At 40.1% G+C, this 144,179-nt stretch overlaps 2 protein-coding genes across 3 annotated transcripts; both read right to left on the reverse strand.

The window, feature by feature from the left end:
• Positions 1–1,553: 1,553 nt before the first annotated feature.
• Positions 1,554–71,942, reverse strand: STON2 (stonin 2). Of its 2 annotated transcripts, none has more exons than XM_059850098.1 (7): positions 71,875–71,942; positions 56,911–57,119; positions 56,216–56,461; positions 49,886–50,083; positions 13,383–15,215; positions 7,300–7,502; positions 1,554–6,024 (listed from the first exon to the last, which is right to left on the reverse strand). In XM_059850098.1, the coding sequence occupies exons 2-7, from the start codon at positions 56,996–56,998 to the stop codon at positions 5,941–5,943; spliced, it is 2,652 nt and encodes an 883-aa protein (XP_059706081.1). In that variant the 5' UTR covers positions 56,999–57,119; positions 71,875–71,942; the 3' UTR covers positions 1,554–5,940. The 2 variants fall into 2 exon arrangements, with proteins under 2 accessions (XP_059706081.1, XP_059706082.1); XM_059850099.1 differs by having other exon boundaries at positions 71,871–71,895.
• Positions 71,943–79,222: 7,280 nt separating this feature from the next.
• Positions 79,223–111,586, reverse strand: SEL1L (SEL1L adaptor subunit of SYVN1 ubiquitin ligase). Its single transcript, XM_059850102.1, has 21 exons — positions 111,426–111,586; positions 104,333–104,370; positions 103,764–103,986; positions 100,390–100,557; positions 99,700–99,805; positions 97,839–98,001; positions 96,335–96,388; positions 96,197–96,256; positions 95,506–95,587; positions 95,049–95,203; positions 94,257–94,313; positions 93,181–93,249; positions 90,721–90,798; positions 89,506–89,568; positions 88,664–88,751; positions 88,277–88,425; positions 87,536–87,701; positions 86,009–86,083; positions 84,764–84,936; positions 84,378–84,506; positions 79,223–83,155 (listed from the first exon to the last, which is right to left on the reverse strand). The coding sequence occupies exons 1-21, from the start codon at positions 111,517–111,519 to the stop codon at positions 82,952–82,954; spliced, it is 2,394 nt and encodes a 797-aa protein (XP_059706085.1). The 5' UTR covers positions 111,520–111,586; the 3' UTR covers positions 79,223–82,951.
• Positions 111,587–144,179: the final 32,593 nt, after the last annotated feature.

Below are 144,179 nucleotides of genomic sequence, written 5' to 3' on the forward strand. Positions count from 1 at the left end.
GGCAGTAACAACTGGGAGATTGCAGAAGGCCCCCAGCCAGGGAAGTACAGTCTGCCCAGACCTCCTGACACCCCCAGCATGTGTCTGCCACTTGTTGAATTACCCCAGGGCTACTGAAGGCAGTACTACAGTCACCCCTGTCCATTAAGCTTTGCTGTCCCATTGTTCAGAGTTGAGAAAGACACCTTTCATAGCTAATGTGTAACATACTATTCCAATTACTTTTTTATATACAGCAGTTGCTGTTAGGCTTAGTGATACTGTGACCAAAAGGACAAGAGTTTTTTTTGGGACTAGTGCACTTCACTTTTCAGACACATCTGCTGTGACCCACACCTGCACCTAAGCTGAAACAGTGGGCTGCTCCTCCATCTTTTGTTTCATCTCCAGCTGACCTTCAGCACTTTTTGTCTTAAAAATTTACAACATATCTGGACTGGTCAGTGTGGGCAATCATGGCAACTAAGAGTACTGAAAGAAAACTGTGGTTTTTAACTCTCCAAATTGTGTTATCTCCCTCTAGTGATGTCTTTTGTTTGGGTACACATTGCACTGGCACTCTGACCTACCCATCTCTTGTAGGGTGTTATTTTGGCTTATCTCTAAAGACTACACTGTTGCCAAGAACTTTGAGCTCCTTGGTTTTAAAATTTCTGGTTTTTTTCTCTAAATCTTTCTTTTAAAAAAAATTATGCATATTAGCAAGCTATCGGAGTTAATAAAATCCTACCCTCCCAATTTTATATGGTCATTTCCAAAAGTCACAAAGTATCTGAATTGTAGTAAAAACTCTTAGTACTAACAGCTACTGAATCTTAACTTTCCTTGTTTCTTCTGGCTGAGCTGATTTACTCTTAAATAACAAATATGAGGCATTGTACCTTGTGTACCTCCATTTTTTGATACTGTAAAATGGTTGACTTACTGTCAGTTGCACTGAGCTCTGAACAGCACTCACGATGAGTATCTGATTTTATTTGGCCAAGAGAAGTGCCCAGCTCTTCAGTCTGACACAAGGAATGCTTTTTGAGAAAAACAACAGACTGAAGTGGGTCTCAGTGACTCTGAGAGAAGTGGAAAGATGTATGAAATGACACATTAGTGAACTTTGAAACAACTCAGAGAATCATAGCAGAGGACTCTACGTACTTTAGACCTGATACTTGCTTTGCAAACACGTTCTGCTCACAGGAAGATACCACTCTTTCATGTACTCCTGGTTTTAGTGGTCAAAGAAGAGACCACTGAGCAGAGGCTTCAGTTCTCAATTACTCTCTTTCCAAATGCTGGACCATCTTCCATATTATGTTAGAACTACTTCAGACTGTTATGTGGCCCAGGCTCTAGGCCTGCTCCATTTCCCTTGCAGTCTATCGTTCAAGCTGCCTGATTAAATGAAGTTATGTCTTTTCTGTATGTACTCCCTTAACTTCTAATATATGTTGTCCTTTATACCATTCAAAATATTCCTTTTCCTCTTCTGAATTCAAGACCTCTGATTTATCAGAATATACAGCACGTACAACTTCAATTTCACAGTGAAAATGTGGATATGCTGTTTCATCTTAACATTTATTTAAATTTTCATGTAGTTTAAACAAAAAAATTGACATCCCGTTCAACTGATATAAAGAAAAAAAAAATAAACCACTTCTACGAAGTTAGCCAGTGTAAAGACTTACTTATTTTACAAAATAAGAAGGTAGGAACATGTTACAAAATCATAATTAAACCAATCAATGTCAATAGTGCAAAGAATAAATTGCAAGTATGAAAGAGAGAGGGAAGGAGGGTAGGACGGATGGAAGGGTGGATGGTTGAATGAGTGAGGGGTGGCTGGCTGACTGAACAAAACAGGAACATTAGGAAGAGCTATGCATGTTATCACACAAAATTTTGTATCTTACACATGTCATAATGTAGATTTAACTTCTGGCAGAAGTGGGTAAGTACTTCATTAAGTGATCTCTGTGTGCTGTAAATTCTTGTGCTGGTCAGTTCCAGAGATTAATACAGCTATGCACACGAGCTGCTATGAGTCACTGAAAGAAATTTTTCACCAACTGGAATGAAGGTGACCTATCAAGGACTTGATTAGTGCACTGAAGGGCCAAGGAAATTACTGAGAATTTTATGCAAGCAAAAGAGCAAGCATCTCCAGGCTGAACTTCATACACCTTTTCCACTTGCTTTCATGCTCTTTTGCATGCAACTGCTGTCTGTGCTGGGAGGTGACTGTTCAAGAGGGAGTTTTAGCAGCTACTAAATAATGTGAACAGAAGTTGGACATCCTATCAAGTAACTGTCAGCCAGCAACCCACCAGAGAAGGAAGATTATTTCTGCAGTGTTTATAATGATACTGCTATATCTGACTCCTTCATAGGATGACTAAATTTAAATCTAAATAAAAGAACAAAAATAACATCAGTCAATTTTAGTATTTCTCAGATGAATTCACCCATTTTCCTTTTCTAGCAGAGTGTCCATAGTTAATAAATGTAAGAGACATTAACTAAAATAACCTCAGCTGCCTGGAGATATTGTTCATCTTTATCCCTTGTGATCAAAGACACTTCATGTTTCTAGGCAAAATTCCATACAACACCTCAAGTCTTACCACAGTACAAATATGAAAACCCTAATGAGAAATAGAAAGAGAACTGAAAGTGGGAATCACTTCAGGGAGTAAAGGTATGCTTAGCTTGAAGGCACATTTCCTGCACAGAGTGTTTGAGTACTACAAAGCTTTCAAATATACCAAAGGACAGTGATTACATCTTTCTCAAGAGAAGCAGTAATCTGAAACTAGTCAGAGAGATTCTTCTGCATAATTTAAAAAAAAAAAAAAAAAATCAAATCCCCACTACAGGCACTGCTTGTATCTAAATAATTTCTGCTACTTTCAAACTCACAAACTTCTCAGATCTTTTCCCTTCACTCCAGTCAACAGTCTGTTCAAATTACTACTATACTCACATGGGTGAAGAGTATATGCACATAAAGTACATATATGACAGTGTGTAACACTGAAAAATTGGCACTATCTAATCAATAAAAACCAGTGGAGACCTCAGTAAGGGCACTTAGGATCCCAGTGTTCAAATTCTCAATGCTTGCAATGGTGCTGGACTGAAAAAATAATTCAGCTGAGACACCTGGTGACATCAATAATAGACTTCTTAAAGATTTTGGTTATTAGCACTCTTTTGAAAAATCAAAGTACTTAGTCCAGTCCTTAGGAAATAAAGAAATAAGATCTTTCGAGATTCTGGCTGAGGTATTCATCCTTAACTCTTGAAAATTCAGTGGCAGGTACATCTAAAAATCTCTCCAGAGATAAGAATAAAGTAGATTTCATGTAAACCACAACACTTATCCAATTTTGCCTGCATAAATTCATGATGACTGGAAGAAATAGTTCTGTGTACAACTACATGAGAAAGATGAGTCAGATTTTTCATTCATTGATTCTGAAATAAAAAAAAAAAAAATCAGTGATGAAGTGGTACAGAAGTTAAATAAATCCATAAAGCTCCAGTAAGTTTATCTTTCAGTTACTGGAACATAGAATGTTCTGTGGCACAAGTATGATAGAGGCTGAATAGTTTAACAAGTCAACATATGATGATTCAATTCACCAATTCAACAGGTGATGGAAAATTATATTCCTTTTATTTTCTCTCCTCTTGAGGTGTACAAAATAACTTTGCTAACTTGTATTACTTATTTGTGTTTTCATGAGCTGAGGGGCAAAAAAATCAGACACTGAGCCTGCAGGTCAGAGTAGAAAATCTCCATTTCTTTTACAAAACATCTCAGCACTGCTTCAGCTTGGTTTTTTTTTTATTTCTTGATGGTGGGATTTCAGAAACTGTACATTAGGAGCTGCAGTGAAAAGCAGGAAGACCACCCAGAAATTCTATGACTGCCTTTGAACAGGAGTGAATTTTGTAGAGGAGTTGCCATGCAACTTATCACAGCCAGCCTGTGACAGAGCTGAGGATCAGTCACAAATTCAGCCCTGTCCTCCCAGATATTTCACAACCTATACAAGTTATCATTAATAATATCAGAAATTTTAATCCCTTGATCTCAAAATTCTTAATGAAAGTTAATAGCATTCTTCCATTTAGAGAGATGTTGCAAATGCTTAGTATTAACTGGTGCGCTCCAAGGAGCATCCTGGGCCCAGAAGGGCTACCTACAGTGGAGTATTACAGGCTTGTCAGTAAGTCCTAGAAGGATTGAGACTTTACATATTTACAGTGGTGTACCTGTCTAAGTATGTGTCACTAGGGTGATGCAGGCTTGAAATGTAGGTGCATATAAAAAAGGCATTTAAAAGTTCCCTACAATTTATTTTAAATTCTACCACTACCAGTTTCTGACTCAATGAAATTAATGTCATTATTTATTTGTGATTTTAACATTGTAGTAATTTTTATAGGAGTCACAGTGAAAGTGGTAAATCAAGAGTGTATTAATTTTTTATATTAAATGTAAAATGAAATAAATTTATAAAAAAGTTTTCATTTTAATTCATTATGATTTTAAATTACATTGCCGAAGTTTTCCAAATGTGTATTTTATAGTCAGTAGTAACCTTTCAAAAGATAAATGATTTAATAAATTACTTACTTTACATTTAACATTACGAAACAAAATATTACACAAGTCATAGAAACAACTAAAAATGGGTACTTTTAACACTGTTTTCTCTGAAAATATGCGTGAATGAGTGATTTATATCTTCTGCACTTTTATTTAGAAAGAGGCTTTAAGACTTGCTATTACTTCCAGCTAAGTGGGGATAAAAAATCTCATGATAGAAGCTTGTTAATTTTTGGAAAGAGATTTTGGGGCCCAGTTAATGGGAGTATTATAAATATACAAGTTACTTATATTGTAGGTTCAAGATAGAACATGAAAGTAATATTGTGTTGGACAGACTTCCAAGGATTTTCAGGAAAGCAAACAACATTTTCTGTTAAAGTAATTGTGTTCTGACATTTTCAATAAACACCCATTTTACCCATCCAAGTAAACATACAAAAAACCCCCAAACCCAAAACTAAACCCCCATGTTTTCCCTTAAATATCTTTCTAGGCAGGAATGATCTAATCTTAGCAAAGTCCCTCTGGTACCTCCACTATTGTAACACACATTCCCTATTACTAGCAGCCATGACCATGTTCAGTCAAGATACCAGAACGGCTCAGACTACAAACTAAAAATTGTAAGAAATTGCAGAGGCTTTCTTGTAACTTGTGCAAACCCCGTGAAAACATGCACAGTGACACGTCACTCAAGGGATGAGACAGGAAGGGCTGAACAGAGGGACAGCTCTGTGATCAGCTGTCCTGTCTGTAGTTCATCTACTTCAACACACAGACCATTCTCTTTGTTTAAGATGCAGAGTGTGTTGAGTCTTCAGAATGATGTTCAGGGTTTTCACTCTGTGGACCATTTCAGAAAGGAGATTTTATATAATTTTTCACTTGATCCTCCCTGAATTTTATTTGGCAGTTCAGAAGGAAGCAATTCAGTCAAAGCCAAACCAAAAGGCATTGAAAACAAAATGCCTAATGTGGGAGAGCAAGATTGTGAGATAAAGGTTGTTTTCTGGTGTGGCTGAGATGGTTGCCAGACCATACTTGAGTGCACAACCTAAATGGTGAAAAGGCAGAAAAGGCAGGCTTGACTGTACAACTGTACTTGTTCCATCAAAAGCCTGTGGATCCCCTCCAAACAAACCCTGACCACATTCTTTTCAAAGTATGGATCATCAGAAGGAGAAAAAAATTATACTCTTCAGAGCATTATTTTAAAGGTAGCAGTCCCTAATTTTTTAAAAGAAAAATACCCAAGCCCTGCAAGTAATTTCTTCCAGGTCTGTTAATTTGACCACCCCTCCAGGAACTTGCAGATCGATCTTCTTTTACTGTGTAGCACATTCATTGACATCTGCAGTACTTTCTGCCTTCAGATCCTCATTCAAGCTTTTTTTCTGCTCTATTTCGACCTGGCAGAAGAAAAAGAGGAAGAAAATTTGTAATGAGAAAGGAAAACAAAATATTCACAAATCTTCCTCAGTGGTGTTTCTTGTGTTCAGGCAAAGAAACTCTTGGTGACCTGAGAGGGTTGAGTGGAAAAATAGACTGAGGGTCAGGGAAAATTGGATTTTATTTACTATAAGGATTTTCAGTCTAATCTAAGCAGTTCTACAATTCAGCAGTGTCGTGAAATAATTTCCAGAAGACATAATGTCATGCAGAGAACTCACATGACTTTATATTCATTACTATTCCCAGTTGTACTCTGAATACAAGCTCAGAACCAAATCTGCAGACAACACGTGGCTTCCTACATGACAGCAGAAAATCAGCCTTAATTAAAAATTCTGAGAAGACTGATGTATAAAGCGAAGAGATTTTTTTAAATGATCTTGAGTTTGAAGGGACCCATAAAGATCATCAAATCCAACTCCCTGCTTCTTGAAGCAGTGCCTAACACTACCCCAAATCTCAGCACACTCCCTGCTGTCCTCAGGCTCAGAGGTGCTTTGGCCCACAGATACCAGTTTGGATTGGGACAGGGCCAAGGGAATCTATGTTTGGGTTCTGAATTTCCTCATCTCCAAAAACTTGGGAATAATCCAATGTTTTAATTCTTAAAAGGGATACTTAAGATCAAATACCATCTCTAGGGGATTTAAGAAACTACTAAAAATATTATTACAATTACCAGTAAAAATATTAGCCATGAGAATCTTTTCAGAATCTCTTTATCATTGCTCTCAAAGAAGGCAAGGTAGGATGCCAAATTCTCTGCGGAGTATTCAGCTAACATGCAAATTTACTGAGATATTTTGGCAGGTATATACATAGTGCACTTTCCTATCTGCTCCTCTCCTTAGGGCAGACAGAAGAAAAAAGTATTTAAGCAGAGGAATACTGCAATTCTTCTGTCTGCAGTAGGACTCCCACGGCAGCACTCCCACTAGGGAAGAGCAGCAGAACTCCCTGTTCAAACTCTCCATATCAGCTAATCTCCAGGAGTTGGCTGTGTGCACGCTCTTCCACAGGCAACTGCAAGCAAATCTATTTCATCTTTGCTGAGATAATCCACTGCTTATCTGCCATGAATCAATAGCTGCACATGGGTAGCTACTGCACACAGCCAGGCATGAGCCAAATTCCCACGTCTACTGTCCACGGTATTTTATTTGTCTGCCCATACTTTTCAAGACAATGAAGCATGCAAAGTAACCATGGTGATTAGCACTGCTCAGCTTTACCTTGTAACTGTAGTGTGCTGAATAGTTGACCCACTTCCTGACATCGGTCTTGTCCTCGACAGAGATGGAGCGAACAGTGGCTTTGGACGCAGAAGTGGTGGGCATGTCAAATTCCACATCTACATAGCGGACAAAACTGGAAGGCACTTCCCGGTCAGAGCCAAGCTCTAGGTGACAGAAAAAGCAGTGAGGATGGCCAGAAGCTGGAAAAAGAGAGTAAACAGTCATGAGAGTTGTGTCAGATGAATTAAAACACAACGTCAAGGAGAAAGCAGCATCATGAGGCTGCAGGAAACTGAGATTCTCCCTAGGTGAATTAGTTCATAGCAAGTGTCTTACCTGCTTCAATGGCTAAATTTACCAAAGGAATTAAACAAAATGCAAAAAGGATTGCTAAAGACTCTATTTTGCTTTTAGTGGGTGAAAATATAAGAAGTAAATCAAGCACAGTAGGTGAAAGTATTTGTCCTCTTGATTCCCTCAGTGTCTTTCACATGCTAAGTACATTGTGGCACATTCTTCTGAAATGCTGCGAAATGACAGTAAGAAAAGAAGGAATTTGGAAATATTTGATGTTTATTTGAAATTGCTATCCCCCTTTTTAACAGAAGAAAATGTACTGGATAAGGTTAAATAACTTTCTCATGTTCAAAATGCAAATTTGTGCAAAACTTCGGAAAAACCACTTATTCCTCACTGGAACCCATGACAAGGTGGCTAGTCATTAAGGGTGGCAAGGAGAGGAGGTAATGTTTAGCTCTGCCATATGTAAATAACCCTTATTCTTCTTTCTTCTTTGTTTTCCTGGACAGCAATGATGTTTAAAAATTAAAGCAGGGACTTCTAGTCAAACTAAGTCGGCTTTTTCTCTGACTGCTGCCAACTCCTTAAGCTCTTGAGCAAGTAATTTAATGTCTCTGCCTCAGTTTCTATTTGCAAAATGAGGATGAAAGCCTTCACAGCCACAGAGAGCTTTCTGATTGAAAGGATCCCATTATCTATGCATGTGTAAATGAATGTATAAGTAAATGAATGGAATCTTTGCCTGCCTTTATTATAGGCTTTAGGGTTCCTGAACACTTGTTCACTAAGAAAGTTCTTCTCTGTGCAGGTCAGCAAGGTGTGCAGGTCAACAGGACAGAGATAAGGAAGGAAGACAAAGTAAAGAGAACTGGGTGGAGAAAGACCACAAGCTCCCACTGGAATACACCTGCTTAGCCCAAAGTCAGCCTTCTTAAACTGAAGCCTGAAAAGCAAGATGCAGGATTGGGAAGTATGACTTGTCTCAATAGAATGAAATAAGCAGTCTCTAGAGGGCTTAGGCATTGCAACATCCCACTTGACTTCTGAAATAGAACTGGAAAAAAAATTCTGCTTGGTATAAGTCTGGGTAAGAACTTCATCTAGAGTCAGCCTCATATTTCAAAATGGTCTAGCCAAAGTTCCCTCGCCACTGGAAGGTTTGTAAAATAATGTGTGTGCAGCAAATCCAGTGAGAGGCTGTGCAGTTCAGCAGAGACCAAGAATATGCAGCACCATAGCTGGAGACAAGTTATGGATGAATGGGTGCAATTATCAAGCAGATATAGAAGCTCAAGTTCTTGCAAGCATTAAGAATACATCCACTTTTTATCAGGATTAATTATCCCAAGCAGAGTACTGACTAATTTGCCCTGGTTCTAGAGCAAGCCAGGATCTCTGTTTGACAGCCCTTCCTGGCTTTTTATACATGGACATTCTTTTTCTGGATCAAGAGCTGTGGTACACAGCAGGCCTTCCTGGTGGTCCTGCCCACCACAGGAGAGCAGCAGCCCCAGGAGCTCTCAGGGAGACCACCATGTCCTCCAGCACTGCAGTGCTTTTGCTTCTGGCCAGTTCTTGAGTGTGGCTGTGGTGAGCACAGCCACAGTAGCAGCACAGTTCAGGATCTGACACGGGGCCCCTGGTGACACAGCACTGCTCTCTGGCATTTCTTTATGAAGATGCCTAAAACTGGCTCCAAAAATCTGGGTTCAGCACTCAGTACTGGCAACCAACCCCCAGTCTCAGGCTCCCCCATCCCTTCATATCTCTTTCCTCATATGGAACCACTTCCAGCAGACTCCTCATTGTAATCCTTCCTGCTCATCTGCTTTGATATGCTTTTCCTCTCTAGTCTGCTGTGGGTTGCTCCCTCCTCCAGACTGGAGAATGCCAGCAGCCCAGGAGGGGTGGCTCTGTTCCCTGGTGCAGCCCACATCCACAGCTGCGGAACGTTCAGCTTGTGCTGCGACACTCCTGAGCGGCACGTGCTCAGCTGCTTTTGGGGTGGATGTGTGTGAAGGTATCACTGGGAAGTGTTCAACTGGGCTTGAGCACACTGCAGGCCAGGTGCTTTGGAGAGCTGAACTTTTCAACTCTTCATAATTTCAACTGGACTCTTGTCCAGTTTCCATAATGGACCCTTGTCCATAATTTCAACACCCCCCCCCATCCCCCCAATTGCATAAAAATTCTGGAAGTTATTAATTTAAACCAGCTCAGTGTGGTAGATAACAAGGTGAACAGATTAAGAAAGCAACTCCACCACTGAAGCTACTGCAAAATTACCTTGCCCATGAATAGTAGTGAATGAATACTGTCCTGGGCATGAGGCTCACAAGGCACCACCTCTATAGACCGTTCAACAGGCTCATTCAGAGCTCTTTCTCTAATGAACAGGTACTCTTATTAGTAAAATCAGGAGGAATCAACACACTGCTTTTGTTTTGCACCTCTTGTTTCCTTGAGCTCCTACCAGTTTGTTCTGACAATCAAGGATCTGATAATTAATATATATGCAAGTGTAACTGTGATTGGAGAGAATCTGTTCCAAATGACTCATGACACTCCAAATGTCCCAACATGTTTGGATTAAAAGATATAATCTCTTCAGAAGCTATTCCAGGCAACATGCCTGGGATCCACAGCCTAGCTAGAGAAAGTTCAAATCCAGATCCAAGGCTCTGCATAGATGTTACATCCCTGCTTCACAGATTCAGCAATGTGCTCAGTAGAATCCAGTCCCAATTTTTTTCCTTAGGTCAAATCATAGTCAGAGTATGCACTGTCCTTCACTTGTCACATGCTTTTCAATGTTCAGTCATAAGCAGATACTTTCTACAATATAATACAGACAGTGCTGATAACACTGTCTCCTAGAGTGAGAGTGCAAAGGGCCCATCCCATTAGTAAGCAGAGAAAGAAAAAATTTAGATAAGAGTGCAAAGCTGCTGAAATAATTCTCAACAATCTGGGAACTTAGGACGTTACAACCCTCATACAAGCAGTGAGTTATGGCAGGGACACGCTCTCATGGGGACGGCAGGTTTGGGGGTCATGCTCCTCACCTTTACACAGAGACTGCACCAGTCCACATTCAGGGAATGGAGTGAAGCACAAGAGGTTCAGCTGGCTATCTGGAGACCTCTGGAGTTCTGGGATTGTGTTTGCAAGGGACTGTGTGTCACAGCACCCACTGTGGATGAACAGAAAGTCCCAAAATGTGTGCCCACCTACATACTCCTGTGAGCATGTCTGGCAGACAGGCACATGTGCTGGAGCACACATGCAATGTATATGCCCCAAGTGCTGTGGACCTGTTGTGTGGCCTCTGGAAGCAGGTGGAGCTGCAGGCTGTGGCAGCACTTCCCTCGATCCCAATGTGATGCCACTACTCCTCACCTGCTTTGAAGTCCCAGCCATCAAAGCAGTTCATTACCAGGCTAGATATTTATGGAAGACCCAGAGTGCTCTTAAGGGTGAGTAACAGGTATCACAGTAAGAGAGCATAAAGTGTGAGTCAGTGGACTCATAGTTTTGTGTTTAGTGCTTGAGAACTGCATCATTTATGACAACTTTGCAAATACATGAAGTTGGGTTATTATATGACTTGTGGACGGGCCTGGATACAGCCAAATGTGCACGAGGCTGGTAGTTAGATCCCACATGACTATCACTTGGACAAAAGCATATGTTGTCCATCAGGCAAATCTAAGAGGGAGTGGGAATGAATGCTTCTGAGTACCACTTAATATACCTCTGTGTTTGCCATATACTTTGAGAAAGGAGAACCATGGGATGAAGTACCACCAATAAACAGAAATAGTCCCTGAAGGGCAAGGTCGTATTTAAACTACTTGGCTTGCCCTGTCATCACTTTGGGATTCCCTCCCTCTCACATACCTCATGTGTCTTAGCCAAGACAGTGCTTCCAAGGCTCTTCCTTTCCCTGAAATAACATCTGATCTGACCGGAGGGGTGAGGACACTCTCTTCCTCTCAGGATGTAAACAAATACCAAGTGCCCTGTGTTTTGCATGATGACACTGATGGATAGATGCTCTGTGGCAGGGGTCCAACAGCAGCAACAAATCTGTAATGTATTTCCTTCCCCCTGTCACAGTGTATATACAATAAAGAGTCACCATGGGAAAGAAGGAAACAAGAGGCACAGATCAGTATCTCCCTCAGAGTAGCAATGAGTAAGGCAGCACCACCTTGCAGGAGGCAGTAGAGACAGGGGTTTTGCCTCTTCTCCTGGTTTACTACTGGCATGTTCTGTGATTGTGTTAAAGTCTGAGAGCTTTGGTTTCCTCAGCTGTGATGTCTGTATGGTACACTGAGATCTTTGGAGAGAAGATACCACAGAAGGCCCAATTTCACAGCGTCTCATTCCCAGAGCCCGTGCAGATGGCATATTGAGATTTTCTTCACAAGCATGTTATTGCTCATAAACAGCCTGGGGTGAATTTTTCATTGCTGTATTTCTCTCAAGTTTCCAAGCTCTGTCTTCTTCCACCTCAGTTTACAGCAAACCTGGAGCCTTCCCTTTCGTCAGTGATATCCCTCCCAATTTGTAATCCATAGTGTAAACTAATGTCCTTGGGCTGAAACATGACCCAAAAGATTAGGACACTTGGATCACTGTTTTGCTGACATTATAACTCAAACTCAGGAAAAACATACAGAGAGTGCCAAATCTGGTACCACAATGAACTTTCCTTTAGGGAACACTGAAACTCTCCCAGTGCCCAGATGCATTACTACAGCGTTAATACCGAAAAGTCCATCTAATTTGTAAAATTCTAGATCAGATACGTCAAGAAGTAGAATTCACTATAACTAAGAATAAACCTGAGTTGTCCAGCTTTATTGTGCACCGTAGATGACAGGCAGCAAATAGAATGACTAGCAGAAATGGCCAAAGGGAACAGTAGCTTGCCTACATCATTTTCATGTTTAATTATGACCATGTTACTAGAAATATAAAGAGTTGGGATAGAAATACAAAGTGGGTTTCATGTTGGTATTCTCTCTTCCGGTTTAAGCTGTAATTCCCTATCTGCACTGATCACAGAAATATAGCCACAAAATGGTGTTTGGAAATATCTTTTTTTTTTTTTTTTTTTTTTTTTTTTTTTTTTTTTGTGGTTGAGCAATGTCTTCTGTTCTCTTACAATCCCCATTTCAGATAATTCAGAGGCATTAACTGTGGCATATGCATTGAAATATGTAGCACAGGCCCAGTATGCTTGGAAAAGATATCACATGTGCTGGAGCTACAGCAATATATCTGATCCTGTCATTCAGTCCCATAGCATAGAATCTTGCTTTTGCAAGTTGCATGAAAAAGCCCCGACTCCAAGCACAGTACTGAGCACACAGATATTTGATGCTTAGGTTTCATAATCAGAGAATCACAGAACCACTTATTGGAAAATATCTTTTGGATTATCAAGTCCAACCATTAACCTAGCATGAATCTAGTCTACCACTAAACCACCTCCCTGAGTACTAACTTTTTTAAATACCTCCAAGAAGAGACAGAACACATATTTTTGCATCTAGAAAACCTAAAACTGTTTTTATCATTAGCTATATTTGTAGTATACATAAAACTATTACAATGAAGGGTCAGACAAATACTTCATGCAACTAACTTATGCCCTTTGGTATACTACAGAGGATGATCTATCTCTCACCATTTAAACTCAGTATTTCTTACCTTTCAAAATACGTAACTTGTTTTATTTTATTCCTGCAGAGATGGTATATGCCACTCACCTGAGTTTTTGTCAGGCAGTCGGTTTATCCTCCATACAATGGAATTAAAGGCATGTTCGTATTTGGCAGTTCCCAAAGTTACTCTCATTACTGGCTCAGAACCAGACAGACTGGTTGATCCAAAAGTGGCTCCCTTGTTCACCTTGGCTTTCAAAGATTTCTCCCCCAGGACACTCTCCCTGCGGAAGTTCTTCACCCACTCACTTGGCACAGGGTAGCGGATCATCACGTTTTCACAAGGGACCTGAGTTAAAGGGTCATGGTTGGAAGAGAACCCCGTGGACATCATCAGCCAGCTCTGCACCTCCACCTCAGCACCATTGATGCTGGCAGCTGTCCTCAGAGTAAAAGGCAAAGTTTTCTCAGCAAAGACAGTCCTGAATCTCATCAGTTCAAACCGACAGGCATCCAAGGGGTTGAACAGGATAATACGGGAGTTATTAAACACATCCTCATCCACACATGAATGGAAGCGGCAGCTGAATAATTTAATCCACTTAGTGGTAGTAGTGGGCATAATATCCTGCCTTGCAACTATTTCATTCCCTTTGATCAGGATATCATTAAGGCCCAGTCTGCATTCTGCCAGGCCAGAAAGGAAGCTGAGAACATAGATATGAGTCAGCACACTGTGCTGGAGAATCGCGCTATCTCCCTTGGCCAAGATGCCATGAAACTCATCCCTGACATCCACAGTGATTTCTTCTTCTTGATAATTCAGTCCCACTGTGCTCAGATCTGTTGATGAAGCTGGCAAGTTCATCAGTGTGTCTTGCACAGCAGTGATGAAGCTAAGGAAGTCTTCATAATCTGTAGTCCCAAGCTTGATAATTTGCTCTCTCTCCGCAGTGTGTGCAATGGCTGGTTTAGGCTGATACTTCTTTTTCTCCTTGTATGTTGTGCGATCCAGTCGCACGCTGTGTATCCTTCCATTCTCATCATAGTTCTGCAGCTTGCGCTCTGAAATCTCATGATTGATTTCAAGTTTGAGCTCCCGAAAAGGCTTCTCTAGTCCCTTCTCATAAAAAAGCTGTATACATCCACTGTTAGTCAGCTTAACGTATATTGGTCCCCAGTGCCTCGATGACATAATGTTCTTCTTCTCTGGGATCCTCAGCATCATTGGCCATCCATCCTTTGGCTGAGCTGGTGCCAGGTTAAATAAAGCTGCATCCAGATCATATGGCATCATGGGGTCATCATCAGGCAAGGTAGGACTGCTCACACCATCTGGGTCTCCGATCTGGAGCTGTTTGAGCTGCTCTACAGCATCTGTGTGCGTTACAGTTTTGTTTGCCTTATGGAAACTGACGGTATCAGGCTCTTGATGGAGAATAATGAGAGAGTCTCTTTGGCTTTTGCCTGGAGCACTGGAGACAGAAGAGCTTTTGGAACGCCTCTCTTGTTCCTCAAAGAATGAGCTGAATGGATTGATGGGCGAGGGTTGGACATCTCGAAGAGATTCATCCAGAAAGGGATTAGTAGCACTCCACGGTGGTGTTTCAACAGAAGGCAGCTTGGTTAAAGAAGAGAGATCTAGTTTTTGAATTTTGGAGAGGTCTCCCAATGTACTTTTAGGACGTTCTCTTTTCTTTAAAGACGTAGTGAGATTAAAGTTAACATCTGGAGCCTGTGTTTCTGCAGGTGGGGTATCTGTTTGCAAGGGAGAAAGGCTCTGTGGTGCAAAACTGACTTCATTGTCATCAAAAGTCACCCAGCTGGGAAAGCGAACTGTGGTTGGGGTAGATGAATGGCCATTCATGGAGGTGTTCAGCTGCCAATTGACAGCCTCCATTTCTATCTCTTCATCTTCCTGGAGAGACGAGGAGTTGTCTTTAAAAAAAGAGGGGAGGGGAAGAAATTTCAGCTAATTATTCTGGAATTACTTAGTTCACTCCTTAAAAAAACCCTCAGAGTCTGCACACTCAAGGAAGGCCTATTCATATCCTGAGCAAGAATAAGATAGTCAAAAGACTTGGCTAAAATGCTGAGGAGTCTGACAAGAATTAATTAAAAGATACACAGTTGAACACAGAAAAGAAATCCAGAAAGACATATTAAAGGAATGACAGCAATGATTGTACTGATCTCATCCCAACATAATGACCTAAAGGAGAAACCCCATGTCACGGTGATTTTTTAAAATTTCCCTCTCTAAACTTTCAGGATGCATTTCTTCTCTACAGTTATCTTCTATTATTTGCCTGGAATGTTCCCTCAGCCTTGTTACAATTTTCCTCCCTTTTCTGTCCCTATACCCTTTGCTCCAGAGAATAATCCGGTAAGAAGAGGAATGAACATTGAGGAAGAGCACTTCTGCAATCTGTCCCCATGTACTTGTCTGCACATTTGTCATTACCACAAAGCACATGGGGTATGGTGATGGAACTACAAAAGGTGCCCAGGTGTGATTTTTCCTCAGGATGTGTTCAGCAAAGAGAGTCTTTATCATACCCAGTGTGCAAGACTCTGACAGTCCTTGGATGTCTCTGAAACATCTCTTGGAGAAGCTGTGATCTAGGGATATATGTTAGGATAAGGAAAAACATGGTTTTTACTTGTGTTGTGGAAGCTGCCCTCATCCTCTCTCAGGACAGGGCACCTTTGAATGCTATTTTCCTAGTCCCAGGATCTGCCAAGACACTTCCTAGAAAACCGTATCACAGTGCGCTATTTCAGTCCCAACTCTTCCCAGGATTGTTGTAGTGGTAATAAGGTGTTTTCCAAAACAAGCACAAATTCTCAGTGTTAAGAAATGTAATGATTTTATTCCCATTTTCTTCCTACTGAGGTAATGAATCAGAATGTTCCAATAATAAGCAGCCAGCATGAAATTATACTCTGTAACTGCACCATGTTTGTTTTACATGATACAGCAGTGCTGGCATTTGTGCTTTTTGCTTCTCCCAGACATCCCATGTTTTATACATATCACTATTCTTCAGTACAAGCAAGAAGTAAATGTAAAATGTAGCACTGTTGTATAGCTGTACACCTGTGATTTGAGCATAATTTACAGCAACAACACCACCAAACTATTTAAAGTCATTATTTAAATTGCCACTAGTTCCCAAAAAAAGATGAGCTTGATTTCCATTCTGCCTCAACCATAACAGACAATTTGAATTTTTATTTCAGCTACTATTAAGAATATGAAATAGGGAATAATCATGCTAGCCGAAGTGCTGCCATGAGCTCATTATAATGTCTTGGCTAACTTGATATTCTGGCCCTCTCATTCCAACAATATGTAAGTTTACCCAACCTTCTGATCTAACGACAAAACACACCAACCAAGTTCTAAAGGTTATTACAATTAAGAATTATATATGAAGGTGAATGACACCAATTTATTTTTCAAGCCACAGCAATAGAAAGCAATAAGAACAGACAGCTTTTACAGACTACCCATGCACTGCAAAGTGTCTATTAAAGAAGTGCCACTGTCTCAGTTTCTCAGATTTTCTTCTCTACGCTGCTATCTCACTCCCAGCTTTGCACAGCGCCTGTCTGTAGCCCCTGCTACTGGTCACATCACAAGGCGCAGTGGTGGATCCCTTATTTGCTAAATATTGCCACAAGGCTATAAACAGATTTGGGGACGGGAAACAACAATCCAACTGACTATTATCCACAATCATATACTGAGTAAGAAAGTAATAAAGAACCCATAGAGAGTAATCTGATATTATTCCGATCCTCAGTCCACACCAATATGTTGCCTATGCTGTCTCACGTCTTTCCTGGACTTTGGTCATCCAGCACGTAGCACCTTGAAACAAAGGTCTTATGGTATTTCCAGGAAAACATTCCTTGTTTCATTTAGGACTTCTAAAATTCCAATGTTTATAAGGTCTGGGTTGCTTAAGAGCAGACCGCCTCTTCTCTGCCTGCAATTTTAATTTCCTTGTGACAAGGAAAGAAAGCTTTGGTTCTCTTTAATGTATCATATTTTCATTTTTCTATTTGGCTAAATCACGACTACTTTGGCCAAAACCATCAGGTAGTACCATCAGGTACTTTGTGCCTGGGGGAAAGGCAGCCATCCAACTGCTAAAGGACATTGATACTGCAAGGTGTGATCAAAACTGTGTCATGAAGTACGAAGAAGACCTGAGGGTATTACATACCTTTGAAAAAAGAAAGGCAGATAACAACATTCAGAATTGGACCTGAACAAATGCCTGAAATTTCAAATTTCTGAGTACTCATCTATTTTACCTCTTGAGAGAAATCAGCTCAGAGCTTCATGGTGTGACTGCTCCTGTTACCTGAATATATTAACTTACATATAATTCAGATAAGTCTTTGAACTTTAGTCTGTAGTAAAGATATACCCTTAACGTGTCACACCTTCCAAAGGGGTCCTGACTTCCCTGAGGTAGTCTACACCAGTCCCTTAGACAAAGCAAGCACTGCTAAGATTTCTGTTGGCCTAGCTGTATCTCTTCTAGGGCTCTTTACATAAAGTCCACCAGACACTGGTATACAGACTTGGTCTTTAAAGATCAGCCAGGTCATGAGGATGCCAGCAACAAAACCTGTGGTGTATGTATAAGCAATTATAGAAAAGCAGAAAACGCAGATAGACAGAATCTGGAAGAAATCAAGGACCAAGCTGCTGTGCAGTTATGTCTCCATGACAAAGGTTATACTTCCACAGAGCTTCCATGACAACCATATCTGGTCATTTTCTTGCTTTTCCATATTCAAGTCAATACAACTGTGTCTGCGCACAGTTTTTGGGCCGGTCTGTTGTGTTTCTGATCTTACCAAGAGAGATGGTGTAATTTAAAAGATGCGAGTGAGGGGGCCGTCACTCTGAAGTGATACAACTGAACTCCTACTTCCAGCCTTGACACCAACCTCGTCTGTGGCTCTGGGAATATCCCATCACATCACATCACAGCTTCTGGTTTTCTTCCCACTTTTTTCTAATTTCTGACTGTGAAAGTGTTACATGTTGAACACTGTTGCTCTGTACCTCAGTATCCAGCACATTTCTAGGATTCTCCAGAACAAAGTGTAAGTGGGTAAATGCCACAGAAGTGGATATAAACCTATAAACTGATTCAATTAATAGTTCTGCTGTATCAATGCACTTGAAAAGACTTTCAAATTTAGTACAAGCTATGAAGCCAGGCCTGTTCTTGTGAGCTTTCCTTTTATCACAGCTCTGTTACTGGCTGAAGGTCAAATCTGTTACTGCTGCAGACAGCAACATAAACATACAGTAGGAAAGTGCACAGAAACTAGGTACAAGAGTATACAGCTCAAAGCACAAAAGACTTTTTGTCAACAGGAGGGTACTATCTGCTTATTTTGCATGGAATAAATCCCTGTGAGGATAGCAGTTATTACATCCACAAGCTTCCTAGCTACCTTTGCTATCAATTAGTGTGTGGTAACATTAAGAAATGTCCTCTCACAACCTTGCAGGACACCATTTTCCCATGAGCTTCAGAACAGATTTTGGAGACAGAAGAAGAGGCATCCACCTTGCCTCTTTTCAAGAAGGTTACAGAGGGCAGCTGGATAATCCCAAACCTCTTGGCCACCAACACACAACAGGTTGCAAGATAGATTTGTAAGCACTCCTCAGACTTTTGAATGTCTCTGCAAGTTCTGGCATGTAGAAGAGGTGACTGCTCACATGGGCCATGTTCTCTACTCTTGCTACTGAACACACCACATGCAAAAATTTAACAGCAATTTAGTTCTCCAAGATGTTAACTGTTGGTACAAAAGTTAGGTTTTATGGCACAGCTAAGAGACATTTCAAAACCACCACAGACTAAATAAGCAGCAAGAGAAGGTGCAAGATGAAAGATGGAAGTCACAGATCTGATCTCTGCAGTTTCCTCTTACTCATTCTCCTCCCACTTGACTGACTTCTCAGGTCATGTTGAATGGATTCATCCTCAGGCAACTTTTCAATTCATAATACTCTGCCAAATCACAACATCACTTTGACCATAATTGTTTAAATTTAGGCCACATAAATCTGGCCTGCTTAAACCTTGTTGCATCCCAAATCCACACTACAGTAGTACTACACGGACTCTTCCCAGCAGTGGCTTAGTGATTACTTAAATACAATGCCTGTTGCTTGCTTAACTATTGCAAATTCATCAGAAGTCCTAAAAGAAGTTTAATTGTCAAAAGAAGTTAAATCATCTGAAGCTACAAAGAAGTTATATTATGGAGCTTTGAGATCTATTTAGAACACAGTGAATTTCATCTAGGTTCAATTAATTTATCTCCAGGAGTCTGCTATATTATATATAACGAAATATAGCAGTCTCCATAAGAACTGCTGTATTTAATTTCAAATGTAAGCCATCATGCAGATACTAAACTAAAGATGAAATACAAGAAAATGATGACTCAGCCCTCACAGCTAGGTTGCAGAAGCCCTCATACTGCAAGAAAACTGTTGAAATAGTCTACATACTATCTTTAAGGACCCTAGAAGTTTTTGTCGATTTTTTCCATTGATGTTTTGACTTTTTCTAATAATTATCTTTCTGCACAGAAGTGTGTGTTTATGGGAAGGAAGGACTACCGTATTTTAGGTGTTTGTGTTTACAGCACTTCACTGCCCAGAATTATTTCCCTGGTGTCCCCTCCAGTTACACCACCCCTTGCTGCTTGAAGAAGGAAAAGAGCATCTTCCCAACAAACAAGACTGAACTAACCATTAAGACATTGGTTTCATACTACCAGAACAGCAGTAGTTGCAGCTGTAAGTCTCATTGCACTATGCAGGAAGCTATCAATCATTTTCCTCTTCTCTATTTTTATTCAACTGGAGAAACTAATTAATTCAATCAGAGCCCTTTCACTCTTCCTTGAATAAACTCTTCCTGTTTTCAGTTGTTCAAGATAGCAAAATTAATTTGTAATGTAGAACTTTCTTGAGTGATTTAATTTAAAAACACTCAGTGTTTTTATTGTGTTATGTTTATTGACTAGTTAAAACTCTGGTTCAAAAAAAAATATTCCGTACCACCGGCATGTCAGATGTGGTATGAAATAACTGAAATAATATTTCAGCAATTCACAGTCTGTGTACAGTGAACTCCCCTTTCTCTTGTACAGATCTTGGCTGCAAGTCCCGTTTTATAGAATTTCCTTATGTGTTCTGCAGTGTGTACTATGCAGTGCCCTAAGAAATCAGAATGCATCTGGCTAGTCTTAAAAAAACCCCAAGCATCTGCAATACATTGTGCACAAAACTGATAAATTAGATTTGTACAGAAAATATCCATGTTCAGAAAATGCTCTTTCCAGATCTACTGCTCTGATCTACTTTTTAGCCTGTAAACACTTAGGAGTTAGTGTACTAATATTCCTATACAGAATTTCAGTCAAGAACAAGCACACAGCCTATCCAAAAATCACCAGAACATTGCAGCAAAGAGAGATACATAGCTCTGAAGTGTAAGTGCCTGTGTCACCAATTCTTACCAATTTATCATTTGAACAATAGACTCCAAATTCATGTAAGTAGATTCCAGTAGTTCATGAAAATAATGGACAAGCTTGTTAGTGTCTTGAATAAACTGTTACATCTTTACATCAGGCAGGAATTACATGTTAGAGGCAGTTACTTTTAAAGGGAATAAAATTCTCCCAGTCATAGCTAGAAAACATTTCATAGTCCAAGTAAAAGCACTGCTTATCACTTAAACATAGCTTGCTTTGTTGTTGTTTTTTTTCAGTAAGTATGGCTACTCTAAAAAGAAATTGAGGTAAACACTTTTTGTTCTCTTAACATACTTTAAAGAGTGGAGTTCTCTTGTGTAACACAACAATAGTGAATGGGTCCCAGAACTACTACAGAAAAAGAGGCTTTTTGATTTAGTCCATTTGAGAGCCACAGACCAGGAAAGGTCCTGAAGATCAGTTCACGTGTTTCCATTAGCTGGCCAGAAGGTGGTACATTAACACTAATGTAACTGGAAGAAGTGTTCAAGATTTTTACAAGATTTAGACAACACTATGCCTGTTCAAAGAATTCACATGCTACCTGTGACATAATACTATTTGCTTATAATTAGATCCAAGTTGTGAACAGATCTCACCTAAGTGGTGAAGAAAAGATTAAAACCTCCTTCTTCTACCTGAGAACTTATTTCTATTAAACATACAGGTGTATTCATAAAGTAATCGTCTTAGCAAATAAGCATACCTACAAGATTCATTACAAAGCACCCTGAAGACATGGCACAGATATGACTGACATATTTTTACCACTATGTCATCTAACTGTGCTCTCAGCAAGGTGTGCTCAGCCCAGAGATTACCAAGACAGTGACTACACCCTAGACTTAGTCATTGCTACTGCCACGGGAATACTTACACTCCCAGTTTGGGTAGGCAAGGCAAAGCCTGTGTGTGAAGGGACAGAGCAGAGCTGGAAAACACCAAATGAACCTGTTTCAGAGATCAATAAGAGAATGAGAGAGTCTCTGCAGGAGAATGACTGAATGAATCACGCTACTTCATCTTTCAAGGAGCAAAGGAGAAGAACAAGACACGCGCAACATTTTTCAAAAGTAGTTCATTTAAAGGTACTTTGGCAAAGATAAATGAAGACGGCTTTCCTCACCGTACTTTGGACTTTGCTTCTCCCCACAGATGTCTGCCTCCCTCTCTGATTTTAATCCACAGTACATACAACATATCTTACAACAGTGGAACTGCCACTGAGATGAGACTATTGACCTCATAAAGAAATTAGAGTGAATAAGGAAAGAAAAATGTGTCTGCAAACTCAGGATGCTTCATGAAACTGGTATCTGGCAAGCAGGATAAATCTGTAGCCAGCCCTAAAAATGCAAAGATAATCCCACTCCATCTTGGAGGAGCTGATGCTACCATCGATTGAACAAGGTCTATTTTGCAAAAGGCAATCACTTAAATCTCTCATACACAGGCAATACACCACTTCATTACACCGTAACTTTTCAAGCAAATATGGTGGACCAGTAACAAAATACCAAGGTTTGAAGACCTTGTTAGTTTTGTCTTGAGAACAAGCCTGTCATTTGCAGTGCCAGACTGCAGGTGGAAACGTGCCAGCTACTGCATCCACTCAGAATCCGGGGTCCCACTGAGCAGCATAACCTTTCACAGCAAAGCTACACACTGTGGCCTCATGCCTTGAGTTATGGATTCAAATGGCTGCTGCAGTACTGCATAGGTGTGGGGTATGGCCCTGCTGAATAAATGTGAGAAATGTTCCCATAGCTATAGGAAAACCAAGGCAGGAGACCATAATGTGTGTTAGGTAGCTGAAGCACTCTGGGTTTGCTATTGCCAGTCCATCAGTTCAGAAACTGTACTGGTAGTGACCACAAATGGTAACATCAGCTGATGACAGCTTGGTAGTCAATGTAAAATAACTGGTTCTCTGATTCCTGGGTGGACACTTCATGCATGGATGAAACCAGTGTCACCCCAACTATCTGCTCAGTTTTGTGGTAATTCTTTAGCAAAAAAAGCCAAGTCAATACACAGGGATGTTCAATAAGCCTGTACCACTGCTCAACCCACTGCTTACAAACATAAACACTGCACATCATTTAGAAAGAGACAGGATATTTTACATCTTTAAAATGCACTACTGCATACACTACTGGCTCCTCACAATATTTAAAAATAGTAGCTAACTTCCTCATTCCTGTGCCCAAGGCATTTCCCAGGATCAAGTTTTATATCATATCAAGTCAGCAGCTCACATCCTGTCTGCCAGATTTGTCTGCATATCTCAGGTCATGCAGTCAAGAGGTAATCTCATATTTATACACTACCTTCACCCTGAGCAGTATCAAAATGATTTACAAGTTATGTCACTACTGATATTTAAAACAAACCCAAAGACCCATTTAGAAATTTCTAATGCAAGATTCTGTGGAAACTTCAATTTCAGTTATGTATTTTAATAATTTAGTTTCCTGGAGAACTATGGAGACAGATGTGTTTCATAGACAACACAGCTGACATATAGCTATAAATTACAGAAGATAGCAGTGCTCAACTTTTGCTAATGCTTTTCACGCCTGTAGCTTGTTATGCAAACATTTTCTGTTTAAAATGCAAAGACCATGTAACTGCATGAAAGTAGCCTGTTTGGCCAGTTCTTGCCTCAAAGCAGATGTGAGCTCCAGGCTATAGGGAAGTTTTATGAGCTAACAGGTGAGGTGCTCAGTGCAAAGGTGACAAGAGCTGCAGCAAAGCCATGTGGGTCTGAACTTGTTTTTTTTTTTTTAATTTTGGCGGGATTTTTGACACATAACACAAAGGACTGAAGGTAACTGGCCGGAAATAGTGTGAGAAAACAAAAAGGACATGATCTACATGCAATGCCTGACCCACATAGATATCTTTAAGATGCACCTGTCAGCTCAACACCCACACCCTCAATAAAAAAATAGTAATTAAAGGTGCCTGAGAAGCAGGATGATGCAAAGGATACGACACAGGAATGGGCTGCAAAAGTCTTAGGTGCTAATCTGAACCATGTGACTGCTTAAGTGACCATCAGCTAGCAATTTACAGCCTCTGCTCCACAAGTTTTCTCTCTGTAGCAAAACAAAAATACTGATGTAATGGGAAGTGTTAATGGTTGTTGTCATGTGTGTTTGATAAACAGGCTTTCATAAGTCATGTGAAAGCCTGTGGGTTTTCTAGGAACCATACAGGATAAAGGGAATAAGCATGGAAGCTCCTGTAGGGAATAAAACAATTGTAGAAAGTAGAAGCTGTGGCCCTTGGCTGAGCAAAACTTAACTTATGTGTGTCAAGGTAGTTCTTTGTGCACTGACCATTGCAAGCAAGTATATCTGGATGAAAGCAAAGAGAAAGGTGGAGAGACTGGAGTAAACAGCTAAGGCTCAATGCTTGCATACTGAACTGGCTGTGACCTGCAAGGAGAAATGATGGGCTTTTGCTTCATCCTGTTTGCTCCTCCCATAGGCTGAGAAACAGGGTACTGTCCACACTATTTAAAGGCAAGGAGGATTCCACCAAAAAATATTGGAGGCAAGTGAAAAAGGCTTACCAAGACCTTGGAAAGCAAATGCTTGGAGCAACAGATTGTGAAACATGCTTCTTACAGTGAGATAGGCACCACTTTATTTTGTTATTGTTCTGTTGTTGTCTTCAAAATTCATATTGGGCTATTACTAAGGTGGTTGCAGGGTTGAGCCAGGACGCTGCATCGCCAGTTTTCACCTCCTGAGGCCTTTAAAGATGTTTTTTGTACATATGTTGAGCATAACAATTCAGAGAGACAGAACATAGTAGGAAGAAATATTCCCACTACTGGTAACCTAATTCCAGTCTCCTTTACAGTGACACTGATCTCAGTTTTTGCCCATTCAAAAAAAAGTGATGTTACAGGGGTTGTCTTGGAGGGTGTTATGAAAAGCATGGCTGCGCCGTCAGAGTTTGTGCTTGCCCTGCCAGTCTGATGAGCACAACCTACCATCAACAAATTCAGCCAACTTTGGAAAATAACAGAGTTGACCCAGCTCACCCATTGTGTACATATAACAAAAGGAGTCCCAAAGAGGGTGGAAGACAGAAAACTTTCCAGCTTGTTCATCCAAATACGTTTTAATTAATTGTCCTGCTATACAGCCCTCTGCCCAAGTCTGAGAGTCCTGTTATCATCCTGTGGTGTTATCAGCATGTCATCTCCAGCCTCAGGCAGCTGTCCACCAGCCTGGGAGGCTGCTATGACAGACTGGCTCATTTTACAATATATTGCTGTGATTGATGAGGCCATTCCCCCTTTCCTACACTCATCTGCTCCAGGCCTGAGACTCCCTTAACATAACTAGTCCAGGCTCCCACCATAAAAACCCAGCTGTTGTGCAGCTATTCACAATTGCAGGAAATCAACAGAACCAAACACTGGGCTGTTGCCTATCTTATGTCATTTGGAGTTTTGTTTTTCCTTTTTGTATGTATGTGTGTAGCTGCCACGGTACACAGGATTATTCAGGGTCACTCCACAGAAGCAGCCAAACAGAAATGATCCAACATGCAATTTTCTTCCTCCCTCCCTTGGACCATGTTGGTGTGATTACAGTGAACAGAAAGGCATGGGACTCTGTTAAGTGTGAAAGTTTGAGCAAAACTGACCCACACAAGAAGAACGGAAAGATGTAACTCATTATGTTATCACAGCACTGTGGGGAGAAGTGAAGAAGAAACCTAAACTTCAGTCCTCTGTGCTGATTTTAAATTCCCATCTTTCCATCTTTAACAGGCATCTTCAATCCAAGCTATGATTCTGGCTGGAGGCAAAACACAGAGTATACAGAATGCAAATCTCTGAATGCTAGTCCTGAATAACCTCTCAGACAACTGATTTCTTTTATAATTTTTAAGTTTCAGCAATCCTCATCACCACCTAGTCTTAGCTGTGTGCCCTATTTCTTCCCCAAATGATGCTCATCATTCATTTGTTGGGAATGCAGAGAGGGGAGGAACAGAGAATCCTGAAAATTTTTGTCCTGAGGCACCAGAAGTAGGAATTAGGCAGGGTACTAGGACTAGAGAGGGTGGAGCTCTCAGTGTCAGGACAATCCCTGTACAAAATACACCACAAAAAGCTAAGTGGAAATAGACTTCTACTTTCTGGAAATGTGGAAGGGACCTAGCAGATCTCTTCAGGGTACAGGACAAGATTAGGGAGGGTTAAAAAAAAAAAAGGTATGGACAGTGTGACAGGAAGCCTTACTGCCTCTATCACCAAACTGCGTAGCTGGATTGGTGGCGGCACTGGAGAGACAAGAGCTGAGCACAGAATGTGACCAATGTGAAGGAAAACAACAGGGCCCCCACAGCTGCTGTGCCCTGTAAACAAAGCTCAGCTTTCTGAAGGGCCATGTGAGATTTTGCAGAAGAGTCCTGAAAGAACTGAGGTCTGCCCAAAGGAAACAACAGGGATTAGAGAAATGAGGAACATGGGATAATAAAATGAGGACTTCACTGAGCTTAAGCAAAAGGTACTCAGATTATAAAATATATATTTTAATGTAATTCTACAAAAAGATTAAATGAACATTCAAGAAATAAATGGGCAATGCTTAATGCATAACCAAAATACCTGAAAACAGTATCTTACATAGTAGCACTGACTGGGGGAGGAAATTGACAGGAGTTACCTAAGAACAACAACATTGCTGTGGACAAAAATGACTGCTCAGTTCACTGGTGAGCATTCTATTATACCATTTCAAGGACTGATCATGTCCTAGGAAAAGAGATTTTTTTTTTTTTTTGTCATGAGATACTGCTGCAAAATTGCTTCAGTATTTTATGAAAATGGGGGCAGGAGAATATTTTTCATCCACTGGTCTATTTGGATAAAGGACTTTTTATATAAAGTGTCAGAAATAGCTGTCAGATGAGGAAGTATCACCAGCAGACTTCCACTAGGTTAACAAGTCTAGAAGAAATACCAACTCGTTTAGGAATGTAATGTATTCTGATCTTTTGCACTGCATCTCTTCAGTTTGCAGATTTGTACCACTCATCTAGGTCACATCAAGGTCAAATGGCAGAAACAAAAAGGCCAGTCATGTGGACAAGGATATGCACCCTATGGAAAGGTTTGAATTTAACTTCTCACATGGAACGGCATTTCTTGTAGGCTTTGTTCACAAACACACATATGAGCACTTGAAGTCATGAAGGAGAATTCTGCCTTCCCACTGGCTTCAGGAAAGCATGTTTCTGCTTGAGACAAGAAAAGAGAATGTACTGGGAGTGTGTTTATTTGAATCAGAATTTTAATGCTCTAGAAATGCTGACAGCTTGCAAGATTAAAGCCTTTATTTACTAACTCAGCAGTATTCTCCCCCCTAAATTTCTCCATCATCACCGCACCACAACATAAGGGGGAAACTCTAGAGAACAAAGTATCTATTGACACTTGGCAAATCTGCACTTGAGGTCTCTGGGCTGGATCTAAACAAAACTGTTTCTTGGGATCAACTCTCATGATTTTGGATATGAAAAGTGGTTCACCCATAAAGCAAATTGCAACGCACATCTCTCATTACATGATCTATACAATTGTCAGTCGGCAGCAGCCTGACTGGGCAGGGATAAAAACCATGCCACAGTCCTGTGGGCAAGCCCGTCTCCTTGTGAACAGTTTCAGGATGCATCAGGAAGCAATTACCAAATCCCAACAAAACCTAGTTATGACCCCTTTCCTTCATCACTAACTATCACTTAGGAGAAGCCAGAATTATTTTTCTCCTCTCTCTCCTACAGATAAAACATAAATTAAGGGGATTTTCTTTTTCCCTTTTAAACTTTTAGCCCTGTTCAATTTCTTTGTGCCCAGCCTTTTGTCTTCGGGAAGAGGCTATTTCGCTGGAAGCCGATGGAAAGACCACTGTCCGGCAGACAATGGAGCTGTCTGCAGAGCAGGCGCTTCGGAGCGGAGAGCGGGGCGGCAGAGCCAGAGGCATTCCCGGCCTGTTGCCATAGCAGCGGGGTGAGCGGGCTGCCCTCCCCGCCGGCCTGCCCGCCCCGGCCGCCGGGGCTGTTCGGGGAGCCCGGGGCTGGGTGTCCGTGCCGGGCCCCGAGGAAGGAGGGCAGGCCAGGGCCGGGGCTGTGCGGGGAGCCCGGGGCTGGGTGTCCGTGCCGGGCCCCGCGGAAGGAGGGCAGGGCAGGCCAGGGCCGGGGCTGTGCGGAGAGCCCGGGGCTGGGTGTCCGTGCCGGGCCCCGAGGAAGGAGGGCAGGCCAGGGCCGGGGCTGTGCTGCGCTCACTGCGGGCTGGCCTTCGCCACAGGCTGCTCCGCAGGACCGGCTTGTACGGACAAGCCTGGGCGCTAATTACAGAATTTGAACTAGATCAAAATAACATGCACAAAACACGTTAAAAGCATTGCGTGCCTGGAACTGGCATCCTTCAGGGTCCACCAGAAATCTCCGTGTTGGGAAAACACGGGAGGTCCCTGGCTGTAGTCATTTCACAGGAAGTCCTGGCTGATCAAGGATGTTGAGTGGACAGTTTGCAATTTCAACATAAGGCAGGAACTAATTCTACATATTTTATCTCCTTCTCCAGCAAAGCAGGCTACAGTGGGAACCATTAGAAAGTCATTAAATTGAAGTGGCAACACTTTCCCAACACAAAGAATAGAGATAGTATTGGTAGCATTATCCTCTGTAAACACAGGGTAGAGTTGAACAGGAGGGCAGCTACTGGAATCCTAAATGCTTTCCTCAACTTTTGGCTCTCAGCACTGAGTCTCTGTGTAGCCCTAGAGTATGCAGATTTTTATTATCCACACCTGAGTCGCACTGTCCAACTGAAAAGTTTTGGTTGCTTTTGTGATAGGCAAGACCCTTTTCTCAATTATCTTTGATGGGGGAAAAAAAAAAGACGTATTGTCATCTTATTTCCCTCATTACCTTCTTATTTCCCTTCTTATTTACTGTCATGCTTGGGTACAGAAATTTAGGAAACAATGTCAAGCAGAAGAAGGAACTCGCTTTTCAGCCAAGACCACCTTTACTTTAGATTTGGTTGGAAGAACAAGGATCCTGCCTGCAGCAGCTATCCACTCCAGCAGTTTGTAAGTTTTATATAAGTACACCAAAGTCTGAGTGTTTCTTCATTGTCTTTTTGACCTGCAAAGCGGGCTGAAAATCTCTTGAGAACAGGAGCTCTCATGAGAGTATAGGAACTTCAGGTCAGGATAGATAGAGTCTCCTGGATCAGCATTCCTGACAGCATTTCAGGGATTCTCTGTTGGTCCCAGTTGGAACCTGTACATGCTGAGGCAGCTGCAAAACAGACAATAAGCTCAACTGAACAGCTTCCAGCATCAGTAGAGCTCTGAAGTTCAGCTTAAATTTGGGTAGGAGAAAGTTCAGGTTGGTTCTTTTCATTTACATTCCTTCATTCATTTCCTAACAAGGGACCACCTGGAAAGGGGGTATTGCTCTGTCTGCCCATGGATGGCCAGATGCCAAGCAGATTACACTGCTGAATGAATATATTCCTCGGATGTCTGCACTTGCATGATCCAGCAGATAAAAGATATGTAAAGCAGAACTCCCGTATCCTGCGAGCAGCAATTCTGCTGAAGTGGCAAAAGGGAGCCTTTCTTGCTACACTGAGCCAGTAGGAGACACTTTTAGATGGAAGTAATTTTGTACACCTCATTTAATGTTGACTGTAGAGGTGTTTTACCATAAATGGTGTGTTCACTAGTACGTTCTTAGGGGTAATGTGCGTGGGTTTCCCTCAGGTAAAGAGGGTCAGAGGGAAGTAGGCAACATCATGGGATGGATGGCACCTTTGGAAGCAGTGATTCTGGAGATTTGGATGATTATCACCTCTGATGTGATCTTGAGACTAAAAGAACCAATATAATAGGATTTAGGAAGAGAAAAACATGAAGGGGATGGGAAATAATTTCATTTCTATGATTCCTGGTAGAACCTGATCTTTTGTCTAGAATTCAGAATATAGAAAAATGGAGAATTGTTCAGAAAAGATTCACAACAATATAAAGGAATGAAAACTCTACCACACACCAAAAGACAAAAGCTCAAGCTATTTAATTGGCTCTACAGGAGATTCAGGAACAATCACTCTGTAAACACCTACACAGAAAATTATAAAAGAAAAACTACTGTGATCTAATAAGTGATATGTGGTAGTTGGTAGGGAACATGGAGAAACTGAGATTAAAAACCATGCAGAGGCAATTAACCACTGAACTGATTTACAAAAAACCCTGCTCAGTGAAGTCACAGGAGTGCTTTAGGCAGGTGAGATTATTCTAGTTCTCACAGGAACTAAGTCAGGGATGTGCTCTGGTTTCTGATAAGCAAAACTCCAGCTACATGATCACTTTAAAGCTTTTTGACCTTTTAATCTGCATGGGAAAAAATATAGCAATGGTTATTTAAGCACCTCCATCTCATTCCCCTGTTGTGTGATCAATTTCAAGCCAGCTGAATGAATTTTAGTGCTGCTCCCTCACAGAAAAATATTAATAAAATTAGATGTGGAGAGCTGATGTCAAATTTAGCATCTTGGAACTGGCTGTGAAGAGTGAAAAATTCAAGTTACAGAGAAAGCCAGACCAATATTCAGAAGGCCAAATATAAACATATCTATGAGGATGTCCTCACACAACCTGCTCTCAAGGTGTTCAGACATACATGATCCCATGATACTGTAGTACTAAATGATGTTGAAAATAACAGAGGAAATAAGATGTTTTGCATGTGATTATCCTTTCTTATAGAGCACAACTTAGCTGAAATTTGCTTTTTTGCACTTCAAAACTCGGTTCCTGATGCACACTTTTGTGTAAATCCAGCTGCTTATTCCTGCATACATGAAGGCAATGCACTGCTTGTGCTTTCAACAAATACCGAGGCACTGAAATCCCCTAACAATGCAGCCTTGACGAATCTGAATTGCTCACTCACCCACTGAAATTCTATACAGAACAACTCAGAGCTGTTAAGCTCACAGCAAAACCTGCTTCCAGACCTTCCCTTCCTGGAACATCTCAGTGGGCACGGACACAAATTTCCATTATAATTTCAGCAATATTTGGAGAAAATATAGCTCTTTTCGTATGCTTCATTTCATCTTCTACTACAGAGAAACAGCCAACTTTGCCTCCGTCTGATCAGAAGAGAAATAACGTCCCACGAAAGTTCACGAACCAAACCACACTCCTCCCCCACATCCTCCTCGGCTCTACAACACGGTGCGCTCCTACCAGTGCAGTGCGCGCTGTGAATACGGCACAGGGGGAAATCAAATGCCGATTTACTTGCATACATACAAAGTACAATTCTCTTTTTAATCACTCGTTCTCAAGGGACGAAACGTCAACTCTCTGCTTCATCCTACCAGTAGTGCTCACAGCACCAAACTCTGCCTATAAATAAAATTTTCCCAAGTCAGTAACATCGTGTTGGAGGTTCCCTTGGACTTCATGGGCTGGAGATGCTTCCCCCCATCTCTCCGCCTGCCCAGGCGCGCACCGGCCGCGCCGCTGCAGTACCTTGCTTCTAAAAGAAGTTTATGCGCCGCTCCTCCTCCTCCCACCGAAGCAAAAAAAACTAACCCGAGGCGGCCGAGAAGAAGGGATCCGTCCTGGCTGCGCTCAGCGTGGTCGGGTCCCTCGGAAGCTGGCTGTCCCCGCCGTGCCCGTGGTGCGGCGGAGGAAGGCGCCCGCACCCTGCCCGCCCGAGCTCAGCGCGCTCCGCGCCGGCCCGCCCGCTGGGCAGGCGGGGAGGTGGGGAATGTGCAGGTCGGGGGCAGGTCTGGCACACCCAGAAAACCAGGAGGTGGGAGACGGACAGACCGGGAGCAGCCGGCAAAACGGGAGCGGAACTTCACGTTAAACTCCGTCGAACAAAACCCCCAAGTGTTGGGGTTTCTTCCTCCAGTAAAAAAGCTGCTTTTTTTGCTTTTTGCCTTTTTTTTTTTTTTTTTTTTTTTTTTTGGCGAAACTAAACCAAACTGCCAAACATTTCAGCTCATCACCTTGCAGAAATTCAGCAGGCTGCTCCCCGTGTCAACAGCGGAACCACTGTGTCCCGTTAACTCTTCCGTCACCAACTGGCTTTAGGATTGGGATTTCCTTTTGTCCTCTCAGGTGAAACTGTTTTGGATTTACTCCAAGCTGGGTAAAGATAGAGATAACTTTCAAATGCAAAGCACATACCACATTTTAAAGAACTCAGTCAGCCAGTCATTTCTTATTTCCTTGGAAACATTTTCCTATGTTTTTCAGTCATAGACATGAGTCTCTCTCAAACTAAGGGACTGAAATTTGAAGGTGGTTTTTGATCATTGGGAGGATATGAGATTCCAGTCTTAGAGATGGAAAATGGAAGGAATAAACCACCTGTTTTTAAACACCAAGCCAGACAAATTTATGACATCAATAACAGGATATGTACATTTGTGATAGCAGGAATTAGACTTAATGATCCAGGAAGTTCTTCACAGCTAGTACCATAAAGGAAGGAGAAGGAGACCCAACCTATATACCAAACAGCCAGGTCCACCAACTCAGAGTGCTCCACCTGCCAAATACACTTCTAGGTATTCTCAAATGCCCTGGTTAACCTGTATTTTTTTCTTTCCTTACCTCTGCCCCAAGCAGTTCAGGTGTAAGACTGAAAACCACAGGAACAATCTGTCAGTGCCTCTGAGAAACAGCTAATATCCTTCTGCTCGTCTGTGACATTCCTTGGGTTATTCAGGTTTCTCTCATTTTCCCATATTGATTACTATGTAGAAAAAAAAAGTGTGATATTTTGACGCACTGAGGAAAACAGACAGATTGTTTGAAGGTAAAGTTGTTTGGATAATTGGAAAGTAATGCCAAAAAGTACCTGCAATACAGAAAAATTATTGATTTGCCATTTACCCATTAAATTATATCAGTATAGAAATAATTTTAGGTACATGAAATTACCCACAGAAGGTAAATGGCTTTATGGTTTGAATGGTGGAGTGTGGCAGGATGCAGAACCAGAAATGGAAGGCCAAGCTATGAATTCTGGGTGTTGGTACAATGGTGATTGTGAATTAAATGATGAAAGGAGGTGAGGGTAGGTGATGGAATGAGTGTGATCAGGGACTACAGGGACAACTGTTTGAGTCTTTCCTGAGGGAAAGGTGCCAAACAGCATGCAACAAAGCTGGTGCCTGCCAGCCTGCAGAAGAGACATGGCTGCCTTACTAGAGGGATATGTATGTGTTGATACGCAAGGAGTCAGAATCAGGGGTTAGATGCCTTTCCCAAGAAAAAACCCAAAACAACTAGTAAATCAGAAATGGCCACATGCTGTCCTTACTTGTGGCAACCTATCTGTCTAGGCCATTGCCAATTTTAGCCTATACTACTCCACTGAAATTAAACAATTAATGGAAGAACCAGAACATTTGTTTTGTAATCCCCCAGGTCTGCCAACCGTGAAGCTGTCCCTTATGCAACACCGTCATGCCTCACTTCCCTCCCACACCTTGTTGTAACAACTTCATGTAGCAGACAAGGCGTCCTCTGTCAGTGTAAGAAAAAACTTCTTTCACAGAGGCTAAAAATTCCCAGGCTCATAGCAAGTTGAGGCTAAAGGAGAATGAGATGGAGAAATTAGCCCAAGGACAAACTGCTTGAACAAAAACTTTTAAAGGTGTGGGCTTAAACAAACATGCTGCCTGGAAAAGATGAAAACTCAGACCTGCTCTTGTGACTTTCCAGGTGAACAGTGTTCCTTTTCTCATTTTATCCTTTCTCTTCTCAGCCAAGGGAAAACTCTATGTAGATAGTTTTGTTTGCTGTTCTGTCTGTTGCCTCAATCTTTTTGTGCAGAACAGTAATGTAAGATGAGCAGGGAGATGAAGTCATCTTTCCCTAGACTCCCTCTTTTGTTTCTTGTTCCCAATTAGGGTCCATAATTAATCTGGCCACCATGACAGAGCACTGCATGGGGTGCTGGGATGTCACAGACATCCTGAAGCAAGCTTGTTTCTCAGGAAACAGGTTTTTTCCTTAAAAGGTGGCAGTACCTTGACCTTTTGTCTAATACAAAAAAAACTTTTAAAATGTGCACATTAATTAACTCAAATTAGGGATAGAATCAGATTAGTGGGGAAAGAAATAAAATCTGCTTTCCAAAAAATACATGCAATATAGAGCTGTTATTATCTCTAAGCACAATGTCTCAAAAACTGTCAACAGCCTTTGTGAAAAATGTAAAGGATAAATTCACTCCAAAATGCCTGTTAAGCTGGTAACTCAGCCTCTGCTTGGCTGTGGAAAACCTAAGTTCAACTCTGTTTTTCTTTCACAAGAGCTCAACCTGAATTTCACGTCTCTCATCCTAGGGAAGGATCCTACCCACCCTGCTATTGCCAGTTTGGGTCTAGTCTGTCAAAACCCCACCACGGACCTTGATGGAAGCTCAGTCAAAATCCAGTGTGGCCACAATACCTTTCCAACAACCCCACAGAAAAACTAGAGCCAGCTGATAAATACTGTGTGTCTAGATTGTCCTTTGGATGTTTAACACCTCTCTGGCAGGTAGTGTTGTAGATAGCAAACCAATAGAGCTTTTACTGCTGGGGCCTGCTTGGCAGCCTAATGGATCTCACTGCAGAACAAATTGCTGAGGGGTCTCTACATTCTCCCAGCCACCCCTGAGAAGATGTAATTTTTATCACACCTCACATTCATATTTCTTTTATTCCTATTCATCCTTACAAAATATGAAAGCTGTATGAAAGTCTGTTTTAACTCTGTTTCCTGAGGCATTTGAAGCATAGATAACAGATAAGGACTTGCTCTTGAGAAGGATCTTGTCACTGTTGGCCTGTATTCATCCTGCAGCAGTTGAGAAAGAGAGAAGGAACCAAGCCCAGGCTGAACACAATCCTGAGTCAGCAGCATTTGGCTTGTTTATCAATTATTTTGCAACCACTGAATTCTGAACAGCTGCCATTCCAGGATCCCTTTCTTGGGAGGAAAAGATGACAAAATTAAAGCTCAGTAATCCAGAATGGGTTTCTGTAGTATCATCCTAGCAGGACAAGATGGTTTAGGCCAGGATACAATCAAAGCAAAAAAACCCAAAACACAGGGAATGAAAGGCATCAAAATACATTAGGAGAAAAGGTTAACTGAAAGCCAGATACTCCTCATCTATATAACATGTGGCATAATCCAGGCACTAGTCAGAGCTAAATACAACTTCTCATGACTGAAAATATGAATAGCCAAACCCACTGATACCTGGGAAATCTATGAGACATAGTCTCTGACAAGTTTCTGCTTGTTACATAAATCCACATGCCTGAAGCAGACTTTTGCCAATAAGAGTTTAAGGTCTGTGAGAAGAAAAATGTGTAGAGAAGTTCACAGGTGACAGACCACTGTCCAGCTGGTCCTCTTCTCATGCTGAGAACTCTGAGAGATGCCTCCTTCAACCCTTAAGGGTGTCCTAACCATGCCTGCCATTTAAATCCATTTGAAATGGATCCCTTCAGATGCATCTCCTATCTCAAGTGACCAAGCCCTTCTTGGCCTCTGAGCTGTAGGCAGGAGCCCTGTGCCCCAAAAGACAAGGCTGGCTCAGAAGTGTCTGTAAAATGCTATTTTCCTCACATCCTGGTTGGATTCCAACTGAAAAAAAAACATTTCCCCTGCTGCTGCAAAGCAATGTGTGCCGTGGTTGAGGAGACCGGGATCTGTGTGCATAGAGAGGGATGGGGTGGATGAGGAAGTCAGGGGGAACACAAAGCACTGTTAAGACCTGTCTGATTGAAGACCACTTGGTTGAGCTGGTCTGATGTTCACCCATCCCTTCCAACAAAAAACACAATTGAGATTTTTGTTTGAAGTCTTTCAAGAATTTACAAATGAGAGTATGTATCCATGCACCTCCACCCATATATATAGAAATACAGATAATTATATGCATAGACAGAGTACCCTGGCTTACCTGCTGCATGCTTCTGCTGCCTTGTGACTTGCAGGCACATAACAGAGAAAGGCTCCAACCAGTGCCTGAGGCAAAAAATCTGAAATCTTAACTCCTAACTATAGTAAGTAAAAGGCATACCACTTCACACCGAAGAGAACAGAAACATAATCTGAAGAAGCAGCAAAACCAGTGCCAAAGTAAATGTACAGTCCTCAGAATTTATGAGGAGGAAATAAAGCTTAAAACTCTGGCATTTCATTCTTTTGGAGCAAAGCAAACTCTGACATGTTCAAGGAGTTACATATTTGTGAAACAGCTCCTAAGCCTTTAATGACTATTACAAAAAGCTGTCTCCTTTATTTGTATAATTTATAATAACTTTATCTTCAAGTAGAAGATGATTTTTAATGAAAAACTTGTGTATTCTGCCATGTTACACAAAAGTCACATCTACTGTAACTTGCTCCTGGTTGAAAGAAGAGGTGGTAAACATCTGGACCACAGTGTCTGGAAGCTGAGCGAAGCCTCAGTCACCCTAATTACAGACATATTGCATAAGTCAGTTTCTTTACCTCAGTTTAGTGGAAATTTTGTCCAATTACATTTCCTATTACACTGCCAGCACAGACAGTACAGAATGACTATACCAACTGGGTGCCACTCATTTCCATGGGACTGGGAGTTACATGGTTAAAATCACATTCTACTGAATCACTTGAGCAATGCTCAGAGAGACTTTCCTCAAGACCAGTAGTTACAGCAAGGGACAGCATGACTCTACCTTGGCCAAGGGGATGAGTTGCAGAGCTACTAATTGTGTTCAGAACGTGAGAAGCCAAACAAAGGCTTTTCACATCTGAGGCATCACGGTTGATTTGTCCAGGTCATGGTCTGAATGGCTGATGGAGACAAATTCTCCAGGCCAGCAACATGCAGTTTAATGAAGACTTGTTCAATCAGCCTTATTAGCAAGGAATTTTGCAGTGTCTAAGGAGGAGGGGTTGATATGCCTTCAATAGGACACAAAGGGTGCTAATTTCTAATCTCTGCTCCATTCTTTAAAATTCATAGCCAAATTATAAAGTATGAGAAGCTGAGGGGAAAAAAACCCATGCAGTTGATAAAGGCAGCCTTTGTATTCAAATTTCTGTGGGAGAAAACACAGAGTAAAAAATTATCTTGGAGGATCTTTACTCTTCCCACTATCTTACCTCATCACAGGAATTAAATTTTACTTTATGCTTATAGTGCTCAACAGTCCTGCTATTCATCACAGAAGACACAGAAAGCACAAAAACATGCCATGGCCATAGTTCATTGCCTTAGTGAGTCTAGCACCTATTTTTTAACAGAAGTTTTATTTTCACCATTTTTACCATTTGTTCACTGTGTTTTACAAATGTTGACTTGAAAATTAGTTTAAAGTAAACTGTACTGGCAGATGCAGCATACAATTTGGAGACTATTACTGTACATTCACCATAGTGTTTTCCTCTTTTTAAATATCTGCCCTTTTGGTTGCACATAGTCAAGTAGGAAACTGACTTTATTAAACACATTGCAAAGCCAGCTCCACTTACATGAAAAAAATACTGCATTTGCCAAAGCGAACTGGGATTGAAGGCTTTTGAAACAAAAAAAAACTAAAGAAATATATAGGGAGTGTTAAGTTCTTAAACTTTTCAGGAAACATAGTGAGGAATATTTACCTACTGATGATTACCAGGCAATTAGATTAAAAATGGCACAAGAACATATTTTACACTTTCATTTCAGGTAGGTGACAGGTGACAGGTGTGACTCTAGCAATTTGCCTGTATTATATGTCTCTCTAGATTACTGCATGAGGACTCTGGGTGGCTATGATGTTAAGCATAGAGACCACTTGCCTCCAAAACTGGTTCATCACCTTGAGTAGCATTTTCCCAATTTATGCTAATTCAAGCGAAGACGTCTACACTCAAACACTACTCATAGTGTTTGAGTATAGAAAATAAAGCTTTTTTTTTTTGAGAGGTGGGGGAATGATTTAATGAATGAAATTAGAAAAATGAAAATATCCACAAAATTTTCATCCATAAAATTGAGTTTTAAAGATAATACACTTTTTTTTTAATGTGATGGTAGAAATCCAGGTATAAGAAATCCTACCATCATACAAAATAGAAAATGTCTAGGGAAATATTGCAGCTTCAGATTCCTGTAAGGTGCAGAAATTATTGTCAATGATGGAATTTAAATGACACTGCAGGGCACTGCAGTAAAGCATTAGCTTCTGCTAGAATTGGTATTTTCTCAAAGACTATTATTACTTCACTACTTTGCAACAGTGCTACTTAAATTATCCAGTCAACAAAGAAAAAATTAAGTTTGGAAGTAGATTATGAAGAAATTCTTCTGCATGCAGAAGGGCCTTCTGCCAAGTAAAGGGGAATGACAGTCCCTTTACTCATTTTCCTTTCCCTGCCAAAAGGGAATGCAGGATGCAGCAGGTCACCCACAAGAAACACGGTGATGCCACCAGCATCAAAGCTTTTAAGCATTTAAATTATTTTAAATTGGCAAGAAATAGAAGTAGAGAAGCACCCAGAAGAGAAAAATTGGGCAGGAAGAGAGAAAATCCCATGGTGAAGAAAGGGAAAAGGGACTGTGTGGGTTAAAGAGCATTTCTTAGAGCACTGGCTGCTGGGAGGCTCAAGAGCCACCTTGAAACTCTTCTGTAAAGAAGGAGGTGGGCTTAAGCAGGGGGATTAAAGCTGTTCACTAAGAAATACCTGAAATAACTGAAATGCAGAAAAAGTATAGCCTAGTCATCCATCCTTGTATTTTCTTCCCCCTTACTTCTTCCCTGGAGAAAGATATCAAGAGGCACATGAGCTCGGTTTCCAGGTCTAGCAGGAGAAGCCTCCTGGGTCCTGGTCCCGTGCTGTTTGACTTGAGAATGATCCAGGAATTACCAGGTTATTCTCAAATGCCTTTGCTCATTGAGGAGTCACTCTTCTCCCTGCCATCTGATGAGGGATGGGTTGATTTCTACTGACCTGCTTTTCCTTTTATCCAGTAGACAAGGAGCTCTGGCAAAACCCTTCTCCTTTCACACAAGTTTGTTCCATTAGTTCAGGTTTAGGTTGTTCAGATGCGCGAGACAAACTGGTTTTGTTCTGTGGATGCAGCTGGACTGTCAATCTCAGCAGAGCATGGCTCACCCTTTTGCCCTAGCAGGCCCCCACCCTCTGGCAGACCTGGATCAGCTTGGCAGGAGGACAGGGCTAAAGCCCCAGTCACCACTTTTTAACATCTGAGTCTCTTGACAACTGAATCACCCGATGAAAGTAGATCACACTCAAAACACCTTCTCTGCATTTCCCTAACTCCCTTGCCCTCTAATAGCCCCTCATTACTGACAGCATCACCCTTATGAGAACCCTCATGTTCATTGCCTCTGACTTCTCTCTTACTGAGATGCCATCTGTTGTTGATGCCTTTTCTACTGGAGCACTGACCTCTCTTAGCTAAGCTGCCTTGACCTTTATGGGAGATCAGTTCATCTGATGCTGTCCATCTCTGGACACGTACGTGACTAATCAGGAAATCAAGTGCTCTTCATGATGTTTGAACTGTGCTGTGACACACAGACTGGTTCCTGCAAGCCTGGGACACAGAACAGCCAAAGGAGCTGAAGCTGAGTCCTGTAATTTCAAACCAAGCAGAGATCAAAAGCATACCTGCAGAGTTTGATCACATTGTGGGGAAGATCTCATTACACTTGTTATATCTAAAGAATTTGCAGTGGCATTGATTTTAGCAGAGATGTATGGTCTAAGCAGTGCCCTGAGAACATGCTCATGTTGTTAATCCATTGTCACTGTGTCTTCACTGCCTTTGCAGCCATGCTAAATCAAGGAAAACTGCTCATGTGTAATACAACCTGCATTTATCTTAAGGCCAGATTTACTCTGAAAGCCTAAGGTCTACCATCAGCAAGGACAGATCTGTGTGTGCAACAATAAGCACACAGCTCTGCTGAAACCTCTTCAGCTAAGCATGTTTTCAAATACAGCCTTTTAAGCAGTGCAGTTTGGTGGCTTTACCAAGAAAAGCATAATCTATTCCCTGAGACAAAGATGCAAGATGAAGACTGTGCAGCAGTCCAATTACAGCATCTGCTGAAGAGACACACCAACACTCCAAGAAGGGGAACAATGCACATGCAACTGTGTCAATAGAGTGAAATGCCTTTGTGTCTCTTCCTCCTTGGAGACGAAAAACTCAAAAGATTTGCGGGGAATCCCGCAGGTCTCCCAGGATACACCATAGTTCGCACTAATAATGTGTTGCTGGAGGCAACCAAGCCTGAACAAACAAATCAGTCTGGGGGAGGAGGAGTGGTGGGTTCATGAAAGCAAAGCCACCAGGAAAGCCCCCCTTACTACTTTTATGTAAACTTTCCCACCCAGATCCTAATGCTGGCTGGCTGGTGCAGGGCCTGCTGCAGAGGAGGTGCAGTGAATCGCCCTGAGCCAGCCTCGTGTCCCACTCTGGAGCCAGCTGCCCGTGCTGGAGGCAGCGCTGTGCAGCCCTGAGGCACGGGGAGCGATGAAGCTGGTGCTGTGGCTGGCGTGACAAATGCACTAACACCCTCCAGTTGTGTGCTCTGCCAGGAGCACCATGTGCCCCTCTGTACGCTCTGTGCTGGCCTGTGCTCCCTTTCCACCCCAGCCCCTCTGAAGACTCGTGCCTACCACCAAGCATACAAGTGCATGTGTAGCAGAGGCAGGAGGTAGCAAGCACATATAGACTATCAGTTTGAATATACTGCAAGGGTACTTGCCTGTTGCACTGGCACAAAAGGAAGTAAGATCCGGGGATGTATCAAGGAGATAATTCCTGAAGATGGGAAAATGAATATCTTGATATCAGGCTGTGCTGACACCTCAGTCTTGAACAGTTTTGATCACCATATACCCGAAAGAATAATTCAAACAGCAACGTGAGCTAAAAAAATCTTCTAGGATGAGGAGGAGAATGGAGAACCAGAATACTAAAGAGCTTGTCTCATTCAGTTTAGCAAATGAGCACAGAGAGAGAGATAATTACCTTGTATAAATATATTAAACTGCTTACACTGGAGAGAGCAAAAAGCTATTTGAAAGACAATATTGGCACAGGAACGCATGGATAGGAAATAGTAATGAATACATTTACATCAGGGTCCTGGGAAATAGATTCCATTCCTATGATCTTAAGTGAATCATGTTTAAAGCTGTCTGAAATGTCTACATGTGAAAATACAGCAGCTTCATTAAACTGTTGACTAAAGTCTCCACTTAAATGGAACCATTTCTACAAAGCCTGTAATGGGCTTGAGAATACAGAGCTACAGGACATATGTTGGCAGGATCTCTAATCTCCTTTGAGACCCTAAATTAAATGGCTAGATTTGGAGAGGAGCACACTGAGCTGAAGATGTTCGAAAATTTTGTTCAACTGCAACAAGAATATCTGGGACATCAGAATTTTGGAAACAGTTTTTAGAGCAAAACTCAGTTCTTGATTTCTTCACAAAAATAACTGAGCACTCTTAATAGTTTTAAAAAACTGAGTCCTAAGTGATTAGTTCAAATCAGCGTCCATGAAATACACTGCAGCACCACAAGGGTACTGACAGGTAAATTGGACTGGCATCTATGTGACAAAACCTAGAATCACAATTCTTATTCTTGCTAACCAAGATCAAAGTGAAGAAATAGCATGAAGTCTCCTCTTCCTCTCATGTAATACACACAGTCATAATGCAAATACCAGTTTATATAGGCAGAGGATTTTGGTCTCATCTGTCAAACATGAGGACAATTAAGACCAAATTGCTTCTAATAACAGATGAACATGGTTATTAAGATTCATGTCATATCTGTGCTCCAGTACTATATGGTTTGATCAAGGCTAGATGAGGTGAAAACCAGAGATATTGAAGTAAAGACATAAATCAGCAGTTTCCATAGAGTAGTGTCCTCCAACTCTGCTCATTTCTACCTTGAAAGAACAGAAAATGTTACATTTTGTCCCTAACACTGGGGCTGAATAAAAGAAAAAGGGAGGCAGAAGTCCTGATAAAAATGGACATTTATCCCAAGTTTCTAAGTGGGCACAAGAAAATAAGTTGTGAATATAGAAGCTGAAGATTATGCTCATTCTCTTCACTGTTCATGTTTTTAACAAATCTACTTCCCATTTTATCCCACACTGTCCTTTGAGGAGATGATTCTATAACTGATCCCATATAATGTTCATCATCACTTTTCCAATTCCTTGGATGCACAGTCTGCCTTTCTTAGGTTTTGGACGATATCACAGCAAGAGACAAACAAGGAAATCCATGCATTTGGGTATTGTGAAATTTCTCATTCTTACTTGCTGTCTGCTGCTGCCAGCTTTTTCACTGGCTGTTTTACTCTGCCAGCTCCATTCAGCCCCTTCATAATCAGACAGGAAATTCCACACAGAACTGGGATCTCTAATCAAGAGCTCATGCAATGATTTACAACTCTTGTTAATTGGTACTACTGCTGAAGCCTTGCTTGCTTTTCTGTCACGTAGAATCAAGGGTGGGAAATGCCACTTCTCAGGTGGGTGACTCCTCCCTGTGGTGAATCCTGCTGTGGTTCTGGAGCTGCAGAACTGTGTTCTTTAGGGGGCAGCTAGTGCTGTAGGGCAGCAGCATGAAGCTGGACAGTGCTTCTCCAGAGCTACTCCATGGCTACAGTGCCATTCCTGCCTCCTGTCAGCAGTACAGCAGCCTGCTGCCAGGAACTGAATGCAAGGCGAGATGATGTCACTGAAAACTGCCACTGATGTTTTCCACTTTGAAAGAGATAGGGGAGATATCTTGGTGTTCTTCTCTCCCAGCAGCTTTAAACTTGGAAGCCACTTAGCATTCTGCAGAATTGGTCCAAATAAACCAAGCTGCTCCTCTGTGAACACAGCAATCACAGATAGCTGCTGCACTCAAGCATCCCATCTCCAATTAAGCTTTACACTGAAATGTCCTGTCCAGCTGCAAAATCTCCTGCTGAACTCCTCAGGCTTATCATATCAGCATGTGGCTTTCTGCATTAGAGACCAACTGGGGCCAACATAAACACTGTGGCTGAGGAATCACAGCCTTACTAACAGAAATAAAGGGCTTCATACCACCTAGTCTGCCTCACTGAGGCAAACTACAAAGCACCTACTCACATCTGTTTTCTTGGGATATTGCCTATATGAAGGCAGATCAGAAGGTCGGTCCTGTGACTTACCCTGGACTTCTCTCTGCTGTATTTTCAGCTGATCTATGTAAAAACATTGGTGAATAGGTGTGAAAAGAGTGAACTACATCAAGAATACTATATAGGTTCAGCATTTAGCTCTTCTATAATGAAGATAACTCTGCTACAAATCCACAGTTACTGTACCTTCCACTTCTGAACAATCATGAGAAGAAAACTCAGCACCTGAACTAGGAGATGCTCATTTAGCTGTTTGCAGCACAGGGCCAATGACATGCACAAGATCAGAACTGATTCTATGCTAGCAAGCAGACAAGAAAACACTCAATTAAACAACAAAGTTATTTTATATATATATATATATATATATATATACATACACACATGAAGTTGTAAAGTTTTTAATTGTAACATTTCCAAGCAATAATGAAAATTAGACTCAGTGAAATGCTATCACTTTCTCCTCTCACACTTTGCCTCCTCCTTGTCTTAGACTTGGTTTTCTTATAATGTAGAGGAGCAGGGAAGGTCTAATTAATTCACAGGGGTAAGCACCATCAGACTCAGCCTAGTAAGCATTAGTAGGAGCACTTCTGAGCTTTCTTCTAACTTCTTTCTTACAATAAGAGCAATGTTAAATTTTGTTTCTCCTACACCCTGATATTTCTCATTGCTCCTGAAGAAAAAGCAAGAATCTGATAGTCTTAGAGCAGCATCAACCACTCTGCTTTGTGAGGCAAGGTAACAGAGAAGATAAATAATCAGTGTTATTTTCTGGGGTGTAGGGGAGGCAAATATTGGACCTTTTGAAGTTAGCAGACTTTATTTAGGCCCACAAGAGCTGGCAGAGCTGAGCTCAGTGACATCTCAGCTTGCTTTAAATGCTATCACTAGGACAGTCCTTTTTAAAAATGAAGTTTTGAAGGGATGGAAATGAATGATCAGGGACTAACTTTGCTGCAGCTGATGTTAATCAGAAAGATATTATGCAAATATTTGCTCAGGATATGGTAGTAATATAGAATGGCTTGGGTTGGAAGCAACCCTAAAAATTATCTTGTTTCAACTACCCTGCCATAAGCAGGGACACCTTCCACTAGACCAGCTTGCTCCAAGCCCCATCCAGCCTGGCACCAAACACTTCCAAGGATGGGGCATCCACAACTTCTCTGGGCAATCTCTTCCAGTGCCTCACCACCCTCACAGTAAAGAATTTCTTCCATATTGCCAGCTTTTCATCCTTCAACAGCTGCACACCTTTTTCCTCAGGGCTGTTCTCAGTGCATTCCCTGCACAGCCTGCAGCTGTGCTGTGTATTTCAAACTGAAGGCTTTGGTGCAGAAATGACCAGGAGGCCAGACATGCAGGAGGCCAGAATGGACAATAATAATGACAACACAGTCCTCCTTTCTGGCCTTAAAGCCTATGAATCAGATGACTGCACACCAAGATTATTTTGTAATTCTCTCTATTGAATAGATAGAAATAAACATTTGTTTATTGTTGTAGCTGTTCTTTCCTCATTCTAATACTTCCCCCTTCTCCCTGGCAGATTTTCTGAGCCTTCCTTCCTGCCACAAGGTGGGACTGAGACAGTGACTCTGGTCCACTACTTTTACCTGCAGTCTTTATCAAAGAGCAAGACTGTCAGTCTACACGGCAAAAGCTATTTCTGCTTCTAGGTCCAGTTTGCACAACCAAGCTGCAGGCTTCCCCACTGCAATACAGAGACGAGGATTGAACTCTAGTGCAGAGGTCACTGGGATACTGCAGCCAGGAAGCCTTGAAGGTGAGCTAATTTCTAGTACACAGTTCTATCTCAGGATCACAACACTTCTACTGCTAAGAATTATCTAGACCTAGCTTCCCAGATCTGTCCCACTAATTCATTACCTTCCAAGAAACTAAAAATGCATGAGAAAAATCTGGGATGACAACTAGGATACAAAACTCCTGAATTGCTAGTTGGTATTTACACGAAAAATAAAGAACCCTGCCTCTGGTGCTGAATCTAGCCCTTACAGTTTGGAGTTGTTTAGAAGTATATTTTAGGTGCTATTTGTTCATGGTATTCTGGAGTCCCCTCCTCCTTGAAGCAAGAGTTGGATGTTCCTCTCTGCAGCCTCTCCAGCTGGCTTTGTCTCATGTACAAGTTTTTCTTGTGTCTGGGACTGGGACACAGCACAAGCTGGTTAATAGTTACACAGCACAACTGAAATGCAGTTCTGGATGGAAGGTGGTAATCACCAGCATGTAATGTTCTCCATCTTGCCATGGTAATTAACATGGAATAATTTCAGAGCTTGTACCCTGTTCATGGCATTCAGTGCAACCACATTGCACAGCTATATAATCTGTTCAAAGCTCCTTGTTTGAAACTCACAGAACACCATTCTTGCAGTCATCATATCAGGATTCAGTATCTAGCTGGCGACAGTTACAGAAGAAATGTAACAGAAACACTGCAAAAAAGCATTAGGGAAAGGTTTGAAAAGTTATTACTTGCCCTCTATTACGTTCAAGAGATAGCTGGAGCTGAGCTTGTCAGAATTGCCATTTCCAAGTTTTGGAAGAGAAGCACCAGAACCCAATTAAATGATGTTGAAAATAACAACATTCTCAGAATTAATTCCTTGTGCTATTTATGAACTGTCTGGATTTTGGGAAGTTAGGGGTCACACATGCAACCTTCCATCTCCAAACATGCAGATGTTCTCAGAAAATAAAAACACAGCAATCTCCTCAGTATCCCAGTAGTCCCAGAGATACAAGAAAGTGCCAAAGAGAACAACTGGTCTACAAATTGAACCGTTAACATCAAACATGGCATAGCTGCAGCTTTGCTAAGATACAAATCAAAACAGAAACAAAACAACTACCAATAATGCACCTAAAATTGCTACGAGGAAACTTAGGCCTACACACAGACATACACACACACACACACACACACACAGATACACATAGCTTTATTATGTGATACAGAGAGATTCTATCATATATTCTATGAAGTTTATAATAAAATATAGTTTATGAGCTATGTAAATATATATAATATCTTCTTTATTATATACATACTGACCATATATAACTATTTTTATTTTGTATACAATATAATTTTAATTTATAAAGATAAAATTATTTTAAAGAAGAATGGTGAAATGCAGAAATCTAAATCAAGCTGTGAGGTATTTGGGCACAGCCTCAGAAGAGATCCATAACCTCAGTTACAAGAAGGCCTCTCCCTTGCTCCTCTGTCTCGCAGATATTTGGCCTTTTTTGAAAGCTGAGACAGGCATCTGCTACAGAAGGAACAAATACTTGTATTGTATCAGCAACAGAGATGTCCTGTGTTACTTATCTTGCAGAGCACAGCACAAAGGCCAAAAGTTCCTACTTCTTTTCATGCTCATTGATCCAGGCTGGGCGATGTGGTGAGGCATGGTAAGAACTCTGAGGCAAGGGCATTTCACCAGCACCAAACACAGCTTCACACACACTGTGCAACCCCAGCTGTTGCAAAGTTCTTGCTGTTATAACCACATAAACATGCCCCTGGTAAATGGACAAGTCTGCTATCACCTGACCCACATTTTTTGGCTAGCAGCTGCAGGCTGAAGAGTCCCTTGTGCTGACAAAGATGAGGATAATATAAAAGGCTTCTTGGTGGCAGAGTTCAAACAAGCATAGGCAATGAAGTGCAGCATCTTTTAGCTGCACTTTGATAGAAAAGCAAACCTTTTTCAGCTCTGCTCATGCAACATTTACCTTCACCACAGTGAACATGGCTGCCTTTACAGGACATCGGTCTGCTTATCCCAACTCCATCAGTCGGGAGGTTTTCTGAAGTTTTAGCAAGGGTAAACTTTCAGGTTGCATCATTCAGGTCTCTCTCATCTTCCTCCTTCAGATATCTTCCTAGGCCATATCTTGCATAAACACATGCGTTATATAAGCTCAAGCTCCTAAATTTTACACTCAAATTTTGTGTCAGTTGTGAGAAAGTTAATTCCCAGCCAATTCTACCTGCTTAAAGCCTACCAGCCCTGGACACCAAGATTCACATTTTTATGGCTAGGACTTATTTCTGTGTATGCCTGCAGTCAGACCTATCTCAGGCTTTCATCTGCTCCCACACAAAACCCTGTGCCCTGTGTTATCACAGGCAGCTGGTGTTTAAGCATTTTGCATGCAGGATAAATTCAAGACAAGTGGTGAAATTATGGAATAGAGTATCCTTTTATCCTGCTCAGGCCATAAAAATTCACCATGGCTAAAATAGTTATTTTACTTAGCATGTGACCACAGAGTAGAATTTTTCATGCATTTCTCATCAATAGGTTTTTCTCACTTGAAATAGTATTAAACCCAGACTGTTTCAGAGACCCGGTTCCTTACCATCACTAAGTAGATCAAATATTGATTTATTATTTTCATAGGGCTTTTAGCAGTGAAATTAGTCTGATTTTTTTCCCCTTCAGCAAGCTTGACCTTGGAGTCAACATTCTGGTTAGCAGTCAAGATGACTTCATCATCACACAGAGCATGAGAATTCCTTTGCCTTCATGGCAAAATACATGCCATGTCATTGTCTTGATGGAGCCTTCAAACTTTACTACACACTGAGGCAGCCGGTCCTTTGAGGGGAGAAATGCAAATCAAATGCTTGAATCAAGTCAGGTTTAAAGAACTGAATTTCTGGAGAGGGGCAGAGAGGATAGAGAAAAGAAAATGATCATATATTTTTTGTCCACTTATGCACTGTTATGATGGGATGACAGTGGGCTGAACAACAGAAGAGCAGCCAGAACTGTACAGCAATTCCATGGCCACTAGGTCTTCAGCTTCCCCACTTCCACAAACGTTCCTGATGCCAGCAGCCACCTCAGGGAGTGGACTGTGAGGCATCCCAGAAACAGGACAAACAGATGCACTTTGTTCATGCTGCTCTTTTACAAACTCTACACCTGGTGACACAAAGACTCAGTGTATTTCACACTTCAAGTTGCAGTATCACTACAGTATGGGTAGTGTAAGTGTATCTTATGTTTTATGTATCTTATGTTTATGATTAGTGTATCTTATGTTTTAACTAACAGCACAGCTTTGCTTGTATTACCTCCTTTTTTACTTGTAAAATATTTAGGTGACTGGAGTGAGTTTTTGTACCCGTCTTGCTAATAAATATGTCAGTTTGTGACTGACTGAGATAAGAAAGTTGCACACAAAGCTTTTACTGAAGTATCAGCTTCACTTTGGGCCATATATAGGATATAATCCTATGTGTATGACAGGCATATAAAGCAGCCCTTTTGTCTTTGACTTGCCTATATAATGTGAAGTTATATATGGACTGGCATCCCTCATTCCCTTCGCTCAAATGGAGACAGCCCCAATGACAGCACCCCATAACAAATCAACAAAACAGCAATATCCAGCACATACTCCAACTTGCCTATTCTACCTTTCTACCAAAAGGTGGTTTCCAAACTCAGAGGTACAAGGAAGCAGAGTATTCCAAAATAAAAGAGGTCAGACAGATTTGTGTTAACTTCATTATTTGAAAAATGAAACAGCTCTGCTTATCCAAAGTAACTACTACTCCACAAATCCTTTGCCTAAAGTGCTGAGCCAGCATCTACCATGCTGCTGTTTATAAATCTGCCTAGAAGTCTAACCCAGCTTCACTGAACCACCAAATAATACTCTTTGCAGGTGATGTATGCATATGTTTCTTATGGAAGGGACATATGACCTCAGCAAGGCTTGGGAAGCCCATTCTCACAAAACAGATCTCATTTCCCACATATTTTTATATTCACCACTTCAGAGAAAACACATTAAATATCTCCCAGGTCTGAGCTATCACAACACCAGGGAATCAATTTTCATTACCAAACAGCATAGCTACTGACCCTGTTCAGCTTGGCTTGAACAGCTTTCAACATAGTGCAGGTGCTTCTTCCTGGAGCTGTGTATTTTTTTCTGTGTCCTGACGTGTCAGCTTTTTTATGCACTGTGAAAGCTTTGTCATTCAGCAGTTCCCACTCTCCATGACATGACTGGCACTACTCTGCTCTATTTCTCCTGCTTCAGATCAGCCAGAGTACAGCTGAGGAGCAAAGAGCTACAATGCCATGTAGCACATTTTTCCACAATCAGGATTATGTCTGAATTGAACCCTACAAGGTCAGATATAAGATTCTTAAATGGTTAAAATCTGCTCCTGAACCATGTTATGTCATGTCTTACACTCTCTCTGCACTTATTGTTCAGTAACAGTGCAAAGCACTATGCAAAGAATGCCTCCAGCAAACTGGATCTGTATCTTGGCACCCACTGGAACAGAGAGGAGCGAGCAGAACTGGGCCTGCCTCAGCTGAATACACTGCTGAGAAAATTTCTGCATGGAAATTCAGGAAAGGCATCCAGCCTCTCCCACAACATACTAGTTCCTAGATCAGCTTAAGCTGATGTGGCATGTCAAAAGCAGAAATGCTCCAAGTCTATCAACAGGTACATAGTTGCATTTGGCTCTAACTTCAGGAGCCTGCACATGTCAGTGCTGTGTAAAGTCCCAGTGTGATTTTTTTGGAATTACAGTAGAACAAAATGTTAGTCTGCCTAATCCTTGAGTTTGTTCTGCTTTGTTCTATGGCTCAATTCTGAACAGTGAGTTTGAGTAGCATCAAAAAGATTGAGATGGAAGCTTGAAGGCTTCCCTCTTACCAGCTGAATCTGCTGCAGATGTTCTACCACTGGTCAAGTCCTCAGTATTCAGTGACTGCAGATCTGCGTAGGAGGGAGCAATGCTTGGGCTGCTGGTGTCCTCTGAGTTGGTTGTCCAGCTGCTCTCTGAGGCACGGGCTTGCCTCTCAGAAGAGTTGGAAGAGGGGGAAGTCCAGCTGGGTGCTTTTGAAGCAGACACTGGTTGCAGAAAACAGGTACTAGTTAGAGACATGCAGGGCCTGAAGATCCCAACTATTCCAAAGACATGATAGATCAGTGCACTGGGGCTCTGTAAATACAAATTCCAACATCTACAGCAACACAGTTATTTTATAACAAATGCAGAGCAACTTAGCTAGTGGCTGGCACTGTCACCCTCCAGCACTACTCAGCTGTCTTCCTTAGATTCCATGCTGCAGGCAGCCATATGCTTTCCTGTGGCTCAAGTATTGGAGAAGCTGTGACTTTTCAGAACAAGATTCCATGTTTCTGACACTGCTGACAAGACCTGAATATGTTTGTTGTGCAACTCAGTGGAGTTTTTACAGCACCACAGATTTTTTTAAAGTGGTTTTATTTGATTTAATTAAGCATTCCTTATCTGTGACACCCACTCAAATGCAGTCATCATCTAAGGAATGCTCTGCATGGAGGGGGAGTATAAAAATAACCTGAAATTGGCCTATTAATGTGCACTAGGAATGCCTTTTGTTTGTGAACATGCAGAATGTAGAGTCCCAATCTGAATATACTACATAACAATTCTGCTCAATGTAAACCAAAAATCCTGTTCTACTCATTTGCCAGACTTTCACGTCAAACAGTTCAGTCCTGCCTAACCATCACCCAGAGTTCAGAACACAATCACACACATCCACTGCTATGAGTTTGTACTCTGTACTCTTTGTATTGCATGCTCTTTGCCCACATTACTTGAATGCTAGCAACAATGGGTGACTCTAGTGAGGAAATAATGCTAATAAAAAACAAAGTTATGGTTAAAAAGTCTTCCTGAACTAAGGAAATGTGTACAGGTAGAGACTAGTTCTAATTTAATATCAGCTTAATAACTGTTTTCTAAATTAGTACATCTGTATTTAGCTGTTAAACCAACAAAGATCTTGATGCTCCCCAAATCTTGCAGTTACAGTGAACAACTTGTGACACAGAAATTCTCTTCTCAGTATGTAATAAACAAACAACCCTTACTAGGTTGACAGATACTTTGGAAAAAATGACAAATTAATTTTAAAGATTTATCTCTCTCCATCCAAATGATGTGATGGGACACTTCCACATTATGGAAACCTTGTTGTGTGCATAGAACATCCAAACAGTGCTTTCTGCCTTGCCTCTTGAGAAGTGTGAATTTATTTTGTATATCTGCACTGACAGCCTCAGGTAAGCAGGCAGTGGTATTTTTATATGTGTACAGTTGTGAGCCTACTGACACTGAGTGGCTTCTGAGGAGTCATCCCTGAGGATGAGGAGCTGAAAGTCAGATCTGCCTCCTTACTGCACAGGTTGACAGCTGTTGTGTCAGACACAGAACCAAAGCCCACCCCTCCTCCCTGCAGTAACTGCACACTCTGTGTTGCTCAGTGCCTGTAGAGAAAGGATGATGAGTGTATGACTATAATCCGTCAGTCTCTCTCTCAGTCCTTTTGTTAAACACAGCACTTGAAAAGCCATCCTTAAAACTTCAGCTGAAATTGCTTTGACAGACAGAGCACTTTATTTGGACATAGAGGACAAACTGAAAAACTGAGCTCTGTATGTGGATCACTAACAGGAGCCAAGTGTTTTTTTAAAGTGTGCTTTATATCCTAGAAACTGTGGAATTATTTTATTTTAAAAAAATCTTAGATTTCCAGTATTTCTTTAAGTCAGTCACAGCAATATGAAAAAACAGGCTAATTTAGAAACATGTAAGATCTAATAACTCAAATACTGCCAACTAGTTTTGTGCTTTCCAAACTCAATCTTTATCTAAGAAGGCATCTGACTGGACTAGTGTTGCCAAATACCTCTATGTAAGGGCAAAATAAGTTTATTCCAGGGAGGTTGGGCAATCTTGAAAAAACAGATTTGTTTGGTTTTTTTCTAAAAAGACTCTTGTACTTTGGAAAACCAAAACCACAGGCAGCTTTTTCTGCAACAGATGTTCTTTAAATTCTTACTACAGTCATCTTCTACCTGTGACTGTTCTAGGTTCCCCAATACTAATTATTAAAAGTAGCAAAAGGGCATTTTCCCCTATGCTGAGCCAAAAGACCATCGAGCAATCTCAAAAAGCAAGACAATCAAAAGTAAACATCTACACATGTTTAAGATCTCTCTTCAGATGCTTCTGCTGGCTGCTCTTCAGATTCCTGGAAGTGCTGCAGCCAAATTCCTAAATGAGGCAGGGCTCTTGTAGAAATTTTGAATTCAGTCTCTAATGCCAATAGCCAGAGAGTCACAGGCTTTCTACTGAAAGAATTTCTCAGAAATCTGTTTATGTTGAAAGACCAGTGCCAGAACCATCCCTAAATTGCAAATTCTGTAGCATGCGTTGGATACTGAAAATCAACTCATTGTTCCCCAAAACAAAAAACGTTTCCTTCAACATGCATTTTACTTTTCTTGACATGTCTATGCTTAAAACAACTGATTGGCTTTTAATATGCAGATTTACCTTGAAGCATTGAATTCCTCTTTGGTGTTTTGAGGACCTGTTCCTTGATCCCTACACTGTATTACAATAAACCATGTTAGCAGTATTTCCTTTCTTATTACACAGGACTTCAGATTTTTCTGATTTTAACACAGCATCACAGTTTCTAGTAACAGGTGTAGTTTCCAGCTGCTGATCTTGTATTGCAAGTATTGCCTGTTTCAGAGAGAACAGCACAAAGTAGTTAAGCTCAGATATGCTGTTGGAGAGCCTCTCAAGGGTCATGGTATGAGTCCAAGTAATTTGAGCCATTTAAAACCAGACAAAGCTCTTGGGAAGAAGTGGGCGTGGCTGAGTAGGATGGATGACGTAACAGATCTTGCCTTTGTCTAATTAGGGTGACTCATATACCTCATTGAATTGAAGAGTGCAGCTAACACTGATAGAATATGAGACTATGAGCTGCAGGCCCATTGTGTAACAAATGCAAATGTTCTGTCACCTGCTGGCTGTGAACATTTACAGATTGTGTAGCATTTGTGATAGGAACATTTGGGTCAGCGTAAAAATCTCATTTTTCACTTTGGCAGTAAGAGTTTGACTAGGCTGATAATAATCATAACAAAATTCAAATTTCTTCTTTTCCCCACAAAAGAGAAACAGAGAATGGGACACCACAATACATAATTTCTCTGATTTAATATTTCTATGGCCTCACTCGAGAGTTTTTGCTTCTTGAGGAGAAATCCACATGATTTGGCAGCTGTCAGTTAACCATACATAAACCCCAAATGCTGAAATATTTTGAATCAAACATTTTGCTTAGCATTTACTCTGCCTGAACCTGGCAGAAGGAAGGGTTTACAAGAACATACTAATTAAAGATAGTTTTCACTGTAAGGCTTACTATGGGTGCTTTTCATTTCTGTACCTCAGATTTTGACCTTCCTTTTCATCTTCAAATTCTTTGCCTGTTTGTTCAGCCCTGTTACTTACCATCAATCCCCCAACCTCTGCTCCCCCAAAATTGCCTTCAGTTTTCCCAGAACAAGGGTTCAGCATTAGCCTTGGTTTTCTTTAAAATGTACTTCCTATAGGATAACCACTACATTCTAACTGTATTTAAATTGCTATTTTTTTAGATTCTGAGCATTTTGTGAGAAATATTTGCTTTTGAGGGAACCTGCACCAAAATACTAGCCCAAATTTACAGCACCTCTCTCTCTCTGAGGATCCATCCTCTTTGCTCTCTTGGCACTCTGGAAATCCCACTTTGCAATTCCTTTTCAAAATGTGTTTCCAGGCAGCCTGGCCATCAGCCTGGGTAATTATCTGGTCAGCTGAGCAGCTGCTCAAGCACAGACAGACAGACAGACAGACAGACGATTTCCTAACAGCGCTGGAGCCCTGACAGGACCATGACCAGGAGTGCTGAGCCTCCAGGACATTGCTCTTCACAGCTGCCTGCACAGGAAACAGATCTCAAATGTGTCCATCCTTCTCACACCAATTCTTCTGTTTGCACTTGGCCTTTATACTCCTCCCTCCCCTGGCTGGGTATTTGCTATTGTTCCTGTGCAGAATGTTTGCTACTGGAAATGAGTAATTGCTGTCACCTCGGGCTTTCCACTCAGGGTGTCAGCGTACCCAGTGTCTCCAGCTTTGCTGCTGCCCATAGAATAAAATCGTGATCTGCACAATAATGGAGAACAACTAGGCTGGAGTTTATCCTACCTCTTGCTGTCAAATGTCCCTCAAAGTAAAGGGCCAGAAACAAAGACCTGTCATTTCTGCTTCCCTTTAGAGGCTGTCAGCTGCACTGGTCTGGCCCTTTATCATGAAGGGTCCAGAAAAGGAGTGGGAGTAAGGATTTTAAAAAATCCTTAGGAAACACCTCCTTAGGGCTCCTATTTGGTTCACAGAATAATAGTTTCCCACGCAAGAATTACCTGGAGTACATCCTGGTCTGACTGTTAGGGGAACCACCCTCCTCCATGAATCTCAGTCTGACGCCAAAGTCAGTGTATAAATATCCTCCCCCAGTGACACGGATCGCACACGACAGGCCTCTAAAGGGGCACAAGTTAATGTCTACTTCAAAACTGCAATGCTTTTGAAAGTCTATTCTACTCTGCTGTCCTCATCTGGATATCCTAGACTTCTGCCTACAGACTAGTGTCCCCTGTGACTGTAAACACACACAAACAGGCAGTGCTTTTGCTAATCATATACCTTAAGACTGGGCCACATCCCTCCAAGGGCAAGACATCAATTAATATACCATAAAATTTGGTTTATGGAAGTCTTTTTCTTATGATTAGCTTTATTAAGGTTGAGCAAAGCTTTTTAATTTGGCTTAAGAAGGTGCATTTACAGGTTTTTCAGTTAATAAGAATATAACAACATTAGGAAGGAAATACCAAGTCAGAGCAACAAACAGTCTCATTTGAAAAAGTATGTGGCTGTGTGAGTAAGCATAAGGATCACACAGCCATGAAACCAGAGAGAGGGGTAGAGCATCTCAGTTTTACATAGTTACACTTGGTGGGTGCTCTTCCTTCTCTCCACATCACAAGGATAAATAAATATTTACAACTAAGAACCAACAAATAAATATAAAGAAGGTCAGAGAAATCTGTTTTAGAGATTCTAAAAGTTCCCCTACTTCTGCACAAAGGTCTAACCACACTGTCTCAAAAGGACTAGTCTGTAGCACCCATCAAAATAGCAGATGGAAAACCAGATGGGGTTTAACCAAAACCTAATCCAAAGCTGACAATCCAGGTTTTCTGACAGAAGTATTATTCATGTGTTACAGGGAATATCTGATGGACTCAGTGAGCAGAGGAAAGCTATAACTCTTTAAACTGCTTTAATAAATAGCAGTCATAAAGTGGAATTACTAAGAGAGAATCTCAATTTAAACATGAAAAAGTAAACTATTGTTTTCTTGGGCAATTACTCCATAACCTCCTGCAAGGAAGGACAGAAGTCAGTTCATGCAGAAAAGCTAGAAGCTCATATAGCCATATCAGTTACCATAAGCTGATGAGGCAAGGCAGAGGATTTGCATGTTTAAAGCATGTCAGAAAGAACTGCTATATTTAAAGAAAAGTGCATGTAGTAAGGTAAACATTTGTTGTCTTTGTCATTCTCCAGTTGCTAAATCACAGCATCAAAAGACAGCAGGAAGTACTGATGAGCACTGGCACATTAGTTGCTGATATCAATGAACTGCTGGCAGGAAGCATATGGGAACTAAGATCAGGTAAAGGCCAGGATCACAGGTAATCACCATTCTTTGGGTTCCAGATTACAGAAGCAAATATGGCTCAGACTTTTTCAATGGCTTTTCATACCTATATGTAAGAAATGTCACTGCTGAAAACACCTCTATGCTAATTCATGTGAATGCATTTTGGCAATCTCCAAGACTAAGTCAAGACACAGGTGGAGTGAATCACAAAAGGTTTTCATTTTCTTTACAAAAAGAAAATATTTCTTGTTCGATCCAGAAGGATAGTGTGAGCCCTTTTTGAAACTCTGATAACATTAATTGTGTTAAAATACAGTACAAACCTTTGAGAAGCCAAAGAGCAAGGCAAAAATCCTGTATGCTCTCAATGTACTTTGTTATCTTACTGGAACAGACCTTCCCATTGCTTTTGCCTCACCTGTTTGTGGGTGGGTTGATGAAGCACTGGTCCACGGTGCATCTTCAAACTGAACCCAAGCACTAATGGATGATGACAGATCAGTGCTGGGAGACACATGGTTACCAGAATGCACCTTGGGCTGCTCAGCTGCCTCCTCCAGCTCTGAGCAGAAAAGGTCTTGAAATTCTCCATTTGCACTGTGGTTCACTTCTGAGGATGTGTCAGAGGAATTAAAACATTTCACCGGAGGAGTCTCAGCGCTCCCTAGAATAGAGGTAACATGGAAAGATTTACAGGATTAGCCATTATTTCATTGTTTGTTATTGAAACATCTAAAATTTGCCATTAAATGTAGGAAATTTTCCTTCACCTAATGCAGTTTTTGGATTAACACTGGGCAGTCTTGCACTTGATTTTAATAGGTGAGATGTCCTCCATGGTTGGTTGGATACTGTCTTGAATTTTGAAGCACAGATCTAAAACCTGTAGTAGATCTACATTACATCACACAAGGAGAGTAATTTGTCTTTTTGGCCCAAATTCTCCTATTACATAGGGGTAGCAGGAGATAATTCAATCTCTGCACAAACTGCTTCCATGTAGAAGGCAAGCTCTCCCATATATATCACATATATTTGCTAGATATATGACAGTAGCTGGTCTAAATCAAACAAGGAAGTCTCACCAGTTCCAGAGAAAATCAGAGAGCTTACCTCGTGGGGGAACAGGGAGGAGCAGCTCGTCAGTGAAGGACACCCACTCGGACTGGTGGGAGGCAATGACACTTGTCAGAGATGTCATATTCGCAGCAGGTCACTCATCTTCGCTCGGGGATCAGAAGGAGGAGGAACCAGAATGGGAGAGGTACAGTGAAGATGAGCCAATAGAGGGAAACACCTCCTTTGCACTTTCTTTTCAACTGCTGTTAAGACAAGAAAGTAGATGATTTCTTTTAGAAAATTAAATGGGAGGAACTAGTGCCACCATTTTTTATAATTTAGAATGTTAAAGCAATTTATGTACCACAGTCACAATACTGTCAAAGCACTACCACACCTTTGAGACAGGAATGTCACCTGTGTCTAGAGGAGGTTACACTTGAGCAACTCCTTCATATAAAGCAATCATCTTCATGTTTAAAAAGTCCATCACCAAAACCAATATTTTAGTCCTTACTCAAGGAGCCATGTCTCTCGTAAGCCCAGCAACAGCAGATGAGGGGATTCTCCCAGGTTTAGCTAGTTTTGATTATGATATAACTTAATCCCTACTCCAAGCTGTCAACATGTCTTTGCCCATCTTGCTGCTTACAATGTCTAATCCCTCTGCAGAGCAAGCAATAAATTCCATGTTTCATTATCAATAACATTTATGTAGCTGGTTCTGGATTGAGGATGAGTGGCCAATGACTCTTATCATGGTCTGGGTATAGAGAGCTGCCTTCTCATCTAGATGCACCTTCCACTCTGCTGCTTGACTGGATCTTCACATTTTAATTTTAAAAACCCTCTTAGATCTTGACCAGAGTTAAGCATGATTTTGCTGTAGCTCAGCAAATGTTTTCACAAATGTGAAAACTGAATTTAGTAGGCACTCCAACAGTACACACCCCACACAGATCTGTGAATCTGCTAGATGGAATGGAGCACTGGAAAGTGCTCCGGCTGTTAGCTAGTAACTGCGAGGGTCAGGTCCAGGCAGAGGAATTCTCTCTGACTAGACCACCTCAGTTTTGCAAACCACTTCAAGACTCTCAGAAGACTCTTCCTAGGGAAATATGCTAATTCTGTCCCCAATTATCTCAAGCATTGAAGCTCTAGTTGCCATGGTACTGAAGTACTTGAAAACACTGAAACTCAGACCTGACTGTTTGAAAGAGCTGTAAGCAGCATTTCTTGGCCTCCTGTCTCTCACCTAAAGGGTTTTTCAGGGTGAAACTTCATGTTAGTGTACAAGAATAGATGCTTCACTGAGACTTCTCTCTATCCCATATTAACAAAATTTGGGCCTAAAAAGCAGACATATTTAAATGCATTCAATCTTTAAGCATTTCTGAAGAAGACAGATCATAAATAGCTTCCTTCCAAATATTATTCTCCTCCTCAGGGCCACAAAGTCCTTTGTCAGCTGAAGGCAGATCAGCAATCAAGAAAGAGCTGAAAATTTCAAAAGTTTGGAGGTCACAAACCTGCCTGCAAACACAAAAAAGAATTCCTAGAGATAATCCTGATGGTTAAGTGCAATCTGCCATAAGACTGATCCCCTTGCCACAGACTTTCCAGAGCATATGAAACCCTTGACCAGTCACCCTGCACATCTTACCCTTTTTACACAGCCAATTCCCTCCTTGAGGAGGACCAGCAGCACTTGCCCTTTTCCTCCACTGCCATGGCAGGACCCCTGTCTCCATGCAGTGTGGGCAGGTACACCTGCCTGCCCTGAATAATATCTATTTTGGGTGCTGCTAATAGAAACTACAAAGCTAAACATAGAAGCAAGCTAAGAGAAAAAAAAAATCAGATGTTTAGGGTCATTTGGAGGCCATATGGGGGAAGGAGAGGATGACCTTGGTGTCTTGTTTTCCTCATGTGACCAATTAAGCTGCTTGTTTTGGGCTTGTTTAAATATCTGTAACTAAGTTTTCTTTTCCCAGACAACTGGATACTGACCTGCCCTTTCTCCTGGAAAAGTCCTGACAGAAGCATGAAGTGGCAGGAAATGAAAAAAGAAAACAGTTTTGCCTGCCCTGTAATCACAGAGACTTCAGTAGAGCTCATTTTTAATTTTTTTTTCTTTTTAATTTCAAGGGGAAGAAAGATATGAAAGGAGGCAAGAAAATGGACTGTTTCAGCAGTACAGATACATGGGAGAATTATACCATTATTTTAAGATGGATTTCCTATAGTACCCTACTGCCCTGTGACAAACATAATTCTTAAAATCCACTTAGTACCAGACAGCAAAACTAGCACTTTAGAATGGATAGTAAGCATTATAAACCCAGAAAAGCATCAGAATACTGTGCATTGAGGGTTATAAAGCTTTCCCATGACTGGAATTTTCTAGAGACTTGCCAGTTTGGTAAATAAAAGAGATTGTGTTGACTTATCAGGGTTATCACGCCCTTTAGACAGGCAGCCTGAAAGAGAAGAAAGGCAGTCTGAGTAGCTAATAACTTCAAAGATATTCAGAATAGAGGCATTTTGAGGATGCATATGTTAGGTTAAAAAAAAAAAAAAAAGAAGATAGATTTTTGCATTCTTTCAACATTCACCAAAGATCCTCAATCCCACCCCTTGACCTAAATGTCTGTACAGAATTATAAATCATGTATAGCTTACACCTGTGCAGATTATATGGAGAAAATACTTCATCCACAAACTGTCACCTCTCATTCACTCTCCAAAATCCTCCTTTAAGAAAGACCTAAGCCCATCCCACTGTGAACCAACGGGCCTCAGCCAGCACAATACCAGTGTCACTGTGCATTCAGTTAACACAACAATGATGCTCAATCTGCAGAACCACTACAGAGGTAAATCTCTCCAGAAGAACCATTTGAATTGTGGGTAAACCTGAATCCTCTCTGTACCAAAGCAGTCAGGGCCACTATTGAAACACTGCAGTGAGCACTCTGCAAGTGAATTTCAGAGTGTTCCTTCCTGTTCTTCAGAAATCTAAAACATCGCTGGCTATTCATAGAGCAATGAATTTTGGAGCCTACTAGGACTAAGAACAAATGGATCCTCTAAGCTCCAAGTGAGCTACAATTAAAGCAAAAGTTTATACTGCACAGCCCAAACAAGAGCAGATGGAAACACATTTCTTGGAACAAGATATTACCAGGCCAGACCAGCAATTTTTTTCTCTCTACACCAACAGGATTGTTTAGATCGTTACTTCTGGATTTGTGTTATTATGTACACTAAGCTTTGGGTGCTGAACTGGTTAAAAAAAAAAAAGGAAGCTAATTTAACAGATTTTTGGTTAAAAAAAAAAGTGAATCAGAAGTTTGTTTCCTACTATTACACAGTAAATTCAATGTTTTACCTACTCACCCCAATGATCCTTACCATCAATCCCAAGGCAATGACTTGACTATGAGGGGAAAAAACTCTAAGAAGCTGCAATTTCTGCTTCAGGTGTCCCTTTTTCACATTACAGTTTCACAGTGGTGCATGTAAATCTGAGTGACAAGTAGGTGACAGTTATTTCCAGGTCTCCAGGAGGTAGAGATCATAGAGCTGAAACAAAACTCCTTGTCTCTTTAGTCCTCTCAGTGTTTTGATAAAACCCATTATACAAGCCCTTTTGAAAACTGGTGGTTTATTCTAAAATGACAGAACTGCTTTGATAACTAGAAACCTCTTATTTCAAAAGTATGTAAATTCACAGACTACAGCCATTCCTTCTTGTGATGTGATTACACATCCGTCCTTTTGTACAACTCCACTCTAGCAACAGATGAAAAGGAATAGCATTGTCCTTCTCCCTTTATCTTGGTACACCAAGAACATGTATTTGAGAAGGACACACATAATTATCTAGAAGTCTGACACCCAGCACCTTGTACAATAAGCCCTCACTTTAGGTGGGACCTTTACACACTATGTGAGTACAAACACCAACAGTACTAATGTTGGTATGTAGAAATGTTTGTGGCACTATTGAGGCTTAGAAGTATCAGAAGTATCTGTAATGGATTTCAGAAGTATCTGTAATTGCATGGTGTTTTTGTAAACATACCATTCAAAGTATTTAATTACTCATGTGTTTGGACAGCAAACTCAAACAGTTTCTCAGTAGATCTCAACTCTGCTGAGAAGAAACAGCTTAGCACAGTTAACAGTTTTAAGCTCTAAGGGTCATTTCTCCAATTACTTCAAGTTACATCCATATAATGCAGGCTGCAGTTGGCTTTCTGATCACTACCCAGAGTTACTAGGTTACACTTATATGGGAAAACAGGAGAAAAAAGCCAGAATAAAAATACTGAGAATGAAATTCAGTTGTTTGCTTTCTTGATTTCCAAATATATCAATAGCAAGCTTGTGCTGAGTGCATAGACTCTATTGCCTTACACGGCAACACTACTGAAAAAAATTCTGTAATCCATGCTGTGATTCTGTTTTTCTTGCTTATACATTCCCTTACAATCTCAAGAACTGAAACATTAACTGGTTACAGTGGTTTGCATTTGGTTTTGTAGGAGGCCTTTGTGGGAAAACAACTAGACAAGCTGTTAAATTCCACTTAGAAGAGAAAAGAAACTAAGCCAAAAGGACAGTAAGAAAATGAAAGACTCTGACCAGGGCTTTTCTTGTAACAAACAAGTTTCACTCCCACCAGGAAAGCCTCAAGGAAAAATAAGTAATTTTATCTTGACCATGTGTTTGGCAAACCTGTACAGATGAAACTATTCTGGTAGCATGAAGTGAGGAATGATTGCTGCCTTGGGCAAATTTCCAAGTGAGAGAGAGCTCATGGCTTTTCCTCTCGGCTTGGCCTGTAAATAAACACTGACCATCAGCACATCATGACTTGAATAATAAACAAACTCCAAACTGGAACTCTGTTCTCCAGCATCAAAACCGAGTACCTCAAGGTGCAACAGTATAAACAACAGGAAAATAAACCAAAACAATGAACTTGAGAAACCCAGTGAAATAAAGGAAGTGGATTTGGACATCATTCTTACTGAAAAAAAACATTTTACCAACCTCTGCCTAAAAGCCTGAGGTAATATAACCTTATGAATGACATAGATGATGATAGGAATAAAGTTATATTTGGTTGATTATTGTATTCGTAATATTGACAATATTTTCTCCACATATACAGCTCTGCCACCTTGTAAATTGCCCTGAGAAAGTCTCTGATAAAACTCTGTTTTAGATCTTAGACCAGTTTTACTTACTCTGATACATACTTTTATATGAACTCCATGACTTCAGATGTAGCTTAAAAAACTCAGTCACTACCTGGTGCACGTAACACACACACAAAAGCACAACAAACAAAAACTCACAATACGAAAGGAAGAATTAGGGTCCAAAGGGAGACAAATGAACGTGCCTTATGGAACTCCTGCAGCCTCTCTGGGAGAAAGGATGGCTTTTCCCATTATGGATTACACCTGAGTGAATGGTAACAAGAGCCTTGACAGTGCTGTGTCTGCAGAGCCAGAGCAAATCCCCCTTGTGGATTACAAAATAGGTCATTAGTGCTGTCTCCTGGTGATTTTAGACAGAGATGGAGCGAGGTGGAGTGAGGTACTGAAGATGACTAGAGCCATCTGGCACTCTGAATGACAGAAAAGCAGACTAGTGGTCTGCCTGAGCCCAGGACCCAGTGCAGCCACCCTAATGACCATTCCCAACTATTCCAACAGATACAAAGTGATCTGCCTAAATCCACACTGCAAGTCCGTGGCAGAAGCAGCATTAAAGCTGAAGTGACCTGGAATGACCTTTTTTTCTCCAGCACAACCAGCCCACATAAAAGCATATGCCACAAACACACATCCCAGCTTTCCTGGAAGCTCACAATTCAGTGACAGTAAGAGAGGAGAGTTTGTACAGGATGCATTGGTAAGAAAGCCACAAGCATCTCCCCCAGGAATATTTGTGTCAAGGCTAATATCTGGAAGGTCAACAGCTGCTGTTTTCTCAGCACCAAAATCTATCTGCCACAGAAGCTCCTCCGTTTTCCACAGACAGAGAGAAAAGACACCTAAAATGCTCTCCTGCAGGCAACACCAGCATGTTTAGGCAGTTCAGAAGGCAATAATGTCTCTCCTCCCAAGGCCATGCCTCAGAAATACTTCATGGGTTGTGGATGCCTCATAATGAGAGACAGAGATTCAAAGTCTGATGCTGGAGATAAATTGTACAACCTCCTCCATTACTTGTACTCCTAAAGCGTGAGAAATGTAGAAAGGCACTGTAGAAGACCAGAAGTGCCACACAAAATAAGAATTTTTACTATTAGAAATAATACAGAGCAGGCAAAAACCAAGGGAGGATGTGAGACAAAATGTTTGACAGTGATGATTCACATCACCAGTCACATCAGGAAAATAAAAAAAAAAGGAAAAGAAGTTCTGCATCTCAGGACTTTCAATATAGCTCACTCTGGGAACATGATTCATTCAAAGTGCAACTGAAGCCATGTAATTGCATGGGAACTTGAAGGACAACTTCCCAAACTGCCAACCTTTCAACTCAAACTAGACTCTGAGGCAACAATCAGACAAGTGCTTCTCTTACCATATAGAGCAACAGTGCAATAACACTAGACTGGGACAAGATCACGGGAAAGAGGCAAGGTGTCAATCTGTTTGGCAGAACATTTGCATCTCTAAAATCTGACACTTCCCTCCCTGCAACACCCCCCCCCCCATATCAGTATTTTACAAACAGAAGAAAAAAACACTAATTTAAGATTTTTCATCCCAAATACTAAAATAGTTCAGGTTTTACTTTGTTCAGCAAAATTCTGTTGGCAATCATAGTAGACGACAGGAAATGTAAATGCAGTAAGGGAGGAGAGGTTGCTAACAGCCCCTTAGGAGAGGGTGGGTTCAGGGTCCTTACTGCTCTTCCTTTTCTCAAGGCCTCCACAGGTCAGAAGTCCAAAGCAGCACCCAGATCCCAGATTCTGTCACAGATTATTCTCTGCTTCAAGATGGTGATTTTGGAGTGGTCACAACTATTGCACAACACAATACTATAAAACTGATGCTCCAATCCACAGAATGTGGAGGGAACTGTGTTCAAGAATTGATTTGTTCTTTCAAACCTCAAAAAGTGAGTCATACAAGAAATATGTGTTTCAAAAGAAAATTCCCACTGAGTGACCTGGTTTGCACATCTGATATTGATGCTTTCATATATTCTCATTTAAATTCTGCACAGACAAGCTAGCCAGATGTATTCCATTTACCAAACATTCCAAAAGCTCCTGTACTTTATTTGCTGTTGTGATGATTATAAAAGTGTTTTTAAAGTTATTTCACTAACACAAAAAACACAATGCTCTACAGTTAATCACTGTAGAACCAACTGTGCCATCACAGCCTGACATCACTGAAGACAGCCATCAAGAAGTGAACACAGATCATAAAATACTATCTACTTGTCCTTCTGTACTGGGACTAATGACAAAAGAAAGAGGGAAGGGAGTAAGCTATCAAAAGTGTACTGGAATATCATGCTGGATGATAAACTCTCTTTCAGAAAACATACAACCTGGCTTGTATGAAACACCATTCTGTTGTGACAGACATTAACTTTCTAGCACTGCTTATATGCATTGCAACAAATTACTGCATTTCAAGTACTCAATTTACAACTCAAAAACTGATCCTGCTTCCATCAGTAAGGATGGTAATTCCATTGTGCAGTGCTTCATCTGCACAAAAGAAATTGGGGCTTTATTTTCTGATTACAAATAAGTTAAATGCTAGAAGATGGGTAAAAACACCTTCAGTGAAGATGTTTTATTCGCCAATTATTCGCCATCAATCAGTATCAGTTAAACTCTCATTTTGACTAAGACAGCTGGGGGAAGAGGAAAAAAAGAAACCCCAAACAAAAAAAAAATCTCCAAGAAAGAAAAAGTCAAGCCCTCAAACACTAGCCACATTCAAGACAAGGAAGGAACTGAATTCTGTAGAGAGATGCTTCACTGGAGGCTGTATGCCTACAGAGAGGATGGGCATTGATCTGTCTGAGCTGTGAGTATGCAGGGAATGGAAGAACAGATTCAGAGTGAGAGAAAAACACAGAATCCAACTGTGAAAGCATCAGGAAGACAAGGACTATTGAGGAAGTGGTGCAGCCCTGAATGAAAGCAAAGAAGTTTTCTTGTGCTGAATGTTGGCTCAAAAGGGTGATTAGGAACACTGAGCGAGAAAGTCATCTTCTGTTCAAGCCTTCTCTGTATATCCATGTAGCTAACAACTATTTACATAGAAATAATTTATCTATAATTGTATTTCTATTGGACATGTTTTATAACTTCTAATCTGTATCAGCAGCACCCTTCCAATGAAGAGTTTAAAAGGGGATTTTTGTTATAAAGGAGATCCTTCCTGACTGTTATAGATAAAGGCAACATTAAAATGTGAAGTTGTCTCCCAGTTTAAGGAAACCCCACTTGATTATTTAAAGCCAGACGAAAACCAATATTCTGTAGGAGATAGAACAGGGAACAAGCTTGCCCTAGCAGAAAATTCTTTTGATGATCCAACCAGTCTTTCCTCATTCCCAGTGTATGAAGAGTCAAATGCAACTTAATGTGATGCCAGGACACGGCAGTCCTTCGGGGCAACCCACAAACATCATGTTGGTTGTCACTCTCTATTTCAGACAGCCTAAATATAGGCCCATTAGACATGATGGTTCTATTCCTTTAGCATGGCTACTCCTGTTTCAAGAGAATGAATAAACAGCCCAAGGAAAAAAAGAAGCTTGTGCAAAGATTGAATTTAAAGGTACCCAGTATTTTATATAATATTACAAAAAATATATCTGAAGTAGTAACAAAGTTCCTGACAAGTCAAGTTCATACACAGTACAAAAAGAGTTTGTTTGCAATGGTGTGGCTAATGCATTTGTGCCTAATTGTATTTGTTTAGTTGTCAAAACATAAGAATGCACAGTGTATATCATGTGAGTATGATGCAGAACAGAGGGTATGAGAAAATCCTTCACTTTTTGTTGTTTGGTTTTGGTTTTATTGAGGTTTTGGGCTGTTTTGTTTTTACTAACACACACTAATAAGTGGTACTCTAGGGTAGCACCCTGATGATAGTGCCTGTGAGACAGCAGGCAACCTTGTGCATTCCAAAAGAGAAATCCAAGACACGGAGCCATCAATCTAGGTGAGATCTTTTAAATGATGCAGAGGTACATGGGGTGAGTGATGCAGGCCCCTCTTGCATAAGGAGGCAGCAAGGCACTTGTATTTTATTACACTCAGTATTTTGCTGAGGAAGCTGCAACAGGGAGACAATGCAAGTCTGATACCAACTGCAGGAAGGAGGACTGGTTGCACCTCATGCTAGAAGACATCAAATAATTAATACCAATGTTATTGCATGGCTTCCATGACATCATCTTTTAATTGTCAGCTCCAAGCACATTCACATCAATAGCCTGGACTGGATACAGGGAGAATCTGCAAACTTTTCTGGGAAAAAAAGAGTTGAATGCTGGTGTCAAGCTCTGAGCCTGCATGTAGTGTGGTAAACTAATACAGCTGTCTCCATTCAGAGAGACAGGACAATTCAATTGCAGAGGTCAGAGATGTGTTATTTAGGAGAGGAAAGCCCAGATCTGCCAAGTCTACTCTACCTCAGTTTTATCCCCTTCAGTGACACTTGATATTCTGGCTGTGAATGCCCACAAAGTAATCCATGCATCTATCAACTGAGATCTCATTTCTCATGCTAAACTCATGTACTGGATAATTTAGGTTAAATTTGGGAGCATGCACCTGATGTTTCCACCATGTATAATTTTTATATGTAGAATATAAGCTTTAGCCAGGTAAATACTTGAACTGGGGTCAACTCGAAACAACCTAGCAAGGATCAGAGGGAAAGGAGCATTTCTGTTGGCAAGTTTCTGTCATTAGGAGCAGCTGGCAACTAAACAGTAACTAATCATTAAACTTCATAGGCCAAATTCTTCCTTACAGCTATTCAATTGAAACTGCTCTGTTAGAAAATAAACAGGCCTTGTGCTGTGGAGCTTGACCAGCTCTAATTTCAGCTTTGCAGCTAGTAATACTTTTCTCTTCAAAAATGCTTAGTAGATGTTTTTTCATGCATTTCCATCACCCACATAACCACAAAACCACCATGAAGTTCTGCAAAATAGTACCTTCTGTTCACCAGAGGCCCCTGATTCAGATAGCAAAATTATTGTATCGTATAGCCACCCCCTTTTTCAAAAGTAAATTGAAGATAGTTCTTTCATTTCATTTCACAGCTGGCAAACCCAAGAGCCCACAGAGAGAACTGGTTTCTATAAATATTCGTGTCTATAAATGCCAACTAAAACTTGGCCTAAAAGTGCATAATGAATTAAGAAACAGCTCAGCAAAAAGACATCCTTTCTCTCTAGCTCACTGGGCAGGTCTGCTGGCCCTCGGACCAGGAGCTCCACTTTGAATCACAGCTCTGGAGCACACTGTCTGCTCTTTGAACATCAGCATAGTCTTTAACTACTAGAGCACCTCTGCAGGATCCTGAAGCACACTGGTCAGTTCTGCCCTCTGTTTCAAGCTGAAGGAGTTGTGTTGAGACGTTTAGTTCAGTTACTTTAATAAAGCAAGATGAATCACACCTCCTTTAACTCCAGACACCCAGTCAGACATCTGAGATAGTCACCTGATGCTCTGCTTATAGTCAGTAGAAGGAGCACAAACATCTCCAGAGGGTCCTTTGCCTGATCTATTCTCAAATGAGGTGAATCCTCCTCCAAGAAGAGTATGGTAACTAACTTAGACTTGCATGTCTTTTTCACCATTAAAGGTGTAAACTTCAAGGAAGTCTTACACACATTTCTAGACATTTCATTGCAGGTGACTGACAAATCTTAATATATCACTGCTGAAAATATTCTCAGTATTATGGGAAATACTTCCTGTCAAAAAAGCACCTACTGAAGAATTTTCAGGATTGATGAGAGCAAAAGCTCTATAATTTTATGGTTTCCCTTCAGAAACTGTAGCTCTATAGAACTGATGTGTAGGAAGGCTATACATTCCAGTAAACTACTTCTTTTAAGATTACTTCCTATTTAAAAAGCTCTGTTTGTTTTTTCCTATGATTATCTGAGGGACACATTGTTCCAGCACTGATGTCTGCTATTAACTCTTTCAGCACTGTTATACGATGTTCATTCTTTTTCTTGGTTTTTTTTTTTTTGTCAATATATAATAATGATTATGCTAAACTTAAAAATGAGTTGTAAAGTTGGTCAAGAGACTACATTCTAAGTTTACACTGGTAAACTGTATAAACTCTTACCAGTAGGAACTGAGTGGTAGTGTGAAATACTTAGCATTAAGGGCACAACTTTCACACTACCTTTTTTGTGGTTTTTACATACAATTATCTCCAAAATGATCCTGTAGACTGAATTTGCATTAGCACCTGGAGTACATTAAATGAGTTCCTCCTTCTACTCAGTTTTATCCCAAACAGAAACAGTTTATGTGCATCTTTTTTTAGATGCAGAAATGCAGATGATCAGGACATTCATTTTAAAAGTGCATTCCTGCTCTAAATAACGTGCTCATGTATTCTCATCTATAGTTTTTCAGAAAAGAAGAGAAATCTGGAACATTGCTGTGTGTTTCCTGGTATTGTCACAGGACTGTGTCTTAAATTTTTTCAATCACAATTTCTGAAATTTTACTCCCTTTTCAGTTTTGAAAAAAATAGGATGTTCCACATCATTCACCCTATTTGAACATTTAGAAGACAGTGAAAATTGATGGCAGAAGTCAACAGGGGGTACATAATCTCTTCCTGGGAAGCAGTCTTACCCACACAGACACCTGTAGATGGATTTCTGGCCCTGTTTAAGGTTCTGGTAAACCTTTCACCACCTACAAGGAGCAAAGATTTAATCCCTGAAGTTTCCAGATGTACAAGCTGAGTTGTAAGGCTTCTAATTTTCTAGGACTCAAATTCTTGTGGTCATAATTACAGCTATAGTCTTGAGAACAACACATGCTCATCCCCAACACATACATGACAGGCATTCCTTCCTTGAGGTTAACCACTTGTGAAGTTATTACATCCATTAGCAGAATTCACAATCCTGTAAGAAAACATCTGTCATGATGGACTCCAAAGAAATGTACTAAGACATCTGAGGACAAAATAATTTGGTTTTGCAGTTGAATTTTTTTTTTTTTAATGCAACCAATAGTTCAGATAAACTGGCCAAGAATTGCCTTTTGAAGGTTGTCCTTTCCTAGCTGACCTGTGGAGTGAGTTTAAGTGATTGTCTTAGATAAACAAAACTTTTAGATGGCAAAGATTATGTTAAAAGACTGCCACCACCACATGAATCCTTATAGTTCTATAGCTTAGTTCCTGATACCTTTTTGGTTTTCCAGCTTCCAAAGAGGAAGCTGATGGTGTTGCAAAGACAGCCTTTAACAGGGCTTCAGCAATTCAAAATTGATTCTGTTAGCTTACTGCACAAAGCCTCAGTGCAGTACCTGGTTAAAAGCTGCATGAAGAAAGGGTACTTCCAGGAGCCAAGTGTCAGAGCAGGAGAGTCCACAAGCCATGACCTTACAGCTGATGCCACCTTGGAAACTGCCTCACTGACTGGAAAAGTCACTGCTTCAGGGGCAACAGAAGCCTTGCAGAGCAAAACATCTTGAAAGGTTTGTAACACACTTAGATACCACTTCTCATCTTCACTTGCTGATGCCAGACTTGAGATAGCTGAAAATTACAGACTCTATAAACATGGTGTATTTAGCCCACTCACAATATGGTTTTAACCCACACACAGTCTGGGTTTCCCAACCAGGGAACTGTACCAGCTGCTAGTTCTTCACAAGATAGGTGGCAAGGCAGCACAAACAAGGACTCGACACAGGGAGCTGGCCACTACTGAGATGTAGCTGTTACCTTTTTACCTTGCATCCCTTGGACTGTAATCTAAATCAACCACACAGAGTATTAAGTGTGCCACTGATGTAGTGAGGGATACAAGGAACTCAAGGAAAGCTCTGCAGTTAAAGACCAAGGGATGCTGCTCTACTCTTAATGATAATGGAGGACACAAATTATAAGAGCATACAACTAGTCAGAACTGAGATACACTGCATCATGTGAGAGAAAAAAATATCTGACCCTTTTGTCTCACTGGAAAGTTTAATGGTCTTGATGACATTGATATTTTAAAAATAATTTAAAAGCCAAAACTATAAAAAAACAGAGATCACTAAAGTTTGCCAGCTGTATTCCTACATATAAGGAAACCTGTATGTTAGATCTGCTAGGAGTTACTGCTATTCACTTTGTACTTTAAAGCATCACAGGAATATGATGAAAATCCTTAAATAAACAGAAAAGGTCAAAGATTTACCTGAAAAAAAAGCATGACATAAGTAATTCATAGTGAACACTGCTTTAAATGATAATAAATCAAATCTGAAAATTCTTGGAGAAGAGACAACCTTGCCATTAAGAAATTAAGTATTTAGGAAAGTCCAATGTGTTGCATAATCCCACATAATACATCTCATAGAGATGTGGGAAAATGCTCTTTAAGCTTTTTGGTGATAACACAAACTTTATTAAAATAAACCTGCTTATCTGGACAATATTTAGGCAAAGTCCAGATCTCACTTGTCTGTGTAATGCAAGGTATGTTTCCATCCCCTTGGCAGAGAAAAGAAAAAACAAAAACAGAGTCACATGCCAGAATTAGCAAACACAATCATTTTCCAAGCAACCTGTAGTTTGAAATTTACGTGCCCAGACTAGTAATTTGCAAAATACACATTTCGCAGGAGACAAGAATGATTCATATCTGATTCACAAGTAAAGAAATGTCAATGTTTGCCAAATTTTTGCCTTGACAATACTAAAAGTGCCCTCAAACCAATACTGCAATAATATCCTAAGGGTATTTCCCAGCAAAAGGCACAACTAAAGTATGAGAAGACATGAGCTGCAAAGTGTCACCTGATCTAGTCAAGCAGTAGAGCATTTTTAAAACTTTTGTGTCTCTGGAAACCTGCAGTCCCAAACAGATTAAGCCATGGGAAAGAAAAAATCAGAAAGGTTGAGGCTAATTACAACAAATGAATCCACAAAACAATTTACAAAAATCAACAGAGAAAAGTGGAGATGCGGCACAGAATTAATACTTAAGAACTAAACAAATGGGCAGAGAGAAGGCTGTCTGATCGCATATCAACACAAAAATCCACTTTGCATGGAAATACGTAATTTGAGCATTTCAAGCCTATAATTTACATAGCGCATTCAAACGCGGCAACAGAAAGATGAGCGAGAGATTTCTGTTTGCCTTGCAATATCTGAACCGCAGAAAAGCTTTTCAAAAACAGCACAATTCAGCGGACCCAAGCAAGAAAAATATCCAAGCCATGAGTAATTACACAGAGCAGCTGAGGGGTAGGTGGGTACGAGCAGCTTCCCCGCGCTGCTGCTAATGAGCGTTAACCCTTCCGCAGCCGAAGAGCACCGAGCCGCTCGCAGGCGCACAGCCGCATATCCCCAGGGCTGCCGGGCTGCCCGGCCCCAGCACCCTTGGCGGAGAGCGGCCCTGAGGGAGCCCGGCTCCGAGGGACACGGGTCCGCGCTCGGTACTGAGGGTCGCGGCCGGGAGCGGTGCCGCGACCCCGGCCGGGGAAGGGCCAGAGCGCGGAGGGGAACCTCGAGAGGCCCCGCTCCGCAGGCACCGAGGGGCAGACGGCGGCCCCAGCTCCGCCGGCAGGGCCACCTGCCTTCGCTTTAGGGCTCCTCGGCTGCAGTTTCTGAAGTGCTCCGCCCGCGCCAGCGCTGCCTGCCAGCCCCGAGCCGCGGCCCCGCTTCCCCGAGGCTCCGAAGGCAGAGCACAGGGCGCCCCCTCCTCCCCGCGGGCCGCGGCGGCCCGGCCCCGCGCACCTACCGCCGGCCGCGCTGCTCTGCGGGCGCTGCGGCGTGCTCCCGGCGCGATCGCCCCCGGCCCGGCCCAGCCCGGCCCGGCCCGCCCGCGCCGCCGCCATTGGGCGCTCCCCGGCGGCGGCGGCGCCGCATTGGCCGGGCCGGACCCGCCCCGCCCCGCCCGGAGCCGGCCCCAGCCCCGGCCCCGCTGCCCGCCCCCCCCGCAGCGCCCGCACCGCGCACAGGTGGCGGCGGAGCGGCCACCTCGTCCCGCGCGCCCGGCCTGGATCCCTTCCAAGTTTCTTAGGGCCCGCTTCTAAGTAGGATTCAAAGGTAACGGACTTCGCCGTCTCTGCTCAGCCACGGGCAAAAATAAATAGCAATGTGCAAATAAAAATCGATAATGCAAACAAAATATCCTTCTCCTCGGGGTTATTCAACCGGCATGCTTAAATACAAGGCTATTTATTTGTAACACACTTTTAACACCAGCTAACAGGCACTTCACTTCTTTTGTTGGACCCTGATGAATTTCGCAGATTACGGATTAGGCAGGTATAAGAAAGTTAATACAATGTCTATTAACCAAATTGTGTTTAAGCTGTTAAACTGTAAGAGTATTACAAACCTAATACTATAAATTGTATGGCAATATTAATCTTATTTCTGCTTTTAAATAGTTTAGGGAGCAATTTGCATATGGAAATGTCTTTATGGAGAAATTAACTTCTAACCCCAGTACCATTCCGAAACCCCAGCTGAAAGGAAGCTTATGCAAAACGAACATGTGCATCATTAGCCCAAACGTGAGCGCAGATGTGTACATTTACAGCCATTAGCAGATTCACTGAATGACTGGAGAGCTGAGGGAGTAGCAAGTCACCAAAGAACTTCCTAGAGAATTGAGCCTTGCAAGCTGAAAAATGTTATTGACCATTTGCAATAAACACGTAAACAGCCTTAATTAGGGATGGGGAATGACTGTAAAAAGAAAAAAAAAAAAAGAAAATCGCAGTTTTATTCTTCTCTGGGTGAACTAAGAGTTTTAAAAAGTGCAAAACCACTGGGAAAATCTCAAATGCAAAGTGCAAGATAACCATGTAATTACAACTGATGTTACACCCAGCAGCTTAGCATGTCTGGTTCACCTGATTGTTTCGAAGGGGCTTTGAAAGGGGGTCCTGGTGCAGAGCACTGTGGGGACACACGTTACAGCGAACGCTCGAACCGAAGCCCAAAGCCCCCGTGGTACAAGCGGGGGACACGGTGTGTCCCAAAGCACCGACACGAGTGCCAGCTAGAGGCGGCTGGGAGAAAAGAACACACAACTCGCACATTCCCAAACGGGACTTGCTGATTCTGTTTTATGCAGCAGTAGAAGATGTTGATTGTCCAGACAAAGCCAGTTACCTGGAAGATGTTTAGTTGAATAATCTGCCCAAATGGGTTTAGGCTGGCTGTCAGACTGATTTACATGTGTACAGGGTAAATTCAACAAGGACATGGATAGTTCTACTCAGGTACAACTGGTGTCTTTGTTTCTTCTCAGGATTGTACAGATTAGTTTTCCAATTGTTTCCCTTTATCTTCCCCATCTTTAATAAATCCAGGATCCAGAATTACATTATCGACCTCTGGTGTACTATGAAAATCCTGGCTAGAAAGAGACTTGAAGGACATCAGTTCTTCCCTGGTTTTGGTCAAGTTCTGAACTCCAATTCTTCTTTTGCTTTTTCCTCTTCTTTGTTTTCTGAATAAAAATAAAAGCTATTACAGAGTAACTTTTCACAACAGTATTTGAACTTAGAGTCACAAAGGCTTGTGGCAGCTACAAATGCTGTCACAAACAGTCCAACAGTTGCAGTGGTTGCTGTATCTCTCATTGCTAAAGCACAAAGCATGAAATGTCATCAGTCAGCACTTGATTCTCTTACACTATTTATTCCATCCAAATTAGGACATCTTTACCACAACATCACACAACTCTGTTTAGTACTATTATTCTGTTTGGACTCGCAAGAAAGTTTTGCTTTATATGTCTAAAGTTCTTTTACTAGTAAGATCTGGAATGGAAGGAGTAGCAGGTAACATATCTGATATGAGTTCCTATATTTTCTTGAGCCTTCTCAGAATGAAAACCACAGAAAACACTTTTGGTCAGCCCTGCAGTGGTCAGGCAGTTGAACTTAAAGGTCATTACAGGTCCTTTTATTCGTTTTTATTTTACTGAAGTATTCTATTACATCAGAGCATCAAACCCAAAGTTATTCTATTGAAATAAGTATATTCAAATTCTGGTTGAACATTGCTGCTCCTACAATTGAAAGAGAAGTTAGAATATACTTGAGCATTTATCCCCACCAAAGTAAAGACATTGGGGAAAGAAAAGAAATTAAAAAACAAAATTAAACCTACTCTAGAGAGTCTGATTTGCCTACTTCAAATAGTTTGGGTTTGCAGAACAAAGATTATATTCTTCCATTTTCTAGAATATGACAATATTAATCATATTAACCATAAAAATACAGCATTCTAGTCTGATATTTTGACCGATGTTCAAGATGTATTTATGATATGACTCTACAGGGTTAGAGCATGTGAAATCATAACTATAAACACATATACTGAGTAACTAAAGGCTAGAATGATCCCAATTCTAATTTATTTTGAATATACACATCACCTGACTTCTTGTTCTTTCAACTTGACAGCTAACTTGGGTTTTTAATGTTAATATTTCATTATAAAGATATTAATAATTCATTATATCCCAGAAAATGATGCTATTTTATTTCAATACAAAACCATGATTCTCATCCAAGCTTTACTGCAAATTTAATTAAATTTGTCAGTTAACAGAATTCAATATATTTAATCATATTAAAGGAGGCAGTGTGACTTAACCCTTAGTGGTGTGCCAACAGAGGCTCCATTCAGAAGCGTACAGAAGCACTTTGAGATTTTCTTTACCTATCTGGACCTGCTTTCACAATTAAGTCTGTACTTCATATTTCCTTATACTGTATCACAAAGTAGTCTCACAGGAGTGATACTTCTCAGCCAGTGAGCTGATATTGACACACAGAGCAGCAAAAGAAAAGAAATGTGTGGGGCCAAAAGATTGTTTGCTCAGCTCCCTTACCTCAGACCACGTGCACACACCTGCAGGGTCTTTGCTCCAGCTGCCACAGCCCAGCCTGGAAGTTCAGATCCTTCAGGAGAGATCTGTTTAACTGCACATCTCAGTAATGGCAAGATTACTTTAGAACAAATATTGTTGGGACAAATGCACTGTTTCCAGCACGGCAGGCCATCACCTTCACCTCCCCTTCACAGACTATATTTTCTCCATAGAGGGGCATTTCTCAATGACCAGACACCCTTGTTTAGCCATCTACCAGCAAATCAAATTACTACTACCTGCAGAGCTTGTTCTGCCTGCAATCTGAGCAACTGAAGAGTTTCTAGAATAGCAGTAACAGGAGTGTAATGGCTAGTGGAGAAATCTGGAAGTATCAAATGCTTAATATAAGCATAGAGAGAGCTAAAGGCTCATCAAACATACTCTTTTGATGTAATTTGAAAGCTCTGTTTGCTGTAGCTGCAAGAAAGTCTTCATGATTTGGCATTTAGAAATCCCAAGGAGACAGTGGAAATTAATATTTTATTTGCTGTGTTTAAATAAGGAATAGCATTTTAAAATGACAGAGAATATTGTTTGTTCTAGCACCTTTCACAGTGCCAAATGGAATTAATAAGACACTAAATCTGAAATCTTAAAGGAGATTTATTTTTAGTTTACTTTTCTATTAGTTTTTAGTAGTATTTACCATAGAGTTTTTCAGTTTTCAGCCAAAGGATTATTTGCAAACTGTTTACTCTAAACATGAGAGCTGTGTTTTATGATGCTGAATTAGTATCTCCAGAAACATTTAGAAGTATTTTGTATCAAGCTACCTTTTGGAACTGAACTAAGAATGACAAATGTAGTGAAGAGTGAACTCTTTGGCACTTGTAAGCACAAACATAATAATTAGGCCAATTTTTTGCAATTACACGTGCAAAAAACCTGAAGTATTTTTTGTGTCTCTATGGAGCTATTCACTGAATATGCAAGATAGAGTAGGCAAACAGTTAATATACAATGTTCAGTTTGTTAGTTAAGAGAGTACATCAATGAAGAAATCCTTCTTTCTTGCCCTGTTTTGAGAAGTTCCTACCTACTTGCACCCCTTTGCCTTCCAAAAAATCAGACTCCTAGTAGGGAACTCATTAAGTTAGTTTAGCAAAGAGGCAGGAAAAGCCAACACAGCTGCATGCAGTGAGATCACCACATTTATCTCACTGGGTCTGAATTCTCTTACTAGAGTCACCTCCCTTCTGTGCAATGTTTCCCAGATTTCAACAACCAAGTCAAACACAGAATTATTTGTAAAAAAGATGAAATCTTTAGTTATCCATTTACAGCTGAACATTAACATAACCCTAGATTCCACCAGAAAATGTATACATATTTTGGTGTGGCCGTTCTTCCTAATGCACTGTCCAGTCCTATAATTAATGGGGTGAAAACAAGAGATGAAACTAAATACAGCCTGAAGAGAATTAACTCAAGTCCTCCTGATCTCACTGCCCCAGTAATGAAGATAACAAAATCACTTTGGAAAACTCACCAACATGTAGATTGTCAGGCTTTCAGCCTTTGAATTCCAAGCTGAATTACTGTTCAAGAAGTACCTTTTTTTACAATGCAAATTTATAACCCTTAAACTGGAACATTCCACATATTTCTTCAGTAATTTTAACATCAGCTATAATAATGACTTTAAAGTCTAGGAAGTGTGTTTGACTTTTTCGCATATCCCTTTTTAATATCAGCAATGCAAGTTGACTTTTCCTTTAAAATTGCTCTTGACTAGATCTGGGAAATTTTCCAAATAGTAGTAGTGATAACAATAATAATAAATTATTTAGAGGCACCTAAAATGCCATTAATTAATTTCAGTGTATAGCAAAGTCTGGAGCCTAACAAACATTAAAGTAAGATTGGTCAGAAACAACATATTTTTAATTAGTTTTCAAGCTATTTGAATAGCACAAATATTGCACCTGACGATCTCAGTGAAAAATTATTTTTAAAAACTTCTTCATCCCCTGTTGCTAAGCATTTTCACTTATTTTAGTGGGAAAGATTTTGTACTCTAAGAAAATTTGGATTTAACTTTGCAAAAGAGACCACTCTCCTGGAAGCTATGCACATAATATTCCAAACAATGCTGAAAGACAATTTGGCACGTTTTAGAATGATTTACATACTAAAAGTGTTGGGAAGGTAAGGAATTATCTTCATGGGAAGGTAATTATTTACCAGGTCTTACCAAAGCTAGTGATTTTTAATTTTGAACTTTTGTTCCACAAATTAGAGAAATAAGAGTAATGAATTATTTAATTTTGTGAAGTTTCCAAAGCTCCTGCAACCAAGGACTTCTTCCATCTCTGTGTATATACACACACACATGTTCTCCCAAGATATGACAGTGACTCAAAGTGTGGAAGGTACTCCATTCCCAATCTTTCTGAGACCTCAAGTATTTAACAAGTCCAAGTTGCCATTATTGTCTAACACCCCCTTGTGGCTACAAACACACACCCCAGCTACAACATTTTTTCCCCCAGTAGTTAATTAGAAGCAATAAAAATGTTGGTATGAATCCTGTACAGAAATGGAGCCACATAACAGATGGGAACTGGAACAACTAATTTTCTACATAACAGCCTCTGTTTAGGAGGAAGAATGAAGAAAACCAAGCATATAAAAATAAGGAAATACAGAAAGTGATTGACAGCAGAATTAAAGAGCTATAATTTCAGTATTTTGCAACACAAAAAAACCTGGTATTCTTCAAAGCTATTTTCAAAGATCTGGAATTGTAACACGTTATATGGAAAGCTCAAAAAGTTGGATATCAAAGAAATAAAAATGTGAGCAACTCATCTCTGTGGAAACTAAATGACATCTCTCTTACTACCTGAAGTGCAACTACAATGGTACTTCATCTTCACTTACTTTTTTTTCTGAAAATAAAATTTAAGACTACATGATACAGTTTTCATTATCTGGATAAATGGTACACTGTCCTCCCTCATTCTTGGCTTTAGAAGAAATTGATTTCAGTTGTCTGAAGATTTTTGACAGTAAGTAGGCTAGAGTGACTTTTTTCCTCAATTATTCTTTATAAAAAAAGGGAAACAAAGTCATGATTCCATTAACATTGTGATAGTTTAGAGAAGAACCTTTTGTCACTATACCAAATAACATATTCAAATCAAATAGGTCTTGTAGGTTTAGAAATGATACTCTCTAATAATAATTTGATTGATTTTAGTCTCAAGACTAAAATATATTAAATACAGCAATATAAAAACCAAAACCAAACCAAATATACTTGTTTTCAATGAACGTTATCCTGGAGCTTTTAAAGACAAACAAGCTACAGAAATCCCCCACACCACATCATATATTTACCTGGTACTCAGTTCCCTCCACATTGACTACAGGCTACAAATAAAATAAAGTATCTACTTGACCCCACCTCACCTGAGTATGTCAGCAATCACATCTCAAACAATGGACTTTTTTTGGAAGGTGAGGGATGACCTCACTAAGCTTGAGCTTTGTTATTTGAACTCAAGCTGGTTTTAATACCTGCAGTTCTGCTTTTACCTGCAACAAGTGCTGTTGGCAGGAGCAGACAACATGCAAAGCCTCCAAATACTTCAGAAAACTATGTGATTTGGGCTGATGCTCAGGATCACTTACCTATTGATACCTTTCCTAGGCATTGCTGCTCCCCCACTGTCCTCACTTTCCTTCTACCCAATGAACAAGCACACTGGAAAGCCCATCAACTTAATGAATTTAACAAGGGAGGACTTGGTCTCAACAGGTGGAGCCAGAAGGGACAAACGGGTCAAAAACAGCCTGCAAGGCAAACAAATCTGTCAGCTTGGAGCAGTCCCTCCCCCAGTATCCATTGCAACTGACTGAATTATCCCTGGATCAGTGTTGCAAATGCAATTGTAATTCTGGAGTTACTGGTCACTGCTCTTGAATCACACAGCAGTTCTGTGTCTACCAGCCAAGGTACAATGCTATATTCACTTTCTCACACATACACGCACACAGAGGGCAACTTTATAGCATAACTGAAGACAAAATGCATAATGATCCATTCCCCCTCTCTTTGCCCTTCCTAAGGAATGGAAGGATGAGAATCCTCACAGGAAGGGATGCATTGAACAGTGGCACATACCAGTGCATGTGACTAGCAATTCACATCTTCTGTCATCATAACCACTGTGAACACTGAGGGTAACCACACAGGTGGTATCTTTATTTCACAAGATTAAAGATACAGTACAAAATGAATCTGTACATCTTTCTATTAACAGAATTTGTTTACACAATTATATTACATTTGACCAGCCTTTATACTGATTTTAAATACAAAATAAATTTACAAAACTCCTACAAGACCCTTTAAAGAACTGTAGCTGATAAAAACAAAGGGTTCCCCCCAATAGTCCCTATTTGCCATATGCATTTGCAGTAGTTCAAATCAAACTAAATCTTTTCAGTTTAATATTCTTTGAAACAAAAAAATAGAATTTCAGTTCATTGTTGCCTATCTAAAAGGAAAGCAACTTGCAAAGGTGAGTGTAATCCCCTTTTATAGGCCAAAACTAGCATATAATAGGTGGAAATTAGATAATGCATAGTCTTAAAAAGTCCTTTCACAAGCCATATCCTAATGTTCTTCCCCCAAATTAAAACTTTTTTTTTTTCCAGTAAGAGTAGCTGACTTATGGAATATAACTAAAAAGTGAGTAAAACTATCTCGCAAGAGTTTCACGAGAATGTTTGTATCAAAGGCCTTACCTTCTATTACACTGTCCCATCATGGACAATATAAAGCAAGAAAATTATTTCAACAGATAGCTCTGGGACAAGTTTCACCAGTGATGAACTAAAATCCTGTTTTCTCAACAGTTCAGTGTTTCTTTTAACTAGCAAGAACAGCTAATGTCTTTGATTAATAACTTGAGATGCAGAATAATGCATTTCTTTATATTTTCCCAGTTTTCCTACATATAAAAACCCCACCAGTAACACTTACTGCTCTGTAGTTCCATTTTTTGTGCAGGGAAAAAAGAGCATGTGTCTATGAAGGTCAAATAGGCAGGCTCTGGCCTATGTTACTACACACAAAGAATACAACTTTTCATTCAAACCATGCTGAACACACCCAGAAAGGTTTCTCTTAAATCAAGTTTCCCTCCTAAAATACTCCTGCATATAAACTATAAGATAACCTGTGTGCTACCAAAAGGGAAAAGTACTTCACTGCAGTAAACTGAGCAACTCAGCTTCTTTAGGAAAAAGATGCTTGATTAACTGAGTGCACAACAAGGAACATATTGCTAGTAAGAGTTAAATATACTTTCCTCAAAATGCAAGTTTCAGAACAGGGTAGTAAGGGATTGTCACTAAAACTTAAGTCATGGTGTAGATAACTGATTTAGAAAACTTATTCATATCTTTAATCCCTGAGTTAACTTGCCATTATTTATGGTAAGTACCTTTTTCTTCTACCACTACATTCAAATGAATGTCATCTGAAAAGTAAGTGGCAGTAATTTGGTGGAAGGGAAAAAAGCAGGAGAAAGACTTCCTTATTGCTTCTTCAAAAAGCATTTTTTTAAAATGAAGTAACTTGCTGATCTTCAATTGTTTCTTCTGCTGATTTCTTGGATGTAAAAATGCATCAGATTCACTGAAAGTCATCTATAAGACTGTCACACAGCAGCAGTGATGAGAGATTCTCATGCAAGTAAAAGAGAACTTTTAGAATTTAGTTCTAATAGATCAACAACCAAAACATTTTAATAATGCAGTAACAAAATTGTTAAATTGCCTAAGAGACCAATACCAATGAATGAATGGTATTTAATTGAAAAACGCTTTCCATATAATCTTTAATTTACTCATGCCAAGCTAAAACGAGTTAAGTGACAGTGGCAAAATATGACAGAGGGAGTGTTCAGAAGTCACAGATATCTTGGAAATGCAGCTGGGGAATGCTGTACATATAAGACACTACATTTAAGTTCAATACTGTTTCATCTGCTAATGATGATTGAGACTGAACAAGGCATTCCTCTACCACATGCTGCAACCCTCCACACTAAAATTAAAGATTTGTCTTCATTTGACCAGCATAGGCATTGTGAAGTACTGAGAAGTTCTACCTATAATACTAGTACCTTTAATACTAGTCATCCGTGACATTTCCATTTACAAAAAAATGGATTGCTTATCTTCTATCCCAAACTAGAGGCCTATTGTGCAATGATCTCCCTGCACATGTACCAAGTATGAAACCATACTAAACTCTCAATTCTAAAAAAAGTGTATTGATATGTTGCTGCCAATACACCGGAAAAACATTTGCATGAAAAGAAGCCCTTAACCCTTTAAACACAAGAGCTTCTGTCAGAAAGCAGCTAAAGCCTCCTCATTTGTATTCATTCAGCTTTATGATAGTATATTCAGAGGGTTTAATGCTAGTACAGAAACCAATATTTCACTACCATTGGAAAATAAGAACAGACACTTATGTATTTCATGCTCCTAGACTATTCTGCCACTGCTTCCCACCCCCAGCCCCAGAAATTATAGTTCAATGAAAACAGTCACAAAGTAAAGATTCCTCTTGCAGTCTTAAATCATCAGTCCACAGGTCACAGTCTTTACACTCATTAAAAGGCCTTTACACTGACCTGGTGGCATCAAGAAGCCACTAGTCTTCTTTGTCTTTGGATTTTCTTGTTACAAAGGGTCCTCAAGATGGCACAGCCAGAGACATTACTGTGACTTCCCTCTATGCCAAAGGTTGCCGACAGCCAGAGCACCCCTGTAGCTTTGGAGTAGCATCACTGGCATGAGCCCATGCCCTCTTGTAGAGAGCATGCATTTTTGTGGCTCTTTTTCGTTGATGCATTAAGCAGATGCATGCATGAGATAAACACATTTCTTTCTTGCAGTGCAAATCACTAACAGGATGGTTGAAAATCAAGCACAGAACTGCCAACTCCAAAAGCAAGTCAGCTAACTCACTTGAGATTTCTGGCTCTCTCCTTTCTTCAGTGTGTGCAGTAATACTGGTGCCTTCTGCTATCTAGACTCAGCCTCTTAGTAAAGACAAAATTACATGTAGGAACTCTACCATTACGCTTTCATGTCATGAAGGACTGCAAAGAACACAGGCTCCTAAAAAGTTTTAGAAGTATGTGAGATGTGGGCACTGTCGACAGTTTTTGACTGATGAGCTTTACAGACCCCATCTGTCCCACTCCACCTCATGGGCTACATACTGACTGCTGAGAACTGTCTAAGGGGAATGGAGGAAAATACCCAAAACAAAAAAGCACAAATGGAGAGTAGCATGTTTGCTGGCTTAGTTTACAGGGTTTATCAATAATCTATGTTAAACCATCCAAGACAGCCTAAAAGACCAAAGTGTAAGAAATACTAAAAAAAAAAAAGAAATAAGGACTATTTAAATGCTTGGGATGCAGGTCAGAAATTAAGTTCCTAACAGCTCCAATCTATTCAGAATTTGAATACAGGTCAGCTTCTTGGAATTAAATTGGCCATAAAATTATTATTACTTTTACAAAAGGGGAACTGCTATCAAGCAGGCAAAAACCTTCCATTGCTAGCCTTCTGTCTCTCTGGGAGATGAAAAGGACTCTGAATAAAGAGGAACTAGATACAGCAGGCAACATTTTTGTAGTAGCACTCTTGTGTTTCCATGAAAAAAGCCATAGTGTTATTCCATTGGCACTGAAATAACATTCAAATCAGTTTCAAAATAATTTTCTTATCCCTGAAAAAAGGCATCATTCTAAGCAGCTTTCAAACATTTTTTTTTAACTTGTTTGTGCCTCTTTTGGGGAGGGACTGTTGATCCAAAGTCCTAATTCACAATGAAAATTGTTCCTTTTGGAAAAATCCAGTTCTTTCACTGAGGCTCTTGTTGCTATTGTGGTGGTTGGTGCTCTGGGGGCGGTTCTTGTTGAGGCACAGCTGGCCGCAGTCCTGCTGGTCTGGGAATTGCTTGGTGTTGCCTTTGTCTGTAAGCTATAATTGTTCCCAGGAGCAAGGCGATGATAGTCATAAGGTAGAGGTCCCACTCAGGCCCCAGCAGCTGGTCCATATCAATGTGTGAGAATACCTCTCTTATCTAAGAAAGAAAAAGTCCACATCATGTCAAAGAACACAAATGGGAAATTACTTGGATTTTAAATTTGACTTGTAACACTTTTCACATACAAGTCTCAGTTTTAAAACTTAGTGGCTCTTTTCCTCTCTGAAGAAAGAGTTCACATCAGTGACATTTTCAGTTTCCAGGAACTAAAACACCTTAGAGACTAAGAGCCATCCTATAGAGAATGAGGTATCTATTTTCTATTTTAGAGATGAAAGTTCCACTATGGAGTTTTGTGGCTTTCCCACGAATGACAGAGCACTAAGCCTCAGGACACTTGTGTGGTAGAATGCTGACATTCGTGCAGGTAATAGACAGGGAATTTTGATTGAAGTGCCTTTTCTTAGACCCCACGTGCATAAGGATTAGCCAACACACACTTCCATGCTTCACTACTGTATCTGATGATACTACACAGTCACTGCCAATTTAAACATGCAGCAGAAGACCTAAAACTAGGAAAAGCTGCATTCTGCATACTCACAGCTTCTGTGAGTGCTACGTGGGTGTTTGCCCAATTGACTTAAGTATTTTGACTGTCCTCAACCTCAATACTACTATAATTTGTCAAACTTTGCTGAATTGTCTGAAACTGCATTTGCTCTATGTGGTAAGAACTTCTATACCTTTTTAATTTATTAAAATCCAAAAAGGCAGTAAGATGTCAGAACACTGAAAAATATTTGAAGGACTTCACCTTAATTCCAGACAAGTTTTTTTTCAGGGCCACCACCCAGTAGAAACACTACAAAATACCTAAACTATCTAATACAAATACATTTTTTTCCCCACAGAGATCAAACACAAGTATAATGGTGTTGTTACAGCTGAATATAAAATAGCATGAGATTCAGGGATGAAATTTTTTTCCCCTGAGCAATTATATCAGTTAAATCTGCTTCATTTTGATAGCAGATGGTCATGGATAAGAACAGTCAAACAGTTTTGAGAAATTCTCTTCAAGGGAAGAACAGCACAGAAGAGCACTGCCTGTGCACATTTCCGATTCACAGAGTTGCACAATTAGGAAATAGGAACGAAAGCTTCAGTGACTTTCTTAATATGCAACAGTAGAAAACAAATCTATCCTAAGTTTGCAGAAGGTTCAAGCAATACTTCTACTTAAGTAAAATTACAAACTGAGCTACTAAAAATAGAAAACACATTTGCTCTTCTCTTTTAACTCTGCATTACTTACATTGATTTCTCGTATGTACTGCAAGGAATAAATCACTCCAAGCTTGCAAAGTGCTAGGAAGACTGGAACCTGAGCATCTGGGCTTGCTTCAGCTGCCATGTCATAGAATCGTTTTGCGAGATGAATATCCTAAAGTTAAGAAAATTCAAAGTACAGTTTTGAAGAACTTGAAAAATTAACCATAGGGGTTTTTTTTTTCTAAGAAAAGTTCACCTTTGATGTCTATGCATCATTACTTCACATAGTTAAGTGTGAACTCAATACACTTGTCCATTGCCTATTGGTGAATGTATTGGGAGACATGCTAATTCCACTAGTTGTGGACTTAACTGAATATCAGCAAATGTACTCTAACAAAGCAGACTCTCAGTGTACAGCTCACTCACCTGCTTGATGCCCAAGCCCTTCTCATGCATGTAGCCCAGATTAAACATTGCTTGAGCACTGTGCTGCTGTTCTGATGCCAGTCGATAGTGAATAAATGCAGTTTCGTAATCAACATCAGTACCAAACCCATAAAAATGGTAATCTCCAAGTTTAATTCTTGCAACAGTATATCCTATAAATCAAAAAACAACAAAAAAGGATAAAATATCTAGGCAAAGAAACCCTTTTGGCTTCCTATGAAAATGCAGTAGGAGTGTTAGTATTATTTTTCACTGTACAAACTGTTTATCTTTCACCATCCCCCCACATAAACAGCTTTTATTTTTAAAATTTGGTTAAGCTAACCAAAACACAGCCAATTTGTACCTGCAGGTAAAACCTTTTCCTATTAATCCTAAAAACATTTTTATTGCTATATAGCAGTATCAGCTGAAACCCCGTAACATGCTCATGATCAGTCCCTTATTACAGAAAAACTCTTCATTTGCTATATGACCTTTAAAGGATTCAACTTTTTTTTAAAAAGCAGAAACACTGAAAATTTGAAAAATAGTGTCTCGTCATTAATGTCATCATCTCAATTTCTTAATTTTAAACTAAAAGTCTTGGAAGTTTGATTTTGCATGGTAGTCTTGCTCTAAAGTTAAAAACTAGTAGACAGATATTAGTGTAGATGGATCCCTTTGGAAGTTAGATATCTCAAGATATTTCATCATTAAGCTCACTTTTGGTTATTTTAGGGTAGGTAAACAAGCACCAGACTATAAATTTGTGTTGTTTGGACATCAAGGATGCATTCTTCACCAATGCTTACTTTGAATAGGAAATTGCATTTCTTAATAAATGAGGAAAAGTAACAAATTGCTCTGAAGGATTTTGGATTTATTTTTCCAAGCAGATATACTTTTAGAAAAGTCAGTGTAAACACTGCTAATGTTGTTTAACACTGCTCTATAATTCCATATGGAACAGCAAAAGAAACACAAAGTACATTTGTATTTCAGTCCTTCACAGTCTGTTCATACTTAAGTCTGGGGTCCTTGGCTCCTGCTGTGTCTTGTCACCTGCCTGGGCCACCGGTCCAGGCCCCTTGTTATGGAAAAGGTTGGCAGTTCATGGCTCCTTGCCTTGGGCTCCTCCCACCCAGAGCTCAACCTGCAGCTCACACTGCAGCTGCAAACCTACACTGAATGTATTTCTCAATATAAAAAGAAACAGCTTGGAATTGTGAGGTACAGGCATACCTTGAGAAGCTGCTCTATTCCAGTGAAGCAAAGCTCGAGGATAGGTTTCATTTTCTCCTACTATGCTAGCTTCTTCTAAAGAAGAAAATAAACCAGTTAAATAGAACCATGGTATATGCACACATGACCACAAAAAACCCCCTGCTTATCTTCAGTCTGCTGAAATATGTTAAAAACCTGAAGCAATCTGAGTTATAGAACAAACAAGATTCAATGCATCTGAAACTTATAAAAACCCCTTTCATTTATACAGCCTTTCCATTTATCTGCCCACATAAGAGAGCTAGGAACAAGCTATATAATTTCACCCTGAACTATGGCTTACTAAGCATCTCTCCCATTCCAGCTGTAGGAGATTCTGATGCATACTTGAGGAATGACAGAAAATGCAAGTTTTAAGAGCACATAATTTGAAGTTTGACAAGTACAAGGTTGAAGTACAACCTTTTATAGTTTTGGTCATCTGAAACCCAGGACTAGTCAGGTAAAACAAAGGCTTAAACTCCTTAACCAACCAGACTGCAGTCTCTTATATGGCAGCGCTTCGGCTACTTCAGAAGTTGTCCATGTCACAATATGAAGGTTCATGAACTATCAGACAATTCAAAGGATTTATAAATTGAACTTCTAGTGTAACTATGGTTTCAGCTGTACTGTCCCACAGCTGACACAAAGATTTTGTATAAAACATATAAAGTCATTTTAAATCACTCTCCAGTTGAGAAGCAGATATATCTGAGTAAAGACAATCAAGAGTTTTAACTCAGGGAAAAAATGCTGTTTCTTTGCACTTCCAGCCAAGACTGTCATTACTGCACCTTATCTAAAGATGATTCACTCAGACACCTTTAAAAAACATTAACTGGAAATGAAGATGTTAGATTAGCTCATCAGCCACCAATAGGTGCTTTCAATACTAAGATATAAAGCTGGCAAGGAGACCTAGATTTGGTTTAGAGAAAGTTTAAAATACTGGGTTTTGCAGTTTGTAGAAAGATTTACCATTGTAATTCCATTGTCTCCCAATGACTTGAAACTCTAATAAATCCAAGTTCAAGCCATCTAGTTCCAGTAAAACACATGGGACAAGTTTTTTTCAAATCTAAGACAATCAGCTGCCCAGTTCCTTACCCCTCCTTCAAAAGTAGCATCAGTAAAGTCACACAAAGAAGAAGGTGCTGAGAAATTACATTGCAAGAGAGAACAAAGGACACTGAGACTTCTATGCATAGTACAGGTCAAAAGTAAACCTAATGCAATCCCTGCATTTACAATTGTGCTTTGGAAATCCAGAGAATTTTTAGCACTGTGCAATATTCTAAAAACTCTCTGCTTACGCCATTTTAAAATCCCAAAGTCAGAAATTAAATGTATTTTAACTTTAAGTCTATGAAGTCATCCTTACAAGTGAAAATGAAAACTGATTGCTTTCCAGTGTGAAGAGCAGGAAACAGGACAAGAGCTTCATTAAAGTTCTGACATGCCACCTCCAGAAAAACCCTTTTCAGTATATATTCAGATTCTTACTCTGATCAAGTATGAATGCAGCATTGCTTTGTGCAACTTCATAGCCTTGTTCTGCCAGAAGAAGATATTGAACTACAGCAGAATTTGAATCACCATCTTTATAGCTGTTGTAGGCAGTCATCAGTCTTTCAGACCAACGCCCCCGTTCACAGACATTCTTAAACAACTGCAGAGGAAAAAGGAAGGGGGAGGATACTGGTTGTCACGAACTTAAAAAATTTAGGTTTTGCAAGAAGTAACACTTTAACATTCTGATGCCTGTTCAAAATATTTGTATTTCACATGAAAACATGACAAGCAAGCTCCACTGCTCAAGACAAGCTTACTTTAAGATACAAGCTGCTAAGCAGACAGATGCTGAGCAACTTGTAAGATTCTTAGAAAGTAAAAACAGTAACTTGTAGATTCAGACTCTTATTCAGAATTATTTAGTATCTTAGTTTTGTTACACTTAAATCCAAGTATAAAAGAAGAATTTTGTACTTAAGAGTTACTTTTGCTTGCTTTGCATTACATTCTATTGATTTTCTTCAAAGTTAATAAAGGAAATACAAACCTGACATAACAAAAAAGCCAAAGATTTTTCTCATGAAATACAAACAAGTTTGCTAATATATCACTTTCCCTTTTGATAGCCTTTACTCTGAAGTCACTGCTGGAAATGTCCTATTCAGGCAGATATGGTTATAGCCAATCTCTTGCAAGTCAGTATTATTGATGCTGATGAACAGGTGACCTTACCTCAACAGCAGTATGACAGGACCGCATCACTCCTGTGCCAGTAGCATGCATCTGAGCCAGATTATAAAAAGCGAGGATGTGGCCACCCTGGGAGGCCAAGTTGAAATACTTCAAAGCTTGTTTATAGTCTTTCTTGACTCCAATGCCATCTAAAAGAAAGATTAAATCATTGCTATTCATTTCTCTTGAAAAGCAGCATTCTATGAAACAGTTCTTACTCTTCAAAATTACTCTAGAAAAGCTTTGTGAAAAAGTCAGGAAAAAAAAGAATGAAATACAAGTTCAATGTAGCACGCCCATTCTACATGCATACTTCTAATGCCACCTAGTGAACAGTGACTGAAAGGGCAGGTGCTTAGACCTGCAAAAGGTTTTGATGTCACTTACTGTAATACATGGAACCTAGTTGAAGCTGTCCATCAACCCATCCCTGTTCTGCAGCCTTCTGGAAATACTTCAGTGCTAGATCATAGTTCTGCAGGAAGATTTGGTCCAGTCATTAGAGCCTTGCAATACACCAAAGTTTAAGAGAGAAAGTATGCATGTGCATATATGAAAGGACAGATCTGTTTTACAGAAAAATTACAGCAAGATATTCCAGTGAAAATATTCCCCTGTTCAAAATCTGGAAGCAAAAAATGAAATAGACTACAACAATATTTAGCCCGTTGTAACTCTGCAGCTATCTAAAAGCTGGCATTCACATACAGCATTGCTATGAACAGTTATGCTTCTGTTTCTGGAATACTTATTTCCTCAACTTCGGGCTAATTCAAATTTTGAGTATCTGTTTGCATAGTCAAATATAAAACATTTAACAAGAAACCTTCCTGTGGGAAAAGCAATAAAGCAAATGAACTAATTAAAAGTTTCAGTGTTCCTTCACTCCCACAAGAGTCACAAAATGGGGACAGTTAGGATTTGTTTTATTTCACAAGAAAATTACAGACAAGCCCAAATGTCTGGTTAAAATGCACACTTCTATGCATTTCTAATAGCTTAAGCAACATTTTCAAACTTCTGAGAGCAAAATCAGGATGTCTCTTTCATAGCTGCTAATTCCAAAGTGCATTTTTTTTTTTACATTACAGATTTCCTCAAGAAATTTTCAGTGTGACAATCTTCACAATTAAGCTTTCCACAGTATTTCCCTCCAGAATAAAATAAATCTGTTGACAACAAAAAGTCACAATCACCTCTGCTTAGAAAGACAACTGTCAAAAGCTTACCACTGGAACACCTCTTCCGTAGAGGTAAGCCATTCCTAATCCACTCTGTCCAACTGGATTACCCTGAAAACACAAAAAAACACTTCTGCAAAGAAAGGCAAAACCTACATCTATATCTTTCAAATCTGGTATGTCTAGAACATCATGAAAACATAGTACTCAAGAGAGATTCATTTCTTGAATACTTAAATTAAGTATTACTCCTAGTAATACTTATTTAAGGAGGAAACAGCATTTACAGTAACTTTTATTCAGTAACTACACAGCTGATGAACAGGGAAAAAACTTCCAATATTATTTATATAAGCCTATTGTGCACTTTTACAGGGTCATACCAGATGTAGAACCCACAACCCTAGAAAGATGGGGCATTAGTAGTTTACTTATCTTTACTTTTCTCAACTTCAAAATGTTTTGGGTGCTACACAAGTTCCCAAAACAACTCCAGGAACTCTAAGAACCCATGTTAAGGGTGAAAGAGTGGCTGTCCTGTGGGCTACATTACTAACCACTGCCCCTGCAAAAGCAGGCACTAGGGCACTACTTCAGTGCCAGGACAGGCAATGGGACACACGAGAAAGTTTAGGTCAATGCAGGGTGAGCACACTGAGAGATCCTCACTTTAGCACAGTGTTGTGGAATTGCATTCAGATTGTGGAATATAAGAACCATGAAGGCAGTTATCTTACAACAGCTCCTTCAGAACTTCATCTACTGTGTTTCACATGCTGAACACCCTTCCTGGAGGACTACTCATACTTTAACTGCACAAACACTACCACAAGGGATAGATCAAAGACAGATACAAGGGCTCAAAAAACATCATCCCAAAGAGCAAGCAGTCTAATGAGATGAGAAGTATAAAACTATTATATATTCACATAACAGAAGCACTGTAAATTCCTGTGATAAGACAACTTCAAATTAACAAACACTAGCACTTGACAGAATTGCAGACTGTTTAGGTGGACAGTATTTCATATTAATGAAATAGAGTTCGACTCTATTCATGAGAGCTAGACTCCTTATGCTGAACAGAGCATTATGAAGCACCATGGCCAGAACAGTTTTTGACATCTTAGGCAAGTGAGATTGTGCGCTAATTAATCTGGGAATAGATGTCTGCACATGGAAGAGCACATGAAGCATTTGCAGCATTTCAGAGCTTATCAATTTAGTGCACATGCTGTAGTTCTACCTTACAGGTAATCATACCATATCAGCAGCTTTCTTGAAATACTGAAGGGCAGTTTCATTGCTCTGAGGTACAACATCACTTCCTTCTGAATACATCTGAAAGAGAAAGCCATTACTGAAGAACAGCCGAAGTAGTCAGTTTAGCATGAAGACCATGAAGCATCTTCACTCCACATATTGAGAGGAAGTTACTGTACTTAGATTATTCTATCACATTACCGAATAATCATTAAAACTTGTCCAGAAGCAGAAAATACATCTCTCTGATGTAAAATTCAGAGGGTTTAACTTCCTAATGGAAAATGAACTGCCCATAAAATTAATTTTTTTCAGCTTTAATTTTTTTGCTTTGCAAAAACAAAGCAAAATTGGTTACTAAACACAGTTCACTTCAACAATAATTAGTGACAAAACAACCAATAGAGAAAGCAGGAACTGCAATCTCTTTTGTCAAGTGCCTTGAACAGCATATTATGCTATTTTTTTAGGCTTTGAGGACATTAATTTCGAATCCTCTACTACAATGACAGCCTGAAAAAGATGACCTAGAGCTGGTGCTTATTGTAGCCTAACCTTAGAAGGTACTTAAATGGAGTAATAAGGATTTAGCTCCTCACAGGCTGAAGGTAGTCTGCAACCCAGATCTCAGACAAGTGACCTAAATACCTTTCTAAGCAGGAATGCACTATAATCACTGCCAGCAGCCTGCCAATCATGTTTTAAATTAAAAATCATAGAACAGACTGGGTTAAAGATCATCTAGATCCAACTGCCATGCCATGGTCACAGATGCTAGCCACTAGACTAGGTTGCTGTGGGCCCAAAGCAGCCTGGCCTTGAACACTTCCAGGGATGGGACACCCACAACTTCTCTGGGCAACCTGTTCCACTGCCTCACCAGCCTTTGAATAAAGAACTTTGGCCTAACATTTAAACTAAACCTCTCCTCATTTAGTTTAAAACTAATCCCCCTTGTCCTACCTCTTGTGCAAAATGTTGCTCTCCCTCTTTTTTATAAGACCCCTTTAGGTACTGGAAGGTTGCAGTGAGGTCCCCATGGAGCCTTCTCTTCTCCAGGCTGAAAACCCCCAGCAGTCTCAGCCTGTCTGCATTGGGAAAGTGTTCCATCCCTCTGATCATCTTGATCCTCTGTATTCACTCCAACAGGTCCATGCCTTTCCTGTGCTGAGGACTGCACACCTGGACCAAGTACTCGAGGTGGGGTCTCACAAGGGCAGAGTAGAGGGGGAGAATTGCCTCCCTCAGCCTCTTGGCCGCTCCTCTTTTGATGCAGGCCAGGATGCTGTTTGTCTTTTGGGCTGCAAGTGCACACTGCTGGGTCATGTCCAGCTTTTCACCCATGAGATCCCCCAAGTCCTTCTTCATAAGGCTGCCCTCAATAAGTTCATCTCCCAGTCTGCATTCATATTTGTACAGGTGCAGCCCTCCCATTTGCACTTATTGAGCTCCATGAGGTTCTCATGGACCCACATCTCAGGTTTGTCCAGGTCCCTTTGGGTGGCCTCCCATCCTTCTGTTGCATCACTGCACTGCTCAGCTTGGTGTCATCTGCAAACTTGCTGAGATTGTGCTTGATCTCACTGTCTGTGCCACCAGTAAAGACATTAGAGAGCACCAGTCCCAAGAAAGAGCCCTGAGGGAACCTCCTTGTCACTGGCCTCCACCTGGACATAGAGCCATTAATCACAGTTCTTTGGCTATATCCATTCAGCCAATTCCTTATCCTCCAGATATACAACCCTTCCATCCTATGTCTCTCCAGTCTGAAGACAAGGATGTTGTACAGGACCATGCCAAAGGCCTTACAGAAATCTAGATAGCTGATATAAGACCTTCTTCCCTTGATGACCACTGTTTTCACTCCAACACAGAAGGCAACCAGATTGGTCAGATAAGGTCTGCCCCTAGACAGAAAAGCCTTAAATCTGCGATAACTGAAGCAAAGGCCCACCCTGCAGATAAATTCAAGCTTTAGTGCAAAGTATAGGCCTATTGGCAATTCTGACTCAGATGCCTCAATTCTCTACACAGAATGAAACTGGAAGAATTTCTTTCCCATTTCCTTTAAAATTTAGTATTTCCTGCTGAGCAAAGTTTTGAGAAGCCCAGTTTCTCCCCATACATTGTATGGAAAAGAACAGTTTCCTACTTAGAGTTTTGAATTCCACCACAGAAAAAGGACATTCAAATATTTAATTATTTGATTTAAAAAACCCCCAAAACCCTAGTTCAGCCACTAGTAAAAAAAATTCCAAAATCCTAAAGTAAAGGAAAACTTAGACAAGACATAACGTACTGCAACACTCAAATCTTGCAGAAAAATTCAAAACAGGAGCTCAACTGCAATACTTAGATTCCAGAATTCAAGTTTTAGATTGACTGATAGCAGAAAGTAGGAAACTTTCTACTTTTCATTGCAAGGCAGTTTTCTTACTTTTCAGAGTATTTATATCTTACCTTTCCTAGAAAAGCCATAGCATGGGAGTTGCCAGCATTAGCTGCTTGATTGAAGTATTCAAATGCTCGCTGTAGAAAAGAAAGCAAGTGTCTTAATCACCATCACTGTGATTTGAGCAACTTGTCTTGCAAATGGAATAGAGGCAGGTAGATTTGTTTGCCAAGTTACCAGGTTCTTCTGGGAGTAAAAGGTACCAATTCCACCTAATCGAATATATGTGACAGGGTTCTTCACTTAAACTGCAATATTCAGCAGCAATCCCTCTAACCAGTGTATTCCAAAAATGAGAAGGGGAAAACCCAACAAACTGCAACTGCTAGTATGCACTAGCTACACAGGTAAATCTTACTTTCTCATGGTACCATCAAACCTTGTTTAGAATAGGCGAGATTTGCCAGTTCCTATCCTACTTTTACACAGAAATTGGTTATACTCCTTCTGACCACTCACTATCATCTCTGAACCCTCCTGAAGCAGTCCTTTTGAGGTATTTTAAATATGATGACTAATAAATAATTTCTGTTACATAATCCCTGTATTGGATTAAATAATCCTCAGGACTGCACATCCTTACCTCTCAATTTTTTCAATACATACTTCAAGATGAGGTTAGCTATTTTAACTTCCATAAGCAAGGTAGCTAGCTCGGCTTACACCTGCAGAAGTTCTATTTTCTATGCACACTTAATATCTTTAATGTTTAAAGTTGCAGTGTTTTGTCTACAGAAGCAAAATATTCTTGCAAGCCACAAACTACACTATCATCACTAATTCAGGCCCAGAGCATCATGAAGACTGTACCACATTTACAAAAGCTCAGCCAGTTCCAGTACTACTTGATAAGAAGTTTTTATTTTTGATATTCTCATTTTTAAAATGGTTAATCTTAACCTAGTCATGTAAAAAAATCGGTTTCATCTTCTAGTCACATAAAAATTAAGTTTTATTGAATAAGGCTACTGAAATTGTTACATACCATACAGTGGTACTTAAACACTTTTACACCAGTTTCTCAGTTATACTTTCTCCCCCTCTGCCTAGTGAAATATGCATCAGAGATATCGAGAAAAGGTACCTGATGATTTTGCTCTACTCCTCTTCCCCCATGCAAGTGCAACTGTCCAAGGCCAACCTAAAAAAAAAAAAATTTTACATCGCAAGTAAGTCACTTTTCCCTTGGGACTTCCTTTTTCTAGCAATACAGATGAGCTAATTACATGCACAAAGACAGACAATATCAGAGTTAAAGATGCCACAAAGTTTGAAGGCACAGATTTGATTCAATAACTACAGTACAGTCCTACTTTTTCACACTAGCCTAAATGGAAATTTATCCTAGATAGAAGCAACATACTGTCCGAGATGTAAAGTAAAAAATGTTCATTTGAATCCTGCCTAAGTCTTAAGTTATACATGACCAGGTTGGCTTGGGACAATTTGCTTCTGTTAGCATCCTTGCCTCCTGGACTGTGCGTAGAAGAGGTCCAGTCTGTAGCATGCAGAAGTCACGCAAGAGCAGGAGCAGTGAGAAACTGAAATCCCTTGTCAAGGCCAGTATTTTGACCTAGCCTTCCTGCACAACATCTGAAGTTATCCATGAAATAGTCTGGCTGGTTTCTAGTGAAAGCCAAGATCTCATTCCTAAGATGCTAAAGCTATTTTCAAAAAAATTTGCATTTTCTGTCCAAGTTCTACCTTAAACACACTAGAACATAAGTCTCTTCACATAAAAACCACGGGGGAAATAGGAAACAGGTTGGTTTGGGATGGAGAGAACACTAAAGCTCAAATGTCTTTCCATATTTCATAAAGTTGTTCCTGTAATTCTTGAAAACGTCTGAATGTCATCAGGTGAACTGAATCTTACCTGTGCTTGTACATCTCCCTTCTCTGCTAAAAACTGGTAATACTGGATCAAGTCTTCTTCTAGCATCCCACTTGCCATTCCTGGATTTTCTACTTCATCTGCTAAGCGAATTCGCTGAACCACTGTGCCACCAGTCAAGGAAATGTCACTAGCAACTGGAAAAGAGATGAGATAAATTTTCAGACAGGTTTTTTCAATAAAGAAGTTACACCGTAACCTAGTAAAACCAGATGTCTACAGAGCTTCAAGCTGTTACTCAAGAGAGAACTAATTACTTTGATACCCTCCAAGACATTTCAATACAGATAAAAATAGCTCATCATAATGCGGAGCCATAACTTGTTTAATATCAGAAATTCTCTATTTATACTATTAGTGTTGGAAGTACCTTAGTATCTTCTAGTTGAATGATGAAGAACACAAAGTCAAGAATGCTACCCTAGTTAAAAGTTTTTACCGTGATTAGCTACAAGTCGGTAGTGAGTGAGAGCAGATTCACAGCTCTGAAGGACTCCTATCCCAGCCCAGTACCGGTAACCCTAGAAAGGAAATGACAAATATAGGACTATCAATTACTTGAGAACATACTGCTTGCAATGTTGCAAACTTCTTTCACATTACTTGATCAAGATTTAACAAGACAATAGGCTGGACAAAGGCTATGTAGCATTGCAGCTTCATAAAAAACCAATTAAAGTTTAAAGATTAAACATGGCCAGCATAGTTCAGATATTACTCAAGAAAAAGCAAATTAAGTAGAATGATGCTTAAGGGTGAACATGTAAAGTCTTTTATTTACATATTGCACTTTGTCTTCAATCTCACAATACTGATTAAAACAGCATTTTCTGTAATGATCTCTTACATAGTTCTCATTTGATTACAAAAATTTAAGTCTGACAATTCTGATTTAAGCAAGAGATTTAAACGTGGCCCATCTCAATTCATAGTGGCACATAGCTTAAAATGAGCAGACTCATCCTTGAATTAAAAATGAATAATGGGGAAGATACTACTGCCCACCCAATGCGTACAAAATGATGCAGTATTTGGATGGGGTATTCATATAGAAGGAAATCTTAACACTGAAAATGTGGGAGTACAAAAATACTCTTGGCATGTTTAAAGTTATTAACCATCTTACTTACCAAGATCATATGAGCAATCAGATTTCCTCCTAGAGCTCCAAAAGTGTAATACACGAGGGCCTTAAAACAAAAATCACTGGTTACTTAACATCAGCCAAGAGAAAACATAAGACCAGACACCGAAAATTTCTGAATTACCTTAGCTTGACTCGAATTGACTCCTAGGCCAGATGCATATAGAAATCCAAGCGCCTAGAAATACAAAAGCACACCTTTTAAAAAACCACAGATCAATTCTCCTGGAATACATAGGCATAAAGATTCAAAGCTGCAAAGAGTACGCCAAGCTCTACCTTCAGTTTGGTGCTGCCTATATCTATGCTCTTCCCTGCCCCTTTCAAAGTATGAAGTTTCAAAATCATTCAGTTGCTTAGGATGCTAATATAAATTAGTGTTTCATCAGAATTCGGACTGCAAGGAGCAGACTATTACTTCCCAGAATATCAAGGGTAGATCCAAAGATCCTAAACAGTGAAAGTATCCCACTTTAAAAACCCTCAAGTGAAGCTAAGCAGTATTTGTTAGGTTATTCAGGTACCCAGTTTGCCTCAGACACCAGTGTAAACATCTGTGAACCACAGCCTTGCACAGAAGACTCATACTGTTTGCTTCACAGGTCCTAAGAATTCAGTTTTGCATCTGCTCTGTCACTGGTTACTCGCAACTGTGACTACAAATATAAACAATCAGAATGCTCTGAGCTATTTATCTGAGGTTCTTTCAGAAGTTATTTTTGTTCTTAAGATTTACATAGTCATTGCTCTACCTATCACACCTGTTACAGCTGGTAGCTCAGAATAGAAACTAGTAGCACAGAAGATAGTATAAAAATGTCGGTATTTCACAGTGTTCTAATACTATTCTAGGCAATCTGAAAGCATACTCAAAAATTATCTCATGCAGACAGTCTTGAATTTTAGATCAATAAAAGTTAAGGTCATCACTGAGAGATAAAGTCTCTAGAGAAAATATGTTCCTGCTTTCTATTGTTAATGGGTGCTCCACAATTAAACATGGAACAGCTGGAGATTTGGTAGCCAAAGAGAAGAGAAAGTTAATAGCTCCTTAAGAAGCTGGCACTTCCAAAACAAGTGATAACTAAACAATAAGTATATGCAGGTATGAGATATTAAAATCATTAACACCCATATTTTATGACATTTTGTAACAGTAAGCATGAATAATTCTGTGTTCAAAGGCACAGGGACAAAGTAAGTCCCAGTCCACTAAATACATGTCAAGTTTCCTGGGAGTTTTTATTTCCTAGATTATAAACTGGTGTCATCTCAGATAAAACTGCAAATGAAAAGTCACAACATTGCACAAAAAACCACATAAAAAGTACACAGTTTCAGAAGGTTAGTTGGCTGGAGTCACCTACATATACCTGTTTCTTTGACTGATACATCCAATGTTGTCAGTCACATAGCAGGGAAAAAGCCCCAAACCACCACCATCCCATATTTCTGGTAGTTAAACATTTTAAAACTCAAACAGAAGATGCGTTTGTGTTTACTTTGAGGGTACAGGTGCCATCTATAAAAGCACCCTAGAGGAAGTACAATCTATAAACCTATATTTATAGGTTATTTTTATTTTATTTCATTTATAAACCTATAGAAGGATCTAAGGATATACATACCATTTGTCCTTTAGGAGAACCTTCTTCCGTTAGCTTTTCAAATAGTTCTTTTGATGACTGGATGTTCTGCTTCAGGTAATCCCCAAACAGCAAAGCATAAGACACTTTCTCCATGGCCTTGGTATGATTCATGTCAGCTGCTTTCAGAAGATACTGATATGCTCTTAAGAGAAAACAATTTTTTTGTCAACTTGAAGCAATGTAGCAAATCTCATTCATAAACCTGAAGATTCTGGAGAGGGGTTTTGTTTCTCTCTTTTAGCCTTTATTTTCTAAAAATTCACCTACCTACAGTCATTTGTTCCAGCTACAAATAATCAATATAAGCAACAACACATGATTTAGTTAATGGACAAGCTGAATTCTAATGTTTGCTCTATTGCAAAAGCAAAGCAGTATGCATTTCCTCTCCTCTAAGACATACGAGAAATGTAAGGTCAAATGATCATATTTTTGTAGCAACAATTTTTACTTCTGTACTAGGTGTCCAGTAGAACCACTCCCATAACAGTCTCTTATATCACAGTAAAGAGAAGCAGTCTGAAAAAGACTATGTAGTCTCTACAATCTGAGTGCAAAACCACTCCAGTGAAAACACCAAGCCTTGGACCCAAGACAACTGCATACATGATCAATTTTGTGCTGAAAAAGTCATGCTAACAAATGGGGATCTCTGGATACTCCTCTATTTCATTCTCAGAACCGGTAGCCCTTCAAAGTAATTTCATAGCAGCTGGTTTCACAGCAATTAAAGACATTCTAACCTTACATGGTTACACAGTATCAGCAAGCCTGCTTCAGCTTAGCCTCAGGGACCTTTGAGAGCACTTCTATATTTTCATTTACCTCTCCTTTCTATTCTCAGGCTTGTTCCTCAGGACAGACTGAGGCATACCTGGTTCTTCACAGAAGTTCATCTTCTAAGAAAGTGTAAGGTGTACAAGAGAACTAACACCTAATATTGCTTTAGAATTCTTACACTACTTCATACTAAAAAATACAACTCAGAATCCAACAGATATTGCCTCTCTTCCTCTTTGCCAAGGTGCAGACACCTTTAGCTGTACCTCACTTTCCCTGACACAAACTAGAAATACACTCCCTTATTTCCACAAATGAATCTAAAATAGTTATAGTCCTCACATACTAATCAGCTGAAGTCACCACTTACTGAGGAAGTTGTCAACATGAATAGGAAGAAGATCTAAATTAACATAGCAATTCTAGATTATAGTGGTAAGTCCACAGCTATTTAACCAGTAATTGGATGCCTTCAGAAAAAGAGTAGAATGAACAGAACACTAATTTCTAATGTCTTTATTTGTCTACAATGTTTCTAAGAACAATAATTATTAGAATTATAATGATTTGTTAATTTTAAGTTTAATACTATTTTTATGGTGACCAAAACCATCAGAAAGGAGGAGAAAAAACGGTACAGGACAAGAAATGCCAATTTTTCCCTCTTCATCTATGAAGCAAAATGAGAACCAGACTGTAAGAAGCATGTGAAAAGGGCAATTATCTCATATCATGTTCCCAGGATTTTTCCTGGCCAGTTACCATGTATAAACTAGAGCTAGAGAACTGCAGCATCACCTTGCATTAAATCAATGTTTTGATGAAACCCACTCTTCAGAAATTCATCTTACACAATTTTTACTGCATTCAAAGGAATGCAGGCATAAATTTTTTTTCTAAATACCCTGTATTTACTATCTATCTTTATCACTGCATGGTTTGATGTTGAGTCCAATAAAGCTCAAAATCTCAGGACAGCTCATTCAAGTTCTTTTTGAGTTAAGCAAAAGTGACCAGCCATATCATCCTTCTCCTGTGGGGGCAGATGAGGTATACTTACACTTTCTTCTGAGCCTTTTTACTACTTTCATTAAGGATTTTCATTCCAATCTGATATACATCCTCAGCTTCTTGCATCTGCCTTCTCTTATTAGACTGCTCTTCAGCTAAAAAAAAAAAAAGAAATGTACATTAAGAACTCAAATTATACCACTGAAGACTATCCTCTCAAAATTCCTATTCATTCTAAAGGGTAAGTACAGCTAGAAACTTGCTTTTGAAGACCAATGTGGTTACAAAAAGCTGTCTAATGGATGTGTTTGATATATTAATAGATGATTTTGTGTGTAATGTCTCACATATAAGTTTGCTGATAAAATGTTCTTTTCATTCATTGCTCAAAAGCAAGCTGTGCAGGTTTCTCCTTCAGAAGGACATTTCCTAGAGAAGGGTTGCCTTTCTGTAACAAATCAGTAAGTATAATGGGAAACACTGTCAAACCCCCATCCTCCTACAGCCTCAGAAACAGTTTTATAGATGCCTTAATTGCAAGATTTCCAAATCAGGTCTGGGAACTGGCATTTTTTAAAACTACTTCCATCATGAAAACTTTGCCTTTATAACCACTTGTTTATTATGGTATGAAGTGGTCAGAGACTTCTACATCCTGAAATAAAGAGCACTAAGAGGACTGAAAAGACAAACCTAAAAAAGCATTACTTGAACAAAAACAAGCCAAAAGGTTGCTTACATTCACAGAAGCCCCACTTTTGATCTTTCTTGTAATCATAGGTTGTTGCACACCAAAGCCTGCCATCTTCCCTCCCATCAGCAGTGCACTCTGCATATTCCTTTTCCATGAACAAAAATGGAAAGTGGCAAGGTTCACCATCTGCAGTGCCTCCAAGAGCTGTCAAAACTGAAAATACACACCCTGCAATTAGACTACACTCCTTTGTTCCCAAATTTAAATCATATGTTACAAACAGACAAGTGCTCCTATGTTGGTTTTAGGCGCAATCACGACAGAACCCCACATGTGACCAAATGCTATATTGAAAGTACTGGAGAATCAGCAGGGAGTACACTCAAACATAGAGCTATATGAAAAGATTTAAGTGAAGTCACTATGATGTAGATGAAAGGATTCTCATCACTATAAGTTTGGTAATTTTCAACTCTTAAAAATACTTAGATTAAAATAATTATTTCATTTTGCCAATATATTTAGTTGCATTCAAAATGACTTTGAACAGCATAATTTATAATTTCTCATGCACTAAAACTTCAAAGGTTATTGATTCTAATATAATAATATTTTAAAATAAAATCAATCTTCTATGAAGACTAAGAATTCTCTCTCTAGGTTTTGAAGATGGAATTATTTCAGTTAGACTTTTATAAAAGTTTTCCTCTTTCACTAAGCTAAATTCAACAATTGCGTTCAGCTTCATTTGAAAACACTTGCAAAATCATGCAACTGACAAGGCCAATTTTAGAGTTTTTTCAAGTTAACTTTTTAATTTTTGCAGTTACAGAGAAAATTAGTTCTTTTTTTTTTTTTGAAGGTTTATAATTGAAAGGCCTAAAGACCATACAAGTTTAAATATTTCATGTTGATTTTTCGAAGCAAAAGAAAGTCTTCAGGTATAGCTGGACCTGTTCAAACTGCTCTTCATAACTGGATGCCTTGACACAGGTTCCACCACAACACTCCAAGTTAATTATATCACAAAAGAGAAACTGTTCTTTTTAGTAACTGCACTCAAAAATAATGTGTTAATATGCAATTAATCTGGAATAATTTCAGACATTTGCTACCTACATAGTAATATACAAGCTCCTGCTAAGGGTTCATGTAACTACAACTTATGGGACCTCTTACCACTGTCATTTGAACAAGCTCCAAGTCCAGGAGCACTCTTTGAGAAAGCTTGGTTTTATTTGTATTGTTTTGTACCTTGTGTCCTGTGTGGAAAGCAGTTTTACACAGGCTCTGCATGAGATGTAGCTGCACATTAAAGTTACAAAATTACTCTGCCCCAATGCTCCCCTCTTCGCATTTTTTTAATTCTAAATTCAATCATAATGTTCTTTTTGTTCCCTGTTTTTAATCCCAAGAGCAACACAGCAATGCAATCACAGGTTAAAATGCTCACAACAATTATTTACATACTTAGACATTGATAAATACTAAGTGAGGCAAACAATTTACCCAGAGGATAAATTTTTGTCAAACCAAATGCTCCAGAAGCAATTTACCTCTTTACTATCTCTGAATAAAATGCGTGGTATTATATTTGTCCTTACTTACATATGTCTTGTTTCATACTTTAAGCTGCAGGAAACCCAAATATAGATTACTTATAAGCACTGGCAATATTACTGCATGATTCTTCCAAATAAGGAAAATAAGTGCAACAGGAATTGCCAGCTCTTTATAAACTTGTGAGCAATTTTCAGCAAAAACTGTTAGTATGGAACTTCAGTGTTATAAAACTGAAACACAAAATAGCAATAACTAAAGAAATATAATTTTCTTTACACACAATCTCATCACTCATCAGAAGAGAGCAGGACAACTTTCTTAGAAAGCTAAAACCTTTACTAGCACTAATTCTAAATTAGTGATTTTTTTTGCTCCATATCCTATAAAACATATAAGGAAATTTGCAGGATATACATTTGTTCCACACAATGTCATGACCATACACAGTAGCTAAACTTTTTAGAAAAGCTTTTATGTGCTTAATGCAGTCCTGTTACCAGTAGCTCATCTGGAGGTGTAATGTCTGTACCTCAGATAGATACTCAGTTAAAGCATTTGTAAAGCTGTCCTTTAGCACTCTTCTCTCCTAACAGAAAGCATATACTTTTCTTTTAGAATTGCTTTTTTAAATAAAAAATCCCTCCATTCACACTGCTTATTTAATTCATAAGATGCTCCAAGACTTGTGCAAGACTTAAACTTATGGTTTTTGAAAGTCACTTGTAGTATCTTGATAGGAACAGTTAAAAACCTTAGTTTCTGAGGAGCCAATCAGCTGGATATATTTTTGCATGAGATTAAAGTATTTTAAAGTTCACTTTTGAAATACACTGCACTGACTAAATATGGTGCTTAGCTCATTGTTTTGTGGCAGAAAGATATTTGTGGATTTTGCATACTTTTTGCCTGTACAACACAGCATCAAACAACAGCACAGCAATTGTTAAGCTTATTACTGAGTTTTCACAAACTGATATTAGTTCTGCTCTAATAAGGAAACAGCTTAGAAAATAGTCATTACATGATAGAGCTCATTTAATAATAACTCCTGCTTTTGACATTTCAATATGAAATGAAAAAATTCTTTTGACATTCTTAATATGAGTTGAGAAGACACTATCATTAGTACCACATAACTGTATTTGTCAGTAATATTGAAAATTTACTTTTTATGGAAAAGTAAAAAGGAAAAGTCTGCTGCACAGGTTAAGGTACTCAACTGTGCCATTTAGTTATCATCAACTACTAACTGCAAATCAAAAAATCATAAAATTATGTAGTAAAAAAGCCATATTAGAATTTCCTGGGAATTTTGGCCCAAGACATAAGGTATTACCTATATTTAAAAACTTCATGAAGTTTACATACAGTTCAGATGCTGCCCTGAGGCTCTTAATGCTGTTCCAGGAAGCTTGTCTTTACATTACATTACTATTTGTTCCTTTTTTGTCAATTGACTCACCAGGCAAAAAGTCACGGGATTGAAAAAGATTGATGCAAATTTATCTTTGTATTGCTGGTGTACATACAGAACACAGAATCTGTAATTGACTTCTATTTGAAGAAATCAGGGCCTTCTCTATTTGATGGTTAAAGCTTTCCAGCAAGACAGAAACAGTAAGAAAAATGGAAAATTCTTTCAAATCTGAAAATGACTACTCATTTCAATTACAGTACCTTTCAAGACATTTTGTTGCTATTTCTAATGAAAAAGGCAGCAATTACCACTCCATTGCAGAAAGGTTAAGACACTTGTTATTTCATATGTTCAAAATTACTGTTTGTGTTCACCCACATGCTGGAATTACTCAGATTCATCTATGCTGCCACTTGTTGAAAAGTCTGTGAGCAGTTACCTGGACTCTGTATTTCTGCTTCTTCCAAATCCTTATTTAATAGATTTGACATTTCTAGAGAGTTCAACTCTTCCAGTGAATTCTCTTTTTCCTCTTCTTGACTGTGAAAGCTCTCTTCATTCTCTGATTGAGAGTCTGATTTCCCAGATTCAAGGAAGATCTGGCCTGCTACCACTCGAGTTCCTGTGGAATGATCCTTTACCTGGTCCTCTGCAGATAAAGTCTGAAGGAAAGCAGCCACATAATTTAGAAGATTAGAAACTGAGAAGCAGCAGCTGACTTAAAATCCATTTAAAACCTTCTTAAAAGATACGGTTAATTAATTAAACAGTTGAATCAAAAGCAAGCTGAGCTACCTCTATCAGCTCTCATTGCCTGTATCCCTTTCAGGTCTTTGAAAAAAAATGGTTCAAACTTGTAACCCTGTATTAATTTCTCTGATGCACAGAAAAAAATTAATGAGGCAGCAAGAAAAGCTTAAAACCTAAAATCAAATTATTGTTCTGAATTTCAGACCTTCGCTCTCACTCCACAGGTAAATCAGAATGATTAGAAACTTATCTCCTCACCTTTGACTCCAGTGATTCATCTTGATTTCCTTCTTCATCTAGAAGAGACATTATAAGTCAGTAGAATGCTTTTCCATGAGTAACTATCTCAAAAATAAAACCTTTAGTTACAATACTGTACCGTGGTTATGAAACATTCTAGTGTACTAAGATGACTAATACACTTCAGAAAAACCTTATTACTGTGACGAGGAGGAATCAAATGTTTCAGAGGTGATCCTCTTCCTTAAATTACACCAACACAACTGTGTGTTCCAGAGTGAAAAAAGTGTGTTTTTTCTAAACCCAAATCACAGTCTGAATGGTTCAAGTCCAACTAAACTCCTTAAAAAGGTGTTTATCAAGTGAAAAACGCCTGTGGAACATAAGGTTTTTAGTCACCAAATCTGCTTTAGTACCAACAGCTTCAGTAAAGACCAGAAAGTTGTATTCATACCCCCATGCTTATAATTAAACATTGTCCTTTATAGAATGCTAATTCATTCTGCCTGACCAGCATATTCAGACCTTTATATAGAGGTTTCTCTTCAAAACTGTGAAGGAATTAGTTTATCTTTAAGATACTCTTCAAGTGATGCAAGTCTTGTTTAACTGTCATCTTTCTTGTCTAAAAGCTATATGATATTTGATTAGAAAGACTGGAAGGAGAAGAAATTGTAAACAAGAAAGGCTATTAGGCAGACACTAAAGGAATACATGTGAAAAGGTGAAGATAATCAGAAAAGCTTATTTATGACAGCTTTACCACTGTTTTTCTGAATTTCTTCTGCAACAATTGTTCTGTTCCTTTAACTAAAATGGGCTTCAAACAACTTGGTCTGTGCTATCATTTTGATGAGAAGCCTCTAAAATTAATACCACTTGAGATGTGACTGTTCAGAGTCATCAGTATCTGATACCACCTCATTTCAGCAAACAAACCCCCCCTACATTTGAAAGAAGATTCCACATGCCTCCCTCTCTCTGGTACACAACTCATTAAAATGAAAGCTCCAACAAAGAGATCACTTAGCAAAGCTGCCACTAACTCCTCCTAGGCTTAAAAATCTCCCTTTTTGAGGCTCTGGGGTGCACAATGCCCTATAGCAGTGGCAAAGCAATGATGGGCTAGAGACCTGCACTGTGACTGGAAAAGGTGTCTAAACTGATAGAAACTAATGCCCCCCGTACATGAGATACATTTAGTATGTTACAGTTAGCCATGAAAGACTACCTGCACAAACACTTCCAACAGTTTATAGAACTCTGCTGACTCCTGCAAGCACTTAGCAGCAAACAAAACTTGCACAATTTTCATTCTCATGCAAGTAAAGTGACTTACCAGAGATAAACCATCTCTGAAGCAACAAATTCTAAACACGACACTTCAGTGGGTCATGTTTTGAAGCCTACTACTGTAACCCTTGCAATGAAAGGGTTAATCTTGGAAATTGCTTTCTGGAATCTAGATTCCACATTGTTACTTGAAGTGCAACTTTTGACTGGAAGAAGGGAAAAGATGAGGGAGAATTCAACTTTAAGCTGTAACAGCATAACAGAAATTAAGAAAAAATGTGAAGACTTGTAAGTGAAGCTGAAAAACTATGGTGACGACTGAGTACAACTGAGACATAAATAACAGCCTGTTGAGGATGGTGAAAAGGATGTAAAGCTCAAAGAGTCTGACTGCCAGCAGTCATGTATTAAAAAGAATCTAGAACAGTTGATCTGGGTAAGCAGCTGTACTCTACAGGACTGAAAATGAAAATGTGTAGAACACTTCAGAAAAACTTGTGGAGACAGCAGAGCATTCCAGATGAAACAGATCCTACAAGGAGCAACCAAGACTGCATAAGAACAAACAGCAATTTGGAAAAAAAAACCCATTATGAGGCATAAGGAAAAAACAAGGCTAGCTGCATCTTTGGCAGAGACCTCAGGGCTTAGCAGCTTGAGGAATCTAACAGATAAAGGGTGATTGTGATAAATCATAAGAAGTTCTGCCACTGAACTTTGACACTCCAGATCATGATATGAGAATTGGTCTTTAAATTCAGTAAAAGTACACACACATTTAGGATACTTGCTGGTGTTTCTATTTTGAAATTATGAACAAAGTTGTCATTTACCATGTTTCCCACATATTACATTCTATTACCCTAGATAATTTTGACCTAAGACCAAATGCCACCTTCAAACTTCAGAGCTTGTCAAGACATCCAGACATGCTTCTGGAGAGCAGGAAAACTAAGACAGGGTAACCTACCCAGAAGCTTGGATGCTCCTTCTAAGATATACAAAGCACTTATGAAGTACCTGTTATTGCTGTAGGAAACATCATGTTTGGGTGTTTTTTTGAACAGCTATACCAGCTAGCGTGATTATTTTTGTCTGTACAAAACCAGCCTATATGCCTGACAGCACTAGAGTTCTCTAACATTTCAGAAAAGGCTTCACTAACTGATTTCAATCTGTGGAGTAGGTTCACTTTATGTGAACCAAATATATATAGGTTATACTGTCTATGCACACATATGAAAGAACAATTTTATTGTAACTTCAAATGCAAAAGGTTTACTAAATTGAAAGGCAAGAGACACCTGAACAACATAAGGTAGAGCTCACTAAGTGTTTGCTCTTCTTCTTTGAAAGTAAATAAACCTATTTCCATTCTATTGCATCATTTAAATTTTCTCAGAAGAAACCATCTTTGTTACTGAGAAGCTGTACTTAACAATTGTTTTCAAACAGTGGTTCCAAAAGGCATTAAAGCAAAACCAAAATATTAATTTTTCTTAGCTTTGAGACTTTTTCTAAGGTACGCAGATGAGGTTGCAGAGATAATGAAGAGTATGACTAAAGGAGGGATCACTTACAGCCTTGTTGTTTCACAGAACTGCTGACTAATATGCACCCACTCACAGAACTGTGTTTACTCCTATGAAACTGTTAAAACTATTCTGAAAGTGTTAATGGAAGGTCCATGAAAGGTCACAGCTGGGCCTAAGAACAGTTTATTAGTCAAGGCTGAGCTATTGAACGAAGTCACAGATGTTATGTTTATGCACCTGTTTCAGAGATTAAAGCTGATATTTTAGCTTGTTTTTCCACACTTCAATTATAAAAAGTAACTAAGTTTTTTTATTATTATTATTTGGATCTGTTACCAAGGCTGTATAATTCCATAAACCTCCTCTAAAAAGGCCAAGGAGAAATTAATCTCACAATTTGTAAAACAATTTGTAAAACAAGTTAGGGAGTAAAATGATCTAATAAAAGGAAAAGGTAGGCAAAAATACCTGTGGCTCAAGTGGGCAATTGACAATGTTGTACAGAATGCTTCACTTACAAACAATGCTGAGCTGTAGACATTGCTTGGTGCTTTCACACCCAGTTAGGACTTTAAAGCACTTCACAGAACCAAAATCTTTTTTCATCCATCCACCAGTTCATATATAACTAAAATCAGCTTTAAGAAGTATTAATTTTTCCTCAGTTAGAAAGGCCAGTGTTCAAGCATGCTATGTAAACATATCAAAAGTTCTCTGGCAGCCTATGCTAGAGAAAAAGATCCTACCACATGCTGGATAAAGCTCCCACCATTTTGTGGGAATTATTGTTTTCAAGAGAGCACTAAGGAGAGAAGGTTAGAAACCAGAAGAGCTATGCAGTGTGATTCAGCAATAACGTCATTAGCTTGAGGGAGTTCAACAGTTCCAAAGTTTTGCTGTACTAGAAGAACAGATCAACTGACATCCCATAAAACTAAAGGGCTGCTACTACCAGACAAGAAATACCACTAGTTTCAATGTTAAAATGGTCACACACACTCAGGAAGTAGCCAAAAATTCAGTAAGCGAAGCAGTCTCCCACTGCTCTGATGAATCCCTAAATGATTACTGTTGTCAGTTTCCATCTAGTTTTGGCTAAGCTCTTCAAGCCTCAAACACTACGACAACAAAGCAACTAGTGGGCTTCTGCTGAGAGCAGGGATCTCCCAAGTGGTGTGCACACCTCAGGGAGTATGCCAGCCAATCCACTGGGGCTGCAGGACATGCCTTTCTGATTGTTAATACATAAAACTTCTTACCACAGTGGTCATTCCACCTTTATTTCATACTTTGTTCATTTGTGGTTTTGTGCATGTTTTATGAGGCACATAATATGTAAGGACAAGAGTATATGAATGTTTAACTTACAAAAAAATAGATTTTTGAGCATGCATTTTACATGTTTCTCCAGAGAGGGGTGCATGAACAGAAGTGGCTTGGCAGTGACTCCTTTAGAGCATCCGTGAGAGCTTTTCTGTAGTATTTCTGGCAATTTCTTTCAATTTTGTTTTTGTGCAAGTGACTAGATAGACATTCAAAGAGAACACAAACTCTGTTTACCCTGTTCTTGCAGGAAAGAAGGAAATCTTAAGAAAAAAATTACCTCAAACTGCTTCTCATCAATTTTTTCAACTGATATATTCAGCACAGAAACAGACTCAATAGGAGAGACACTATTCCCATTACACAGTGCTTTAAAACATGCAGTGAGTTAAGTAAAATCCTTAAGCGGCACCTATTCAGCAAGAATAGTTCCAAAGTATCCTTGGCAGCAAGTAAATTGTTCCCAGTTACAATCTGTGCAACATATTCATTTTAGTTCAACTAGAAGATTAAGATATAGGTCAGCCATCACCCTGAATAAAAATTTTTTTTCCAGTGTCCTTGCAATTGTTGGCTAACTAGTTACAGAACTTACTCTCCAGCAGTTCCTCAGCAGGAACGGAGATTCCCAGCCAGGCAACAAAGCAAAGACTTTAGGGAATATTTTTCAATCAGGTAAGTGAAAGCAGAAAGGTCAGGGAAAACCACTGAGCTCTGTCTTATGGAAGAACAGGTACTGAAGTTCCCTACAGGTATATGAGGGCTCTCATTTGTCCCACCAATCAGTGGGACAGCATAAAAACATCTGCCTACTGCTGAAACTAGCCATGGAACATGTAGGAGAGTCAGAGGAAGCATCATTTCCTCTCTTCAGGCAGAATGAGCAGATTTTTACCTCTTAGTCTGTGAACAAGAGGAAACAATCCCTCTAATCAAATAATACCGGCAATCACAAAAAAAGGAGGAGCATTTTTTCAATGTTCTTAATAAGTGATCAGCAGGGGAAGGCCATCACTCCTGCAATGACCAGAAGACAGCCAATTTCATCTGGAGAACACACACATGCTTAGCATTTTTTAGCTGCTTCTGCCAATGCTTCTTAATATCTTTCCTCAGTCCCAATTTTAAATGCCTTCATAATCTGCAGCAATATAATGTTTAAAAAAATATAGTGCGCATTCCCTTAGGCTTGAATTTTCTTGCATTCAACCCAAGTTTTCAATAAATTGATTTAAATAAAGTTTATGACAATAATTATATTTAAAATATTCACTACTAAAAAAACTCCTAATTAAAAACTCTTCCTAAAGTTAGGAAATGTCATACTTGGACCATTTTTACTCATTCTCCTTAAAACCCCTCCCACTATATTCACATCTCAGATGACTCTTTCCAGACCAGACATCAGAAACAATTAAATGCTTCCTTGCATTAAACATGCAAGGAAGCATTTAATACACAGTCAAAAGACTTATTATACCAGTCTCTAATACAGAAAGTCATACTGTTACTGTAGGAAATCAGAGCATGAAATGAGGACAATTTTCAGAATGATTCTTGTTAAAAATTGGAGCAAGAAATGTATTCCCCTCACAGCTGTCTGCCAAATTATGGACTCTCAACACGCTCTCCTAATTAATTGTGGATATCAATGAGCAGTTTGATATCACAGTAGCAATTCTGGTTTGTAAACAGCTCCTAAGCCTACATTCATGTACTGTGTTTCCAATGGCTTACTGTATTAGTTCAACTGAATCTAAACATTTTGTTTATACAGGCTGAATTAAACTATCTGAACTTCATGCCCACAAAACAACTTTGTGAGAGTGGACTAAGAGTCAAGGCAGGAGAGTTGCATGGTAGTACAGCCACTGATGCACACTTGACTAGCCCTTATCACCTAACTTCCACGTACACAACAGATGGTTCATCGGACATTCACAGCCCCAGCTCACCTTAGCTTTTTTCTTCATATACACTATAAATGAGAGCATATAGTTCAAAAGTTTGGCTACATCTCTCTGTTTTCACAGAACTTGTGTGTATTCTTTCCATAACTTCAAAAGTGCCCTGCTGGCTTATAAAGTGACCTGCAAAGCTCATATAATCTAGCAATATTCTTTTAAAGTTCAACTTCCTACGGGAAAATGAACCCCAAAGAACTGGACTTACCTCTAACGAAATGGTTAAGTTACTTTCCTGAAACAGTGTAAAAGCAAATCCCCAGTAGCACTGCATATGGCTGTCGTTAAGGTAGTGGCTTCTGGCTTTATAAATAAATGCACTGCACATCCCCCCCACCAGCCCATGGAGGAAAGAAGGGTGTGGGAGGTAGAAACCCCAGGAAAGGAAGTAGATGACAACACATGAGAATCAGACAAAACCCAAGCTGCATAACAACAAAACAGGGACCCGAAAAAATATTACAGGGACATAAAACAGGACGCATAAATGTTCTCTACGTATAGAGGTGAGAAAACCGTTCTAATAAGGCTGAAATCAGCATTATCAGCGCCTCAGGGAGAAAAATGCGTTCTAGGGAAAAAAAACGCTTCGTTTCGGTTCTAAGCAGGGCAAGCACTACAAAGTGAGCTCCTAACGAGCTGCTCAAAGGCAGGCACCGGACTGAGCAATGCGTCCACCCCTAGCAGGCCTACGGAGCAGCGCCGGAGAGGCAGAGCTCAAGCCAGCCCGGTCCCGCCACCCGCGGCCACGCAGGTGACAGGAGCCCTGCTCCCTCAGCGCCCCGGCGAGGTCGGCGCTGCCCCCTCGCACCCCAAAGCCCCGGCGAGAGCACCGGGTCACCTCCCCCGCTGTCGCCGCCTCCGCGCCCCGGTGCGGGCGTCAGGACCCGCACAGATACCTCTGCGCCCCTCACCCTTGCCGCAGGCCCCGGTGGGCAATGCCGCCGCAGCGCTCGGGCCCAGGGGGGCGGAGGGCGGCGGAGCCGCGGTACTCACCGGCCGCGGGAAGCGCTCCGACCGCGGGCAGCGTTCCGGCCGACAGAGCGCACAGGCACCACACCAGGGCCACCCAGCGCGCCCGCCGCCCCATCCCGCCGGGCTCTGAGGGGCCGCGCCGAGCGCCCCCGACTCCGGCTCTCTCGCCCCGCCCAGCGCGCCGCCACCACCAATCAGCGGCCGCACTGACGGCCGACTACGGGCCGCTGGCAGCAGCACACGCAACCCCGGGGAACGGCTGGCTCTACATGGCCCGTTCCGATTGGCTCGGCGGGGGCCCGGCTCGCCCGCCACACCCTCCCGTTAGCAAATAGCGCCGCACGTGTCTCAGCGAGGGCCGTTGCGCCAGCGGTTCCTCCCGAAACGGCCCCTTCCATTGGCTCGTGCGCCGTTCCTACAGCACCCACAGTTCCTTGCGAAGGCCGCGGCGCCGCCTGGGAGCGTGTGCCCCCAGGGGCCCGCCTGGGGAGAAAGGGACTACATCACCCACAACTCCCCGCGCCGAACGGCGCAGGGCGCGAGCGCGGCGTCGCCATCCGGAACCCCGCCCAGTCTGGGCCGTGGTATCCGCTTCGTTGAGTGGCAGTATGGAAGCTGCCGTAAATTGTCTGCCTAAAGCAGCACAGATGGAGTATGTGAAACATAAAGAGTCTTAGTGCAACTGTGGGACGCAACTCTTCGCTTCGCATAGGAATCGCATCTCTCTCTGTGGGTCAAAAAAAAGCAAACGAGGAAGGGAACTAGGAACCCAGCCTTTAATGGAGTGAAACCTGGCTGGGTGGTAAATGTCACCGCGTCACAGGACTGTCCTGTTACACAGTGCTGTGCTGAATTTTGAAGTGGGCTTTTCCCACTCTGTCTCAGTAGTGTCAGGCCGTCTCAGCCTTACAGCACTACACCTGGGACCTCTGCAGGGTGAGAGTGGCCACCAGCGGCTGTTTCTCCCGTGGGACGCCATGGCAGAAGCTGTGGCAAGTGCAGTGCCAGCCAGGGCTGGCTGAGGGATTTTCTGCCTGCTCCAGCAGGGTCCGCAGGCAACGGAATGCCTGCAGACAGGAGGTGTCTAAAGAGCATGCAAGTGCCTTGGATAGATCTAACAAATGGCTCTGATTCCAAGTAGCAGAATACTGAAGCACCAGTCAATTTTTCCAGGTGCACTACAGCTGAACAGCACACATGGCTAAACAGTTCGGCAGAATGAAGCTGCACGGGTGTGGGAGTGCCATTCTCAAACGGGTCTGCAGGGGTTTCACCAGCGCGCTTCTCTGTGCTCACATCAGCCCTAAGTTTAACCTGCGTTTTGGTAAATGGAAAAGCATAAATCCACCTGCCTGTGATTGTCACCCCTGGAGCGGAGGATGGAGCCCAGCCTGTCTGGGAAGTGGTGTGAGCCCCCTGCACGTGATTCCAACCCTGCAGGAATCTTTAGGTATTGACAGTGGTACCTACGAGCAGTAGTTTTTTCTTCTAGTCGGAGAAGAGGAAGAAGTGAGGACATGTGAAGGAAAACCACATGGCAACACCAAGGTCACAGGAAAAAAAGGAGGGAGAGAAGGGCCTTCAAGCATCGGAGCCAAGGTTCCTCTGCAAGCTGTGGGGAGGACTGTGGTAACACAAACTGTCCCCCTGTAATGTATGGATTCCAGAGATCCACTTGCAGCCCTTGGGAAAGATTGGATCAAGTCCAGAGCAGGTGAATGCCAGAGAGAGTTCTGATTCACTGGAAGACCAAAACAGGGAGAGAAGGCCCATGCTTCTGGACTTAGAGAGAGAGGGCCCTTGCTTCCAAACTAGAGTAGCCTGTGCTTAGTGGACTGCACCCTGTGAACGAGTGACTCACGTCACAACAATTTTGGGATGACTGTTTGTCCGTAGGAGGAACCCTATGGCATAACAGAAAAAAGATTCCTTTCCCTGTGAGTGAACAGAAGATCTTGACTGATGATCTGATCAAAACCCCCATGCCCTGTCTCCCTACACTGTTGATAAGAAAGAGGAAGGGACTGAGGAGGGAAAAAGGATCTTTTAAAGGCTTATTTTACTTCTCATTATCCTCCTCTGACTCTGTCAAGAATAAATTTACCTTATACCTTTAAATTTGAATCCGTTTTGCTCTTAGAGTGTTTTTCTCAGTCCTTATCTCAGCTCATGATCCCCTCATTAATTTTTTGCCCTTCTCATCTGCCCGACTACAGCAGAAGAGGGTGAATGAACAACTTTTGTTAGTGCCTGGTGTTTGGCCAATATCAAATCACGACAGGTAGCTATGGTGGGGGGCTACAGGGCTATGAGAAGCTGTCAGAAGCTGCTCCCATGTCTGACAGAGCCAATGCCAGCTGACTCCAACACAGACCTGTCACTGGCTGAGAATGAGCCCATCACTGACAGTGATGGCACCTCTAGGGAAGGGGAAAAAATTACTGCACGGTGGCAATGGCTGTGGAACACAATATGAGAGAAACAGCTCTGCAAACACCAAAGTCAGTGAAGAAGGAGGGGAGGATGTGCTCCAGGTGTGGGAGATGAGATTCTCCTGCAGTCCATGGAGGTGGTGAAGACCATGGTGAGGTAGCTATGTCCCTACAGTCCATGGAGCTTGATAGAAGAGCAGAGATCCCACACCAGGGCAGGTGATGGCTGGAGGAGTCTGTGACCCCGTGAGAAATCCATGCTGGAGCAGGCTTCTGGCAGGGCCTGTGGCCCTGTGGAGAGAGGAGCCCACACTGGAGCAGGTTTGCTGGTGGGACTTGTGACCCTGTGGAGGACCCACATTGGAACAGGCTGTGCCTGAAGGACTGACTGTACTCTGTGGAAGGTACCCACACGAGGCAGTTTGTGAAGAACTGCAGCTTATTGGAAGGAGTCAGGTTGGAGAGGTTAGTAGAGGACTGTCTCCCATGTGACAGAGCCCATGCTGTGGCAGCAGTAGTGTGAAGAGTCCTTCCTGTGAGGAGCAAGGAACAGCAGAAAGTGATGAACTCCCTGTAACCCCCTTTCCCTGTCCCACTGCACCACTAGGAGGGAAAGGCAGAGAATTTGTGAGTAAAGCCCAGGAAGAAGAATGGGGTGGGGGAAAATGTGTCCTTAAGATTTGGTTTTACCCTGCTCTGATTAGATTTATACCCTGCTCTGATTAGATTTATAATTAATTTTCCCAAGTCAAGTCTGTTTGCTCTGGCAGTCTGACAGTAACTGGTGAGTGATCTCTCTGTGTCCTCATCTTGACCCTCAACCTTTCCTTATATTTTCTCTCTCTTGTCCAGGTGAGGAGGGGAGTGATAGAGTGGCTTTGATGGTCACCTGGTGATGAGCAAGGGTCAACCCATCACAGCTGCCCAGAGCCCTTATGGCCTTCCAGCCCAAGAGTTGTTCAAGACTTCATTGAACAAATCTCTCCTCAACTTGACCCAGTCAGCCTTCCTGCAAGCAGAGGCTGAACTAGATGACCTCTGGAGGTCACTTCTAACCAAATTTGTTCTACATCTAAAGCTCTGTGTGTGGGGTTAACTGAACTGGAGGAACAAGAGGAAAAATTCAATTGGGGAAACAGATTTTTTTTCTGAATTAATTAATAACCTTTCAAACAAACAAAAAAAAAAGAAGATAATATTGCAGACTGAGTTAGTTCTGATTAATTTAGTATATTTTGTATTCTAAAGGTCTGGTAAATTTCTTGCTGCCTTTCCATTTATATGTGCAGCAACCATAAAATTCCCATTAATTTTCTTAATCCATTTTGCATTTTCTTCTCTGAAGCTTTGAAAGGAGTCTTAGGTATTTTTGCAGTGTTCTTCCTCTCTATTCTGTGCCAAAATGTTGTGGTCTTTTATGCAGAAGTCCAAGTGACCAGAAAAATGGTAAGGGCCTAAATTACATCTTTTGCATTTTAGGTACTCTTAGGTATGTTTTCTCAAACTATTATCTGAACTAAATTTTCAAGAGATTTTTTAATTTGACCTGTTAACTACTGCCTAGCTTGTGTGGCATGATGTAATCCTGGGTGTTCTCTAGCTAGGAGAATGGAAGTGCAGGAGTAAAGTTAGAAATACTTTAGTGATATGTATTCTTTATGATTATTTCTCATATTCTCTCTCTTGTCGTCTGTCTATGTAGTTTGATCATACAACTATCTGTGTTGTACCAATATTACTTTTTGCTTTGATTGCAGGAACTTTCTTGTATTCTTTTTAAATGAAACTTGCTGAGGGTACATTCTATCCCTTTGTCCAGGCTATTTATAAACAAGTTGAAATATGCACATATATGTGAATTTTTGTGTATGAGTATGTTTTTCAAATGATTTCCAGAGAAGTGTCTTATGAGTTGCAGTGCAGATGAAATTGAACCTAATGCTGCCTGCAAGCTAAAATTTTCATATATGTTGCATTTCAGTTGCAGTTATGGATTTAGCAGTGTCAGTTATTTTAGTGGCAAATTCTAGAGTAGCCTGAATTACTTAAAAGTAAGAAAACCTCAATGGAGCTGAAAGCTTTCAAGGGAAAATAGGACAAGATAACAAGTGCAGCATGGAAATGGTTCATGGGTAAGTGGGACCTGGTTTTAATGTTTTTCTTCCCAGCTTGTGAGCCCTTTTTTGAAAGTTTTGGTGCAAACTGCAGGCCCAAGACCAAAGCGAGAGCTCTGCTCAGTGGTCACGCAAGGAGCAGGATATTTATTACAGTAAGAGGGCTGGGTATTAACTGGGAAACATCTCTAGAGCTGGGAGATGTAATTCTGGGAGGTACACAATGCCAGATGAAGAAAAGCACATCTCTGAAAACATCATATTTTGCTATATGTTGTAGTTTGACGCAAACCATGACACTATATTAAGTATCCTCTAGCTTTCTGTCAACTCTCAGGTATCTAATTTGTGTTTATGGTATGCCAGCACTGTTATTTCTTGGGTTTTTTCAGAGTTAGCTCTTAAATATGGATAGTTAGGATTTGTAATGGTTTGCTTAGAAAATGTGAGTCATTCAGATAGAAAAAACAGAAAACAATCACAAGGTTTAAACTATCAATCATAAATAAACAATCTTGGCATTCATGCAGAGTGTAATTTATTCAGAAAAATGATTCAACAAATACTTTCAAATAGTGAACATGGTTGGGGATTTTTTTAAAGATTATTTATTTGGGAACAGAGAATGGTAAAAATTATTAATTGTATGCATTTAGAAACATGTATGTAGAAATAATTCATGTGTAAAATAACCTAATATTTGATATTAGAGTATTCAGAATAGATGTCAGCAAGAATCTTTGAAGCACATAATCAGAGAACTAACTTCAGGGTATAAAAAATGGGACTAGTAGAAAGCCAGGACTGAAATGTATGAGTTGGGCTCTGCTACTCAGGAATGGAACAGCACCTTGCCACCAAATGATATTGTCACATTGATTCACACGAAGTTTCCACTGCTGTCAGTTTCATGGCATTTCTCATGTCCAGCCCCTGATGCACTAACAATGGTCAAGTGATCAGATGTCTGGATAGAGAATAATGGAAAAGTATCAAACCTATTTTATTTTGAAAATACTTGCTTTGGTGAAAAAGCTGTTTCCTCTAATATTTTAGCTACTTCTGTTTATGGTTTAACTGTAATTAAAACTGTAAGCTACAAAGTGAGATGGCTGTAAGAATGTAAGAAAATTCTGTAAGAATGGGAAATAAATTGGAATTAATTTTTCTTATTGCTATGTGTCTCATAAATTTTGTACCTTGTTAAAGGACACACAGATGTCACAGATGGCTTCAGAGTTATGGCGCTCAGGTTAAGGTATTGCCAGTCAGATGGGATTTAAGGCAAGTTATTCATCTACTGCTCCAGGAGTCTGAGCTTTCCAATGGATTGCTCAGGGCAAGCATCCCTCCGTTCACACCACGGAAGGACAGATGATTCTCACATTGGGAAGGAGTACAAACTGCACTTCAGATTTTTTTTCATCTGGTGTGATTGTGGGTTTAGAATGTTTGGCATATTAGTCTTTTTTGACTCCTTAACATTCCCTCAGGAATGGTGACCAGCTGGTGGCCACTGGTGACCACTGGTGACCAGCTTACTTCTGTTGTGATCTTGGGTTTTATCTGCTTAGCTGATCTGTAAGCCACAGCATACAAACAGTTCTGATGGAGCTCAGTGTTCATCTTGCAAACTTCAGTATCCTTGGCTATGAACTGAATAGATTAGAGATCCCACTATCCATTTGTTGTGCAGGAGGAGTTCAGGCTTAAGTATAATTTTGACTTGAGCAGAAAGCTGTCTGTACTACTGCTGCTACCATACATGTCACATTTGGTTTAGCAATTGGGTGTTGTTCCTCAGCAGTGCCTGTTCTAAACACTGACTTAAAATAACAATTTAAAGAAACGCATTTACGATGTAGATTAGATTTGTCCTGAATTGTCTGGGGGTCCTCTCCTGCTGGGTACTAACTGAGATACCTCGAAGCTTTGAAAGCTGTGACAGTTGGACGCTGCAAACAGAGTATTAAGGTTGTTGTTGTACCATATCGGTATATTAGATGTATGCCTGTCTATATGTTCCACAGACACGCGTGCCTGCTCTGCGTACCTTTGTTCGGGTACATTTGTTTGTGCCCGTTCGGGTCCTCGGCCTGCGGTGCCTGCGGGAGCCGCCAGGTGTCGCTGCGGCGCCAGGCTGGGGCCCGGTGCGGCTGCTCGGGCGCGGCGCGGGGTGCGCGGGGTCGGGGATGGCCGGGCAGAGAGAAGGAAGCGTCTGCTGGTAGTCCCAGGGGTTTCCTTGCCGGTTACACTTACCCCGGGGGTCTCCTTTTGAGTGTCTGAAAACACCTTGAACATGCTGCGGTTCCAAGGGACCACTGCTGCTGACTGTCCCGAGGGACGGTGTGCCCCGCGACAGGGCGAGAGCAACAAGCGCCAACTGAAACGCAGAAGCTCCGTCCTAGCGCGAGGAAAAGGTCCCTTGCTGGGAGGGTGACTGAGCCCTGGAACGGGCTAGCCAGGGAGGCTGCGGAACCTCCTGTTCCAAAGCCGCCAAAAGCCGCCTGCGTGCGATCCTGGCAGCCTGCTCTGGGTGAACCTGCTCTAGCAAGGGGGTTGGACGACATGGTTTCCAAAGATCCCTTTCAACCCCATTCTGTCATTCTCTAAAAATAACAGGCAAAGCTTTTCTGGTTCACAGTCCACTTTTTGAGAAGTCTTGCCTTAATCTCTCAAGACTTACATAGCTCAACTGTGAAATGGCATTAGTAATGCATCGCTTGTCTACTGAACAAGAACTTGCTTGTGGAGTGATATTCTGGTATTTTAATAATAAAGCTATTTAAATCTCTGGGTAAACACCACAAAGAAAGCCAATGCAAGGCAAAATTGACTTCAGTACAGTAAATAGTGTGTGACATCATTGTGCATAGTCTGCCTCACCAAGTTGTAGAATAATAGCTGATTTCTTCCTCATGGAAACAAGTTTTCAGAGACTAAGACATTTTAATCTCCAAACATGTTTGAAGTATGTGTATCCAAAAACATGAGGAATGGTTTATGTTTCTATCCTTTTTTATGTCTACTTTTACTTCTTTTACTTTGGTGTTTTTTAGCTTGTCAGTTTTTAAAGGTTTTTTTTTTTTTAGTCTTTAGGTTTTTGTTTGTTTGCTTTGTCTAAAGGGGAGGGACTAGGTAACTTTGTTTTCACTTTTGAATTTTTAAGCAATTTATAACTCAAAACAATTTCATTTTGAAATAGCACACTTTTCTGATTAGAGATTGAAACATGAATGATGTAGTTTTTATGTAACACATTCCAGCTAACTGTTGCTAAGTCTTTCTGTCTGATTTAAAACTGGTCTTTCAGTATTGCTGGAGATGTAGCTGAAGCTTGACATTCCAAGTGCATCCAGTTCCAGTTTTGTAATGATTAGTGGGTTTTTTTATCCCAAATTTTATGTCTTTGTATCTTTTTGTTTATTGACTGCTGAAGTGAACCGGCGTATTGTGAGGGCAGAAATAGATCAGCATTTAATGTATGCTGTACTTGCTGATGAAAAATTGCTAGTGGAGAGGTGAGACTTTAAAGAGAATAAATAAAATTAATATCAAGATAGCACTGTTATTTGATATGTGTTCTCTAGGATATTTTATTGTGTGGAACAGTAAGGTAGAAATACCGGTATCCTCTTAGTGACTCAGGAGGAGGAGCAGTTCAAAGGTCAGAGTTTCTTTGTGCATCAGGATTACTATCACGTATTTCAAGTAAAGCAAAATGGGATTGGAGACAGCCCTAGATATTTAAGGCTGTATGGTTAAGTGGGTGTAACTGCTGCTTTGCAACATGTCCTACATCTTTCTGGATGTAATGGACTAGAGCCATTTGAGTTTGTTTCCTCTACCATGCTGAAAGTTTGTGACTGAAAAGCAGTGTAGCCTGCTGATTCCTTGCTTTAAACTCAAATTTCCCCAAAGTTCATGGAGAAACATTTAGGCTCCAGGATTTGATAATGAACTGAGCCTTGACTTCACGCTTGGACCAACTTTTCTTCTTTGCTGTGACTAACTACCCATATGCAGAACCACTGTGTTCCAGGGCTCAGTGTTATGAGCTAATGGGAAACTTCTTTAGATCAGAAACCTCTAGCCCTCCTTTCAGTCGGACCTGCAGACCACAAAGCTATTAGCTTTATAGTCAGACACTAGTCAAACCACTGAACAGATATTAATTTCTTCCTAATGATATCCATGGTCTCATCATATTGACTGCAAATCCCAAAAATTAACTCTTGTAATTCTTAGCTTAGTCAATGCATAGGTTCCAAAAAAATTGTCTTGACATTCAAAGATCCTGCATTCCTTCAGTTCTCAATATGACTACAGTAATTTGAATATAGGAGACTTAATTTGAAAAATGTCAGTAATGTCAATTATTCCATCTGTAAAATTAGAAATATTAATTAGGTTAAGATTTGTATATATGAAAGGGATTTGTAATCCTTGAGTAATCTCTTGGAAATATAATTATTCTAAAACCTCTCATGCATTAAAAATCTCTTTATAGTTTTATAAAAGTAGGTGCTGCTGTCAAACATTTTTCTCCCTTCTTACTAATGTGTTTATTTGTACTTTTGAATAAGAAAAAAAATAATAGACATTTTGACTCTGTTTATGTGAATTAAAAGTAATTGTATAATTTCTATTAGGACTGCTAAAAATCTTAGCTTAAGATGAAATTAGTGAGACGGGTTTTCCAGGACAGAAAGCATCATGTTAGAAAGCACTGTGATGATTAGCACTGTGCCAGTGAAATCATGTGCCTTAGAGGTTTAGTAATGGGTTTAATCATACAAGAACTTAATTATTTTGATGTTCTGAAGCAAACTTTGAAATCTGTGAATTGTTATGTGATGTGAATATTGTCCTAGAAATGCATGGTGTCGCTTGTACCTAAAACCAAAGTGTGGTGAATGCTTTACTGGGTCAGATTTTATGAGAAGAAGATCATTATGAGGAAAAATTTATTAGACCAGAAGCAAGTACAGAGTACAGTGCTCTCTGATTTTTTTTCCCCCTAGGTCAGGGGACACATGGTGTCTAATGAGTGATAATATTCTAATTCTGAGATAGCGCAATCCTTCTTGAGCTCTTCCAGATGTCTTCTTTTAATCTTCTACTACTTTTATCTCATCTGTTCTCCAGTGCCAAATTACAGCAAATTTTTTTTTTTTTTTCTGTTTCAGCAGCTAGGATTTGAACAATGTTTGAACCTTGTTTTCTATTTCGTACCTTTACTTTTGTATGTCTAACAGAAAGCAGAGAAGTATGATTTTGTGAAGCAGTATGTCCAATTTTATTAGGGAACATTGTGCCTAACAGTGACTTTTAATGTATGTTGAATTGTACTATCCCAAAGAATCACAGTTTTCATGGATAATGGTTGCATTTCCATTGAGATTCATTGTGGGGAAAAATCCATTTCTTTTCCATCAGTTTCCTAAAATCCCAGAGAATAACCCCAGATGGTTTTATTTTTTGAAACATAAGTACTTCAACAGCTGCATCTTATTATGAATAAACAGAGTATGCATGTGAACTACAGTGAATGTCTATAAAATTACCTGCCTGATATGTGATATCACCATGCCATAATTTTGGGAGCTGTATGAGGTCTGTAATCAAGTTACATTTAGAAAAGTAGCTGTATGATTCTCTTGCACTTACACCTGCCTTCTGGAAAGATAAATCTCAGATTTACAGAAGAAATATTTTATGTGTATTCTGGTTAAACTTTTATGAGATGCTATATCAGCAAACAAGAAATTGAATTTCAAAGGATAGAGGAAAGGGACAGAGCACATATAACAAAAAGGACTAATTCTACCTGTCTTGTCTCTCAGACTGTCTACTAAATTCTCTTTTTCTCTGTGTGCTTTAAAACAGAGCTGCAGAAATAAGTTAAAAAAAAAAAGGCTAATCTTACAAGAAAATCCTATGGTGACATGTTCTTCACACCCATTGTGAAGTGTACAGAAAGAGCAGAGGGTTTTATGATAAATTTTGGAACAAATGACTCCAGACATGTAGATGTTGAGATGGAACTTTCAGAAGTTTTAGTTTTGTATAAAGGAATTTAGCATATGCAGCTGAACTGGAGCAGTAGAAATGCCAGCTGACTTGCCTGAGCAGTCACAGTGCTGTCATTGTGAGTGCTGAATCCTTAACTTACCAGGACTTGCATTTTTGGTGTAGACTAGAAGGAAATACTCGTCTGGATAAGGAGAAACAGCAAACATCTATAAAATAGCTTGGTCTTTGTGGACAGTTTGAATAGTAAAAGAGCTACATTTGGAGACTAAATTGTTTATTGTGAGCTGCTCTCCCAGCTTCCCTAGTAAATGACCTCACACATCAGTGTTCAGTGCTTTCTCAAATAAAACAAACCAGTCTGGCACTGTGCCACTGCCTCACTTCCATTCACATGCCTTTATGTCTTTCACCAGCATGCATCTTTCTCTCCATAGAAAATATACAAATGGGCAGTACTTGACATTCTTTTGCTTTCCTTTTCCTTCTCTTAGTTTGTGTCAAGCTACCCATGCACTACAGAGATCATACTTTTTTCTTTTTAGTATAATTGAAAATGTCTTTTGCCTTTCTGAAAGAGTTGCATCAAGAAAATCACTTTTTCTACCCTCATTTTTTTTCCTTAATAATCCTGGTCAAGGCAGTAGTTTATTTTGTTTTTGCTTTTTGTATGAATAGACAATTTAACAGGCTAATCATGAGACTGTGAGTAGAAATGTTTAAAGTAGCAATTTAATTTCCGAAAATGTAAGTGACATTTCTGATGTCACCTGAAGTAGTCACTCTGCACTACCATTGTCAAGTCATGGAGTTATTATGGTTTCACAGAGATGGAAGGCTGAACAGTCAGAAGATAAGACTGTTCACAAATTGTGATCATATCATAGATCTAATATCCAAACATAGATTGTGATCGTGTCATGGATCCAATAGCCCATAGTGCCTGTGGGCTGCAGGGGAGTAAGGGTTTATCTAGATAGCAATGGCTGCATGGACACTTACACTTCTCAATTTGAACAGGTGATGGCAATCATGTAAAACTTGTATTAATTCTTCATGTAATCTGCTTAGTCTAGTCATCAGCAGATGTCTGAGTGGTTTGGGCAGAGAGGTAGGGGTCATACTACGTTGAAATAGTTCAGTTATGTGTAATACTTTTGTCTGTGTATTAGCTTGAATGGAAAACATGAAGCATGCTTTATTTCATTGGGACTTTGGGCATATTGTTGGGGAAGAATGTGATTGTAAGTGCTTTGCAAGGTAGGAGCCAATGAAAAATGTTTTTAAGGACTAGGAAGCAACTGACAAAAAGAGCTCAGTTAATGTAAATCATGTCATATGTGCTTCTTATGCTGTCTTTCATAATGGTTACACACTAGTGAATGACCCAGAAATTAAGTGGTTAACTTCTCAGAAATGGATACAGGAAAATTCATTAAGGTTACATGGACTGCAATTTGTCAGGAGAGCTAGAAACATCTTCCTTAATCTGTTCAGAATTTGTGATCTGTGGAGTACTGAATCCCAAGTGGATGGTGAAATGTATTAGGCTAGGGAATAGCCTCCCAAAGAGGGGTGGAGAAGTTTGTCCACTGGGCTATTTACAGCTGCGTAGTGGAAACACCGGGGAGCTAAGCTTATTATTGTTCTTAAAGGATGGATTAATCTGTGATTTAGACACAAGAAATCTGGCCCTAGGAGGCACAGAAAGGGATGAAGGGGAAATAATACAGATTTTCTTTAATTTGATTAAAAATATGCCATATATTTGGTTGAGTCATTTATAAAAGCTTTCCCATTCTTCTTTTTAAGGCAGACCCTTGCTCACTGAAGAGGTGGACTTTGTTGAGGCAATTTAGTTTCATTTTCCATCAGTGTGTTTGACCACACTGATAAGGAAATCAATAAAGGGGTCTCTTGTGTGAGTTGTTTACCTGTTAGAAGCTTGGCATATTCATATCACCAGCTAGGGAACAAGAATGCTCTACCACTTGTTGGGGGGGAGAATGCTCAATGTGGAACATCAGTTTCCAAGTTTGAAAGACTTGAAGGGCAATTCTTCTGGGCTCTCTTGGGTCTTATTTTGTAAAGTATTTTCATGAGGGATCACAAAGTATGCTACTCTTTCCCTTCTAATTTGTAAGTAAGGATGTAGAATTTTTAGGGTGATGCAGGTGTTGAGCTCAACTAAAACAGATCATGATACTTGGTGAAAGTGTCCAGCCTTTATAACAAGAACTAAAGCAAGGAAATAGAAATTAAGTCAGTTTTGGGTATTCTGCCTTTGAGCTCACTGTCTAGGAGCTAGTGTGCTTTGATGCTTTGACTTTCTAGTTTTGTCATGTGATTTGGTATAGGGCATTGATATTGTGCAACAGCATTTTCTTCTCCCACCCAGCCATTACTCCACTGCCTCGTGTGTCCTCTACAAAGGCAAAAAGGAATAATTCCTATCAGGATTATTTTGTCCATCATCTTGATGGATGTGCCAAACACTGGAAGCCCCATGGGGAAGAGATTGTCAAATGCACAAACCCAAAGTGGGAATTGATTGTCCATAAAACAATTCAGGCAGAGTTTGTAAACAGCCCACAGGATTAAATGTTCACCATTTGAATAATTCGGTAAATCCTTACAATGCCAACATGCAAGAATAATTTACAGTGGATTTCAAATAGCTACTTGTTCTCTTGCTTTTTTTGTAAGCTGTGTGAGTCTTCCCCTTTACCTGCTGGCATGGCAGGCCTGCACAAATTATAGGTGTATTCATCCTTGGATACTTTGGAGTAATGCCACAAGGGGAAGAGTGCTTGCCTTTGAAGACTGATTCCTGTCTCTGATTCCTTGGTCCAAAAAAACAAAGCAGTGTAACTACTTTAGGAAGATTTATGTCTTCCTGTGGCACCTGGTACAGTCAGCTTGCAGTCAATCTATCTGCTAGGTGCAGACTTAATTTGAGAGTGTAGTAAAATCTTATTTTCTAGTTGCTGGATATGAAAAGCTACACAACTTTTCTAAAGGGCCTTAGTAGGATTTCAGGTAAGGTGAATAACTCTCTATCAACTAGAGAGAGAATTGTCTGATAAAAAGCAGTCAACCAGTCCCCCAAAAGATTTTTATGGCAGAATGTATTGAAGACATCTGCTAAATGGGACAGTGCCAGCCCCCGGGCCATATGCTTCATGTCCCTGGCATATGCGCAGCTAAGCACAACAGCACCGAACATATTGGGAGAGGTATGGATGCCTCTCTACCATCTCCTCCCACTCCTCAGGGAAACAGAATGGAATAAACTTTTGCTGCATAAAAAACTGTATTAGAAATTCACCAAGCCTTAGGCAATGATCTAATCAAGAGAAGGAGTCAGAACACCTTTTGTGTCTGTCCAGCTCTGACAGTCACTTTTTAACTACAGCTCGGAATCTACCTTTGTTCTCTGTTTGTGTTGGGAAAGATTAGGATTGCAAGGTTTTCTGTCTCTCAACTCCCTGTACACTGCTTCAAAACCATAAGATGGAGAGTGTGTGTCAGGGGTGTTGGTGTCCAAGGTGAAGTATTTTCTAGTTCCCTTAAAAGTGATTTTTTTCAGCTGTGCTTCTCAGAGATGACAGTTTTATTTTTATATTGTACAATAATTAAGGTTTATGTATTTCCCTGTATCTTGTCAAAATAATACATAGTAATTGCCAACATTCAAAGTCAAGTGAAAAGCATTTAAGTAGCAGTTATCTAAATTTTGCTTGCAGTTTCATGTGATTTTTTTCCATGAAGTGTGTTTTCTTCCATGTTCATTGTTACTTAGACAATCTTATTGTACTGCTTTTTTCCCCCAGTTCTTTCAGTGTAAAACTGATATAAGGACATTTTTGTCTGACTTGATGTGTACTTTGTCCCTATGTTAAAGGAGGCCATAGGAGGTAAAGTGTGTACCAAAATCTAACAGTAGTAAGATGGCATTTTTAAGGTAGATTATGAAAGTATATTATGAATAAGATATATTTTGAATTCGCCTCCAGTTGATAGCTGTAAATTTGGTCGTTATCTGTTGCTAAACTGAAAATAAAATTATAAATGGTGATGAAGAACAACTAGAAATATTCAGCAGGTGTTTCTGCTCTTTCTCAACCCTCCTATGATAGATGGTATACGTTTATTCATTATAGTCAAGGTGCAATATGGGGAGCACTGGGTAAAAGTATGTTATGACCAGCAGTTCTGGAATCCCACTAGATAAATAAATCTAACATTTGTGTTCTGAGCCATTAATTAAGTATTAAAGAGTGTTGGAGAGTAGAGAAACTCTGTAACAATGCAGGAGTGCCATGGTAATACAAATACTTAGGAGAATCATAAGGAGCTATCCACCATTCAACAGAATAGCGCCTTTTGCAGAAGTCTTGGCAGCAGAACAGAACAGTTTGGATGCCATCTACAAAAGGTTACAGACGAAGAGCATATTATTGTCAGTCAAGATGGTTTTATGGAAACGTGTTCTGTCAAACAAAACTGTCATCACTTGACAAGATCATGGATCTGGCTGATAAAGAGAGCATAATGAATATAGTATTCTTGAATTTCTCAAAGGCATTTGTCTTATCATTCTAACATCTTGATGGGGGAAACCAGTGAAACTTGGCTCTAAGAGTTTATATATTAGACGGATTAAAATCTGGCTTCATGGCTGATCTAAAAAGTTGCTTTTGGGGAGAAAACAGGGTGTCTGTTTTCTGACAAGGTACCTCAGGAATCCTGTTTGCTTTATATTATTCAGCATTTCAGCAGTATTGTGAAATGTTATTTAAATTATTTAATAGGAAATAATGCTGTAATTATAATGCTGCATTATTACAGTGTAATCTAAATTATTAAAGTCATCTCATTCTTTACAGATAAATAAAACATAGTATGTGTAGGAGTAGAGAATACTGGCCATACCTATTCAAAGAAACTCCTGAAAGGGAGTAAGTTAGAGCAGTAATCATGAAAGTGAGTACCTATCATGATACAGCTTTTTACTGAAGTGATGTTCAAAATGTTTCTGCTATATATGCTGGGACTCTTCTGAAAATGGCAATAGGAGGTAAACAGATGCATGAAATACTGGTAAGAGTGCTACATTCTTATGTTCAGTTTAGAACTTTCTATCCAAAACCAACATTGCAACATTGGTGGAACTTCAGAGAAGGGCATAAAAATGATCCTTAGCTGGAGATGGATTTGAATACATAGATATATTTATCTTCTTTTTCTGGAGTCTCAAAGTTGACTTAATATATACTAATAACTCCAGATGAGAACATGATGCCCTAGTAGGGAAAATTTTCAGTCTTCATTGCAATAACACAATGAAATAGATGAGTTTACTCTAAAAAAGATGCAGTATTTAAGTGAAGGTTGTTTCAAGCAGTTCACTAGGGAATGTGGTGGACTTGCCCTCACTTCTAATGTTTTAACATTTTAAGATTTTCTTGTTAAAAAACATACTTAAATATAATTCCTAGAAATCTGTATTAAAATGGAAAGAAATTATGCTAGATAAAGTCAGTGGACATTAAAATCTGTGGAGATCTGTGGTTTGCTTGGGCATGCTGATTTGACTGAGTTTGTCAAGATTTTGGCTAATGAATATCCTAAATATCTCTAAGGAAGAGTGTGTGGTAAAATGTAAAGCCATGATTTGTGGGGAGGAAGATGAAACTGAAGTGGCAAGGAGAGAAGTATTAGTGAGATAGGAAGAAAACACTAAACCTCAAACTGGAAAAAGGCTAAGAAGAAAAGAGATGTTAGAGAATGAAACACTCCAAACAGATGCCCCAGTCTTAGCATGTACATATTTCTTGCCTGTTAGTTATACCTTACTTATTAGTTTGACCTATTACTTTTCATTATGGTGAAGAATAAAATGCTTCATTTGGGAGCAAGACCTCACTATGATTGCCAATATGATGTATTGGTCATTTCAGTAACTTTCTTTTAATTTGGTTCGCATGGGCTAAAGGGAGTTCTTTTCAATTTTGCAGCAGATCATAAGAATTCAGGACTCTGATTTTTAGCCCACTCCATTTTGGACTACAGAATAAATCTTTTGGAGATTTATCAATTTCTGAGTGGTCTTTTTACAGTATCTGACAGCTAGCTTGATTCAAAGATTTTCCACTTTTTCAGTCACAGCAAGAGCTGTATTTATTATAAATTTGCTCTTCTGCTATTGAAATGAGAAGGATATCAGGTGTTAAAAAATTGAGCAAAAATTTTGCAATCAAAGGCAAGGCCCACCTACAGGTTTTGGGTTTTTTGGGGTTTTTTGTTGGTTTTTTTTTTCCCCCAAGATTCTTTGTAAGGTCTTGCAGCCAAAACTCAAATAAAAGGCAAAAACAACAACAAAAAAAATTTGTCTTGAGAACTACACCACCTGATTAAAATTATGCTTACCCTGCAGAGCAAATCATACCAGTGACTACAAGAAAGTTTGAGATGCAAGTATCTTTACTGGCATATATAGAAGTGTCCAATGCACACAATTTTTAAGTGATGTGAAAAATTATGTTTTGTACCAGTGAGGGTGAAGGGTGTAACCAGACACGGGAAAGGTTTGTCAGTTTTTATATTTCATTTACCCTTGAGTCCTTCCAGTTACTATTTTTTCCTAACAAGTCTTTGTAACAGTGAAGTTGAGAGACAAGCTGAAAATCACATTCATATGCATGAAAGGCTTTTGAAGCAGAGAATTTTTTTCAAAGTTAAACCATGAAGACTGTAACAGCAAAAGAGAGCATTTTTCCTCCACTGAGCTCCCATTGCTATGCTAAGGTTCTTCGTGCATTTGTAACCAGCTACATGCCAGCCCCAGCTGTTCTGAAGGGAACCTGGTGTGCCAGATTTCTCTTCTAACTTGAACATGTGGAACATCTTCATGTTTCAGCAAAGGCCCGTCTGATAGGCAAAACAGTGTGTCTCAGGGAAAAGATGAGGACGTGGCTGCTGTACTTCAGTCATTCAGCTAAAATATATTCTGATAGGTGGAAGGCAGTGCCAAAATCAGTGTATTGAAAAAAAAAAACCTGCAGTTGCTGACAAAAACATCTGCACAAGATCTCCTGTGAGCCTTTACCTGAGAGTTGTCCAGATGTATGGCCTTACTGCTGGACTAGGGGCTCTTGCAATTTCCTGCTGCAGTTAATTTTTGGCTTGGTTTGTATCTGCTCACAAGATCACAGAATCTTGGAAAGATTGTTTGGATGGGATCTCTGAGCATATTCTCACCCAACATCACTCTGAGAGTAGGACTGTTCTTACTGATAAATCAGATCAGCTGTGGTTTTGTCTGAAAGCAGCTTGGAGGTTCCGTCATCTTTCTGGATTATGTCTTCTAATGCTACATTACCCTCCTGGTGAAGACACTTCACATTCGGCACGATTTTCTCAAGCTACTAAAAGCTGTGGCTTTTGTTCCTTGCCAAGTTTCTGAAGTTAATAGAATGTGCTAATTGGTGTCTTTTCTGCAGCAAAATTTCCTTCCAGTGCAATATCAGGGCTTCACCTTTTAAGATGACTCTTTATGAGCATTAATGAGCAGTTTAAGTCTCTGTGATCCGTTCCTTGTGCCGGCAAGACTTCTGAGAATGTGACAGTACGGCCACTTTTCATTGTTAAACAATTCTGTAATATCTATGGGCATCAATTTGACAGGAGGTTATGACTAAAAGAAATGGCTGTAATACTCTTGCCATGATCAGAGCTGTTGCACTTCCACTGTAAATTTAGCTCACTTTGCATTAGATATTCACTGAATTGGTTAAGATAACTTTAGACACTTAATCACTGTGGTGTTATTAAATAGTTGCATACAAATGTGTTCAGATGACTTGTAAGCCTCATGTAATCAGAAGCCAGTTGAGCCATCACAGCTGGTTAAAAGGAAAAGACAATTCTGTCTTGTTGGCTTTAGCTATTTTATATTAAAGTAAATGAAGCATGTTTTAATCATGGTGGAGTATTACTAGATTATCAGCTCTGGGACTGATGCCCTGTTTTTGGCCACAGTACCACAATATGAAATGAGCCCAAGTATGTTTCTAATGTATTTATTTGCCTTTTGGGTTGTTTGTTCGTTTTGGGGGTTTTTGTTCATTTGTTTGTTTGTGTGTTTTTTGTTTGGTTCTGTTCTTGGGGCTTTTTTGTTTTGTGGGGTTTTTTTGTGATTTTTTTTGTTTGTTTTGGTTTTTTTTTCTAATCTGTTTGTGGTGGGGGTTCTTTAGCTGCAAAATCTATTTGCATCCAGGATGATAGGAGCTTCAAAGAGACAGCTTATGTAGGATTTCCAGTCTAGTGTTTCTGGTCTGGTGAGAATACAAGGATAATTTTCAAAGAAAAACAGGATTAAATGTCTGTATTAATTCTGTTTACCTCCTTCACATTTCCATCATAATGTGAATATTTTTTTATTCACATTATGATACTTTCCTAGTGTAACATTTGATCTGTACTTGAGAAATACCACACGCTTGGTGGCTTTCAGTGATGAGAGTGTATGAGGGGTGGTGGAAAAGCTGAGCAGAAGGAGTTAGAAGTGTTTGTGTGTGCTACATTACAGGAGGTCCATGTGTTCCTTTGGGATAGGACTAACAGTATTCCATCTTGCTTTGTATGACAGAAACTTTGACTTACTGTGCGTATTAATAAAAAGGGAAGGAAGTAAAATGCTCAGTCTCCTTCACTGCTGCTAATTAATAAGCAGAATTGCTATAGGAAAGATACTTATCTTTGAGTTGCACAGTCTTGTCAAATCTGACTAATTTCCTCAGAAATCTGTTGTATTGCTACAGTTTTGTTCATCATATTGTGCCTTTGTCTTTAATACTGTGCTAAGACAAATCAGACTAAAATGACATTATCAGTCAGATGTATGGTCCATATGTCAGCCTGTGCTTGCATACATGCAATGTGGAACAGAACTAGCAGGCTGCTTCATGCTACCAGTAAATCCATTTCCAGGGCAAGTACTGCCTGTGCATTTTTCAAACCTTTTTAAGAGCTGCTATTAAGAGCACTCCCATACAATGTTTGGGCTTCTTCCTTTCAATCACTGATGAACAGCCTTCCCAGCTTGTTTCAGAGCAGTGCTAGCAGGGGTTAGGGGATGAGGTGCAGTCTAATTTTTCCTTTTGACATGCAAGAAGTCTTGACCATTTCTGTTTGTTACATATTCAGTGGCACTTTTCCAGGGAATGGTTTGTAGCCCTGGTGTTTTCTCCAAATGTCTTGTGAAACTTCCCTTGTGATTTCAAATTAACATAGGTTTTTTTTTTTTTCTTCTTACATAATGAAATATTATTTCATGCTGTCTTTTTCAGTTGTGCTCAGAGATGGCTGGATTTCAATATTAAGTGAACTGCACACTGCTGCTTATAGAAATTATAAAGCATGCTGGGATCTCTAGGGTAGGAGAATAATTAAAAAGAGGGACTATTGTTACTATTCCTGTTGTCACTAGAAATAATTATTACCTATTTATTTTTGGAAATTCCATACAGCATTTTTTCTATAGGAGCTCTCCTTGTCTTGAGGCTTTTCTTGTGGTCTTTAAGCTTTAATTTGCAGCCTTAGGAAACCTTTTACATACAGGCTGAGACAGATTTTGTTACCAAAGAAAGCCCTCCTGCTGATGGAGCTCTGTGGTTAATTCTTGGCAGAGCTGGGGAAGCACTTGGCTTGGTTTGCCTGCTGTTGATCTTTTTCATATAGCCTTATGTGAGATCTTGATAATTCTGAATTGCAGCTCAAAGGAAAGAGGACCACAGTGTATTTCAAGAAGACTGCAAAGAGATTATTCTATTGGATTTGAAAACTTGGTTTGATAAGCTTTTTTAGTCATGTATAAATGATGCAGTTCCTTTTAACAGGAGGACTAAAATGGTGGCAATGTAGTTGGGCATTTAGTGAGGCCAACGAGGTGCATATCTACACTGTTAAAAATGCATTTTGAAAGAAATGAAGGAAATATTATGCCAACAAATGCAGCACTTAATTATCTCTGAGGCTTTTTTCTTGCATTTATGTATAGGTACACAGTTTGTGGGGATTGGGAGTGGGGCTGTGGCCGAGCCTCACCTGCAATGGGCCCAGCTGTGAGAAGCAGGTGAGCATCATTAACACAATGAGCCGTGGAGTACTCAGGTGCACTGACCAATCACAAAGGGAACAGAGGCACACAGGTGCAATGCATCAACATGAGGGCTATAAAAGGCTAGGCTAAAGAACAAGAAATGGCAGATGCTTGCAGCTCTCTGAAGTGACGTGGTGTTACTCTGTATGGGCAGATGTCTGAAACCTTCTGATGAGGTATGGTGGTACTCTGTATGGGTTGGAGCCTTCAGAAATCATATGGTGGTACTCTGTGTGTTGTGGCTGTCTCAACTGTGACATTTATGTGTAAAATTTTTTAATTACTTATTGAGTAGACCTTATTGTGATACTGCCTGCCTGTTTGTAACAGGAAGGGAATACACAGGCAAACTAGTTTTGTTGTGGTTTTTTGACAGTCTGGAACTAGTGAGGCTCTACTGATACAAGTGGATTTATGTTAACTTATAGGTACAAGGGTTTGCTCACTACTTCTGTTTGAGTTTGGTGGGGCATCATGTGCATTATAATCTTGCAAACAATTATTTAAATCAAGTTAGTCTGTGTCAAACACTGAATGTCTAAATGTGCGTGTTTATCTTAGACTGTTTTCCCTCAGTGGCAGCAATGGGTTCTTTCAGGAGGCAGCTAAGGACAATATTGCTTAAACTGTAGCTATAAATTGTATTTTGAATGCTTGCATTTTTGTCTCTGGATGATCTGAGGTGATTAGCCTTCTAATTTAGGCACCTAAAATCAGATGATATGAAACTATTTTGCTTTTGGCATTTCTCCCCATACACTGCAGTATCTGGATACCTATCAGATGTTAATGATCCCATATGCTGCAGCCTGGAGGTGATTTGCCTTTATGACAGAAATGTGCTGTTATCAAGCAACAACAGCTCAGGAGTGTCCCCTTAAGATATCACAGTGTTGTGTGACAGCATCAGTTGTAGTCTTCTGGCAGAGTCACCAAGCAGGTTCTTGTGACATGATACAACCACACTATCAGATGCTCTTTTGCAACAGTCTCACAACAGGAGAACGTAGCTGTGAAGCCACTGGCCCATACCAATGTAGTTTGACACTAACTGATGAGGCTTTTTATATTGTGAGGCTTGCTTCTAATGTTACACTGCTTTGAATCCTTATTTATTCATCTTGCTTGCCATGTGCAACAAGCTGTTATTCCCAAATGAAGTCTGTGTAACAAGGAGCAAGAATGAAATACAGTACCTGTTTTTTATAACTTCTTTTCACTTGAAGTAACTTAATTTCTGCAGAGGAGGGTTTAAAAGACTGCTGAAATAGCTCTGTATTTGTGACGTGACAACACAAGACTAAAATTCAGCTACAGAAAGCTCTCTGAAATTAAATTGGTTCCATTTCAAGAGCAGTGCTGATGCCCAGGACGGTGGGAGAGAAACATGATAGGTCTGTGATAGGGGACAGCTTATAATGTCCAAAAAATGCATCCTGTCTCAAGTGGTGGGAAGAGAAGTGCTTTCTGCTTTGTATGCATTTTTAAGGATAATAACTATCTGATGGGTGCAAAACTGGAGGAAACTTAGTGACTCTTTGCCTTTAGTACCTTCTCTTTATAACAACTCTTAAAGTTGAAATATTTGAAGTTAAATGAGTAGCATAAAATAGCTGGAAATTGTTTCAACTTGGTTGTAAGTGCCCAGTTAATTTCACAGTGGAATTATGGATCGTTTTCCAGTGCCTTTTATCACTAGCATACATTCCTATATTAAAAGTGAGGAACAGAAGACTTTACCTTGCTATTACCTTTGGTCTCTGACTGAAGGATTGCAGAGTATGAAGTCTGTCCAGACGTCTAAGGAGGGGTGTCCTGCTCAAAGGATCACAGACACCAGTTGTTTAGGGATAGGGCCACCTAAGTCCAGAGAACCTGAATGTTTGTCCATGTGTTAGTTCACTAATTTTGCTGCAGACAGAAGCAGCTTTCATTTACTGGTACAGGCTGGGGGCTGATCTGCTGGAAAGAAGCTCTGCAGAGAAGGATTGGGGGTGCTGGTGAATAACAAGTTGTCTGTGAGCCATCATTGTGCCCTGGGGGCTAGGAAGGCCAGTGGTGTCCTGGGGTGCATCAGGTAGAGCATTGCCAGCAGGTCAAAGGAGGTGATCCTGCCCCTCTACTCAGCCTTGGTGAGGTCACAGCTGCTGTGCTGTGTCCAGCTCTGGGCTCCTTGGTCCAAGAGAGACTTGGAGCTCCTGATGCAGCTCCAGTGGAGAGCAACAAAGATGATTAAGGGACTGGAGCATCTCTCTCATGAGGAAAGACTCAAGGAGCTGGGCCTGTTCAGCCTTGAGAAGAGACAACTGAGAGGGGATCTTATCAATGTCTGTTGGTATTTGACAGGAGGGTGCCAAGAGGAGGGATCCAGGCTCTGCTCAGTGGTGCCCAGCAATAGGACAAGAGGCAATAGGCAAAACTGATGCGCAGGAAGTTCCACCTGAACATGGCGAAAAACTTTACTGTGCAGGTGACCGAGCACTAGAGCAGATTTGGCTGTGAAGTCTCCCACACTGGAGATATTCATGAACTGTCTGGATGCAATCCTGTGCAATGTGCACTAGGATGATCCTGCCTGAGCAGGGAGGTTGGACCAGATGACCCAACTGTGGTCTCTTCCAACTTTACCCATTCCATGATTGTGGTTCTGTGAATTCTGTTCAGTCGGAAATTCTTGGTAGAAGTAGGGATATTTCCAAGATTATTTCTCCATGCTTTAGATCCAGATCTGGATTTTGGATTGTTAGCTCTCTGAACACAAAGTTTATGTTTATTGGATTTAAGTTGTTAAACATAGCACCTGAGAAATTCAAAAGCGGGCTGATTTGGTGGGAATCTGAATAGTAATATGAGGTCTGGATCTTGGTTAACACCTGGCATTTTTCATCTGGCCAGTTTCTGCTTCCAAACATATAAAGTTCCCAAGCAATGGACTATCAGTGCTGTTCTGGGGTTTGTTCCATTGTCATGATTTCATTCCCAGTAAGTAATGGTGTCTGCCCTTCCAGAGTATTTGCAGTTAAGAGGCAAGAGACTTCCTTGTGTTTTTCTGGCATTGTGACTGGAAATACTTAAACATCCATTGCACCCCCAGTGGAACTGAAGGGTAAGGTTATCTGTTGATTCATCTGCCTACCCTTTCTGTGAGGGACTTTTTTATATAAGCTATAATGGAGCAAGTTCAGTTACCAAGAAAAGTAAATTTACTGGATTTTTTTTTCCTCTTTTGGAACCAGCAATCTCCCACAGGAGGAGATACATGTTTGAATTCAGTAAACTTATTCTTTTGTCTGTCTCCCTGTAGTTTCTGAAGTACCATTTCATTGTATTTTGGTCTTTTCTGTTCCAGTGGTGCATCTGCTTCCATTTTCCTTCCTGTGCTTTTATGCTTCTTCCTGAAGTGTCTGCTGATGTGACATTTGCTCAGTTTCACTGTTCTAGATGTAGGCATTTTACCTGCTTCTAGTTAGACACAGGCAAGCAGCAAGAGATACCAACCATAACAGCACAGTTATCTTGTCATCATTGGTCTGTTTCTACACCTCCCTCTTAGTCAGGCAGTTCTTACTGGCCTTTTTCTCAGCTTATCTATTGTTATCTGGTCAAGTAGACAGACTGTGTGATGTTCCTGAAGAGTTAATTGCCACTTTCTGAAAATTTCCCATTTCCTTTACCTACTGTAGTGTGAATTTTTGCCCATCAGCAATCTCTCCTGTTAAATGGAAAGGTGCCCTTCTGGGAGAGTCTGTGGATTCCAGTGACTACAGAATCACATTTTTGGGAGGAAAAAAAAAATTATCTCTGAGGTACCTAGAACCAAACTGAATTAACCTTAACTCTAGATTGATACAATTTATGGAACAAATAATGATAGGGAAGAATCCTGACTATGCATATCAGTTTACTGACTAATTTAATAGAAATTAGGCAAATTAGGTGGGGCCCTACTATTTGAAGTGCTTGATACTCTGTCAAAGCAAGGATGTTATTCAAAATCTGGCTATATCCTTGATTTTCTGTGTAGTTTTCTTTGTATTACCTTAAGTACTGAGCCTGAGAAGGTCATCCCTTTGTCCTCCAAATAGCAATGGAGATGCTCACCCCTGGTCTGTCACTTGTTAGTTTCCTAGATTCATAGAAAATTATTCAGGATAAGACCTCACACTAACTCAGTGTGTTCTTGTACTCAAAACAGGGTGATGAAAATTGAATCAGTCCCTTGCTCTTTGAAATCTGTGGTCAAGCACTGCCCATAACCTACCCAGAGAACCTGGTTTTTGCCATGACAGTAGATCCTGGGATACCTGGATCTCAACTTTGATGTGACCCAGAGAGGAGGAATGCTTTGATTACTATTTACAACTCTCTGTGTGTGAGCTGAATCATGCTCTTTTGCACTAGCAAATTTGTATTTATGAAAGCACTGACCTCTTAAACTCTGCCATGCCATGCTGGGATGTAGGCAGGGATTTGTTATTGAGTTGGTGCCTGTTGCTGAGAATGGCAGCCCTCAGCTGCACTTCTCCCAGTTTCTGCTTTCACACACTGTCTACAGTCTGCTGCCAAATGCAAACATGTTCCTTTGTGCCTGAGAGTTAATGGAAGCACACTCAGAAACATACAAAACACATTTAGACTCATAAAACATAAATAATACTATTTGGTGGGGACATGCTGTATTAATGGATAGATCAGTCACATTTCCATGCCATTATCTTGAGTCCTGGTCTGAAACTCACTGGCTAAAGGCAACTGATGGGATACATTTTGTCTTAAAACTGCCTCAAAAGACTTTGACATCTTTCAAAACGGGCTCTCACTGAAGTGAGAGGACATCTTTGTCTACCCTGGAATATCCCTTCTGCTTCCTCTTCAGAGCCAGACCCAGAACTGTTTGCACCATCTGTATTAGGGTTGGACATTGCAGAGGAAAGTCCTTAGCAGCACTTTCAGTTTACCTTAGGACCGTTTGCCCCTCTTTACAAGAGTCTTTCTGGACCAGCCCTAGCAAGGAAATAGGGGGTGAATAGAACCCTTTTACAGGTTCTAAGTTAGAATGGGTGCTGCAGTCACAAGTTGATTAAAACCAGTGGCACAAGGTATGGCACTGATTTGTTTAATTGAATAAAACAGGCCCTAGTTTGCCCTTTAGTTAAGTGCATTTGCTGTAAAACTAGATGAACTCAAAGTAGGGATACATCCATAAAGCTATATGTGCCCTTTGAGCACAGTGCACTTCTGAGTCATTTTGATAATAGTTCCCAGTTAGTGGCTTACTTGTGGAATGTAAATTTCTTTCCCCCAGAAAATGTTTCTGTTTATGTGGGCCTTCAGATAATTCATATTACAATGTCAGCATCTATTCATGTGGATTGATTTGCGATCTGGTCACAGTATTTGGTGCCTGTGGCATCTGTCTTACTGATACTCAGCCCAAGTCTCTTGGTCTTGTTTATTTACTATGTAGAAGCTATATAGCAGTTATCCATGTATCTGCATGTTATTTGGGAACTGGATCCTAAAATACAACCACTGGAACAGGGAATTCAGTATTCCCCTACTCTCTCTCACTGCCGTGCCTCTGGCCGTATACCTTCATGACAATCCTTCTTCCTGTGAGTTTTTCCCACCAGATGGCAGTACAACAACGCTTACAAAAATAGGGAGTGCAGAAAAGCTTGAAGGCTGGCACCTCAGCAGTGGTGAAAATGCATCATTTATGGTAACTGCTTAAACTACCATGTGCCTTGTTTGAACTGACTGCATCTGTGTAAGTTCTCCCTACAAGGCCCCAGCTGTGAGATTTTAGTAATGTGTATGTCCTGCTTAAGTTGATCTTCCAGAAACAAACACTTTAGCTGCTTGCTGGTAGTAATATTACCTTTATACAGCAGGCAAGAGTTTTTAACAATTAAGATGATTCCCCAGTGTTCTCTAATTTGTAAAAGCAGTGCATGTAAAACAGCACTCATAGTTCAGGAAAAGCTAGAACCTAATCTCTGAGAACAAAGAGAAAATGTAGTAATTAAGAGACTAGACCCATATCAATGACCACAGTGGCTCACTTCTGGCTCTGTCTGGCAAGCCTTTGTGGTACAGACCCAGTTGTCAACTCACTGCAGTAGGATCTGAGGTACTTTGAAAACAGTCTTGTTCTGATGCTTTGATCTTTTGTGCTTAATTGATGCTGACAAGTGCTGGAGAATATCTAAGTGCACCGACCTCTTTTTCCCATTTATTTTTCTCATTTTAGTTTGAAACTGGCCCTATATAGGATATAAATAGTGAGGCTATTTACATATTGTGTTCTGCTCCAGAGGGGATCACCAGGCAATTTTCAACTTCATACACTTGGCATTACTAAAAAAAGGCTGCTTCTGGCATAGATGTTAGGGCTGCTTTGGCTGTGGTTATTAACAGAGATCTGGACTTTGTGAAAAAGTGCCAGGGAGATTTTTTTTTTTAATGTTTCAAGAAAGGTTTTGTCTTCTTTCTTCTACAGTTTTTTTTTTTTTTTTCCAGAAATGGCTCTTGCTGCAAAGCATGTTGTATAGTACTGCCTGCAGCTGCCTTAGAAGGATGAAAGGTTGGGGTAGCCCTGGGAGCATTTGACACTGGGTCTGGGAGTCTAATTATGCCGAGCCTGATGATGAGACTCTTAAATCATCCCTTCTTGCATTTTAATTAATGCAATCATGCATAAGACTGGCAGCAGAACCACTTATGGAGAGCATTTCCATCTAAGGCTGAAAATTAAAGAAAAAAAGATGGTGCTGAGCATGGATAAACCAACCTTAACTTGCTTGAGCTCTTGGGATTGTAAGGAGATGGGTTGAGTGAGAAGTGATATTAAAGTGGAAGTGTTAAAAGTCTAATCTGCAAGAATGAGAGCTTTTCCTCCTTCTGCTTTTTTCTTCTAATTTAATGAAATCATACTATTTTTTGTAGTACTTACTTAGCAGATAAGCGCTCAAACCTAAAGTTCTGTCCTTCTGCGTTTTTTGTTAGTTATCCTACAGCCATGGAAAGGTGGAGTTAAATGCATGAGGTGCACTCCTCGAAAACAAGAAATCCCAACTCTTTTTAGGGTGGAGTACCCTAGACTGGGTTTATACCCTGCCATTGTATGTATGTTTGTACTGGTCCTGGCTGGGATGAAGTTATGTACTTGGCTTCACAGCAGCTCACAAGGAGCTTGGGTTTTGTGGCTAGAACAGTGTTGGTAACACTGGTGTTTTGACTACTGCTGCATGTTGCTCATGTTGCTTACACAATGTCAGGGCGTCCCCCGTGAGTAGTCTAGCAGTGGGCAAGAGATTGAGTGGGGACAAAGTTGGGACAGTGAGCTGAATTAACCAAAGGGATATTTCATCCTGTATGATGTGCTCAACAGTAAAAGTTCAGGGAAAAGTGGCATTTTTCTTTCCAAGTGACTGCTACATGTGGAGATGCACAGTCTCCCAGAAAGTGGCTCAACATCTGCCTGCTTGCCAACAGCAAGGTATGAATACTTTGTTTGTGCTTTACTTACACAGCTTTTGGTTTTCTTATTAAATTGTCACTCTCTCTAGCTATAAGCTATTTTCTTTCCACTGATTTTTAATAAATTGACTCACAGGAAAGTTGAGTGAGCCAAGGAAGAATGGGTGCTTGGTTGCTGGCTGGGGTCAGCGCCTGATGCCTTTGCAACCTTCTTAGGATTTTTGCCCAGGATTTGTTGGAAATTGTAATGATGCTGCCTTTTTCCTTCACTTTGCCTAGCCTTTCCCTCTGTCCTTCACTCTCACATAGGCCTGCCTGCAGAACAGGATCAGTTGAAGTTGGTGAAATTAAAAAAAGAAAAGTTCCTTATGAACAGGATGGTGCAAAGGTGAATATTCAACTGTTCAAAGGGAGAATGTGTGATGACACTCACTAATGCCTTCCAAAAATTCCTAAGTACGAGGTTTTTATTCTTAAACAGATAAGTTTTGAAAAACAACGGACTAAAAAGCATCAAAATCTAGAGCTTTTTTGTTGATACTCTTATTTCTGTAGCAGGCTCCACTGAAAAACTGGGTCTGAGCAACAGTGGGAAAAATGGATTTGAATTCAGATTCACAGCTTATATTGTTGAAAATGCCCACAGTAGAATTTGGATTAAAATATGTCAGTGAAATTAGAGTAGGTTATAGAAGTTTATTTATTGTCTCTTACATAAAACTTGATTTAATTTTTGGACCAAGTCAAACCCCAAGCCATTAACTGCTTTGAAAATTTAAAAAGAGGATTCAGATTCTCTTGCAGGAAATAAATACTGAGAGCAAAAAAATTATGAAAGATTTGAGGTTTTGATTTCTCATCTTGTTTCCAGACATCTAATGTAACTGCTGTGAAGTCATCTCCTGCACTACTTAGATGAGAAACCTGTCTTCAGAAATAAGACTATTGAAATGTCCATTTTTCCTCAGGATCCATAATTGGCCAACCTTATTTTTAAAAAGTTAAAGAAAATAAGGAAAAATAATAAAGGAAAATAGGTAAAATAGGAGAACAGAAAAGACAGAAGCTGATATTACTGAAAATATTAGGCTTCAAAACCTGTTAGAAATAGCTGAGCCTTGCTCAGCTGCATATTTGACAATTCCAAGGTTATTGGGGCATTGATATTGCAAAATTTTTTCTGGGGAATCATGTTTAAACTTCTACTTTTACAAATTTCACGTGGTGTTTCATTCCAACAGACAGAAGAAGCTGTCAAACCACAAATAATGAATACATGTCTTTTTTATTATTTTTATTCTCATTGTAGTGAGGTTAATAATTGCTTGCTTGCATGTGGCTCTTGCATCATTTTGGCTACTAAAAAATGAAACAGCATACCTTGCAATTTTCCTTCCCTTGCTCTTCCCTTTGTTCCCTAACAAGGATTATTTTGAATGTCTTCAGTTCATTGATAGCTGATATCATAGGATCACACTATCACACTAGTGAGACTAGTGGTTTTTGCCTTCTTGATATTCACAGAATCCCTTGCTTCCCTTCTTCCCAATATGGAGAACATGACTGGTCTGGGAAGGTCATGTGGAACTTTTGAGTGCTCTTCAGGCTCAAAAGAGCAAGCAGCACAAAGTTTTCAAAGTATTGGGATGGATGTGACCTCAAAGACAATCTAGTTTTCTACAGGCAGAGTACCTTCCTCTTGACCAGGTTACCCAGAGCCCCCATCCAGTCTGGCCTCAAATACCTCCATGTAGTAACCCTTGTGGTATCAAAACAGGTAAACCCTCTTTGTGGTATCTTGTTCCTTTCTGTCAGCATGGTGCCTTCTGCCTGCCCAAAATATTACTGACCTCAGAGAGAACAGAATAGGTGTTGTAGAAGAACTTTGTATTTCTCAGTCCTTATAACTGCATCTTGTACATAGAACGGATTGTTCTTAATTAAAAGGAATTTGCCTTGATAGCGGGATTTGTGAAGCTGGGTTTCTCTTCAAAACTCAGGCAAATAGTTGATGTAGATTTGTAGTTTCAGGATTAAGCAGTCTCAGATTGCCCAAGCAAAACACGTTCCAAATCAAAATTGCTTTGTTCTCTCAGGAAAGCAGAGTGAAGTCACTACCTTTGCATGATAAAGAAACTGCAGTTCTTTGGAAGCTGGTTCCAGGCCTGTGGCCCTCTTGATGAATGTGATCAGTCTTGAGTTTGAATAAAAAAACTCAAGACATCAGTAAATTCTATGTAATTTAGTGTTTCAGAATATATTACACATGGCATCTGTGAAGCAAGACGGGTAATTACTTCCAAGGAGCTATCTGAAGCAGATCTGCCAGTGCCTGTAAATTATAACAGGTATTGCCCAGTCAACTGTGAATAGAGCTTTAGGCAAAATCCATCTTGGCTGTTAGGCCTGAAACCTGATTAATCCACAAAGCTAATCAGGATTTGGTGATGTTAAAACTGTGGGATCAGAGAGAGTGTCAGCTCCTCTGGTGGAAGTTCATTGGCTGTAAAATGTCACAAAAATTGTCCACCTCAGGCAAAACTGAGTTCTTAAAATGTTACGATTAGTGTGGAATGCCAGAATAATGAGAGGTTTATACAGGTGTTTTCCCACTTGCCAGGTTAGTTTTAATTGCCATATGTAGAAGCCAACTTGCATTAAAAGGAAAAAGCAACAAGCCAGATTCAGAGGTGACATAAATAGTGTGTAATTTGCACAGAGCTACAGCAGTGTACATGTACAGCAGTCTTATGTGGGCCATGTGCTTGGGGGCACAATGGCCAGTCTGTAGGCTGGGGATTGTGCCCATAGCTTCTGCAGCCCAGTCCTGCCTCATTCAGAGTTTGAAATAATCCAGTTGCACCAATATGCCTGAGCAGTGCATTTTCACTGGCATTTTTTTCCACTGGCAATTTGTCTTTAGCTCTGAATTCTCTCTTTCTACCTCCTCATTTCAGATAAATTTTTGCCACCTGTACAGTGAAGTCCAGGAGCTGAAGGACAGTGCTGGAATCCCTTCATGATGGCTATGGTCTAGCTGCATCTAGAGACATGTTTCATAGAAGGGATCTCTGTTTTATCTCTGCTGACTAGCCTTTGGGATGGAGTAGGCGGAATATTCTTTCTCCTTTTAAAAAATAGGCCTCCAAGTTTTAGCTTTCACTTCAAAGCTTAATTTTCCAGAGTAGTGAAACTAATGCAAATGCAAGGGAAATCTTCCCATGTGGTATAACTGGCAAAAACATCTACATGAGCAAGAGCTTATTTATGTTGAGGGTGGCAGAGCATGGGCACAGGTTGCTCAGGGAGGTTGTGGAGTCTTCCTGTTTGGAGGCATGCAAAATCCACCTGGAACAGTTGCTGTATAACCTGTTCTAGGTGACCCTGCCTTGGCAGGTTTGGCTAGGTGATTGCCAGAGGTCCCTTCCAATCCATTCTGTGACTGTGATTTTTGCTGTTTAATAAAGGGTTCTATATTCCCAGCTTGGTGGGATTTGAAACCTTTCCCAGTATCTTTTAGAAAGATCTCTTGCTTCTTTATGAGGTGGTTAGCAAACAGTTTTGCTCCTGAATAATTTTAAGGAGGCCCAAAAAACCTTTACTCTAGCAAGTGAATCTGCCAAAACAGAAATAACTCCTGTGTGCTTGAAAGCTGCAAGGAAACGGCCACACTTCTTTCATTGCCACTTTCCTGACAAGTTTAAATATAAGCAAACCAGCAGTTAGTGATGTAATGTCAATGCTCTACCCTGTTTGTGTGCAGTTATTAGTTAATAACCACATAAAAAAGTCATGCATGGAAACATACAGCATGCCAAATAATGTTGCCAGCTATCAAAGCTGTAATAGATAACTTCCTACTCTAAACTGTCTCCTGTTGAAAACACATCATTAAATTTTTGTTCAACAGTGTTGAAACACATTTTTATTCAACAGACAGTGAAATTGTTTATACCCTACTGTCCAGTTTTGTACTATCACTTACAAATGTTGAAAATCATGGTAGCACATCATCAGAACAAAATATTTTGCTGATACTTGTCATAGTTTCTGATGTTTTTATTTTTCCTAGTTTAAATCTTGACATAAGTAGGGTTAGGTCTCAACAGCAGCTTAGTGCATCATCTTTCTTGTAGTAAAACAGAGAAATAATAGTTCAGTGATTCCCCTGCTAGCTCTGTAGAATTAATACAACCACAGGACAGATGATTTTATATCATGTATACAAAAGCTGATCTTAGCTGACCATTTTGCTGGAAACCTTTATTCCTAGTGAGAAGAGATGAAAACAGCTTGAATGATCAAAATTGAGTTAGCAGAAGTTATGACTTTAAATATTGACATATTTAGTCTTGAAATATTTAGAAGCTCCAGAGTATCTTGACAGTTGCTTTCCTGAGCAGGGCCAGATTGAGTAGTGAGCAGTACAGGTGAGTATATTCTAGGTGTTGGCAGCAGGAGCCTGAGTGGGAAAGAATGGAGGGAGGATTCACTGAGGATCCATTCCCTGTTTTAATTAAAGAGGCTCCACTTTTTCAACTATAAGGGG

The sequence above is a fragment of the Haemorhous mexicanus genome, chromosome 6 (assembly GCF_027477595.1).
Source record: "Haemorhous mexicanus isolate bHaeMex1 chromosome 6, bHaeMex1.pri, whole genome shotgun sequence".
In the NCBI taxonomy this organism is placed as follows: domain Eukaryota; kingdom Metazoa; phylum Chordata; class Aves; order Passeriformes; family Fringillidae; genus Haemorhous; species Haemorhous mexicanus.

Bases quoted from the DNA above. Each gene is read 5' to 3' on its own strand.
- STON2 (XM_059850098.1), bottom strand. From the start codon at position 56,998: ATGACATCTCTGACAAGTGTCATTGCCTCCCACCAGTCCGAGTGGGTG. The intron at 50,084-56,215 runs GTGAGGCAAAAG...TTCTGCAACCAG, and splicing joins ATCAACCCACCCACAAACAG to TGTCTGCTTCAAAAGCACCC. The intron at 6,025-7,299 runs GTAAAGCTGAGC...TTCTTCTGCCAG, and splicing joins CAGCACACTACAGTTACAAG to GTCGAAATAGAGCAGAAAAA.
- SEL1L (XM_059850102.1), bottom strand. From the start codon at position 111,519: ATGGGGCGGCGGGCGCGCTGGGTGGCCCTGGTGTGGTGCCTGTGCGCT. The intron at 103,987-104,332 runs GTGAGGAGATAA...GCTTTCCTTCAG, and splicing joins ATGAATCACTGGAGTCAAAG to ACTTTATCTGCAGAGGACCA. The intron at 87,702-88,276 runs GTAAGGTCACCT...TTTCCTCTGCAG, and splicing joins CCTGTCATACTGCTGTTGAG to TTGTTTAAGAATGTCTGTGA.